Here is a 144,179-nt window from a genome sequence, read left to right as displayed (position 1 = left end):
TTTTATTAGAAGTACACGTACCACATGGACATATAAAATAATTTAAAATACCAAAACCACGCTAAACCTAAACTCAAGGGGGATGTCACCTTGATAAGTGACTGGACTAAAGAGCCCCCACTAGACCACCTAAAAACCCCATCAGCTACCATAGCAATAACATGAACATAAAATACAAATAATTTTGCATCAAACCGTTTGAATCAATTGCAGCATAATAGCATAATATCCAAAAAAGAGGGGAGAAGGGATCTAAGTGCCCAGAGAAAGAGAAATTATATTTAATAAAGTTTATTGGGGAAAAAAATCTCATTTGTGTGGCTTTATCTTAACTTTTTTTTTTTATTAACTTATTTTTTGTATTCATTTTGCTTTTTTAAAAAAAAACAAAACATTGGGATGCTCTGGGCAATGTTCAGCTGGGAAATCTTGGGTCCTGGCATCCATGTGGATTTTACTTTAACACATACCACCTACCTTAACATTGTTGCAGACCAAGTACACCCCTTCATGGCAACACTTTTCTCTAATGGCGGTGGCCTCTTTGAGCAGGATGTGTCCTGCCACACTACAAAAATTGTATGAGAATGGTTTGAAGAAAATTACAAAGAGTTTGAAGTTTTGACTTGGCCTCCAAATTTCCCAGATCTCAAATCGATCAAGAATTTGTGGGATGCGCTGGCAAAAAAAGTCTGATCCCTGGAGGCCCCACCTCGTAACTTACAGGACTAAAAGGATGTGTGGCTAACATCTTAGTGCCAGATGTCTCAGGACACCTTCAGAGGTCTTCTAGAGTCCACATCTCAACAGGCCAGAGATCTTTTGGCGGCACGAGGGGGATCTACACAATGTTAGTGTAATGGCTGCCGTTCTATACTTACCTGCTCCCGGCCTCTTCTCCCTCTTGGCTGACGCCACTCCTCTCCTCCAATGTTAGAGTCTGACACCCTCTCATGCTGCCAACGTTCTGTTCTGGGTCATAGTGTGCACGCGCAATGACTTTCCCTGGGTATAAAGGGTCCTCCCTTTCCTGTGCTCCTTGCCTGAGCAATTAGGTTCTTCCTAGTTAGTATTATGATAATTTGCTATTTAAGTTTTTTTATTTCCTGTGTTGGACCTCAGCTTGTACCTTTTGACCGTCCTTGCCTGCTGCCTGCCCTGACCGTTTGCTATAGCTGACTTTACATATCGCCTGTTAACATCGGCCATCACCAAGTGCAACTACTCTGGTGGTAGCGACTTCGGTTTCCCCTGCAACGAAGTCCAGATCCTTGTATAGGGGTTAAAAAGGGAAAACCAGGGCTTCCCTTAGACTCCACTCCCTGGTTTAGCCCTACGTCAAATCTCTTGGTGACAGTGCGGGTTCACACCACCCGCTACTGGCCCTGTGACAGATTTATTCCATGGTCCCTGTTACAATTAGGTTGGTGGATATAAAGTTATGGCTGATCGGTGTAGACAGGGGGCCTTGCTTGATAAGATATTGACCATCTGATTTGTAAACAAGGCACAAAAAATGTTACCTTATTTACCTCAAAGATTCTGTATGTCTGCTAATAACTGCCTTCTAGTCCATGACTTTATTAGCTGAAACTATGTGATTGATTGCACATTAGATATGTATATTCACAGTAATGAGTGTTGTAGACTTTGTCCAGTAATAAAACAAGCAGGAGGGGACGGAAAGTGTATGCACCCAGCAGACATTCTTCACATTGGATACTGACAATACCTGAGCAGGAACCTACATTTCTCCTGTTACTACAAAACTATCTTTAAACAATCTCGTAACTCTGGAACTTGACAAACTCTTGGTAAATAAATAGAAGGAAAAGGCAGATGGAGAACCTACCTCAATAATCTATGGCTCCTGGTACACTCTACGGACTGACACTAGCGTGCAGGTACTTATATCTAACTTTTGCTTTGCATAGATACAGATATTTTTATGAGCGATATATTTCATTCTAGCGCCCACATAAATAACCACATATTGCTATACACACATTGATGTGTGACAGGTGGAGGAATTCTGATGATTTATATCTGAAGATGTATTTATCACATAACAATGTTTATACAAGATGATATTCTGTCAAGTTTAAATGTATCTTTAATATTTGGCACCTGTAACACTAGTGGACTAGCACTACCTCCGGCCCCCGGACTGGTACTAGTGATGCCACCACACCCAGAGAAGTGATATGACTTAATGTAGGCCTTTAAACCTGATTGCCAGAATGCTAAGTCCACCTCTGTGTCAGAGTCTACAAATATGATCTCTATGTGACTTTTAAAATATATGTCATATATACCCACAAACCTGCCAACATAGCACCGGGCCCTGCCCAGCTCCACCCAAGCTGCCTGTCACAACTGTTTAACATTCATTTCTTATTATGGATTAACAACATGAAGGCTATATTGCATGACTGTACTAAGTGCACTACTGTTTTCAGATGGATCTTCGTGGTCCTTCAATGATCCTCTTAAATGTACATAAATACTAGTGATAAGCTCCACCACTAAATTCTAGAACTCTATAAATATTGTTTAAACCCCTTTGGCACTGAAAATCTGACACAATGTTCTAAGCAAAGAGTCATTCAAATCATTTACATTTTGCAGAGTGTTGTGTCAGATTTTCAGTGAACAGAAATCTCTGAACAGCGCCAAAGGGATTTGAGCGCTCTATATACAGTAGCCCTTTCATTCTGGAAATCCGTGGTTGTTCTAAAGACAATGGAATTGTGATCTTCTTCCCCGTATCTATAACATAGCGTATAATTCTGACATGATTTCCCGAATAAAGAGTTATTCTCTTTATAGGCATTTATGGCATATCCACAAGATGCACTAAATGAATGGTTGGTGCCGGTCCCACTTCTGGGACCCCCACCTATCGGTTTGGTGACCTCCGATTGTCAATTTATGGAGGCAGCACTCCCCAGACTTGAATGGAGAGGTGGCTGCACGTGCATGTGGCCCTCTCCATTGAAGTCTAAGGAAGTTAAAGAAAGAGCCAAGCAACTGTTATACTTTACTTAGCCAACAGCACATGATCATAATTTAAAGGGGTTGTCTACGATTAGGCAAACATGACTGCTTTCTTCCAAAAACAGCACCAACACGGGTTGTGTGTAGAATTGCAGCTCAGCTCTATTCACTTCAATGGAACTGAGTTGCAATACTAGACAACCCATGGACAGGTATTTTTGGAAAAAAGCAGCCATGGTTTTCCAATCCTGGAAAACCACTTTTACAATGTTTAGATGTAGGTGCAAACAACATATAGCCAACTGGGATAAACCTTAATCTGAGACTCTAACCAAAAGCTTGTTAGTTGTGGTAGTTTATACCAGGGTGGTCATGACACATACAGTTAGGTCCAGAATTATTTGGACAGTGACACAAGTTTTGGCATTTTAGCTGTTTACCAAAACATATTGAATATACAGTTATATAATCAATATGGGCTTAAGTGCAGACTCTCAGCTTTTTAATTTGAGGGTATTCACATCCTAATTTGAGGAAGAGTTTAGGAATTACAGCGCTTTAATATGTAGCTGCCTCTTTTTCAAGGGACCAACCGTAATTGGACAATTATCTCAAATGCTATTTAATGGGCTGCATGGGCTATTCCCTCATTAATCCATCATCAATTAAGCAGCTAAAAGGTCTGGAGTTGATTCCAGGTGTGGCATTTGCATTTGGAAGCTGTTGCTGTGAACCCAGAACATGAGGTCAAAGGAGCTCTCAATGCAGATGAATCAGACCATCGTTAGGCTGAAAAAAAATGAAGAAATCCATCGGAGAGATAGCACAAATGTTAGGAGTGGCCAAATCAACAGTTTGGTACATTCTTGAAAAAAAAGCTTGTGTCACTGTCCAAATAATTCTGGACCGAACTGTGCTTAGGGTCATTGTATAAGGAACTCATACATTTGTATTGTAAGATTAATAGAACCTTATGAAGGTGTCTGCTGGTGGAATTCTTGCCTAAATTCTGGGAGTGTAAGGACTAACAATATAGTCTGTAATATGATGAATACATTGGGGTTTTTTCAGAACATTTACTGATCTTCTCACCTATTTACCAAATCAAAGTTCTATAGGTAGTTACGTTATATAACCCCATATTTTTTTTCTACAGCTAGTTGGTTGGTCCAGCTTCCATTCCAATATTTATCTTGTCCTTTGGTTTGTGCTCACTAAAGGTATCATGGGGGGTACCTTGCTATTTGTGGTGACATCTTTTCTTCTTGCTGGATCTCTAAGAGGACAAGAAACCAACTACACTTCTGGATGTCTCTTGGACAATATGTATTCTCTGAGTTGCACTTCAGCTGGAATCACTAATCTTCAAGATGTTGGACAAGACAGCAAAAAATTACCTTCTTGGCCCCAGTCGCCAAGATTACTGAAGACCATGAAGCAAATCAACTTGAGCAATAACATGATATCTTCATTACATTTGAACGTTTTTTACAAGTTTTTGTCATTGGAAGGTTTAAATGTCAGTAGTAATTATATCTCTATGGTTTCAATTAACACGAATGATGAGCAGGAGGGAAAAGATACTGTTTTTGCTTCTTTACAAACCCTTGTGATTGACAGGAACAGACTAACCATTGTTCCAAAAGGTAAGATCACTAGCAAATTTATCAATGTCCCTTTTTATTGCAAATTTTAAGCTTGTGCCCTATCTCATATTAGTATAAGTATGCACAACTTTTAGTTTTACAACATGTGAAGAATAGACATAAAATATATACATTCATCAGGCATGTCTTAAAGAGCTATTTCTGATATTACCACAGAAGAACCATCACGTGAACCCATTTGACCAGTTAGGATTACTAAGCGAGCTCATGTGCCCTCATTTGATTACATAACAGGGAAAAATGTTGCCCCCTGTTTAGTGGAAGAAGATGCCCCAAAGTATAAAAAACTACTTTAGTTAACAGGTATTCTTTAATAACAAGAGTACTATGGGCTCTATAGAAAATTTTAATGGAACAGGTATGAAAACTGGTATATATCAAAACTAACCAATGAAAGTTTTTCATTGGTTAGTTTTCATACAGCTAGTGGTAATGCATATAGTTTTGGAAATGTATGCCACCACTTTAGCATGTCTTTACCACCATCTCTAGAGTATAGTTGGCCAACACCGCAAAGCATTAAACATTATGCTGGATATACAAGTCCTTGTATGCCCTAATATACAAATGGAGCTTCACCAAATGTCTAGCCTGTGGCACCGTCTATACTGGATTAATATAATTTATATGTCATGTCTTAGTAAACATATATGAACTCTTTACTAACTTTTTACGTCTTCTGTTCAATACAAGGCCTTGGGAAACTGGCATCTCTGCAGACTTTACATTTATCTGCCAACAGTATTGAACGGATACAGAGGGATGACTTTGCCAACTGCACCCAGCTACAGAACCTAGATCTGGGACACAACAGAATTCACGAAATAGATCCAGATGCATTTAGAGACCTGAGGAATCTTCAGGTGTGAGATTTTTACAATGAGTATTATTTAGAGTGAAATCTAATAAGGATATGAATGAGAGTTCGCCTGTCCTGCCATGATTATACTCAGAATGCAAAGAAAATGGTGTTTGTATCATACTATTACAGCAGGGTCGAGTGATGATGTAAGGGGAAGACATACAGTACTAATACACACATTGAGGGATATTTATCAATGCATTTATGACAAAAATGCATTGAAAGTTTTGGAGTTCGTCCTGAACAGATTTAAGTTTTTATTCCACTTTTCTCATTAGAAGTGTAGGCTATATTCCTCAACAGGATTGCAGCCTGTTGAAGAACAGGACAAGGTTCACAGTATTACAGCCTTCTTCCATTGAAGTGAATAGAAGAAGGCTATAATACTGTGAACCGCCGCTACATGTGTGTCGGCGATTCACAGCGTGAGCAGTAAAGATAATGAAGGGAAAGCAGCTGATCGGTGGGGGTGCCGGGAGTCGGACCCCGACCGATCAGATATTGATGACCTATCCTGAGGATAGACCATCAATTTATAGGGACTGGACAACCCCTTTAAATAAATTTGGACCCTAGGCCAGACTACGGTCTTGACTTACCACTCCACTGTCCTGCCTCCTCTCAGTGTCGCCACACTAGGTCCTGATGCGGTGCTGGAAGGAGATATGACTGCGGAGAGGGGAGCTGTAAAGATTCCCGTGTGCCACTGAGTGGCAGGGGGAGACGCGAAGAGGCAGGGGGTAGACATACCTTAGCATGGGATCCCTGTGGGTAGCAGGTGGCACACAGGTTACAGAGAAAGGGACAGAGAAGATGGCAGGAAGGAAAAACAACTATGGCTTTATTCACATGAGAGTGAAAAAAAGTGGCCATTAAAAACTGATCAACTGTTAGGTTTTCTTGGCCGTTTTGCATCAGTGTATCTCCAAATTTTCATCCATTTCCAGTGCGTTTGACTGTTTTTAAGTGACCGTTTGTCATCTGTTTTTCATGGCCGTTAAAAAAGTAGATTGATTAAATTTTTCAGGTTTTTTTTTTGTCCCAAGCCCCTGAAGACACCACAGTGCCCATGTATCTAGTGCCGCAAAGTCCTGGTAGATGGTGCCACAGTGCCTACTGTAGATAATGCCCACATAGTGCCAGTGCCCATAGTACCACAGTGCCCACATATTTCCCCTGTAGATAGTGCTGCAATGTCCCTGTAGATAGTGCCACAGTGTGCACTATAGATAGTGCCAATATAGATAGTGCCAGTGCCCACATAGTACCACAGTGCCCACATATGAAGTGATAGTGCCCATAGTGCCACCTTGCCCACTGTAGATAGTGCCACAGTGCCCACTTATAAAGGGCCAGAGCCTACATAGATAGTGCCACAGTGCCCATGTAGGTAGTGCCACATACAGTGCCCATGTAGACAGTGCCACAGTGTCCCCTGTAGATAGTGCCACAGTGCCCACTTATAAAGGGCCAGAGCCTACATAGATCATGCCACACCCCCATATAGTGCCTCAGTGCCCATGTAGATAGTGCCACACCAACTAGATAGCACTACATTCCCCTTGTAGATTGCATCACCCCCCTGTAGATAGCACCCATACACTATAATGCCCCCAGATTCCCCATACAGTATAATGCCCCATAGCTGCCCTCATACAGTATAATTCCCCATCGCTGCCCCCATACAGTATAATGCCCTCATAGCTGCTCCCATACAGTATAATGCCCCTATAGCTGCCCTCATACAATGTAATGCCCCATAGCTGCCCTCATACAGGATAATTCCCCATAGCTGCCCCATACAGTATAATGCCCCCACAGCTGCCCCATACAATATATTGCCCCTATAGCTGCCCTTTACAGTATAATGCCCCTATAGCTGCCCCTTACAGTATAATGCCCCATAAAGTATTATGCCCCCATACAGAATAATGCCCCCACAGCTGCCCCATACAGTATAATGCCCCATAGCTGCCCCCATACAGTATAATGCCCCGATAGCTCCCCCATACAGTATGATGCCCCCATAGCTGCCCCCATACAGTAGAATGCCCCCTAAGCTGCCACCATACAGTATAATGCCCCCTTAGCTGCCCCATTCATTATAATGCCCCCTTAGCAGCCACCATACAGTATAATGTCCCCTTAGCTGCCCCATTCAGTATAATGCCCCATTAGCTACCTCAGTATAGTATAATGCCCCCTTAGCTTCCTCAATACAGTATAATGCCCCCTTAGCTGCCATCATACAGTATAATGCCCCCCTTAGCTGCCACCATACAGTATAATGTCCCCTTAGCTGCCCCATACAGTATAATGCCCCATTAGCTACCTCAGTATAGTATAATGCCCCCTTAGCTTCCTCAATACAGTATAATGCCCCCTTAGCTGCCATCATACAGTATAATGCCCCCCTTAGCTGCCACCATACAGTATAATGTCCCATAGTGCCTAATAAAAAAATTATAATAATATACATACTCACCTATGCCCATTCCCACGACGAGTGGAGGAGATGCCTCTGCTCTGTACTATGAGTGGCTCGGCTCAGACAGGCACGCCGACGTCACTGCATCGCACCTGCCTGTGCCGAGCAGCTCACAGCCGCTTCACAGTGAATGCTGAAGCAGGGAGCTGATGGTTCCTTGCTTCAGCTGTATCTGCAGCCTGACGACGCAGATACAGTTGACGCAGGGACATACCACCGGCTGCCCGGGACAGCGGGACACCTCCCGGAGTCTGGGAATGTCCAACTCAATCAGGGATGGTTGGGAGCTAAGCTACTCTTACAGACTGGTACACTATTCAAATACTTGTGCACTGGTCTTACTGTATGTGCCCATTGAATTTGAAGGATTAGACATTCTATACATAATAACGGAGTTCTGATTAGGGGAAAAGTAAGTATAACAATGATTATAATGATGATGATGATGATGATGATGATCACCTCAGCACAATACACATCAGTGCTTCCCTTCAGCGTACATTTTACAGTCTGTGAACTTATCTGCGGAGAATCCCTCCTACATGTCTATACTGACCTCCACACATCCAAGCTGAGTGTCTATGATCTGCATTCTGCTTTATCCTGTGCTAAACATTGAGGATATAATACAGAAAAACCTCATCATAATCAATGTTTCATATACACTGTTCAGCCATCAGGGAGTAACATTGATTATCTTGTAACAATGGCATCTGTCAAGGGTTAAAGATATTTTAAGCAGCAAGTGAACAGTTAGTTCCTGAAGTTGCTGTGTTGGAAACAGGAAAATAGTCAAGGATAAGTATCTGAGCGTCTGTGACAGGGGCCTGACTACTAGGTCGAGCAGAAATTGCTGAAAAAGTCAATGCTGGCTATGATAGAAAGCTGTCAGAACACACAGGGCATCACAACATGCTGCGTTTGGGGCTTCGTAGTTGCAGAGCGGACAGAATGCCCATGCAATGGGACGTGAACAAAGTGGTCCATGAAGCAATGGAAAACGGCAAGCCAATGGAGGCAGTGCGATGCAATGTGCTGCTGGGATACCTTGTGTCCTGGCATTCATGTGGATGTTACTTTGGCACGTACCAACACGTAACACCCCTTCATGGCAACGGTATTCCCTAATGGCAGTGTCCTCTTTCAGCAGGATAATGCGCCCTGCCAAACTGCAGAATCAGGAATGATTTGAGGAACATGACAAAGAGTTCAAGATGGTGACTTGGCTTCCAAATTTTAGGCTGTATTCACACAGCGTTTATTTGTGTTTTCGTTAGCTCTTTTCGAGCGTCTTTTTTTTGCCCAAAAATGCTGCAGCCAAACATTATTTGAAAGTCTATAGTAAAATATGAAAATGCTTACATACACAGCATTTTGGTTTGTGCCGTTTTTGGGCTCAGTGTCTTATTTTTCAAAATGCAGCTTGCTCTGGGTATGGATTTTCTCCTGGTGTTTTTTATTATTGGCTTCTCGATAAAACGTCAAAAATGGCAGGAGAAACAACTGTGAAAAATGACACTAAATATGTTAAGGATCGGCCAGGCACAGCTTCTGTATCCACGCCCATAGGTAATCAGTCTGCACCTGCTTCTATGTCTGTGAGACTGACTCCATCTTCCACCACTCAGGATGGCAGGCTTAGGAGTGGGAGAGCCTATCACAGCCTGGCCAGACGGAGCTAGCTCCCGCCCTCTGTCTATTTATACCTGCCTTTCCTGTTCCTCCTTGCTTGTGATTCTTCTCTGTTGGTTTCCTGGCCCTGCTGCAGCTTCTTGAACTACTTGTCCCTGCTTCGTATTGACCCTGGCTTACTGACAACTCTTCTGCTCTGCGTTTAGTACCTCGTACACTCCTGGTTTGACTCGGCTTGTTCACTACTCTCCTGCTCTGCGTTTGGCACCTCGTACTCTCCTGGTTTGACTCGGCTCGTTTACTACTCTTGTTGCTCACGGTGTTGCCGTGGGCAACTGCCCCGTTTCCCTTTGTTCTGTGTTTCCTTGTCTGGTTGTTGTCTGTCGTGCACTTACTGAGTGTAGGGACCGTCGCCCAGTTGTACCCCGTCGCCTAGGGCGGGTCGTTGCAAGTAGGCAGGGACTAAGTGGCGGGTAGATTAGGGCTCACTTGTCTGTTTCCCTATCCCTGTCATTACATAATCACAAGCCCATATACCTACTCTACCCTGGTCCCTCACACCACTATGGACCCCCTTGAGACCCTGGTTCAGCAAATGCAGGGTCTCTCCCTACAGGTCCAGGCCCTGGCTCAGAGGGTCAACCAGCCTGATGCTACCATGGTAGTGCCCCTCACCTCACCTCTTGAACCCCACCTCAAGTTGCCTGACCGGTTCTCAGGGGACCGGAAGACTTTTCTCTCCTTTCGGGAGAGTTGTAGGCTCTATTTTCGTTTAAAGCCCCACTCCTCAGGTTCTAAGAGCCAGCGGGTGGGTATAATTATGTCCCGGCTCCAGGAAGGGCCCCAAGAATGGGCCTTCTCCTTGGCTCCTGACGCCCCTGAACTTTCCTCCGTTGATCTTTTCTTTTCTGCTCACGGACTCATTTATGACGAGACTGACAGGACTGCCTTTGCCGAGAGTCAGCTGGTGACCTTACGTCAGGGTAAGAGACCTGTTGAGGAGTATTGTTCTACTTTAGGAAGTGGTGCGTAGCTTCTCGGTGGAATGACCCTGCCTTAAGGTGCCAGTTTAGGTTGGGTCTGTCGAACGCCCTGAAAGACCTGCTAGTTAGCTATCCCTCTTCTGACTCCCTAGACCAGGTTATGGCTTTAGCGGTACGACTTGACCGACGTCTCAGGGAACGACAACGTGAACGTTTATGTGTTTTCTCCTCTGACTTCCCCATGATGCCTCCCGAGGTTCCGTTGCTTCGTTCTTCCACGGAAGACTCAGAGGTACCTATGCAACTCGGGGCCTCCGTGTCCCCCCAACAACGTAGAGAGTTCCGCAGGAAGAATGGTCTCTGCTTCTATTGTGGGGATGACAAGCATCAAGTGAACAACTGTCCTACACTTGTCTGTTTCCCTATCCCTGTCATTACAAAATAAAATAAAAAACGCTTGAAATGTATGGCAGATTTTTTTAATGGAATTTTAAAATGCTGTATACTGTATTTATAAGACATGTCTTTTGATTTATACTTGATATATGTTTTGTTTTGATGTATTTCGGGAATAGCAGATACCATCCATTTCCCTCTCAGCTCCTCACTATCGAATTGTGGGGAAGTCACACCGTCCAAGCTGCTACTGATCACATTAAATAGACCCCCTTACCAGCTTTATACACAGAGCCTTTACTTCTTTCTTAGTTTTCTGTGCCACCATTTGCAACATAAATTTGACAATCCACGTACGGAGCACGGTGGGCCCAGGGCAAGCACCTAAACTAATCTGACCTGCAAGGACGGTAGGTGGCGGCTTGAGCTACATTACCATTTGGCACTGAGATGCACCATGGTAGAAAAGGGAATGGAAGAGAGGATAAAAAAAATTCACAATAATAATTACATTTTGATAGACATAAAATCGCTGAATGTACTGAAAACCTGTATGCGCAAATCTTGTGTAAATGTGAAATAATTGGAGTTAATATGCTTTTAACTGTCAATAATAAAGAATATTTATTTGTATTTTTTAGGTTCTAAGGCTTAGTAACAATGCACTGGTCAGCATTACACCGCTGGTCTTCCTGTACAGCCACATTTTGAGGGCAGATATTGATTTATCACACAATCGCTGGGCTTGTGACTGTAGAATTCTGCCTTTGAAGCATTTACTTACCTCTCTGCCTCTGGGTATAAAGAAAGCGTGGAATGTTACTTGCAGTTTACCGCTCTCCAGTAAAGGAAAGAATCTCCTTTCCATAGACTATATCGATGGATCCTGCCAGCCAACTGTGGACAAATATATCTACGCCAGAAAAATTGTAGTTAAAAAAAGGGAAAATACGTATTTGCCCTGTGAAATCAAAGACAAAACTGGTATGTATTTAATAGTAAAATTTTTACAAAAAACAAAAAGTTGCATGCCTAAGGCCTAATTCTCATCTGTGCTAGAGGCTTCGTTAGGGCCTCCGTTGCAGATTCCGATGAAAATACTGGAAACAATAGCGCAACACGCGGAAACCCTGGTGGAGAACAATAGCAAAACCCTGGTGGAAAACCGATGGAACCCATTAAAGTCAATGGGTTCCATCAGCCGCCGGTGGTGTCTGTGGTGCAACAGAACCAGGGGTTATTCCCTTGTTCTGCTCCTCTGATGGATGTGAACTAGGCCTAAGTATATTATATTGGCATTAACAATAGTAACATATAATATATAACAATAGTACTACAGAAAAAAACAAAACTTTCCACATCAGAATTCAATTACTTAAAATACTCTCCAATGATTTTCAAGATATTTGCTTAAAGGGGTTTTCCCAGAGGGACATTTATGACATCTCTACAGGATACGTCATAAATGTCAGATAGATGCGGGTCCCACCTCTGAGACCTGCACCTATCTCTAGAACAGGGCCCTCTAATCCCCGTTTTACCTCTTTGTGTTCTGGCTGATTGCCGACCATGAAGCAGAAAACAGCTCGCTGATCTACGCTGTTTCCATAAGTCCCATAGAACTGAATGGTAGTTACAGAAACAGCATAGCTCACGTGCTACGTTGCTTCTGTAACTGTCATTCACTACTATGGGAGTTATGGAAACAGCGTAGCTCAACGAGTTTAGCTGTTTCCGTTACTCCCGACCATATAGTCAGGAAGTGCCCGGGGAGGCACCATGAGCACAAAAGGCTAGAATGGGGTTTAGGGGCCCTGTTCTAGAGATAGGTGCGAGTCCCAGAGGTGGGACCCGCATCTATCTGACATTTATGACATATCCTGTGGATATGTCATAAATGTCCCTCATGGGAAGGCCCCTTTAATTCAGAATGCAAGCATTATTGAGAAGGGGCAATATATTTGATGAACGTATTTGCCAGTCAAAACTTGTGGTAACCAATAGATAAAATCTTTCCAAGGTCCTGAAACTAAAATTTTGTGATAGAATTTATTTATTGATGTGTGTTTTGCAGGTCGTCTAAAAGCATTTTGGTGGACACCACAAGGTATTATCTCAGGAGAACCCTCAGTAACAAACCACTACATTGGCAGGATGTCTCATGAAGGGCTTTACATCTGCATTGCTGACATAGGAAGGATTGTGTATCAGATACATTTTCAGACAGATGCAGGAAAAACTTTAATAAGGAGGCCACGTGACGTGCAATTACTGAATTCAAGAATGCGAACAGAAACAGACCTTGCTCTCGCGGTTTCCCTTTCTGTAGTCATCTCATTTATATGTGCCTTTTTACTGGGTGTGTTCCTTAGACCTTGCTTGGAAAGGTTATGGAGAAAGCTGTGCAAATCTAAAGAGTCAAAGAAGAAGACCTCAGCTGAGACATATGACAATGAAGGGTTTTCTGAGGAAAATGTATCAAGGAGGCACTCTTCAAATGGTTCAGGTTGTAGTTTATCAGTGCATGTCTCCAAAGACAACTCTACTGGAAATGATAGACCTTTTGATGAACCAGACAGTGTTAAATATGAGAACATCACTTATAATGAACGAGAAATCTACTATAAAGATGACCAGTGTAATATAGACACTCAGGTCCCCACACGTAGTGAACTTCAGGAGCGGAAGAACAACGTAAATGAATTTGTTGAGGCTAAAAATAAAGATATGCATATTACAGGGAATTCACACTCGACAAGTTCAAAGAGAGTAACTTGGGCAAGCAATGAGGAGAGTAGTCCTAAAGTTAACATTAAACATGTGATATCACTGTTAAAGCCTATTAATATCATAGTACCCAAAATGGAGAATACAAATAATCATGATCAAAACGGTTATTCAGATGTGGTCATTCCCAAAAGGTATCGGGATAAAGACGATCAACTCTCAGATGAAAATATAGTAAATTATGTTTCTATACAAGTAGGATCTGAAAGCAATGAACATGTTATTCCTCAAGTAAACCTCAAACATGTCATGTCTTTATTGAAACCAATCAACTTTATTGTTCCAGGATCTAGAAAACCTGAAATGGCTAAAACCCATTATAAAGATCTCGCGAACAATTCGAGTCAATTCAAAGGCATTAACCAAAACTTATATGACAGTAGTTTGTCTGATGATGGGTCAAGTAGTTCTGTTGTTGAGGAGGATGACAGCTCAGAAGAGGATTATATCATCAATACAAGGCTAAACAACGAAAATGACAGCACTAAAGTCAATATAAAACATGTAATGTCTCTGGTAAAACCAATTAATATAATCGTTCCAGAGTGTACGGCGTGTGAAATAGTAAAGAGTCCTACACAAAAGCAAATGTTTCCAACTTTTTTACCAAGATATCCAGAATACAGAATGCAAAATAATCTTACTCAAGACATCAGACTATCTGGAGCTCCTGAAAATCAACCCATAAAGGATACTATAGGTAAAAAGGCATTTTATGACAGCAGTTCATCTGATGATGAGGCAAATGATTATTCTAAATCTTTCATTAGACCCCAAAACAATATGGAAGTTAAACAGACACTTTATGACAGCAGTTCCTCGGAGGATAGATCAGCAGATGAGGGAAGTATAATAAATTCTGTTTTAATTACAACAAAACAAGAAACATGGGGAACAAAAGAAAATTATAGCCCTACAGTGGACCTTAAACATTTAATGACATTAGTAAAACCTATTAATATCATAATTCCAGAACCTATAATGAGTGATCCAGTAAAGAGAACTTCACAGAAGCTATTTTATCCAAGCAATATACTATCTATATATCCAGATAATAGAATGAAAGAGAAAGATAATCCTCATTATCAAGATAACATACAATCTGAAGGAACAGAAAAGGAATCATACTGTAAAACACAGCACGACAGTAAAGAAAGTAAGGAGATATTATATGACAGCAGTTCATCAGATGAGGGATCAAGAGATTTTGATTATTATGATGATAGTTCAGATAAGGCAGTTTCAATTAAATCTGGTTGGCTTGGAGTAAAGCGACCATCATGGAAAACCAACATTGATACCAACCCTACAGCGAACCTTCAACAAGTAATTTCTCTACTTAAACCTATTAACATCATAGCGCCAAATTCTTTAGAAAAAAATCTTTCACCGTTTTACCCATGTGGTGCATTAAGACTACCCGGGGACAGAATGGAAGAAAGAGATAATCCGGAAAATCTTTATCAGGATGTTAAACAATTATCCTCTAGACCAACACGTTATATAGACGGCAAGCAAACATTTTCTAATAGCAGTTCCTCAGATGATGGGTCATTTGATTTGGATTATAAAGATGACAGTTCAGATGAGGAGGTTAAAATAAATCTTGGTTTGCTTCCAACAAAGCAAGCACCATGGACAAGCAACATTGATACCAGCCCTACAGTGAACCTTCAACAAGTAATTTCTCTACTAAAACCTATCAACGTCATAGCTCCAAAGTTTGAACACAGAATGGAAGATAGAGATGGTCTTCTTAAACAATCTCAGGAAACTGAAAATCAGTCACCCCATCCAAAATATGAAAGCAGTTTTGTATCATCCACTAGACCAATACATTATATGGAAGACAAGCAAATATATTCTGACAGCAGTTCATCAGATGAGGAATCAAAGGAGAGTGAGGAGGATCATAGTTTAGATGAAAGAAGTATCATTCATTCTGATCTGCTTACAAAACAAGCAACTTGGGCAAGACAACAAAATGTTAGTCCTACAGTGAACCTTAAGCATGTAATGTCTCTTGTGAAACCTATTAATATCACAATCCCGGAATCTACAGTTATTGATCTAGTAAAAAGACCTTCACAAACACAGTTTTTCTCAGGTAGTATCTCTAGATATCCCGAGAACAGAATAGAAGATGCAGGTAATCTGCAATATTATCAAGATATGAAACTATCTGGAGAACCAGAAAAGAAGCCATACAATAAAAGCCAGATCTACGATAAACCTCCTACTCTCCCCATAAATAATGGAGAAGGAAAGAAGACATTTTCTGACAGCAGTTCATCAGATGATGGGTCATTTGATTTGGATTATAAAGATGACAGTGCAGATGAAGAGGTTAAAATAAATCTTGGTTTGCTTCCAACAAAGCAAGCACCATGGACAAGCAACATTGATACTAGCCCTACGGTGAACCTTCAACAAGTAATTTCTCTACTAAAACCGATCAATGTCATAGCTCCAAAAATTGATTTCAGATTAAAAGAAAAAGATACTCTTCTTAAACAATCTCAAGAACCTGGATATCAGTCACCCCATCCAAAATATGAAAGCAGTTTTGTATCATCCACTAGACCAATATATTATATGGAAGACAAGCAAATATATTCTGACAGCAGTTCATCAGATGAGGAATCAAAGGAGGATGCGGAGGACCATAGTTCAGATGAGAGACGTATCATTGATTCTGATCTGCTTACAAAACAAGCAACTTGGGAAAGACATCAAAATGTTAGTCCTACAGTGAACCTTAAGCATGTAATGTCTCTTGTGAAACCTATTAATATCACAATCCCGGAATCTACAGTTATTGATCTAGTAAAAAGACCTTCACAAACACAGTTTTTCCCAGGTAGTATCTCTAGATATCCCGAGAACAGAATAGAAGATGCAGGTAATCTGCAATATTATCAAGATATGAAACTATCTGGAGAACCAGAAAAGAAGCCATACAATAAAAACCAGATCTACGATAAACCTCCTGCTCTCCCCATAAATAAAGGAGAAGGAAAGAAGACATTTTCTGACAGCAGTTCCTCAGATGATGGGTCATTTGATTTGGATTATAAAGATGACAGTGCAGATGAAGAGGTTAAAATAAATCTTGGTTTGCTTCCAACAAAGCAAGCACCATGGACAAGCAACATTGATACCAGCCCTAGAGTGAACCTTCAACAAGTAATTTCTCTACTAAAACCTATCAACATCATAGCTCCAAAGTTTGAACACAGAATGGAAGATAGAGATACTCTTCTTAAACAATCTCAGGAAACTGAAAATCAGTCACCCCATCCAAAACATGAAAGCAGTTTTGTGTCATCCAGTAGACCAATACATTATATGGAAGACAAGCAAATATATTCTGACAGCAGTTCATCAGATGAGGAATCAAAGGAGAGTGAGGAGGATCATAGTTCAGATGAGAGAAGTATCATTCATTCTGATCTGCTTACAAAACAAGCAACTTGGGCAAGACATCAAAATGTTAGTCCTACAGTGAACCTTAAGCATGTAATGTCTCTTGTGAAACCTATTAATATCACAATCCCGGAATCTACAGTTATTGATCTAGCAAAAAGACCTTCACAAACACAGTTTTTCCCAGGTAGTATCTCTAGATATCCCGAGAACAGAATAGAAGATGCAGGTAATCTGCAATATTATCAAGATATGAAACTATCTGGAGAACCAGAAAAGAAGCCATACAATAAAAACCAGATCTACAATAAACCTCCTGCTCTCCCCATAAATAATGGAGATGAAAAGAAGACATTTATTGACAGCAGTTCATCAGATGATTCTAAAGAGGACAGTTCAGATGAGTGGGTTACAGTGAATTCTGGTTTGCTTTTAACAAAGCAACCATCATGTATGAGAGAAGGAAATCAAAGCCCCAAAGTGAACCTTCAACAAGTAATTTCTCTGTTAAAACCGATTACTATCGTTGCTCCAAACTATTTAGTGACTGAACCAGTTGGAGGTCCTTCACAAAAACAGCAAACTGGTATTACAAACTATGAAGCCGGGAATTCTAAATCATCTCCTACACTCAGAAGTGATAGTAAAGGGAAGCAGACTTTTTATGACAGCAGTTCAGCAGAAGATGAATCAAAGGACGATGAAGATCACAGTTCAGGTAATAGCATCAAGAATTCTGATTTACTTATAGCAAAGCAAGTAACATGGACACCCAAAGAAAATGTAAGCCCAATTGTGAACTTCAAACATGCAATGTCTCTAGTTAGACCTATTAAAATCATAGTTCCAGAAAATACAGCAAGTGAGAAATTGCAGAGTCCTTCACTTTTTCCAAATGGTATACCAAGAAATCCAGAATACAAATTTGAAGATATCCAACTATCTAGTAGACCAGAACATCAATCACATAGTACAAACATTGACACTAATAAAACCCTCTGTAACCCCACAGGATATAAAGAAAGTTTGCCAAGATTTTATGACAGCAGTTCATCAAAAGATGAATCAAAGAAGGATCACAGTTCAGATGTAGGTGGATTAATGTCTTCTTATCTGCCTACAACAAAACCAGCAACATGGACAAGTAAGGAAGTTATTAGCCCCACAGTTAACCTTAAACAGGTAATATCTTTAGTAAAACCTATTAATATTGTATCTTCAGACTCAATGACTGATCTGAAGTTACACAGTCCGTATGATCATCAGTATGGAGGAGTGAAAAATAAATCACAAGATACAAACATCGAAAAAGGTTATTTAGAAATTCTCCCCAGACCCACAAGACATGGAGTATATAATCAGATACTATATGATAGTAGTTCATCTGATGATGGTTCAAATAAGGAAGATAAAGGTAGTGGGATGAATTCTGATTTACTTATAATAAAGAAAGATACATGGGAAAGTACAGAAAGTGTTAGCCCGAAAGTGAACCTCAAATCTGTAATGTCTATGGTAAAACCGATCATCATTAAAGCTCCAGACAGCACAGTGACTGAAGTACTAAGACGTTTTAAGCAAAATTATGTTACCAACTTACCTGAACATCAAACAGTCAGCCAGTCACATAATACAACATTTAAAGAACATTCTGTAGAAAAACTGAACACCCCCAAGACAATTAGAAACAGTGCACGGATTTCCATTGACAGCAGCTCATCAGACCATGAATTAAACCACTTGGTTTATGAGATAGGTCAGGATTCAGATGCCATAGTAAATACAAATCTGTTAGCATGGGACTATAATGAAAATTCTAACCCTAAAGTAAACCTAAAACAGGTCATCTCTCTTCTAAAACCCATTAATATCATAGCTCCAGATTCAACTTCTACAGTGAAGAGCTCTGAACAGAAATATATTTTTAACATGTATCAACCAGAAGATAGAATAAAAAATGTAGACACGCACAACGATCACTACGATCAAGACAACAAATTTCATAGAGGCAATTCTAGAAAATGGCTACATAATACAAGTTTTAAATTCCTCAATAGTTCTAAAAATAATTCAGAAGTAACCAACACTTTCCACAACAGGTCTCCTGAGGACGAATCGAGCCAGATTAATTCATACAAAAATTATGATCATCTTACACCAAAGCATACAACACCAGCAAGCAGTGACAACACAAACCCCAAATTAAACCTCAAACATGTAATCTCTTTATTAAAACCTATTCGCATTGCAGTTCCAGACATTACAGTGACGGATTCAGTAAAGAGACGTACAAAAGTACTAGTAGCAGAACGATTGTCGCATAATACTATTTCTGAATATTACACAGACATCATCAATGATAGTTCATCAGATGGGGGTTCACTCTTTAGCTTCAGCCAATCAAACTCATTATCAGATGACTCTGAAAAGATAGATATCGCCAAAGATGAGGTGATTGGACTCATGGATATTTGGTCAAGTAATAACAAAGGAGAAATGGACAGAGGTAAGATTTCAATACAACCAGGAGACAATAGTAATGTGTCTTATCATAATCCAAACACGGCTCGAATGGATGAAGGGCTTAAAGAGTTTGCAGGTGGTGGATCTGAACCAAATAAAGCCAAGGATGTTCTTCATTGGTTAAACACTACTACACACGACAAAGAAAATATTGAATTTCCAACCAATAAAAGCCTTTCTACACCAACATCCGAACAAGAACTTGTGCTTGACCTGAACGAAGAAGAATGGACAACAAGGACTATTGTTAGAAAAGAGACCGGGACCATGCCAACGTATGAATCTCAAACGGTTGAGAATAAAACTTATTTAATACCAGATATTGGTGAAACAAGCACTGATGCAAACTTACTGGACTTTAACAGCAATGACTTATCACATGAATTGGAGGGTTCTCCCACAGTGGATTATGGGAGGTACTTTACAAAAAGGAGAAAGGCTTTTGATGCATTTTCTGAATACTTGAAAGATTAACAAATCTAAAATGAAGTTGATTCCATGTCCTTGATATTAGATACTATTTTATATGTAAATATATTGTAAAGTATGATGTTATATCCTGTAAATTAATCGACACAATATTGCAATATCAATTGTCGGTATTTATGATTGTGATCATTCATTAAATACAAGGACCACTGAAGTGCAGTCTATAAAGTGCATCTTAAAAAGAGCTGCTGATATCATTCACATATTGTATGTAAATATTTCTGGAGATTCTCATAACTAAAGGTACCCATACACATTAGATAAATGTCAGCCGAACCCACCAATTTTGGCGGGACTGGACAACCATCTAATGTGTATGGGGGTGTCTCGACACTCCTCTGACAGTAAATGTTGGAAGAGAGAAGGATCACAAATTTTTTAGCATGTCAACTCCAGCAATTGGTAGCTTGGGAATTTTCTGCTGTAAATAGATCCTTAATGCAAGTCTCCGGAGTTGTTTTTCAGGATGTATTCCAGCTTCTGGAATATGATCTCTTATTTAAATATGCCCTTAAAATTCCATATTTCCATCTTTACTAAAAACTATGGAAAGAGGTTAAACATGTTCTAAACGTTTCCTCGGTTTTGGAGGATACATCGATTTGGGACAACTCCTCCTTTCCCTTCGGAGGAAAATTTTTTGGGTATAAAAGAGGTATAAGGGAAGTCTCGTAGCTCATAGATAATGGTCCCTTGAAAGACTTTTGTACCCTTCAAGTAGAGCTTGGTCTATTTGAGGGTCATTTTTTGTATTACTCCCAACTGGCACATCTATGGGAAATGATTGTGGATAAAGATAGATTTAAAACTGTTCCATTTTATATAGCAGATATAATTAAAAAGCTAGTAGCAGGAAAGAGATAATTTCTAAGCTCTATAAACACATAGTGTCTTATGGATTCACTGGGGTTAATAGTAAAATACATAAAAAATGGGCACATGAAAATGATCACGATGGGGCTCTGGATTGGCCTAACAGTTATAAGGGGATAAAAAAAGGTTTATATGAATAACTCGCACCAATTCTCACAATAAATGTTAATTTTTCAACTATATTACACTCCAAAATGTTTGCACTCAATAGGGTACTGTACTTCAACCGCTTGCTTAACATGTAAAATGGTAGATGCAGATCTAGTACATTTAATCTGGCACTTTAGTCCTAAACTACATTTGTACTGGGACAAGATTTTTAATTTCTTGAACACTATTTTTGATATGGTTCTGGAGAGGAGTGTAGCACTGGCACTTTTGGGAGACCCAACCTCTATCTATCAAATTCAGGATAATATACATATTGAGCTGCTATTATGACTACTATTCCTTGCTCGGCTACAAATCCTTAAGAATTGGTTCTTAATTTCATCACCTAACTTCTTTGCATGGAAACGTTATGTACATAAAGTTTTGCTTTATCAGAAACAATTTTTTATGAGTACAAAGCAGCCTATGAAGTTCCAAATGAAGTGGTTATTTTGGGTTAATAGTTTAGCTAATTCTATTAGACCTTAATTATTCTGTTTTGAATAAAGTAACAAAATAATATTTTTTCCATATTTACATAACTTTACTATGTTGTTTGCTGTTCTATTTATGTCTCGTTATGCTTGTATATTCTCTTTTTCTGTAATAAAGTTTTAAAAAAAGAAGGGTCGGACATATTGGATTCAATTACACATGGATATGACATTTGGATTTGAGTACACAAATCAGTCGAGCGTGCATGTGTATGGGAGGGCCGACAGCTATCTAAGGTGTCTGTTGGCTTACGTAGTGATCATGGGAAGAGGGTCAGATATTTTCACTGCACTGTACAGTCAGCCTCTTCTCAGACTGAAATGGCTGCTTAAGGCCCTTTTACATGGGCAGATGATCGGCTAAATGAGCACTCGTAAGAACGCTGATTCACGATCATTGCCCTGTGTAAATAGGGTAGCGATCAGACAATAAACGCGCAAACACTAATTTGCAGGCTGATCACATTGTTTATGCTGTCAAAAAAATGATAGTTTGTCAACAGCATATCTCCCCATGTGCACAGGGGATGTGTTGCTGACAATATTCACACTGTATGTTGACAAATGATTATATTAACAATCATTCGTCCCCCATACCCTGATCATTGCTCCATGTAAATGGACATGCTGTAATCTTCAATGGGCGCTCTTTATCAGGCAGAAAATCTGCCAGTGAAAAAAACACCCTTAGGGTTTGTTCACACGAGGGCGTCCGTTACGGCTGAAATTACGGGGATGTTTCAGCCTGAAAACATCCCCGTAATTTCAGCCGTACCGGCATGTGCAGGCGCTTGAACGCCGCGTCCATTACGGCCGTAATTAGCGCTGCTATTCATTGGAGTCAATGAATAACGGCTCCAATTACGGTCAAAGAAGTGACAGGTCACTTCTTTGACGCGGGCGTCTATTTACGCGCCGTCATTTGACAGCGGCGCGTAAATATACGCCTCGTGTGAACAGACAAACGTCTGCCCATTGCTTTCAATGGGCAGATGTTTGTCAGCGCTATTGAGGCGCTATTTTCAGACGTAATTCGGGGCAAAAACGCCCGAATTACGTCCGTAAATAGGCCGTGTGAACATACCCTTAAAGAGGCTCTGTCACCAGATTTTGCAACCCCTATCTGCTATTGCAGCAGATAGGCGCTGCAATGTAGATTACAGTAACGTTTTTATTTTTAAAAAACGAGCATTTTTGGCCAAGTTATGACCATTTTTGTAGTTATGCAAATGAGGCTTGCAAAAGTCCAAGTGGGTGTGTTTAAAAGTAAAAGTCCAACTGGGCGTGTATTATGTGCGTACATCGGGGCGTTTTTAATACTTTTACTAGCTGGGCGCTCTGATGAGAAGTATCATCCACTTCTCTTCAGAACGCCCAGCTTCTGGCAGTGCAGACACAGCCGTGTTCTCGAGAGATCACGCTGTGACGTCACTCACAGGTCCTGCATCGTGTCAGACGAGCGAGGACACCGGCACCAGAGGCTTCAGTTGATTCTGCAGCAGCATCGGCGTTAGCAGGTAAGTCGATGTAGCTACTTACCTGCAAACGCTGATGCTGCTGCAGAATCATCTGTAGCCTCTGGTGCCGGTGTCCTCGCTCGTCTGACACGATGCAGGACCTGTGAGTGACGACACAGCGTGATCTCTCGAGAACACGGCTGTGTCTGCACTGCCAGAAGCTGGGCGTTCTGAAGAGAAGTGGATGATACTTCTCATCAGAGCGCCCAGCTAGTAAAAGTATTAAAAACGCCCCGATGTGCGCACCTAATACACGCCCACTTGGACTTTTACTTTTAAACACACCCACTTGGACTTTTGCAAGCCTCATTTGCATAACTACAAAAATGGTCATAACTTGGCCAAAAATGCTCGTTTTTTAAAAATAAAAACGTTACTGTAATCTACATTGCAGCGTCGATCTGCTGCAATAGCAGATAGGGGTTGCAAAATCTGGTGACAGAGCCTCTTTAAGCCTCATGCACACAACCATAATATTTTTTACTGTCCGAAAATACGGATCCAACGGATACACATCCGTATACGTCCGCAATTGCGGAAGCGCCCATAGACTTCTATGGGCGCGTCCATGGACAAGAATAGGACATATTCTGCAGATCATTTCTACGGCCCTGACACACATCCGTAAATATATTGAAAGGTGTCCGTGGCCAATAGAAATGAATGTATCCGCAATTTTATCCATAATTACAGATAAAAATGACGGTCATGTGCTTGGGGCCTTATACAGAAGATTGTATTTATTTGCACAGCAAATGGAGATAAGATTTTGGAGATAACTTTTTATTAAAGAGAACTAAACGTTCAACAAACTTCTGACATGTCATCGTGACATGTCAGAAGTTTTGATTGGTGGGGGTCCGAGCACTGAGACTCCCACCAATCACTAAAACAAAGTCTCAGAAGCGATCATGTGAGCGCTGAGCCGCTTCATTCCTGTTCGGCTTTTTCCGGAAAGCTGATGTAGCGGAGTACAGGCTCATAGACTTTCTATTGAGTCCATACACCGCTACATCGATTTCCGGAAAAAGTCGAACAGAAATGAAGCGGCTGAGCACTCGCTCAAGCGCTTCTGCCGCTTCATTTTAGCGATTGGTGGGGGTCTCAGTGCTCGGACCCCCACCAATCAAAACTTCTGACATGTCACTGTGTCATTTTTTTGTTTTTGTTACTTACAGGTCCTTCTCAATGAATTAGAATATCATCAAAAAGTTAATTTATTTCAGTAATTTAATTCAAAATGTGAACTCATGTATTATATAGATTCATTACACACAGAGTGATCTATTTCCAGCATTTTTTTATTTTAATGTTGATGATTATGGCTAACAGTTAATGAAAATCCAAAATTTAGTGTCTCAGAAAATCTGATTATATAAGCCCAATTTCAAAAATTATTTTTAAAACCGAAATGTAGGCCTACTGAAAAGTATGTACAGTATATGCTCTCAATACTTGGTTGGGGCTCATTTTGCATGAATTACTGCATCAATGTGGCGTGGCATGGAGGTGATCAGCCTGTGGCACTGCTGAGGTGTTATCAATGCAGCGTGGCATGGAGGCGATCAGCCTGTGCCACTGCTGAGGTGTTTTGGAAGCCCAGGTTGCTTTGATAGTGGCCTTCAGCTCATCTGCATTGTTGGGTCTGGTGTCTCTTATCTTCCTCTTGACAATACCCCATAGATTCTCTATGGGGTATAGGTCAGGTGAGTTTGCTGGCCAATGAAGCACAGTGATACTGTGGGTATTAAACCTGGTATTGGTACTTTTGGCAGTGTGGGCAGGTGCCAAGTCCTGCTGGAAAATTAAATCAGCATCTCCATAAAGCTTGACAGCAGAGGGGAGCATGAAGTGCTTTAAAATTTCCTGCTAGACGCTGCGTTGACTCTGGACTTGATATAACACAGTGGACCAACACCAGCAGATGACATGGCTCCCCAAACTATCACTGACTGTTGAAACTTCACACTGGACCGCAAGACACTTGGATTGATGCCTCTCCACTCTTCCTCCAGACTCTGGCACCTGGATTTCCAAATGAATTGCAAAAATTACTTTCATCTGAAAACAGGACTTTGGACCACTGAGCAACAGACCTTTTTCTCCTTAGCCCAGGTAAGACGCTTCTGTTGTCTCTGGGTTATAAGTGGCTTGACACAAGGAATGCGACAGTTGTAGCCCATGTCCTGGATACGTCTGTGAGCACTAGCTCCAGCCGCAGTCCACTCCTTGTGAATCTCCCTTCTTGAATGGCCTTTTCTTGACAATCCTTTCAAGGCTGCAGTTATCCCTGTTGCTTGTGCATATTGTTTTATAACACACATTTTCCTTCCTCTCAACTTTCCATTAATATGCTTGGATACAGCCCTCTGTGAAGAGCCAGCTTCTTTAGCAATGTCCTTTTGTGGCTTACCCTCCTTGTGAAGGGTGTTTTCGCTGCAGAATTTACTTTGTCCGTTAACTTTGGACATTATCTGCATTTGTCTATGAATTCCAAATTAATTAATGCTCTCTCACTGGTGGATTTGAGAGAGGCCGGCCGGAGGGAGACCATGAGATGCAGCGTCGGTGTTCAAAAACAGTCTCTGCCCCCAGGGGGCAATGCATCTTTATTTATAAGAAAATGAGAGTAGGCGTTACCCTCAAAACTTGCAAACATATACATTCTACATATGGTAACATAAAGAATCTCAATCTCCTCTTTAGTATGTATCTTTAGCCAAAAGAAATAGAATGTCATCAAGTTTTATCACGTCCACCTTTGTAACAGCTGAATGCAAAGTCATAAACCAGAAGACTTAAAATAGAATAGCAATCCCCCCCTTAGGCTGTTGTTACAGCAGTTCTGTGAGCTCCAGTTACACATATCCATAGCAGTAGATATTAAGCACTTTTAGGTTCACACATATAAAGATATTAAAATACTTTTGACCGTGTCAATGACTGTCTTCTGAACAACTGTCAAGTCAGCAGTCTTCCCCATGATTGTGTAGCCTACTGAACTAGACTATTGGACCATTTAGATGCCCCAGAGGAAGCCGGGAGGGCGAAACCCAGGGTCGGGTTGCATTATGTGGCGTGTTACAAGAGCTTATCTTATGCTTTTATCTATATCTGTTTTTGTAAGTATGGAATAAACTTATGAAATTTGTACTTTCCCAAAGGTAGTGCAATATCTCCTTTTTCTCCCTTGCTGGAGATTTAGAACATCAAGTACGAGGATATACACAGCAAGCAGTTACATTTCTACGTGGAACCACAAGTACCAGCGAGATACACACACCGATGGAAATTTGGATCGTTCTTTCTGCATGCTAGCTGGGGGAAGGTCAAACCCTTGATGGACACTTCAGACTTTACATCCACAACCGTCTGAGCGGTAAAAAACGATCAATTTGTCTCTGTTTTTTGTGGTGTTGAGGATTTCACCTCTTTTTTACCTGCTCTGGTTGTTCAGATCCTTGTTGAGATATTTCAGTGAGTAGAGAGCTGAGTTGTATATTTGGTTGTTGGACCATTTAAAGGCTTAGGAAACCTTTGCAGGTGTTATGTGTTGATTAGCTGATTAGAGTGTGACACCATGAGTGTAATGTCCACGTCCGCGGACCATCGTTCTGACTCGTCGGCTGCGGCCATGGATCTGTGAGGGCTAGCCCGCATCTCACTTCCGCTCCCCTCAGCAGTGTCCCTTAGGGACGCACGCTCGTGCCCGGCCTTAAAAGGGCCACCGCGCGTACATGAATAATGTGACAAATTAGCCCTAATAACTCTGGACTATAAAAGGGGCTCTGCCCTTTCACTCCTTGCCTGAGCGTTGTTTGTATTCCTGTTAGTCTTGCAAATGGTCCCTTAGTCGTATCCTGTTCCCTGTGTTCCCGTGCCGTTACCTGTATCCCGTGCTGTATCTGCTCCTGTGCTATCTCTAGTTTTGGAGTCGTGTTGTGCCGCCTACTACGCCTGCTGACTTGCACCATGTCTGGTGTCATCCACCACGTTTTGAATCACCTGCCGCCAAGGTCCCATCTGTGCCTAAGCCGTTGCTACTGTCTGGATTATTACAGGTAACCTTATGCTTGGACTTTATATTGACTTGGTACACTGTTGTTGGGCCAGCTGCTACTTTGCTACGGCGGCGCGGCCCAGTGGGTCCACATACCCACAGATCGTGACAGTACGCTCAGGCCATGGACCCCGCTGGCCAACCCCCAGACCATGACGACATCACAAGCCATGCAAGCAGACCTGGATGCGCAAGCTGCAGTCGTCACAGCACGTATTCCTGTTGCTCTGTCTGTTCCTTCTACTACACCTCCTGTCATTACCAGTGCCGACTTACGTTTCTCGCTGCCACTACCTCCTCGCAACGACGGAGATGCGAGGGCCTGCAGGGGATTTCTGAACCAGTGCCAGATCCACTTCAGTCTTCCGATGGCACAAGGATCGCATTCATAGTCTCTCTTTTTACTGGCAAAGCCCTGACATCGGCGAATCCCATCTGGCAACCTCAGGGACCAGAGACCCGTGACTTACATTGTTTCCTACAAACTTTCCGCACAGTATTTGAGAAACCTGGACGAGTCTCATCAGCAGCTGCATCCCTGCTGACCCTACGCCAAGGAGACACCTCTGTGGGTGAGTACGCCATTCAGTTTCGTACCCTGGCGGCAGAGCTGACCTGGAACGACACCTTAGTAGCCATATTCTGGCAGGGTCTATCCTCTGATATCAAAAACGAGCTTGCCGCTCGAGATCTGCCTTCCACCCTAGATAACCTCATTCTTCTAGATTGAAATGAGGATTCAGGAACCGTCTCAAGGGGTTTGCCAGGCAAGTAAACTTCCTAGGCTGGCTCTTATATTCGAGCAACCACTGTTGCCCTCATCAGCTGCTCCACCTGAGGAGCCTATGCAAGAAGACCACCTCAAATTGTCTGTGCAAGAGAAACAACGCAGACACACTTCGGAGGCCATTTTGTGCGTCTGTGCCCCAAAAAACTAGAGTGTCTAGGTTTGGTTGGAGAGACAACCCTAGGCGGAACGGCGCTAAAAAAAAGACTCTCTCCCAAATTGTCCTTTCCTGTGACCAAAGTGTCCAGTTAGAAGGCGAACCGGGTTGCCCAAAGCCATCAGTTCGGTGTTGCTGGGCCTGGCTCCGGCTTCATGCCCCGGTCCTGGACTGGAATTCCGTAGAGGTTCTACAGTGGGGCTCCAAGTGTCTCCACCGCTGCCTGTTACAGGTTCATCCTGTTCTACCACCTATGCCTCATTCGTTGACAGGACTACCTACTAATTTTGCGCAGTTTGCGGACGTCTTTGGCAAGAAGGAGGCTGAGATGCTTCCCCCTTACCGGGAGTACGACTGCCCGATTGAACTGGTTCCTGATGCTTCAACTTCCCGCGGATGTGTATATCCCCTCTCCTTGCCAGAGACTGAGCCCATGTCCGCCTATATCAAGGAGAATCTGGAGAGGGGTTTCATACAAGAGGGGCCGGCGCTGGGTTCTTCTTCGTAAAGAAAAAAGACTGATCTCTTCAACCCTGCATTGACTACCGTGGTCTCTACCAGATCACAGTCAAAAACAAATACCCTCTGCCACTGATCTCAGAATTATTTGATCGCATACGAAGAGCCAAGATCTTCTCTAAACTAGACTTGCGTGGGGCCTACAACCTTATCCGAATCCGTCAAGGTGACAAGTGGAATACGGCGTTTAACACTCGAGACAGCACTGACTACCTGGTGATGCCCTTCGGCCTTTGTAATGCTCCCGCGGTCTTCCAAGAATTTGTCAGTGATATCTTCCGAGATCTCCTCTATGTCTGTGTTGTAGTCTATCTTCATGACATTTTGATCTTCTCCCCAGATCCAACGACACATCGGAGGCCTGTCCGTCAAGTCCTGCTGCGATTAAGGGAGAATCGCCTGTATACCAAGTTGAAAAAATGTACTTTTGAAAAAAATTATTTGCCCTTCCTGGACTTCATCATCTAGGATCAGGGTCTCAAGATGGATCCTGAGAAAGTAAAGTCCGCCCTGGAGTGGCCACGTCCTCTTGGCCTGTGGGCCATACAACATTTTTTGGGATTCGCTAACTTCTACCGGCAGTTTAACCCAAATTTCTCTTCACTGACTGCCCCCATCTCTATTCTCACTAAGAAATGTATGAACGCCAAGGTGTGGACTTCAGAGGCAGAATCAGTATTTAATAGCCTTAAGAATGAATTCACTTCAGCCTTCATCCTCAATCATCGTGACGTGTCTCAGCAGTTTTCGTTGGAAGTGGATGCTTCTTCTGTTGGTGCAGGTGCACTTCTGTTCCAAAGAATCTTCAAAGGAAAGGCAGTAGTATGTGGCTATTACTCGAGACTTTTTTCCTTCGCAGAGCGCAATTACTCTATTGGGGATCGGGAGTTACTAGCCATCAAATTGGCTCTGGAGGAGTGGAGACATCTGCTAGAGGGCACAGCTCATCCCATCCCGATATACACCGACCACAAGAACCTCACCTATCTCCAGTCGATTCAACTGCTAAAACCACGTAAAGCCAGGTGGTCGCTGTTCTTCACCCGTTTCCATTTTGTGCTCCACTACCGTCTCGCTGACAAAAATGTGAGGGCAGATGCCGTGTCCAGGCTGTTTGAAACGGAGGAGCCTGTGGAGCCAAACAAAGTATCATAGACCCGTCCAGCATTGTCACTGCCAATCCTTTGCAAGGAGGACTTTTGTTCGATTTGCTGACTAAAGAATTCTCCGCTGGGGACATAGCTCCAAACTGGCTGAGCACACTGGTGTTCGTGAGACTCGAGACCTGATAGCTCATAATTTCTGGTGGCCCATGCTGCCCAAAGATATTGTGGACTTTGTCTCTTCCTGCACTGTGTGTGCTTCTAACAATGTGGCTCACTACAAGCCTGCTGGCCTGCTCCAACCTCTGCCTGTACCCAATGCTCCCTGGCAGCATATTGCAATGGACTTTGTCGCTGATTTTCCTTCCTCTGCAGGATGTAACACTGTCTGGCTGGTGGTGAACCGGTTCGTGAAGATGGCACATTTTGTCCTGCAGACCAGCCTCCATTCTGCTCCTCGACTGGCAAATCTCTTTATTCAGCACATCTTCCGCTTGCATGGCTTGCCCCTTCACATCGTGTCTGGTCGGGGGTTTCAGTTCACCTCAAAATTCTGGAGAGCCGTCTGTAGACTCCTGGATGTGAAATTGGACTTTCCCTCAGTCTATCAAACCCAGTCCAATGGTCAGCTCGAGAGGATTAACCAGATCATGGAGAATTATCTCCGCCACTTCATCTCCATGCAGCATGATGACTGGGTACAGCTTCTTCCATGGGCCGAATTCTCGTATAACAACCACACGAGTGAGTCCACCACCTCCACACCATTCTACATTGTGTACAGTTATCATCCTAGAATCCCTCATCCTGTGTCGGCTACATCTCAGGTACCCGCACCAGGACTCTGCATTTGGGGACTTTCAGCAAATCTGGCAACAGACCCGGTACTCCATTCTACTGGCAGTCGATCGCATGAAGCGAAAGGCGAATATGAGAAGAAGAGAGCCGCCTCAGTATCTTCCGGATACCAAAGACTGGCTGTCCTCAAGGAATATCCGTCTGAAGGTGCCTTCTTACAAATTTGCTCCCAGCTTTCTCGGTCCTTTTGAGATCTTGCGACAGATTAACCCTGTCTCCTATAAGCTTCGGCTGCCTCCTACCCTCAAAATCCGCAACTCCTTTCACGTGTCCCTTTTGTAGCCTGTGGTCCTTAACCGCTACACTAAAACTCCTAGTCCTGCAGTTGCTCCCAGCGGTTCTTCCAATGTTTTCGAGGTAAAGGAGATGCTGGACTTCAAGAAAGTAGGAGGAAGAACTTTTTATTTTGTGGATTGGAAAGTGTTTGGTCCAGAGGAGAGGTCCTGGGAGCCAGAAGAGAACCTCAATGCTCCTACCCTCATTAAGCAATTCTTCTCTCGATTTGGTCCCATGAAGAGGGTGTGTAAGAGGGGGGGATACTGTAACGTTCACGGCCACCGTTCTTACTCAACCCTCAACGGCTGTGGAGATGGATCTGTGAGTGTTGGCCCGCATCTCCTCCCCAGGAGATGCCAGCATTCACTTCCGCTCTGCAGTGTTTCATAGGGTGCGCACGCTCGCTCGTGCCCGGCCTTAAAGGTCCAGCGCGTGCACATGAATAATGTTACAAATTAGCCCTAATCATTCTGGACTATAAAAGGGGCTCTGCCCTTTCACTCCTTGCCTGAGCGTTGTCTGTATTCCTATGTTAGACTTGCAAATGATCCCTTAGTCGTATCCTGTTCCCTGTCTTCTTATGCCGTTACCTGTATCCTGTGCCGTATCTCTTCCTGCGCCATCTCTAGTGTTGGAGTCTTGTTGTGCCATCTACTACACCTGCTGACTTACACCACGTCTGGTGTCATCCGCCATGTTTTGAATCACCTGCTGCCAAGGTCCCATCTGTGCCTAAGCCGTTGCTTCTGTCTGGATTATTACAGGTACCCTTATGCTTGGACTTTATATTGACTTGGTACACTTTTGTTGGGCCAGCTTCTACACCGCAACGGCGGTGCGGCCCAGTAGGTCCACATACCCACAGATCGTAACAATGAGTCTACAATCTTGAACATTTACCCAAAATTCCAATTTTCTGAGAAACTCAATTTTTGGTTTTCATTAACTGTTAGCCATAATCTTCAACATTAAAATAATAAAATGCTGGAAATAGATCAATCTGTGTGTAATGAATCTATATAATATATGAGTTTCACTTTTTGAATTGAATTACTGAAATAAATTAACTTTTTGATGATATTCTAATTCATTGAGAAGGACCTAAATAGTAGTTATCTATTCCACTCACTATAAATAACTCTAAATGCCATGTACCAGTTCTAAAGTGCCCACCAAAAGTTCTGGAACACCCTCATAACTTTTGAACGGCTCGAGGTAGAGGGTTGAAATTTGGTGGGATTTAATGGGGTCATAAAATCTACCAGTTAACGGCCAAAAAAACCGGGTCAGCAAAATCTTAAATGGCACAGGGGGTCGAGTGGGGGCTCATTTGAAAACACTTTTCAATACAAAAACAATACTGCAAATGATTTCGAGATTTTTTTTGTCGCTGAGATATTTAATGTTAAAGTTATCATCTTCATTATCGGCTACCGCCGGTGTTAGCATTACCCAAAATGGTGTGTGTGTGTGTGATGTCCTTCAACAACTTGACAGTGTCCTAAGCGAACGTAAAACGTGTCGATAACGTTATTTATAACATCTGGTGTGATTGAATTAGAAATGTTCACTATTCTTGCCCACAGCTCGTCTAAGTTTGCGATCCTAGTCTCATAGACTATACTTTTTAAATACCCCAGTAAAAAAAAAAAAAGTCTGCGGAAAGCTTTCCAGCAATATTTTGAATAGCCGGTATCACTTGGTTTCTTAGCAAATTGCAGTCATTTCCTGCATTTATGTTTCCTTCAATGAAAAACGGTCCTACAATATGATTGAGCAATATTCCAGCCCAAACGTTAACCTTCTGAGGATACTGGGTGACTGTCTCTCATCCAATGTGGATTTTCGTCTGCCCAATACCTCATGTTCTGTCGATTTACAGAACCGTTTAGTCCAAACGTAGCTTGGACTACTAGGTCAATGTAGAAAAAAAAGGGGTAGCCAGGTTAGAGAGGGGTCAGACTATATTGGTGGGGGGAGAAACAGAATGTGGGGAGAGGACTAGGCAACAAGATAAGGAGATCCTTTCGTTACAAAACGGCAGTGTAAATAAAAATGCCCAAATAATGTCAAATCACATTTCTGATAATAAAAGTGAAAAACTGACAGGCAAGTTAAAGTGTATGTTCACAAATGCCAGAAGTCTAGCAAGCAAAATGGGGGAGCTGGAGGCCTTGATACTGGAAGAAAATATAGATATAGTTGGTGTTGCTGAAACATGGCTGGACTCTTCACATGACTGGGCTGTAAATCTACAGGGTTTTACACTGTTTTGGAAAGACAGGACAAATAGGAAAGGCGGTGGTGTATGTCTGTATGTGAGAAATGATATGAAGGCGAGTCTGAAAGAGACAATAGTGGGTGAAGATTGTGAGGAGGTTGAAACCTTGTGGGTGGAACTAGAAAGGGAGGTAAACACTAAAAAAATTACTTTTGGTGTAATCTATAGACCCCCCAATATAACTGAGGAGATGGAAGGTCAGCTATATAAACAGATGGAGCGGGCTGCACAGGCGGGTACTGTAGTGATAATGGGAGATTTTAATTTCCGGGATATTAATTGGTGTCATGGTTCGGCTTCAACTGGAAAGGGGAGACATTTCCTCAACCTGTTGCAGGAAAATTTTATGGGCCAGTTTGTGGAAGACCCAACTAGAGGTAAAGCTCTGTTGGATCTGGTCATTTCTAGTAATGCAGATCTTGTTGGGAATGTCAATGTTCGTGAAAACCTCGGTAACAGTGATCACAATATAGTTACATTTTACCTATACTGTAAAAAACAAACGCAGGCTGGGAGGGCAAAAACATTTAATTTTAAGAAAGGCAAATTCCCCAGGATGAGGGCTGCAATTCAGGGTATAGACTGGGAAGAACTAATGTCATATAATGGGACAAATGATAAATGGGAGATTTTCAAATCTACTTTGAGTTATTATAGTGCAAAATGTATTCCTATAGGTAACAAGTATAAACGACTCAAATTAAATCCCACATGGCTTACACCTTCTGTGAAAGGGGCAATACATGACAAAAAAAGGGCATTTAAAAAATACAAATCTGAGGGTACATCTGCAGCCTTTGTAAAATATAAAGAGCTTAATAAAATCTGTAAAAAGGTAATAAAATTAGCAAAAATACAAAATGAAAGGCAGGTGGCCAAGGATAGTAAAACAAATCCCAAAAAATTCTTCAAGTATATAAATGCTAAAAAGCCAAGGTCTGAACATGTAGGACCCCTAGATAATGGGGAGTTGGTCACAGGGGATCAAGAGAAGGCAGAGTTACTAAATGGGTTCTTTAGCTCTGTATATACAACAGAAGAAAGAGCAGCTGATGTAGCCGGTGCCAGTGCTGTTAATATATCAGTTGATATACTGAATTGGATGAATGTAGATATGGTCCAAGCTAAATTAAATAAAATAAATGTGCACTTTAAGAAGTATCATCCACTTCTCTTCAGAACGCCCAGCTTCTGGCAGTGCAGACACAGCCGTGTTCTCCAGAGATCACGCTGTGACGTCACTCACAGGTCCTGCATCTTGTCAGACGAGCGAGGACACATCGGTACCAGAGGCTACAGATGATTCTGCAGCAGCATCGGCGTTTGCAGGTAAGTCGATGTAGCTACTTACCTGCAAATGCTGATGCTGCTGCAGAATCAACTGTAGCCTCTGGTGCCGACACGATGCAGGACCTGTGAGTGACGTCACAGATCTGCACTGCCAGATGCTGGGCGTTCTGAAGAGAAGTGGATGATACTTCTCATCAGAGCGCCCAGCTAGTAAAAGTAGTAAACACGCCCCGATGTACACACATAATACACGCCCAGTTGTACTTTTACTTTTCAACACGCCCAGTTGTACTTTTGCAAGCCTCATTTGCATAAATACGAAAATGGTCATAACTTGGCCAAAAATGCTCGTTTTTAAAAAATAAAAACGTTACTGTAATCTACATTGCAGCGCCTATCTGCTGCAATAGCAGATAGGGGTTGCAAAATCTGGTGACAGAGCCTCTTTAACATCCATCGTGGGGAAAATGTTTGAGGGGCTATTGAGGGACTATATACAGGATTATGTGACAAAAAATAGTATTATAAGTGACAGTCAGCACGGTTTTACTAAGGACAGAAGTTGTCAAACTAACCTAATCTGTTTTTATGAAGAGGTAAGCAAAAGCCTAGACAGAGGGGCCGCTGTGGATTTAGTGTTTTTGGACTTTGCAAAGGCATTTGACACTGTCCCCCATAGACGCCTAATGGGTAAATTAAGGACTATAGGTTTAGAAAATATAGTTTGTAATTGGATTGAGAATTGGCTCAAGGACCGTATCCAGAGAGTTGTGGTCAATGATTCCTACTCTGAATGGTCCCCGGTAATAAGTGGTGTACCCCAGGGTTCAGTGCTGGGACCACTATTATTCAACTTATTTATTAATGATATAGAGGATGGGATTAATAGCACTATTTCTATTTTTGCAGATGACACCAAGCTATGTAATATAGTTCAGTCTATGGAAGATGTTCATGAATTGCAAGCGGATTTAAACAAACTAAGTGTTTGGGCGTCCACTTGGGAGATGAAGTTTAATGTAGATAAATGTAAAGTTATGCATCTGGGTACCAACAACCTGCATGCATCATATGTCCTAGGGGGAGCTACACTGGCGGATTCACTTGTTGAGAAGGATCTGGGTGTACTTGTAAATCATAAACTAAATAACAGCATGCAGTGTCAATCAGCTGCTTCAAAGGCCAGCAGGATATTGTCGTGTATTAAAAGAGGATAAATAAAAAGAAAAAGACACGGCGCCACCTTGTGCAGATCAATTGGTAAAGGTGAGACAGTGCGGCAGGAATATTGCTCACCTGGAAAAAGAGTTTTTAAGGCATGTAAATGTAAGCCACAGTGCTGCTGCCAGATCCGAGTCGGTGACCAGAAGGGACCGCTTGAGTATGGATAGTTTGCAGGAGAAAAGGTGGATCATTCCAGGGGCGCTGCTGTGTGGTGGGAATAATGGGAGCGATATCCAGAGGTATTGGTAGGTTCAGTTTATTTGAACAAGTTGGCTACGCGTTTCAACGACGGACAGTCGTCTTCATCAGGCCATGTGCACAGTTACACACAAAATGGCTTATATAGCATCTAAGTTCGATTAGCCATGTGTCAAAAAAACCGCCAAATCTGTAAAAGGTCAAGGTGCGATCGTGACGTCACACCCGGTTTTTTTAAAAAACATAGCGCAAAGCAACAAATACATTTTAAAATTAGCATTCAATCTAAAAGGTTAAATATAAAAGATTAAATATAAAAGAACAGTTTGAACAGACGGAAGGGCGAGAGTGCAAGACAATGAAAATATATACATAAATACATTGTTTGGTAAAATCTTCCCCAAATTCTTATGTCATTAATAAGTCATTAATAAGCAAGTATAGAAACATACAGTAGAGGGTTAACATGGTGTGGTAAGACCAAAGGGATATGTAAATAGAATGGTAGAAGTTGATTTGGCATAGGGCTACAGTAGGAATAAATGTATTGTCGGGTTACAGAGCAAGAAGCCGGGACGCGGTTTCGTTGCCTAGGTGACCGAGCAGAGAGAGAAAGGACGGAACCAATGGAAGTGAATGTGCTTGCTGCGGGTGAAGTATTGGGACTTTGAAAAGGTTAAAAAATATAGTTGTAAGATTAGAGAGATGTACGTAGATAGTGTATTAATCTTAATCGATATTTGGATGTTAAAAGGATAGATCGAGACTTACAGAGCTCTTAAAAATGAATAGTTCAATTCTAAGTAGTTCTATTTTAATAGGAAATGCGTAGTGTATTTTAACCTCCAGTATGTAATTCTATTGGAGGAATATTCGGTTTTGAATATTTTGAATACTTTTAAAGACCGTTAAAACTGGCAATTCCATTACCAGGTTCTAATGTCGGGCAGCGGGACAAAAAGAACCCAAACCGGACGGGAACGAAAAGGGCAAAGCATGCTGCAGGTGAGTAGATGATTAGGAAAACTATTATTAATCTTCATGTTTTGGGAAGGTTAATTAGGCATTATTGCATATTTAGTGTTCACAATGAAGGAAACCACTGCATTAATGAATTCATGTGGATAGTAAAGTAATAGAGGGAGAACGTATGGTATGTTAATGAATGTTTTCATTTGAGTTTAGAAAATATTTGTATTTGACTACCAGTGTTTAGTTTGCAGTTTAACGGATATTAAAGATGTGGGTTAATCTAATGTAGATTCAGATATATCGTTTAGGCCCCCTGGATGTAATGTCTGTAATTTAAAGATCCAATAGTTTTCCCTCTGTTTTAGCTTATTGAATCTATTGGGAATATCATGTGGTATGTTTTCAATAGGTGTAACTGTGATTTGATTAAATTGAGAATTATGTACGTGGGTGAAATGGCGTGAAACACTATGTTTTAAAAAGTCTGTTTTCACATTAAATCTGTGTTTATTTATTCTGGCTCTCAGGCACTGTGTTGTCCTCCCTACATATTGGAGTTGGCATGTACACTCCATCAGATAGATTACATAGGTACTGCTGCAGTTTAAGGGTGACTTAATTGTAAAGGACTCTTTCGTAACTGTTGATGTGTAAGTGTATTTTTTATTACTGATAGTGTTGCAGCATAGGCATCTTGGGTGGCCACACTTGTATGATCCATTTGGTCTAGGTAAAAAGCTGGTTGATGATGCTTTTGGTTTGCGGATTCTGCTGGGGGCCAGCATGTTTTTCAAAGTCAGTGACCGTCGGAAAGTGATGGTCGGGTAAGCAGGTATTATATCTTTAAGGAAAGGGTCACTTTTTATAATGTGCCAATATTTGTGTAAGACTGATCTAACTATCTTGTTACCTAGATTAAACGTTGTAATAAAATTGATGTTGTGTTTGCTTGATTCAGATTTTTTCTGTGCAGGATTAAGGCAGGACTCTTGGGATAATGATGAGGCTTTTCGTCTTGCCTCTTTGATTAGTTTGAGGGGGAAATTTTTGTCTCTAAATCTTTTCTCTAAAGTGAATTCAGGTCGCTAGTGAACCCCTATCCCTATCGAGACAATCTAACCCCACACGAAAGGAGGGCCATTAAATCCCTACAAAACAATGGAGATATAGTCATTCGTCCTGCCGACAAAGGGGGAGGCATAGTGATCCAAAATAGAGATGACTATCTCGGAGAAACTAGAAGGATTCTAAACGACAAGACTTTTTATTGTAAATTAACTTCTAACCCCCTTCCAACTTACACACTCAAGTACACATCCCTGATAGAGAAAGCATTCAAGGAGGACTTACTCACGAAGAAAGAAAAACGTTTTTTACATGTACCATTCCCAAGTGTACCTTTCATTTATCATCTCCCTAAAATCCATAAAACACTCACGAACCCCCCTGGACGTCCAATCATTTCAGGTATCGGCTCACTAACCAGCAATCTTTCTCACTTCATAGATTTACACCTTCAACCTTTTGTGCTCACATTACCATCTTATCTCAAAGACTCTACTCAACTAATCAAAGACCTATTTAATCTCCAAACCGATACATCCGATATACACTTTCTCACAGCAGACGTAACCGCTTTATACAGTAACATCCCACATACAAAAGGCATGCAGGTAACTAAACTCTTTCTATCATCTAACACCTCCATCCCAAACAATCAAGCCTCTTTTCTGACTGACTGCATTGATTTCATTCTTCACCACAACGCATTCACATTCGATCACAGTTTCTATAACCAAACTAGAGGCTGTGCAATGGGCACCAGATTCGCACCATCCTATGCGAATCTATACATGGGGGCTTTTGAAAAGGAATATATTCTCGGGGAACATGCTTTCAAAAAGAATATTCTTTTATACAGGCGCTATATAGATGACCTGTTTTTCGTTTGGTCAGGATCAGAAATTGAAGCCTCCAATTTCATCAACTATCTAAACATCAATAGCTTTGACATTTCGTTTACACACACGTTCTCCGAAAACTCAATTAATTATTTGGACCTCACCATCAACTATGATACCACTACCGAGCTTTTTGTCACAAAAACTCATTTTAAATCCGTAGATGTAAACAGCTACATTGACTTTAAAAGTGCCCATTACCGCCCCTGGCTGACAAATGTACCCTTCGGTCAGTTTAGAAGAATACGGAAAAATTGTAGCACCAACGGAAATTTCAAATCGGAATGTAACACTTTAGAGAAAAGATTTAGAGACAAAAATTTCCCCCTCAAACTAATCAAAGAGGCAAGACGAAAAGCCTCATCATTATCCCAAGAGTCCTGCCTTAATCCTGCACAGAAAAAATCTGAATCAAGCAAACACAACATCAATTTTATTACAACGTTTAATCTAGGTAACAAGATAGTTAGATCAGTCTTACACAAATATTGGCACATTATAAAAAGTGACCCTTTCCTTAAAGATATAATACCTGCTTACCCGACCATCACTTTCCGACGGTCACTGACTTTGAAAAACATGCTGGCCCCCAGCAGAATCCGCAAACCAAAAGCATCATCAACCAGCTTTTTACCTAGACCAAATGGATCATACAAGTGTGGCCACCCAAGATGCCTATGCTGCAACACTATCAGTAATAAAAAATACACTTACACATCAACAGTTACGAAAGAGTCCTTTACAATTAAGTCACCCTTAAGCTTCAGCAGTACCTATGTAATCTATCTGATGGAGTGTACATGCCAACTCCAATATGTAGGGAGGACAACACAGTGCCTGAGAGCCAGAATAAATAAACACAGATTTAATGTGAAAACAGACTTTTTAAAACATAGTGTTTCACGCCATTTCACCCACGTACATAATTCTCAATTTAATCAAATCACAGTTACACCTATTGAAAACATGCCACATGATATTCCCAATAGATTCAATAAGCTAAAACAGAGGGAAAACTATTGGATCTTTAAATTACAGACATTACATCCAGGGGGCCTAAACGATATATCTGAATCTACATTAGATTAACCCACATCTTTAATATCCGTTAAACTGCAAACTAAACACTGGTAGTCAAATACAAATATTTTCTAAACTCAAATGAAAACATTCATTAACATACCATACGTTCTCCCTCTATTACTTTACTATCCACATGAATTCATTAATGCAGTGGTTTCCTTCATTGTGAACACTAAATATGCAATAATGCCTAATTAACCTTCCCAAAACATGAAGATTAATAATAGTTTTCCTAATCATCTACTCACCTGCAGCATGCTTTGCCCTTTTCGTTCCCGTCCGGTTTGGGTTCTTTTTGTCCCGCTGCCCGACATTAGAACCTGGTAATGGAATTGCCAGTTTTAACGGTCTTTAAAAGTATTCAAAATATTCAAAACCGAATATTCCTCCAATAGAATTACATACTGGAGGTTAAAATACACTACGCATTTCCTATTAAAATAGAACTACTTAGAATTGAACTATTCATTTTTAAGAGCTCTGTAAGTCTCGATCTATCCTTTTAACATCCAAATATCGATTAAGATTAATACACTATCTACGTACATCTCTCTAATCTTACAACTATATTTTTTAACCTTTTCAAAGTCCCAATACTTCACCCGCAGCAAGCACATTCACTTCCATTGGTTCCGTCCTTTCTCTCTCTGCTCGGTCACCTAGGCAACGAAACCGCGTCCCGGCTTCTTGCTCTGTAACCCGACAATACATTTATTCCTACTGTAGCCCTATGCCAAATCAACTTCTACCATTCTATTTACATATCCCTTTGGTCTTACCACACCATGTTAACCCTCTACTGTATGTTTCTATACTTGCTTATTAATGACTTATTAATGACATAAGAATTTGGGGAAGATTTTACCAAACAATGTATTTATGTATATATTTTCATTGTCTTGCACTCTCGCCCTTCCGTCTGTTCAAACTGTTCTTTTATATTTAATCTTTTATATTTAACCTTTTAGATTGAATGCTAATTTTAAAATGTATTTGTTGCTTTGCGCTATGTTTTTTAAAAAAACCGGGTGTGACGTCACGATCGCACCTTGACCTTTTACAGATTTGGCGGTTTTTTTGACACATGGCTAATCGAACTTAGATGCTATATAAGCCATTTTGTGTGTAACTGTGCACATGGCCTGATGAAGACGACTGTCCGTCGTTGAAACGCGTAGCCAACTTGTTCAAATAAACTGAACCTACCAATACCTCTGGATATCGCTCCCATTATTCCCACCACACAGCAGCGCCCCTGGAATGATCCACCTTTTCTCGTGTATTAAAAGAGGCATGGACTCACGGGACAGGGATGTAATATTGCCACTTTACAAAGCATTAGTGAGGCCTCATCTAGAATATGCAGTTCAGTTCTGGGCTCCAGTTCATAGAAAGGATGCCCTGGAGTTGGAAAAAATACAAAGAAGAGCAACAAAGCTAATTAGGGGCATGGAGAATTTAAGTTATGAGGAAAGATTAAAAGAATTAAACCTATTTAGTCTTGAAAAAAGACGACTAAGGGGGGACATGATTAACTTATATAAATATATTAATGGCACATACAAAAAATATGGTGAAATCCTGTTCCATGTAAAACCCCCTCAAAAAACAAGGGGGCACTCCCTCCGTCTGGAGAAAAAAAGGTTCAACCTGCAGAGGCGACAAGCCTTCTTTACTGTGAGAACTGTGAATCTATGGAATAGTCACCGCAGGAGCTGGTCACAGCAGGGACAGTAGATGGCTTTAAAAAAGGCTTAGATAATTTCCTAGAACAAAAAAGTATTAGCTCCTATGTATAGAAATTTTTCCTTCCCTTTTCCCGTCCCTTGGTTGAACTTGATGGACATGTGTCTTTTTTCAGCCGTACTAACTATGTAAGTATGTAATATATAGCTTCATCCGAAAAACAGGTCCAGTTGAAAATCTGATGATTATCATCAAATGGTGTCATCACTGTATCGCAAAATTCCACTCTTCTGTCATGATCCTCTTCGGATAGCTGCTGAACTAGACGTATTTTATAAGGATTATAATGATGCCTCTTCAAAACTCAACGGACTGATGTGGTGCTGATATCATTTTGTTGTGCTCCACTCGAGACAGATTTATGAGGCTTATCATGTTATAGTGAGCAGAACATCTAAAGCTTTTTCATCATTACTAGCATGTTTGGGTCTTCCAGATCTTGGTGCGTTTTTAATTGAACCGGTTATTTCAAAACGATGAACAGTTCTTTTAACAGTTGACAATGAAATTGGATCACGGATAGGATAAGTGATATTGACTAAAGCCGCTACTTCTCGATAGGATCTTATTTTTTCTTCGCCATACCCTCTATCATCAATAAAGTGATCCTTTCCATTTCGGTCAAATGCATTTTGTGATATGACAATAGAAATGTACTAAATTAAAATTACTATCTGAATTAGCGTTCTCTGAAATTCACGAGCGACTACTGAAATGTGTACATATGAAATCATGTTACAATCGTAGACAAGCTCCATTTTGTATCCCCAAGGCCGATTGTAATAATACGTCATTTAAAGTCACCTTGATGTGACATTCCCAAGCTCACACACACACACGCCCACACACATTTAGGATTTTAACTGCGCGGTACATTTTTGGTAATACTAACACCGGCGGTAACTGATAATGAAGATGATAACTTTAAAGTTAACCCCTTGCGTACCTTCGACGTAATAGTACGTCGCTGGCCGCTTATTCCAGCGTACCTTCGACGTACTATTACGGCGCAGGAATAAACTGTCACTATGTGAAATCACATAGTGACAGAACAGCGGCGGCAGCTGTCATTGACAGCTAACCGTCTCTGCTACCGGCCTGGGGACCAATTAGCAGTCCCCAATGCCGGCGATTGCTGTGATTGGTCAGTCTCTGAAGACTGACCAATGACAGCCGTCTGTGACGTCGTCTGCAGGAGAAAGCTCCTGTCACTTTCTCTGATCTCCTCACTTCTGTGAGATACGTGAGGAGATCAGAGAAAGCGGTGTAAAAAAAAAAACCACTATTTTTATTAACCCCTTCCCGAAAATGGGCGTATAGTAACGCCCTGAGGATGAAGCGGGCACAGGAGCTGTGCTCGCTCCATCTTCATCGGATGTCGGCTGTAATATACAACCGACATCCCACTGCAACTACAGCGATCACTGTCCTCTCCGATCGCTGTAGTTTAACCCCTTAAATGACGCTGTCAATAGCGACAGCGGCATTTAAGTGATTGATACAGAGGGAGGGGGCTCCCTCTGCACCCCATTGCCCCCCCCCCGCGAAAAATCGCGGGGTTCTGATGGTTGCGATGGCAACCAGGAAGCCTAGCAACGGCTTCCTGGTTGCCAGGTACGGGAGCCTATTAGGTCCTGCCGAAGGCAGGACGTAATAGGCTCAACTGTCAGTTGTAAAGTGACAGTTACAATACACTGCACTACATACAGAAGTAGTGCAGTGTATTGTACAGGGGATCAGAAGATCAGATCTTCCAGTCCCCTAGTATGTGTAAAATAAAAAGTGAAAAAAAAAAAGTTAAAAAAAAGTTTTAGATAAATAAATAAATACAAGTTTTACATAATAAAAACAATAAATCGCCTTGTTTCCCTGATCAAGCCCTTTATAATTAGAAAAAAAATGAAAAAAAAGACAAAAACTAGACATAATAATAGGTATCGCCGCGTTCGTATCGGCCTGACCTAAAAAAATATCATATTATTTATCCCACACGGTGAACACCGTAAAAAAAATACCATAAAAAACAATGGCAGAATTTCCTTTTTTGGTCACGTTGTTTCCAAAAAAAATTGAATAAAAAGTGATCAAAAAGTCGCGCGTAGCCAAACATGGTACCAATAAAAACGACAGTGTGTCACGCAAAAAATGTATATACTCCGCACATATTACATATGCCCCCACATTATAAACTGAAACACCAGTAAAACACTAAACAAAACTACTACCAAGCAAAATCTGCGCTCCAAAAGCCAAATGGCGCTCCTTCTGGGCCTGGCAGTGTGCCCAAACAGCGGTTTATGACCACATATGGGGTATTACTGTACTCTGGAGAACCGCTTAACAATTTATGGGGCGTATGTCTCCAGTGGTACAAGCTGGGCCCAACGCATTGGGCACTGAAATAGCATATATGTGGAAAATGTCAATTTTTAATCTGCAACATCCACTGTGCACTAATTTCTGAAAAACCTTTGGGGGTCAAAATGCTCACTACACTTCTAGATGAATTCCTTGAGGGGTGTAGTTTCCTAAATGGGGTCACTTCTCGGGAGTTTTCACTGTACTCGTACCTCAGCGCAATGCAACATGGCGTCAAAAACAAATTTTGTAAAATCTCCACTCCAAAAACGAAATTGCACTTTTTCCGTTTAGACCCTTGCCGTATGTCCAAATAGCCGTTTACAACCACATATGGGGTATTTCCGTAATCAGGAGAAATTGTGTAACACATTTTGGGGTGTCTTTTCTCCTGTATTCCTTGTGGAAATGAAAAATTCTGAGCTAAAGCTACAGGTTATTGGAAAAAAAAATGTTTTCATTTTCACGGACCAATTCTAATAAAATCTATAAAACACCTGAGGGCTCAAAATGCTCACTACACCTCTAATTTAATTCTTTCAGGGGTATAGTCTCCAAATTGGGATCACATCTGGGGAATTTCTACTGTACTGGTACTTCAGGGACTCTGCAAATGCGACATGGCCCCAGAAACCAATTCAGCAAAATCGGAGCTGCAAAATCCAAATGGTGCTCAGTCCCTTCTGAGCCCTGCCGTGGGTCCAAACAGCAGTTTATTACCACATAATGGGGTATTTCCGTAATCAGGAGAAATTGCTTTACAAATGTTGAGGTGCTTTTTCTCCTTTATTCCTTATAAAAATTAGAAAATTCTGTGTTTTTTCCAAAAAAAAGTCTCTTTTCATCTTCACAGACTAATTCAGCAAAAAACCTGTGGGGTCAAAATGATAACTATACCACTAGAAAAATTCCTTGAGGGGTATAGTTTCCAAAATGGGGTCACTTTTGGGGGGATTCCACTGTTTAGGTCCCTCCAGTGTGTTGCAAACGTGACACGGCACTGAAAACTATTCCAGTAAAATCAGAGCTCCAAAATCCAAATGGGGGTCCTTCTCTTCTGAGGCCTGCTGTGGGTCCAAACAGCAGTTTATTACCACATATGGGGTATTTCCGTAATCGCGAGAAATTGCTTTACAAATGTTGGGGTGCTTTCTCTCCTTTATTTCTTGCAAAAATTAGAAATTTTTACGTTTTTCTAGAAAAAAAGTAGATTTTCATTTTCACAGACTAACTCCAGAAAATATAGCAAAATACCTGTGGGGTCAAAATGCTAACTATACCCCTAGATAAATTCCCTGAGGGGTGTAGTTTAAAAAATGGGGGTCACTTTTGGGGGTTTCCACTGTTTTGGCACCACAAGACCTCTTCAAACCTGACATGGTGCCTAAAATATATTCTGAAAAAAGGAGGCCCCAAAATCCAAGAGGTGCTCCTTTGCTTCTGAGGCCTGTGTTTCAGTCCATTAGCGCACTAGGGCCACATGTGGGATATTTCTAAAAACTGCAGAATTTGGGCAATAAATATTGAGTTGCGTTTCTCAGGTAAAACCTTCTGTGGTACAGAAAAAAATGTATTACATATGAATTTTGTAAAAAAAAATGAAATTTGAAAATTTGAAAATTTCAGCTCTACTTTCCTTCAATTCCTGTAAAACGCCTAAAGGGTTGAAACACTTTCTGAATGCTGTTTTGGATACTTTGAGGGGTGCAGTTTTCAAAATGGGGTGTTTTATGGGGGTTTCTAATATATAGGGCACTCAAAACCACTTCAGAACTGAACTGGTCCCTGAAAAAATCGCTTTTTTAAATTTTCCTAAAAATATGAGAAATTGCTGCTAAAGTTCTAAGCCTTGTGAGGTCATAGAAAAATAAAAGGATGTTCAAAAAACGATGCAAACATAAAGTAGACATATGGGAGATGTTAATTGGTAACTATTTTGTGTGGTATTACTATCTGTTTTACAAGCAGATGCATTTAAAATTGGAAAAATCATAATTTCTTCATATTTTCGCTAAATGTTGGTGTTTTTCACAAATAAGCAATGAATTTATCGACCAAATTTTTGCACTAAACTAAAGTACAATATGTCACGAGAAAACAATCTCAGAATCAATTGGATAGGTAAAAGCATTCCGGAGTTATTACCACATAAAGTGATACATGTCAGATTTGAAAAAATGGGTCTGGTCCTCAAGGCCAAAATGAGCTGGGTACTCAAGGGGTTAAATATCTCAGCGAAAAAAAATCCTATCTCAAAATCGATTGCGGCATTGTTTTCGTATTGATAATACCTTTCAAATAAACTTGACACCAGTGGCATTTAAGATTTTGCTGCCCCCAAGGGGGTTGGGTGTTTTTTTTTTTGCGTTAACTGGTAGATTTTATGACCCCAATAAATCCCACCAAGAACCTCGAGCCGTTCAAAAGTTATGAGGGTGTTCCGGAACTATTGGTGGGCACTATATAATTTCTGTGGTAGTTATAGATTTTATAGGTAAAGTGCAGATTTCATCTATAGTGCAACAAATCAAATGTTCAGCAGTAATTTCAAATAAGAATGGGAAAATGTGTGTGATGGCCTAATTCCGTAAAATCGACTTAACAATATTTTGATCTTCATATTTACTGGTCACATAGTATACATAAATCAGCTCGGTATGGTCAGCTACATAAGGAGGTGATTATAAATTTACCACTAAATTAGATCCAAATAAATTTATAAATGAGCAAGAGCATACATACCATAGAGGCAGACCAAAGGCTGCTATGGGGCCCTTGGGGAAAGGGAACCCCAACCATGCCATCTCCCTTGCTACTGGGTAGCAAATACCTGTGCAGGACACGCCTCCCCAGAGGAACTGCACTTTAAGCAAACATGGGATTGGGTGGGGTGGGGTTGGATTCCAACAAACTGTCTGAAAGAATACAACATAAAACACACCTGGTTTTGCTCTCATTTTAATAAAGTATATAATGTATATATCAGTTAGATATTAGACAAGGTTACATGTAGAGGACCAAATGCACACCCTCCCATGTAACCAAGGCATGATAAGGTGTGCAGAGATTAAGCATATACCACATTTATGCAGAGGTGTAGCTAGGTTCTCCAGCACCCCGGGGCAAAGTTTCAGTTTGGCGCCGCCACCCGGACATCTTTCCCAACATTTCCTTCCCCCTCGCAATGTTTATTTTCTCTACCAATCAATGAGGTGTAATTTTTTTCCCACCATTTTTTTAATGTAACTCGAGCATAAGCCATTTGTACATTTTACAAGCAATATAGTTCTATATACAACACCAGAACCACGCTCATTATATATATATATATATATATATATATATATATATATATATATATATAAAGCACCAGAACCAAGCTCAGTACATACAGTTAGGTCCAGAATTATTTGGACAGTGACACAATCTTCATGATTTGGGCTCTGCATGCCACCACATTGGATTTGAAATTAAACGGAGATGCAATTGAAATGCAGACTTTCAGGTTTAAAAATATGCTGTGAAACGTTTAGGAATTGCATTCCATTTTTCTACACCGCTTCCTCATTTCAGGGGCTCAAAAGTAATTGGACAAATTAACATTACCATAAATAAAATGTTTTTGTTTTTTTTTAATACTTTGTAGAGAATCCTTTGCAGGCAATGACTGCCTGAAGTCTGGAACCCATGGACATCACCAAACGCTGGGTTTCCTCCTTTGTGATGCTTTGCCGGGACTTTTCTTCAGTTGTTGCTCGTTTGTGGGCCTTTTGCCTTAAGTTTTGTCTTAAGCAAGTGAAATGCATGCTCAAATCGGGTTGAGATCTGGTGATTGACTTGGCCATTGCAGAATATTCCACTTCTTTGCATTAAAAAACTCCTGGGTTGCTTTCGCAGTATGTTTTGGATCATTGTCCATCTGTACTGTGAAGCGACGTCCAATCAACCTTGCTGCATTTGGTTGAATGTGAGCAAAAAGTATATCCCTGAACACTTCAGAATTCGTCCGGCTGCTTCTGTCTTCAGTCACATCATCAATGAACACTAGTGACCGAGTGCCTTTCGCAGCCATGCATGCCCATGCCATCACACTGCCTCCACCATGTTTTACAGAGGATGTGGTGTGCTTTGGATCATGAGCCATTCCAAGCCTACTCCATACTTTCTTCCTCTGATCATCCTGGTACAGGTTGATCTTAGTTTCATCTGTCCAAAGAAGGCTGTTCCAGAACTCGGCGGCTTCTTTACATGTTGTCTGGCAAAGTCTAATCTGGCCTTACTATTTTTGAGGCTGATTAATGGTTTTCACCTTGTGGTGAATCCTCTGTATTTGCTTTAATGAAGTCTTCTCTTTATGGAAGACTTAGATACTGATACACCTACTTCCAGGAGTGTGTTCTTCACATGGGTAGATGTTGTGAAGGGGTTTTTCTTCACCATGGAAAGGATTCTGCGCTCATCCACCACTGTTGTCTTCCATGGACGTCCAGGCCTTTTGGAGTTCACGAGATCACCAGTGCGCTCTTTTGAACTGTTGATTTGGCCACTCCTAAAATTTGTGCTCTCTCTCTGATGGATTTCTTCTTTTTTTTTCAGCCTAACGATGGTCTGTTTCACTTGCATTGAGAGCTCCTTTGACCTCATGTTGTGGGTTCACAGCAACAGCTTCCAAATGCAAATGCCACACCTGGAATCATCTCCAGACATTTTAGCTGCTTAATTGATGATGGATTAACGAGGGACTAGCCCATTAAATAGCTTTTGAGATAATGGTCCAATTACCTTTGGTCCCTTGAAATAGAGGTAGCTACATATTAAAGAGCTGTAATTCCTAAACCCTTCCTCAAATTAGGATGTGAATATCCTCAAATTAAAGATGAGAGTCTGCACTTTAAGCCCATATTGATTATATAACTGTATATTCAATATGTTTTGGTAAACAGCTAAAATGCCAAAACTTGTGTCACTGTCCAAATAATTCTGGACCTAACTGTATATTGGTAAAGTCACATATTGATTACCTCCTGTGCAAATACAAACCACACAAGAACCGGAGTTCACAAATATAGTTTATTTGTGGGTACAATGGAACAATTTTGGAAACAGAACTAAAGCTGCCAATATCATGTCAGATGGTAGAACAGTCTTTGAGTCGCATGAATTTGGTCCACCATGTGCACTCAATAGAGGGTACTCAACACAGAAGCATAGAACAGCTTTCCACAGCAACAATGTAGCAGCTTTGGATGTAATGGTTATATAGAATTATAAAAACTAACCAATGTTTTGGTTCAATTTCAGACAGCTTTGCTGGTGGAAAAAAATCCCATATTTACACTGGAAACAAAATCTGTTATAAGGCTAAAGTACTTCTAAGGCATGTGGAGGCATTGTAGCAGCTATTGGGAGAACAGGGGAAGGGAATAGAGACTACACAAAGAGGGTTACAGAAATGATCAAGTGATTATATGCAAGGTGTTCCTCCAATACAGTTACAGAGACCGACAGCAACTGAGAGCATGCAAGAAAAAGAATGGTTGTATTGAAATAACTAATACAATTTGTAAAAAGAATGACATTTAAAATGTGAAGATTTCTATCGCATTCAGGGTCTGAAAATCTGGATAACTACATCTATTGATATTGTATCGTTTGCCACCTGATGTCTATTACTTGTCTGAGACAAAGATAAATCATAAACATATAAATGAGATATTAAAATACTTCACATATTCATACAACTCCACCCTATTGTTTGAAATTGACGGATATGCCTAATTCCATTGTATAACTCACTAAACTTATTTCCGTATCTCCTATAGTCATGGCGCAGCAGCACAAATGCTCAGCCGCCGCTTCATACAACTCCTCATCGTTACGAGCTGACTGGGGTCCCCTGGACTAATAATCATCGGGGGTGCCAGCTATCGAACACTTAATCCCTATCTAGTAAGAAAATCCCTTCAACTCTGTTAAGTGGAGACCCTAGGAAAGTGCATACTTCGAACATATAAACTTTGGTCCCTTATATGCACTGATGGTAATTTGGAAAGAAATTGTTGAATGTGTGAGATAATAGTTACTGGTTGTAGACATTAGACAGAAGGTGTTGGGGTAGCCACACCAGCACCAGTCAGCAATCTCAAGCATGGGGATTACCAACTTCTTAGGTCAATCCTGTAAGGCATCTGTTATTTGCTCCAGTGTTCAGGCACACTGAAGCAAAAGTCCAACAGCCTACATAACATATAGGCCTGCTTGAGGTCTTGCGGTCCAAATCTCTGGACCAGGCCTGGATTCGGCAACAGAAAGTCCCCAGCTGAAGTTGTGACCACGTGAGAAGTTCTTTTTACTGTAGAAATTAAAGGGGTTTTCCCATGAGAGACATTTATGATATATCCAAAGGATACGTCATAAATGTCAGATAGATGCAGGTCCCACCTCTGTGACACGCACCTATCTCTAGAACGGGAGCCCCTAAACCTCGTTCTGCTGCTCTGTGTTGTGGCAGAAGCAGGTGAATTCCGTAACTACCATTCACTACTATAGGACTTACGGAAACCGCATAGCTCAGCGAGCTACGCTGTTCTCGTAACTTCCGACCATATAACCAGGTAATGGCTGGGAGAGGAAAAAGGTTTAACGGGGTTTAGGGGGACCTGTTCTAGGGATAGGTGCGGGTCCCGCATCTGACATTTATGACATATCCTGTGGATATGTCATAAATATCCCTCATGTGAAAACCCCTTTAAATGTAGAGACACAGTGTTGGGTGTTAGCAATTATAAATTCAAGTAAACTGTCCAGATTAATGGTACGCACACAATGTTTTTGAACAGCCCAAAGTTGGCCTTACACAATTGATAAATGGAAGACGATCCTGGCGATTTTCAGTTGAATGTCACCTGATGGCAGGCAGAATAAGAATCAGGCATGTTGAATTGAAGCACACCCAATCTTTTCTGTCCATGGGAGATAAACATGCTTGTCTGACAGCCATCTTCTGTGTATGGCCAGCAGTAGTATTCTTCATAGGCAACTGCAATGTGTGCATTGCTTATAATACCCAGCTATAGGACAAGTGTCTGCAGTGAGATGACTTCTAAAATACACTGGAGCAGAGAGACGTAAAAGGATCAATAATGCATAAATTCAGCAACATCAGGAAATTAGAAATCCAGAGCAATAACCATGAAAATTTTATCCTGAAATTAACTCTGTACTGAGAGGTGTAAATCATATTTTTACTTATTTTAATATGGCAGGTAGAGTTTTCGTTAAAATATACTTTATTCCAAAAACGAGTTTTCTCTATTCTCATATCCATTGAGCATTCAGAACACGAAACCAAAAACTCTTCCTATAAAGTGACCACAGTAGTAATGCAAGAATATGTAATGCAAGAAAATATTACACATGAAAGCAAATGTCAGTTCTGACCCCTTTGAGTTGGAGATATAGGCGGTCTATATGGAGATATGGTCTCCGAGACCTTTCGATGTATCCCATTCATAGTGCCCACATGTACAGACAACTAGATGGATTTGCCAGTATGTTCTTCTTCTCTTTGTGCTAAGCATTCTCAGAAGACCTTTAGGGATATTCTCAAATAAAACATTTATGTCTTACCCACAAATTTGCCATAGATGTCTGATCGATATCTATGTCAAGAATGGGGGTCCACCTCTGATCCACGTTCCTCCTGGGGAGTGCAGTATCCAGGCAGAGAATGAATGGAAGTGGCCGCACACCTCTCTTCATTCTGTTCTAGAAGAGTCACGGAAACACTGAGCAAGCATCCTCGGCTGTTTCCAGAATTCCTATAGAAGTAAATGTTGAGAGCCACCCACCTTTCCATTTATTCCTCCGCCTGAATGCGACGGCGAGGATGGGGGTCAGATGAAGCCCGTACTCTGTTTAGGTACGGGTCCCAGAGCTGCGACCCGCATTTATCAGACATTTATGTCATATCCCGTAGATATGCCATAAATGTTTCAGTTGGGAATATCCCTTTAAGGGAGTAGAATTTATAGGAATAACTAGATAACTACATGTACATAGCAATGGATAACAATAAACAAATAGATACGTATAGCCTCCTTAGAACTTGGAATACAAATATAAAGAGATATCACTTTGATGGTCCTGCCCCTTAGTTATCAAGATTCAGGAGCGGAAACAATGTGAAAAACATTCCTCCAAACTAGACGTATGAGAATAGACTTTCCAATGGCATAAAAAAATAGATTTTTCTGACCCAGTTTTCAGAGCCAATATTTGTTTAGACTGGGAAATAAAATCACCAGTGACCATAATACTTGCTCCATGTCAGAGAGACCGCTCCAGCAAACAGCTCCCCATATCTCAGCTTCCTAGACACCTATGAGTGTGACATAGGGGAAGAATGGATACCATGATGTAAGGCTGGATTCACACGAGCATGTTCGGTCCGTAAAGGACGGAATGTATATCGGCCGAAAGTCTCGGACCGAACACACTGCACGGAGCCGGGCTCCAAGCATCATAGTTATGTATGACGCTAGGAGTCCCTGCCTCACTGCAGGACAACTGTCCCGTACTGTAATCATGTTTGCAGTATGTGGACAGTAGTTCCATGGAGAGGAAGGGACTACTAGCGTCGTACATAACTATGATGCTAGGAGCCCGGCTCCCTGCAGTGTGTTCGGTCCGGGACTTGCGGCCGAAATACGTTCCGTCCATTACGGACCGAACATGCTCGTGTGAATCCAGCCTTATGGTTGTAAAACAAAGGAGAGACTTGGTTACTGGTAACAGCTCCCCAAGTCTCATAACCACAACTCCAGTATTTCAGATCTCCAGTGTCTGGATCTCGTTTGATCTGCATATTACAAAAAAAAAAAAAAAAGACATGCCTACGTACAAAACAAGATACCTACTAAAAGATGTTGAGTCTATAGGCCGGCTCCATTTACTAAACTGTGCTGTTGTCTTATATTAAAATAAGAACACAGAACACTTTCAGACTACCGCTTACCTCCATGTGAAATGAACAGAAGTGATAGTCTGCAGTCATAGTGTCACCTGTCGTCATGACTACAGATGTATTTGAGCATAATTATAGATTCATTAGTCAATAGAGTCTGCTGTTTATCTTTCTTGCAGCTTCAATAGTTATAAATGTAAGCATGGCTAGGGGAAAGTTTACGTTAACATTAAGTATTGCCAACGGAACGTTTAAGAGTATCTTCACCTTTGAACACTGCTTTAATTTAGATATAGTGTACATAAAATATTGAATAACGTTGCTTTATTTATCATGTAATGTACTTGAATTATTGAATTTATTACAGACTAGAATGCTGCTGGTTGCTAATGAATTCAGTCAGCAGCGGTTGCTGACAGACCCACCCCTGAGAGTTTTTCCCACGCCAGATCACTGTACAGTGCCTTTATGTAAAGAATCCCCCTTTTATAATGTAAATCACCAGAGCTGTGCACACACTGAACCAGAAGGGGATGGTGCAAGGGCTTTAATGGGTTCTAATAATAATTCATGCTTTATTATGAAGCCCTTTTGGAATAAACTGGATAGTAAACTTTTAATCAATATGAACTTTAACAAAAAACATCAACATATTGTCCTAAAGAATAAGGCCTCTTGCACACGGCCGTGCCCGTCATCACGGCCCGCGATTGCGGTCATGGGCGGCCGTCGACACCTGCGTACCGCATTTTCGTGCCGTGCTCCCATAGAAAGTATGGGAGCACGGCACGCAAAAAAATAAAAAGTAGTAGATGCTCTATATTTCCCGTCACGGTTCTACGGCAGACATCCTCCCGTAGCGATACAGAAAAGTGTCCGCGGCTAATAGAATCGGACGGGTCCGTAATTGCGGACAGTATTGCGGTCCGCAATTACAGAGTTTTTTTTTTACGGTCGTGTGCATGAGGCCTACGCAAATACAATATGATCAGTAGACTTCTGAACGCTTCCTTTTCAGAATGTTACCCACATTCTGGTGGCACATCCTGATTCTGATTCTAAATGTCAGAGTGCTGTGCAATTGCCAACTCAGAATAATATCAATCAAGTAAAGCAGTCAAATCCCGTTCAAGTGAGAATATTAGGGGACAAAATGTCTATTGGGAAGACATACAATTCAATTACAGCACACAAAAATCAACTACACACAACCATAGATACAACCGCTACAAGTAATTCCCTCTACCCGTCATAGCATTACTGGACCTGCTAAATGACAGTTTGGGCTTTTTTTTTTTTATTGTAGCTCATCCATTAGGACTCAGATATGTATGAACTTAGACACTGGTTATGCTGGAGACTATTTACATCACTCCCTGCCTGTGTCCCTTTCCCATGCTTTACACTGCAGCTCTACCTGCTCACATTGGCTGCTGTGTATAAGCACATGCACAGCATGAAGTCAGCAAAATTGAAAAGCTGATTTTTCCATTGCTGTAAAGACAAGACAATCACTAACAAAAACACGATTGAATAATTGCACCCCAGGCTATTGAGTTTTAATAAAGTGTTATTATAGTGCGGCTCTTTAAGAATAGACTAACGTATCGTTCCTTTTAATTTTGGCTAGATGATCAATGTTCCTGTCCACACACCACTTTAGCTCGAACTGATCACAGGTATACAGCAAATAATGATTAAAAAAAAATGCACAAATAACTGCATTAAAAGCGCACTGGGTGAACGGCCAAACTGTTATCAATGCCTAACAACTTGCACCACTTCCAGATTCTGTGTCCAAGTGCAAAACATACCAGAGTTTCCTTAAGATAGATTGATTAATTAATTAATTACAATACAAACAGCACAGTGCCAAGAGGACTGCGTGTATTTAAGGCCTCATTCACACACTGCAGATCTGTTTTTTTATTTTGTATCCAGTATTTGTAAGCCAAAATTAGTACTAGATACTAAAACACAGGTATAATATAATGGAAAGATTCTTACTTCTTCTCTTTGCCTCCACTCCTGATTTTGGCTTCAAAATACTGATGCAAAATACTGATCAAATCTTTAATGTGTGAATGAGGCTTAAGAGCACACAAGGCCTGACCTTGATAGAGTAAGTTCGAATAATGGGGTATACCACCGAGCATGATATGGATTCCTCAGCCAAATTTAAATGATAAAATTCTGGGTACCTGTATCCACCACTAGAGGTAGCTCATTGGATGCAAATGTATACAGATTCTATTGAATTCAATCAGCGCTGTATAAATCTGTTTGCAGTGAACCACCTCTAGTGGCGACTTCAGAAAGCCAGGATTTTACCTGATCCTACAGTTTTTTTATTGCACAGGGTCTTCGGCTGTCTATGTCCATCCCTATAACTAGATGACGAGTTGCTCAATTGATGGACATGCTATGTATGAAAAAGCTGTGGCAGAAGTGAAAGCTACAGGTCTATAGTCTGGTTACCTATATATATATATATATATATATATACACACACTGTTATTTTTTAAATTTTCACTAATACTAATGTACAGTACAGATGTAGCAGTCTTTATCTTGACTTTTAACACATCAAATAAACAGTGGCTAGATCTCTTATCTTGACTTTTTCAATGGCTTTTGTTGTGTGACATCGCGCTGCAGCGAGTTATCAGAGTCAAGATAAAGATGGCTACATCCGTACCTGTATTGTCAGGGTATCGTTGGGTATTCTATATGGCACTTTGTCTTTCTTCCTCCTGGTTTATCTGGATAAACGTGTTCTGAAGTGAACAAACTGTGCAACCCGAGGAGGTAACGGGGATGGAGGTTTATTGGATTGTGACTCACTAGGAATCCGTGACCACACTGACACATTATAAAATGTAGAGACAGGAGTCTTAATCAGAGTTTGGGATACAAAATCAGTCATTTTAAGGGCTTAAATTGAATGTCCACCTTTTAACATCATCTCATTTTTAGGTCCAACATTTTGTGCGGATTAATTTCTTAATACATATTTTATAGCGGTTGAAACACGGTTGTTCTGATACAAAGCTTCAGATTTCCTACATAGACAAGACTTAAATAAGAATACCTGTAGCCACCACTAGGGGAAGCTTACCACATACTGTTATATTACTGGGCACTATGGGGCAGATTTACTGTTCAAACGGAGTCAGAATTGCGGTGTAAATGCTCTGCACCACATTTATTGACTGGTTTAGACACTTTTTGGACAGCTCAACAACAGGAAGTGGCTTAGCGGCAAAGGATATGTGATCTAGCATAGGGGTAGTGGCTTCAGGCAGCCATAGTTCTATATTCTCTCTCTATGGCTATGCAAGGAATTTGGTGTCCTGTATCAGAAAAATGTTGAACTCTGTCGACTATAAAAGATATATTAATATATTACCAGCTCAGGAATTTGAACCTATTAACATAAAAAAAATAATAATACAAAATGGAATTCATGAGCCCTTTAAATATACGGACATTATGAAGAGGGAAAGTACATATGGTCACTATCCAATATTATTTGCCTGTATGCAGGGTAGTCGCTATGATATAGAGTGCAACTACTATGAACCAGGCAGGATTTCCTGCAGCCACTTCTCTGCTGGGAAGCAGTTACCTGGCAAGGAGAGAGCAATATACTCAGTATATAATACTCACTCCAAGGAGATCTGGACTATGTAGAATCTAGAATAGAATGTCCTCAATATACAGCAAATAAAAAAGCCTTTTCATTTTTCCGGCCACAGTATTAACAGTACTCGCTGCAAATGCAAAAGACAAGATGGATCAAAGAAAGGATAAACAAGAATCAATGGTGGAAATATTTTTAGAATTAGCGTACAAATCTCGACAGGAATGGATATTAAAATGATGCACTAAGATATCACTAAATTATTTAATAAAACATGGTAGACAGGAGGCGTTACCTGCTCACGGCCTGTGTCAAGTGGTCTAATGATCTTGTCGGACACGTCTTACAGTAAACGTTTAAAAGTGACAGTGGGATACAAGGTTGGGTCCGGTGACTTCGCATGGGAGACTCTGAGTCATATGGTTGCTAGCCAACTGGACCACCCCCATCTTCCGCTATCACTTAGTGCTGTAAACGTACCATGAGACGGAGCCAGCGACATCATTGGGGGCATGTTTTAATGAATGCCAACTACACGACATCCATTTTTTCGTAATGTATCCAGTGAAATAAGGGCATGTTCACATGTAGCATACTTGTGGAGGATTTATGTTGCGCAATTCCACACTACACTACAACGCAAGCGAGAGAGCGCTTACAAAAGCCCATTGACACGCTATGGAAACAAAAATCTGCGCAGAGGAGAAAGGATTCTGCGGATTTTCAAATCTGCAGCACGCTCTACTTGTTGTGAAGTTACGCTGAATTTTTGCTGCAATTTCATCCTTTGCCGATAGCTAATTCTGCGTATATGTAAGAGCAGTGAGACGAAGGAATTTTCTGCCATGGCGAATTCAGTGAAAGAGATTGAAAAAGGATGGATACCTTTCTTGAAAGTAATCATATTACAAGTTATAGGGACTAGATTACTGGAGATGGGTCCTTGATCCAGGGAATTATTCCTGATTGCCATATTGGAGTCAGGGAGCAATTTATCTCCTTAAAGAGGCTCTGTCACCTCATTATAAGTGTCCTGTCTCCTACATAAGGAGATCGGCGCTGTAATGTAGGTGACAGTAATGCTTTTTATTAAAAAAAACGATCTTTTTTCACAACGTTAGGAGCAATTTTGGTTTATGCTAATGAGCTTTCTTAATGCCCAAGTGGGCGTACTTTTACTTTCGACCAAGTGGGCGTAGTACAGAGGAGTGCATGACGCTGACCAATCAGCATCATGCACTCCTCTCCATTCATTTACACTGCACTAGCGATATAGATATATCGCTATGTGCAGCCTCATACACAAGCCCTAACATTACTACAGTGTCCTGATGATGAATACACATGAAATCCAGCCTGGACGTCATGTGTACTCAGAATCCTGACACTTCTGACTCTTTTTTGTGAGATTCCAGCAACGGATACGAATTCTCGCGAGATCACGGAGCTTAACGAGATTTGGTTTCACTTGCCGGAATCTCACAAAAAAAAGAGTCAGAAGTGTCAGGATTCTGAGTACACATGACGTCCAGGCTGGATTTCATGTGTATTCATCATCAGGACACTGTAGTAATGTTAGGGCTTGTGTATGAGGCTGCACATCGTGATATATCTATATCGCTAGTGCAGTGTAAATGAATGGAGAGGAGTGCATGATGCTGATTGGTCAGCGTCATGCACTCCTCTGTACAACGCCCACTTGGTCGAAAGTAAAAGTACGCCCACTTGGGCATTAAGAAAGCTCATTAGCATAAACCAAAATCGCTCCTAACGTTGTGAAAAAATATCGTTTTTTAAATAAAAAGCATTACTGTCACCTACATTACAGCGCCGATCTCCTTATATATTCAACCCTATCATGTTACATGTAGAATTTACCAGAGATTTAAGGCCATATCCACAGCAGAAATATCATACCACATGTGAATATGACTCTAGTGGAATTTAACGGAACAAAAATGTTGTGTTTGTAAATGCTACTTTGCCTTTAAGGTTATAATAAATGTGTTATATGAATATAATAATATTTTAATATATTATAATTTTAGTTTAATATTTTTGGGTTCTGTTAACCAGTTATTAGTTATTCGAGGTGCACTTTAAACTGGAGCATCTAAGATACCAATAGGGTAAACCTAGGCTCAGTTATGCCCGGTCTTCTTGTGACCTTCATGGGGCTATCTGAAGTTATCATCTAGGAGGCACAGGTTGAGGGGGGCTAACAACGCAGCTCTCTAAATCACCATGTGCGGATTATCTAAGAGCCACTGAAAAACAGGAGCATCCCTCATACTGTATTACTATGAAGGTTCAACTAGACTGGGGAACGAATATTAATGGGCTGTATAGTGTGTACACGTGCCAACCACTAAAATAGGTTGCTTCCATGTTGCCATAACACTGGTGCAACACCCGGACCTCCCAGAGTTCTACTGAACCAAACAGCCTACTATAGGATCCTATGGAGATCTAAGTCCGGTTCAGTTGAATTACGGGAGGTCTCAGTGTAGCGACAGTATTATGGTGGTGTAAAAAGTGGCCTTAATCCTATATTTTGCAAAGACACCACCCAGAGAACGCGGCATGGTTGAAGGAGGAAATGGGTGGCAATTTTACTACAGTAATATACTGGGCCAGTTGTGCAGTTACTCAAGTTATTGTGACCCAAATAGTTTCAGAATATAATAATTTTTGGCCAGTTTATTAAAATAGTACAGTAAAATTCCTTTAGGACGGGGCAACACAGCGACTCAGATTCTGTCACCATGTAACCCCAGCTTTAATCGGACACCCAATAGGATAGGTACAACTGGCCAGAAAGTTGCATTTACCACGTGCTTATGGTTTCAGCACATATGATGCTGGGCAGGTTTGATGGGAGTCACAAGACTGACAGATTCTGGTCATAAATGGATTTAGAGCAATATAAAATGAACCCGTTTAAAAGTTAATTTTGTTTTTTGTGAGAAACCTGTGGATATTAAAGGGATTTTACTGTCCCACCTGAGCGGCTTAAGTGGACTGTACAAGCCCAACCAGCCGGTAGTCATTCTTTAACTTGCAATGTTGCATTCACTCCACCTGGGCAACGGTTTTCTGGTAATCTAGACAATTACCAAATGTAATCCAGGTAACTTTGTTACATATAAAAGCATCATTCTTAAAATTGCCATAGATACGAGCTTTTTGTTGGCAATTCACAGCATGGGTGTCACTTGTAGTTCATTCTCATGGAAAATGAGGACATGCCATGCGTCAGCTCTTTCAGCCAGTACTCTTTTGTCTTCCCATAATAAAGTGTTTAGCAGTCGATACTCCGCCTAAATGACGCTGGTCAATGTTCACATATGCGTCGAAGGCTCTGTTGGGGGCCTCAGTCACAGACCAGGGTTTGCTGGAGTTTACCGGAGAAAATAGCGCAGCACGCTGCGCTAGTGTGTCCGGTGAAATTATGGAAACCCCAACGGAACCCATTAAAAAGTCAATGGATTCCGTTGGTTTCGTTATTCCCTTCTTCTGCACCTCTGACAGAGCAGAACAACAGAACACACCAATGCAGGTGTGAACCCAGCCATAGTCTGGCAGTTTTCTCATGTCTTTGGCTAGCTTTAGAGATTTTTTTGATTCCTAATGAACCCAGAGGCGGATTAAATGGTCGGCTCATAAAATAGCTGCCTTAACCTTATGACAGCAACAAGATCAATACAAAAGACAACAGTCACCAATCGCACAGATCAAAAATACAGATTTCTATTATCCAAAGGTCTACAGATTCAGTGTCACCTTGTGCCACAACAGCAAAATATACAGTGCAAAAAATGCAATAAGTTGGAAACAAAAACTTTTGCTAAAATCTAAATCCTTGCTTTATTCTCATCTGTCAAGCTGATAACGATTTCTTAAACGGGTTGTCTCACAAAATAGAAAGAAGTTCAATTGGACGTCATAGAGGAGAGTCCTCCACTCAGGACCCCTCCCTCTTAGGCTCAGTTTAACACTGCATTTCCCCTGCAGATTTCCCAAATGCATTGGGAAAGCTTCCAGCACATACATCAAACATAGCCAAAGGCTTCCATTATACCAATAGAGGGGAAAAAGGGCTTCCTTTTTTACCTCCATTGGGCAATATATGTCGGAAATAGTTTTTTTGCTGGATAAAATAGAATATTTGACTACACTATTCTATCCAGGGACATCCAACAAAAAAATGTATACCACACAGTATACATCTTTTTAACATGGGACTATATCAGTGTTGTATGCTACTATATGGCATACATCACAGCATCTGTCGCATAAGTCAAAGGCATTTTCAATAGCTTTTCATAACATATACCTTAAACGGTTACCATAATAGTCTATAGGTGACGGGTGTCTGTGATGGATGTCTGACAGTTGCATCCGTCACCTATAGACTTTTATGGGTGACAGATGCCCCTGTTAGGCATCCGCCACAGTCTCTGTTTAACGTATACAACCGGAGCATTTTCTCGGGGTAGACATCAAACGGAGAGATATAAGCGCAATGACAAAGAGGCCTTAGAGCATTCAATGTATTATATGGTCGACATGTAATACTACATATTTTATGTCTCTTTCTGGCCAAACTTTCTGACATTTAATATGGACTCCATTGCAGTTTCTACAGGGGCTGTTACTAAGCTTTCCCAAAACATTTGCCCAGTAATGTAATGATACATTCCCTGCCTTGTGTCGCGGTGCAACACCCAGCTTACTTTATTATTCTAGTCGGCTGTTTCTTAGTTATACATGTTTTACGAACAACTTGAAAGAAGAGAAGAATTCAAGGACTTTGATATAGTGTGGATGCTTTCTAACTTATGAAGAGGCTGATAACGCCAACTGGTATTCCTTACAACTAAACAAAGCTTTGTTAGAAAAAAAAAGAAGAAAATAAAAATGCAACCGATATAGGAGGAAGTCGTTTGTACAACTCATGTGACCAACCAAAATTTTTAAGATAAGCATTTATGTACAGGCATATACAAAAAAATGAACAGCAATATACACAGTATCACAGTGAGGACATTGGCATTTTCACCAATCTGAAGTGTAAATACGAAATGCAAAGCAGCCTGTAAAGAGAACAGTGCTACACATAAAGCCAGGCCTGTCGAACAGCTAACACACCGGGGGACCCGGCGGGAGCGATATACTGTGCAAATAAGCAACATGCATTTGATACAAACAGCAATTTATGGCTAATGGTTGACGCAAGTGTGTTAACAATGACTCTTCAGCTGCAATGCATAATGGATCTATTATGCCATCTGCTTTTCTTTATACCATTCCACAAACTCATCCAACAATACTGGCCCTGTGGGGAGGAGAAAAGTAGATTAAAATGTATAGTAAAGATGTAAAGTGTAAAGCAGATACAGCTCTGTCATCCATTGCAGGTTCTGAGCTGTCTCTACAGTCGGCATTTAGTAACTTTCTACGGTTTCGTATTTTTAATATATAATGAATATCAGGGACAGAACTACAGGGGTATCAAGCATTATGGATATGGGCCACCCACCCCTTGTATGTGATAGGCTCAGTGATGGACAATCTGTCTGGAGCTCACAGTTGAACCGATCCCTTTCGATCACAAAATGATGGTTAGCTAATTAGACTTGGTTGGATAGGGATCCTGCAGACTTGCGTTAGTGTGTGTGTGTGTGTGTGTGTTTGTGTGTGTGTTTGTGGGGGCTCTTTGGTTTAGTTACAGGATCCATCGGTTCATCCTTAGATATATATATCCCACATTGCTGAATCAGACGTGAGTAACTAAACACTGCACGGCTCTTTAAAAATAATTTAGCAGCTACCTATGTACGGTGACTGGTCTGTTACTGGTTCTTACTGTACAATTCTACAAGATCCACACCATAGACTTGTTCAGATATGTTAAAGCAGCCCTGTCAGCACATAAACAGCTTTTTACATGAAATTAATCAAATCATAGAAAACGATATCCTTGAGTTCAGTGGCTCCCCATCAAATGGGGGAGCAAGCCCCTTAAAACTAGATTGTATTTAATTACCCCCCCCCCCCAAAAAAACAACAACTTCAAGACACGTGATTTAATGGACTACTGAATATAAGATGTATAAGCCAACATTGATCTCATAAAACAGTTACAGGTGATCTTCTATAAAAGAGGCTTTCCCATAATCATTATTATCCACAGGATAGGGGATAAATACCTGATCGGTGGGGTCCAGACGCTGGGACCCTCACTGATCACGAGAACAGGCTTACCTTGCCGGGTGCCCCATTCATCTCTATTGGACTGCCGAAGATAGCGCTCTGCAGCCACATAGAAATAAATGGAGTGGTGGCCAAGGATGCGCACTACCGCTCCATTCCTATGGGGCTCCCACGAACGGCAAGGTAAACCCGTTCTCGTGATCGGTGGGGGTCCCAGCAGTCAGACCCCCACCGACCAGATATTTATCACCTATCCTGTGGATAATAAAGGAGGAACTACCACTACAACTACTAATAATATTGTTTTATACTCACAAGCCCCATCCTCGTCATAATTGTTGAGGTCAAGGTTAATTGTGCGGCTGAACTCTAGAACATTGCACCATTGGTCCTTGTTAATAACTTTGTATTTGGATTGCTGCAAATAAACATTGATAATTTAGTAAGTGACACTGTAGAAGTACCTGGAATTACAAGCAGCACAGACAAGACATGCGACAGACAGAGCTGGTAACACATCAGTTTATATGTCGACGATTTGAAATCTGTGAGAAATGTCTGGTCAAGCTAGAACTAAATAACGGTTTCCCAGCAGTTCTTTTCTGTATTAGAAGAGTGTACATAGAAATGTTTTTATACGGCGGTACAGATTTACTATAGCTGAAATATTCCTTACCACCTGTTTCCCATCTCATATCCTCCTGTTCTATGATTTTGGCTCTGTACTCCAGAACATTGGATTTTACATAAAACCATGACATAGGGCATGTATGTTAATTTATAGTGATCTATACCGGTACTGTTCTGTCTTGTATGCAATACAGATTGTAAGGATCAAAATTGGACACAGTGCTTGGCAATAATAGCCTGAAATCTTAGCCCCATAGGCAGAATCAGAACGTAGGAAAGAGGTGTAATTGACACATAATTCCTAACAACGTGACCATAAAAATTGTTTTTTTTTTTTTTCCTCTTCCAGATTTGCGATTTTAGCAGCCGCCACAAAAATCGGAACATTTGCTTTTACCACCCATTGTACGCTCAATAGGGAAAAACCGCAAAAAAGTGTAACGATTCTGCAGCATAAATGAACATGCAGCAGAATATTAAGCCCCACAGGTCAATTTCTGCACGTTTTCTCAGCCGATTTTTTTCTAAATGAAATCCGTTGTGAAAAATCTGCAGATAATCCCTGACCATACCCAAAGGGGACGTCTCATCAAGCCCTTTCAGAATGCAGCACCTGAGGCCAAGTCAGACTCCAGGCAAGCTGTTTTGCCTTGGAAAGCTGCGGTCAGCCAGGTATTTTCCCTTCAGCGGCCACTGCCGGAAAAATGTAGTATTACATGAGGGCCATTTAGATAAAAGGCTGCCCTTGTAATACCAGGATGGCTCTGGCCCACCAAAACGGGAGATGCTCCTTCAGACAGGCTTTTTGTTCTGTCGCTTAGAGGAACATCCAAAACAGGGTACTCCCCTCTATGTTAATATGCCCTTATAGGGCATATGGGACAAGGGTGGTCTTCATGAGACAACCCCTCTAATTTCTTAAAGGACCAGTGTCACGAAAAAAATATTTTTTATATCAATTTGCTTTTAATGTTTTATTAAAAAATGTTTTATTTATTTGTGTGTTTGTGTTTTACTTTTTTTTATTTTTTAACTTTTTCTTGTCTATGGGGGCTGCCATTTTTTTTCCCATCTCTGTATGTGTCGATTAACGACACACACAGACATGGAATACGGCACATACAGCCCCATAGTGAATGTGAACGGGGCCCGTTCCATCCACTATGCTGTACGCCGTCTGTGTGGAAACGGCGCATGCGCCACTCCCACACAGTCCAAATTGAAGGTCTTCAGCCGAGTGACGTCCAGCACCATTTTCTTGTGGACCGGAAGCCGCGGCCGGACAGTAAGATTACTACTTCCGGTCGCGACTTTCGGAATTGTGCACTTGGAGCGGAGGTAGCAGACGGACCGGAGGGAGCGGTGGCGGCAGGAGCAGGTAAGTTAGGTCGGTGTATGTACGTGTTTTATTGTGTGTTTACTAGTGTATGTAAACCTACTACACTGTGTGTTAGCTAAAAAAAATGGCGACACACAGTGTAGGAGGTTTGACCGTTCAATCCCCTCCTTTCTCCTGGCACTAGCCAGAATAAGGGAGGGGGGGATTCTGTGAGCTCCCTAGAGCGAGTGAGTCTTCTCAAATTTTGCAGCATAAATCAATGTGGTTGCTTTACCACATGCAATGCTGCAATTTTGGGAATTGCTCCATCTAGTGACCAGCACAGGGAAATGTTATAAATTAGATTCTAATTTATATTTCCTGACTCGTGAAAAAATTAAAAAAATTAGAACAATGTTTAATCACTTATACACTAACTGTTTAACTAAAAAAAATAAAAAAATTTCTAGCGACACATTACCTTTAAAGACTAAATGCATTCAAAACTTGAAAATTCCATTGTGACTGCAGATATCCCGATATACCCAATATCCCATTCCAGGAAGCTGTCATTTTTCGAGTGGTTTGCAGGGTCCTCACACTGTAGAGATACTTTAGCTGTCCCTAGGCCTTAGTCAGTTTACACTGAGTTTGTTGGCGTGGATTTTGATGCAGAAACAATGTCACAATTAGCACAAAAAAACGGTCGAAATTGCCTGCCATTTATTTCAATAGAATGCAAAGGTGTTTTTTTCCCAGGTGTTTTCAATCCTCACAGTATTTCCTCATTAGAAAGCACAGGCACAGCTCCACATGCGAGAATCCCACTGTCTGACTCTATAGTAGACAGCATCATAGACTGCTTATCTTCAATGGTGCCGGTCTACCAGGCTAGTAATGGGTTTTAGCTCCTTACTTTTTGTTCCATTAGTCAGTAAAATTCATGCTCAACGGGATTGACAGCCAGACTTTTGTTATCTAGAACACATCACATTCCCATACACACACACTACCGTTCAAAAGTTTGGGGTCACCCAGACAATTTTGTGTTTTCCATGAAATCTCACACTTATATTTATCAAATGAGTTGCAAAATGACTAGAAAATATAGTCAAGACATTGACAAGGTTAGAAATAATGATTTTTATTTTAAATAATAATTTTCTCCTTCAAACTTTGCTTTCGTCAAAGAATGCTCCATTTGCAGCAATTACAGCATTGCAGACCTTTGGCATTCTAGCTGTTAATTTGCTGAGGTAATCGGGAGAAGTTTCACCCCATGCTTCCAGAAGCCCCTCCCACAAGTTGGATTGGCTTGATGGGCACTTCTTGCGTACCATACGGTCAAGCTGCTCCCACAACAGCTCTATGGGGTTGAGATCTGGTGACTGCGCTGGCCACTCCACTACAGATAGAATACCAGCTGCCTGCTTCTTCCCTAAATAGTTCTTGCATAATTTGGAGGTGTGCTTTGGGTCATTGTCCTGTTGTAGGATGAAATTGGCTCCAATCAAGTGCTGTCCACAGGGTATGGCATGGCGTTGCAAAATGGAGTGATAGCCTTCCTTATTCAAAATCCCTTTTACCTTGTACAAATCTCCCACTTTACCAGCACCAAAGCAACCCCAGACCATCACATTACCTCCACCATGCTTGACAGATGGCGTCAGGCACTCTTCCAGCATCTTTTCAGTTGTTCTGCGTCTCACCAATGTTCTTCTGTGTGATCCAAACACCTCAAACTTCGATTCGTCTGTCCATAACACTTTTTTCTAATCTTCCTCTGTCCAATGTCTGTGTGCTTTTGCCCATATTAATCTTTTCCTTTTATTAGCCAGTCTCAGATATGGCTTTTTCTTTGCCACTCTACCCTGAAGGCCAGCATCCCGGAGTCGCCTCTTCACTGTAGACGTTGACACTGGCGTTTTGCGGGTACTATTTAATGAAGCTGCCAGTTGAGGACATGTGAGGCGTCTATTTCTCAAACTAGAGACTCTAATGTACTTGTCTTGCTGCTCAGTTGTGCAGCGGGGCCTCCCACTTTTCTTTCTTCTCTGGTTAGAGCCTGTGTGTGCTGTCCTCTGAAGGGAGTAGTACACACCGTTGTAGGAAATCTTCAGTTTCTTGGCAATTTCTCGCATGAAATAGCCTTCATTTCTAAGAACAAGAATAGACTGTCGGGTTTCACATGAAAGCTCTCTTTTTCTAGCCATTTTGAGAGTTTAATCGAAACCTCAAATGTAATGCTCCAGATTCTCAACTAGCTCAAAGGAAGGTCAGTTTTATAGCTCCTCTAAACAGCAAAACTGTTTACAGTGGTGCTAACATAATTGCACAAGGGTTTTCAAGTGTTTTCTAATCATCCATTAGCCTTCTAACACAGTTAGCAAACACAATGTACCATTAGAACACTGGAGTGATGGTTGCTGGAAATGCGCCCCTATACACCTATGTAGATATTGCATTAAAAACCAGACGTTTGCAGCTAGAATAGTCATTTAGCACATTAACAATGTATAGAGTGTATTTCTGATTAATTTAATGTTATCTACATTGAAAAAAACTGTGCTTTTCTTGCAATTTCTAAGTGACCTTAAACTTTTGAACGGTAGTGTACATCATCAGTTTCTATAAGCATTAAACAAAAAAAATAGATGACGTGAAATCACACTCTATTGTCTGTGCCCTGGTTTTACATTTGTACAGAAGTGGTGATTACCTTTTTACCGTCTATGGGACCCGTTCTTGCTTTTCATAAAAACAGTAAAAATGTAAACCATGTGTGAGGAGCAATATCTGAAGTGAATGCTGTGAACACTAGAATCTATTTAATGTCTCAAGACAAGCTCACCATTTATGCAAATGGGAAATACAACAGTGCCCCCTACAGCAGCTCCGCAGACTTCAGAGAGACTGAGAATGTACAGGTGATGGTAGAGCTCAAAAGCTATGCACTTATTTTTGCACTTATTTATATTATTTTAATCTTTGTGAAAACTTTTACAACATTTGGTAAATGACAGTAGATTGAACAGTACCATACCTCTAGAAACTGATGAAACACTGGAAACAGAGGCCATGTTTTTCCTAATAAGAGCCCTAACATACACTTTGCTGTATTCATATCTAGGCTCCGCTGATCTTTTTCCTAGAACATAACATTACATAAAAATGAGAACAGGCTCGAAGAAATAAGGAAACAACATCACAAGCACACAGCTGAACCTGCCATCCTCTTATACAATTGGAGATGTAATAGCAGTAGCCAATAGTAAAGTACGTGTAGTATTACTTACAAGAAGCGACTTCTCCAGCAAGTACAAAGTACTATTATATGGACTGAATATACCGGAATAAAGTCTGATCTAATGTAAATCTATTTTTTGCAAAATAAAAGGGGGTTCCATCAATAGGGCACCAGAAGTCAGGGTGGCCAATGTCCTGATCAAACAAGTCCAGATGCTTATTTTGTCAGTTACAGAAAAACCAAAAGGCAATTGGTCAGCAGATGTGACCCCCCCCCCCCTCCATAAGGTGTTAAGAATGCTGAATAGGTCTTGGGGAAAGCAGTTTTTAACGTCCCTAGGTTTGCTTCTGCATCATTCTAGTCCTTTGCAGGAAACGCCAATCAAGAGCGGAGCAGAGGGGGTTTGGGAGATGTGCTTTGCCACCAATAAACCAGGGCACTGCCCTGAATAAGGAATGGCTGCCGGACTCTTTAGGCTTCATTAGCATGCGACGCGTGTATGAATAAAACATCATTTTCTGAGGTATGCTTACATTATCAGAGCAAACACAAACTGCTTTTGTGATCACTACCTTATGGGGGGGTCAGATCAGCTGATAGATTCCCTTAAATTTCCCCACTGGGAATTAACATAGGGATCTGCTCGTCCAGGACATTGTCATGGTCCTAGCCCCTGGACTCCAACATTTTGGATCTTTTGACACGTTTGATTAATATCTCAGATGATCCTAACATTCAAATATGCCTTTAAGAAAAACAAATGCTTTAATAACCTTTACAAATTAAATTGGCTGAATGTACACACATTCCTTATTAAAAATACCGTTACATTTATTTAATCCAACACCATTGGGATCTGGTGTCAGATTTTTAGAAAGTCATAGAAAAGTACGTAAAACTCAGTTTCTCTTTATCAGAGGAATTTTCTTATTGGTTATCTCCGCTCAGTCTTAGGCTTCTGATCTAGTGAAACTCTGCATTATATTGCAGTTTTGCACAAGTAGCTCCAATATGACCTATCTAATAAAAATGTTACTTACCCGTGCAAAATCAAAAGCATATCTATAAATAAGTTTAAAATTAGCTGGCTCATTTAATAAAGATCTCAAGTAATCCAAAGTATTCCTAAGTTTCTCAGTGGCGTCACATCTGAAAGAGAATGCACAATCTGAGTTTTGTCTGTTGCAATGTGAGACAGTTTCATACAAGCAGTTACACTGTAAGGACCTGCTAGAAATGATGCGATGGAGAGTCTCGCCACTATTGCACTAAAGGAAGTGATCAAAAAATGCCCCGATATTAACAAACAATCTAGTAAATAGTTCATAGAAAACTCCACTGGGTAACGAATTTATCATCCTTGGAGAAAAATGCCGCAGAAAAGCCAGTGAACTGGCCCTATTCCAATAATAAGCACTGGAATATAAATTATACTTCACGGTCTTAAAGTATCACTCTGGTCAAAAATGAAAAATCAGCCATCACATGTTTATTTGTGTTTCTTACTTTTACATAATAAAGTCTTTGTGTTTCCTGCGGTTTACGGTTAATACTCATTGTAAAACTGGCAGTTAGAAATGATGCGTCATTGAGCCTGATTAAAAAAAAAAATTAGGGATTTCCACAAGACCCATCATCGCTGGTGTTCTATTAGTGTCCTGCAGGGGGAGGGGGGTCATTATTGTAAAACTATGCGGTTCTGTTTGGGTATATTGTCTACACCGACACCCAAGCGGTTCAGGACAGCGCTGCTCTGTCATGGCAGTACAGGCTTGAGCTGTGTTCTAGTAGGGGACACCAGGCGATCTCTGTAACGGCACCATTCATGTACATGAAACTTCGAGGCTCGTAGAGCCATGAAAAGCGGACTCTTTCGTTTTTGACCGGAGTGACCCTTTAAAGCAGATCGGTCATTAGAATACGTTGACCCAAACAGGTCTGCTGGGCTATATTAAATATAACAAATGGCAGTAAAAATATATTGTGCCATTTGGTTAATAGTCGCTAAGAAAGAATACAGCAAAATCCTAGTTATCCACCAAAGTCCACTGTATTCATGAGGGCGCTACGTCTTATTAACTATGGATGGCCGCTGCATATAAAGGCAGTTATGCAGTGGTCATCAATCATCGGTTAGAGGGACGGGGGGCGCTATCCACATTTTAACACACACACACACACATATACATACTATATATATATATATATATATATATATATATATATATATATATAAATAAAATGAATACAAGCATTAGGTGACTGTACTGTAAACGCAGAGTAGTAGGTAATATGTTAACACACCATGAATAAATATGCACTTACTGTAGGGAAGTCATTCCTTTTAACCATTCTTGTAAGGTAAAGTAGCCCATATTTTGTGCATCCAGTTTCCAGGCTAGAACAAGCATAACTACCTGTGGTATAGTAAAAGTTTACAATGAGTGGCTGCCTATAGAATAGTTTCCGTAACCACACAAGGGAACCAATTAATCAAATGCCTGAACGCCTCCAATCCCTCACTTTGCCCTTAAGGGAACAAATATAAAAAAATTAACCCAACTAAAAAAATAACATCACATGAGGTGACAGCTTTGAATGTGAATTACTTTCCTTTAATATCTATGCTGGATTTATATTAGTGGTTGTTTTTATACTACTGCATTAGAGGGCGCTATTCAACATCAGCTTATTAAAAGAGTTATTTCAGCGGGTTCCTACCCGCTGAGCTGATGGCCATGAGTTTGGCTGCTGGGTCACCTGGGAAAGCCACTGGCCAAGGAGGGGTCCCTTCATCTATGACATCCATATGCCCTACAAAGCACATAATCGCCAGGGGTTGTCTTAAAGGCTATGTATGTTTTTTTGTTCTTTAATAAAAATGTCTATCAGTGTGTTTGGTGCAACTTTCTAAATATTTTTTATTAAAAATACATTTTTACTTTTTGAGATGTACCGGGAAGCTGGAAAAAAAAATAATCAGAATAGGGTGGAATTGGAAAAAATAGCAGTTCCGCCTTTTACTTATGGGTTTCTTTTTTACGGTGTTCAATGTACGGTGAAAATGACACATTACCTTTAGGGTATGTGCACACACACTAATTACGTCCGTAATTGATGGACGTATTTCGGCCGCAAGTACCGGACCGAACACAGTGCCGGGAGCCGGGCTCCTAGCATCATACAAATGTACGATGCTAGGAGTCCCTGCCTCTCCGTGGAACTACTGTCCCGTACTGAAAACATGATTACAGTACGGGATAGTTGTCCTGCAGCGAGGCAGGGACTCCTAGCATCGTACATAACTATGATGCTAGGAGCCCGGCTCCCTGCACTGTGTTCGGTCCGGTACTTGCGGCCGAAATACGTCCGTAAATTACGGACGTAATTAGTGTGTGTGCACATACCCTTATTCTGCGGGTCAGTACGATCATGGTGATTTATAGTTTTAGTTATGTTTTAGTACCTTTAAAAAAATGTTACTTTTTTTATATTTCTGTGTACAGAGACGTGTAAGGCGACATTTTGTACGTGGCAAGATGTCGTTTTCATTAATACCATTTGGGGGAATGTCTGGCATTTAGATCACTTTTTATAAAAAAAATTTGTGGGGGTTGAAGTGGCAAAAAAACTGGGATTCTGCCATTTTGACCTTATTTACCGCTACGACGTTCACCGTATTGGATAAATACTTTTATAGTTCGGGCATTTTTGGACGTGGCGATACCGAATGTATTAGTTTATTTTTTTAAATTTACTTTTATATGTTTTTTTTAAAAAACGTTTTTACTTTTTTTTAAACTTTTATTTAGCCCCCCCTAGGGGGGTTTGAACCTGCGATCATTAGATCCCTTATGCCATAAAATTGCAATATCACAATATTGCAGTCTATGGCAAAATTATTGCATTGCTATTGAGACCTGCCACAGGCAGATCTCAATAGCAATCTTCCTATAGCAGGGCTGGGAGAGTTCACAAGGCTCCCAGCTGCTATGGGAGTACACCAGCTACCGCGATCTCGCCATGCAAGAGCAGGTGACCGGCCCCAAAGTGAAAGGGGCATTAAAAAACCCTCAGATGCCGGTGGTCACATCTGACACCAGCATCTGAGCGGTTAAATGTTTGCGACCAGAAATTTATTTGATCGCAAGCATTGCCGCTGGGTCCCAGCTGTGTAACACAGCAGAGACCCGGCGGCTATGGCACCCGCTCTGCTTCTGAGTGGGCGCCATCTTTAAATACCCATTCCTGACGTAAATAGACATATTAGCAAAGGGAAAGGGTTATAAAAAAAATTCAAAGGGTGTACATAGCCTTTAATGTTCGTAACAACCCTTTATATGAAAGGAATGCTTAGCCATCCTATCGGTTAGATACATATGCTATGAATTAATTGTTCTATCTATTTATAGGGAGATCGAGAGCAAAAACCACGGCGCCACATGGTGTAGGTCAATAAGATAGGCAGGTGAAGGAATAAAAAACCATGCTCACCAAATAGCCAAAGGTAGTTCGCATTAGAGGTCCACAGGTGCTGCTGCCAGATCCGAACCGGTTTACACAGGTAACCGCTTGGTACGATGAATGGGTGAATGGAGAAAAAGGATCTGTAATGGCGCTGCTACGCGGCATTGAAACGCGTAGCCACCTTGTACAATTAAAATTCGTTGTTATAGAACCGATTCTTCGTGTTTTCTCCTCGTCCTACCGCGTAGCAGCGCCATTACAGATCCTTTTTCTCCATTCACCCATTCATCTATTTATAGGAGGATCTTTAAACTGGCGTTACAAAAATCACCATACCAGTCATGTGAAAGACAGTCCATGAAAGAAGACAATGTCGAGCTAAAACGATCGTCATGGCTAATGGGATATCTAGATTATTAAAAAACAGCATGTTTTTCTGTTTACCAGACCCTGGGGGACATTTATAAAAACTAGAGCAGATGCTGGCTTCCACTTTGTAGCCTCTCAGAATGATGGCTGATGTCAGATAGATCGCCTGCTCTTATTTAAACTCATTTGAAAACACAAAGCCCGTAACTAGTAAAATAACTATATGGTTTTTGTTTTTTTGATTGTTTTTTTAATTACAAGTTAATATAAAAAATAAGCCTTACATTTTCAGGTTCTACACCAATATCTTCACAAAACTTCTCCATTCCCTCTGGACCTACTATGTCATCAGTTCCTGTAAAAAGAAGTAGACAATTTTATCACAAATTCCATGGTCACAAATATTGAGCTGTATGTAGTTAGTTGTTCTTCTGACAAATGATGTAGCATAAATCAGTTCACTCTCCCATCCCGTTCTTGTACCAGTGTGCCAGTCAAATTAAGAAATTTGCCAACTTTTGAACTGTAGTAAGATTAACTGTAATTGATTTAGCCAGAATACCCCTTTAAGGATGCTACTCACAAACCAAACTTGTGAAGAGGTGATTTTGCAATGCTAGACAGGTGTTGAAATGAAAGGGATAGTTCTGTCAAAATGATCTTCCAACAGGTCATAGATACATATGAGAATATCATATTGGTGAAGTTGTACCACCATCGTTTCATGAATGAAAGAGACCTATAGAGTGCTGAACAGAACACATTTTTAATAAAACAAGTTCTAATAAAACGGACACTGATTTCAATGGGCCTTTGCTTAGATTGTTAGGTCAGATTTTCATTAACAGATCTCGAAGCAGTACCAATGGGACTTAAAGAGGCTCTGTCACCAGATTTTGCAACCCCTATCTGCTATTGCAGCAGATAGGCGCTGCAATGTAGATTACAGTAACGTTTTTATTTTTAAAAAACGAGCATTTTTGGCCAAGTTATGACCATTTTTGTATTTATGCAAATGAGGCTTGCAAAAGTACAACTGGGCGTGTATTATGTGCGTACATCGGGGCGTGTATTCTGTGCGTACATCGGGGCGTTTTTACTACTATTACTAGCTGGGCGTTCTGATGAGAAGTAACATCCACTTCTCTTCAGAACGCCCAGCTTCTGGCAGTGCAGATCTGTGACGTCACTCACAGGTCCTGCATCGTGTCAGCCACATCGGCACCAGAGGCTACAGTTGATTCTGCAGCAGCATCAGCGTTTGCAGGTAAGTAGCTACATCGATTTACCTGCAAACGCCGATGCTGCTGCAGAATCATCTGTAGCCTCTGGTGCCGATGTGTCCTCGCTCGACTGACACGATGCAGGACCTGGGGAAGTGACGTCACAGCGTGATCTCTCGAGAACACGGCTGTGTCTGCACTGCCAGAAGCTGGGCGTTGTGAAGAGAAGTGGATGATACTTCTCGTCAGAAAGCCCAGCTAGTAAAAGTAGTAAACACGCCCCGATGTACGCACATAATACACGCCCAGTTGTACTTTTACTTTTCAACACGCCCAGTTGTACTTTTGCAAGCCTCATTTGCATAAATACAAAAATGGCCATAACTTGGCCAAAAATGCTCGTTTTTTAAAAATAAAAACGTTACTGTAATCTACATTGCAGCGCCTATCTGCTGCAATAGCAGATAGGGGCTGCAAAATCTGGTGACAGAGCCTCTTTAAAAGGGTTCGGGTATGCCCTATCTACTTCATGGTTGTGCCTTCATTTCAATGGGGGCCATGTAACCCTCCCCAGAAATGTGCAGGCGCTGGCAGCTACCCCTGGCAATAACAGTTTATTACAGGGGTTTTCATAAGCCAGACATCTGTCAATCAGCTAAGCGCCAGGAATAATACATTTAGAAAGAGGGATAATTCTATAGAAACCTATTGTTTTGGAAATGAGTGGGCGATCACCGACAAATCTTCTCCCATGCATCTATGACTTATGAGAAAAAAAAAAAAAACATTTTTAAATGTATAACTGTATTAAAAAAAAAGCGAGACCATACCTGCATATTCATAAAACCATTCTAGGCACCTCTTGCTTGAAAAAGCTTCTTCCTCTGCTCTTATTCTGGAAGAGTCATATTTCTTATACATTCTTAAAGGTAAAATGTAGAGAGATAATGTTCAGTAACATAGCTGGGGGGGGTTACAAGTAGTAATCTTTCTTCCGGCATTTCTCTTGCCTGCCTGCCTATTTTCTAACTGAGCACTTACTGTCCACGCACATGTTTTTACTGCTGCAAAGCCCAGTGAACTGCCAATGTTGAACCCGCAGATAAAACAAGCCAATTACTGAGGCTCTAGTAACTGCAATGAATGCAAAGGACTCAGAACGATGGAAGAAAAAAAATGTAATAGAAAATCCGTGGAGAATTACTAAAATATTGCATTTTACTTGTTCACATGGAGTTATTTTAGGGCAGAAAAAGCAGATGCGTAACCTGCGTCAAAAACATTTTTTTTTTTACATGGTATTTCATGAACGGGTATTTTGACGTGTTTTTTTTTTTAATGGAGATTTTTTAAATACCTGTAACCTTTTGGGGTGTGTTTAAAAATATACTGGCATAAGGTCAATAAGGTGGCTCTATATCACTGGGTACCAAGGTGAAGCGGGACAGAACAAGCCCAGAGGGACCTAGAACTCAAACTGATTAAATTGAACATGCTCAGTCGCTTTCTCCGACAAGCGATCAAAGACAACAAGCTCCAATTAGATGCCGTTTTGACAGATCATACTAAAAAAGCAATACGGCGGACTCAGTCCAGATACAATAAATGGGCAAATAAGCCTGATAGGTTACTTGCCCAACAGCTGAGGGATCGACAGAGGCTGAAGAACGTTTATAAAATCCATACTGAAGTGGATAGGACCACCACTAATCCAGATATTTAACAGTCCTGGCACAAAGTTTGCTGCTTCAGTGTTTTTAGATCTTTTAGTCAGATGTTTCTATGGTATACTGAAGTACAATTATAAGAGTTTCATAGGTTTTCAAACTTTTGACGAATACATCAAGTTTATCCAAATATCTAATATTTACAGTATTGACCCTACTTTTTTAAAAACGTCGACAAATCGCCCGGGCATGCCAGATATCGACTTCAGGGCCAAATCCTGACTGATGGCAACCCATTCTTGCCTAATCAGTGCTTGGAGTTTATCAAAATTTCAGTGTTTTGTTTATCCACCCGCTTTTTGAGGATTGACCATAGGTTTTCAATGGTATTGAGATCTTGGGAATTTCCTGGCCATGGACCCAAAATTTCAATGTTTTGTTCACCGTTCCACTTATCACTTTTGCCTTGTGACATGGTGCTCCATCATGCAGGAGAAAGCATTTTGCATCACCAAATTGCTCAAGGATCGTTGGGAGAAGTTGCTCTTGGAGGGTGTTTAGATACCATTCTTTATTCACGGAAGTGTTCTTAGGCAAATTTATGAGTAAGCCCACTCCCTTGGATGAAAAGCAACCCCACACATGAATGGTCTCAGGATGCTATACTGTTGGCACAGGACTCATTGTAGCGCTCACCTTTTCTTCTCTGCACAATCAATATTCAAGATGTCCCGGTCTGAAGGGGGCCTCCTCAGATCAAACAACCTTACTCCAGTCCTATGCAGTCCAATCCCTGTACTTCCTGCAGAATCTCAGTCTGTCCTTGATGTTTTTTCTTGGAAAAGTGGCTTCTTTTGCTTGAGAAGTGGCTTCTATTGCTTGAGAAGTGGCTTCTATTGCTTGAGAAGTGGCTTCTTTTGCTTGAGAAGTGGCTTCTTTTGCTTCACTTGTTGACACCAGGCCAGCCTCCGAAAGCCTTCGCCTCACTGTTCGTGCAGGTGCACTGACACCTGCCTGCTTCCAATACTGAACAAGCTCTGCACTGGTGTTTAACCGATCCCCTAGCTGAATCCCCTTTAGGAGATGGCCCTGGCACTTGCTGGACTTTCATTGGCGCCCTAAAGCCTTCTTCACAGCAATTGAACCTCTCTCGTTGAAGTTCTTGATGATCGGATAAATGCTTGATTTAGGGGCAATGTTACAAGCAGCAATGTCCTTGCGAGTAAAGACCTTTTGATGCAAAGCAATGATGACTGCATGTGTTTCCTTGGAGGTAACCATGGTTAACAGAAGAAGACAATTTTTTCTAGTAGCAATCGATTCAAATCAGCATGACAGAGTAATATCCATTGCCTTGTCCTCGGTAACACTTTCTACTGAGCTAACGGGATGATCACTGAAATAATGTTAGCAGGTAATTTTGAGGCAGGGCTGAAATGCAGTGGAAACGGGGTTTTTGTGATTAAGTTAATTTTCATGGCAGGAAGAACTTTGTTATGAAGAGTGATGAGATGAATTGCAATCTAGAGATAATGCAAATTGGCACCAAAAAAAAAAAAAACGGAAGCAGCAAATCAAAATTTGTGTCAGTCTGAAAAGTTTTGGCAAGGACTGTATAGAAAGTTTTTAAAGAGTATTACCACAAGTTTTACAATCCAGCGCACAGTTCCCCTTCTCATTCCTAGACTCATTACCCACGCTAAAGACATTCTAACCAAGGAGATATCAGTAGAGGAAGTCAAGGATTTTCTCAAACATCTTAAATTAGGTAAGGCACCGGGCCCTGAAATATTAGAAACTTAGTTCTATTTTATCACCATATATTACAAGATTTTGTAACAAATTGTTCAGAGGCCATTCAATGCCGGTGAAATTCTTAGATGCTATGATCACTGAATTACCTAAACAGAATAAGGACACACTCTCCCCATCCAATTACCGCCCTATATCCCTTCTCAACTTAGATGCAAACATTTTTATGCCAATTTTAGCCCATATATTAAATACTCTTCCTCCAGATCTGATTTATAGGACCAGGTTGGGTTTATTTCCTTAGAGTGGGTGCTATCTACAGGGGGGCTGTCTGGCATTACCTACAGGGAGTACTGTGGCATATACAGAGGGCACTGCAGCTTTATCTACAGGGGGGTGTGTGGCACTATCTACAGAGGGCACTGCAGCATTATCTATAGGGGCTGTGTGTCACTGTATACAGAGGGCACTGTGGCATTATCTACAGGGGGTGTGTGGCACTATATACAGAGAGCAGTGTGGCACTATCTACAGAGGGAACTGTGGCATTATCTACAGGGGGGGGTGGCACTATATACAGGGGGCACTGTTTCATTATCTACACATGAAATGCATCTGTTTTAAAAAATTTGTCAAAAACGTAAAACACCGACACGGAACGGATACAAAACAGCCAATAAAAACGGACCTAGACGGCCGACACCCGAACACTGTTGTGTGTGAATAGAAACAACAGCAATCCTAGCGTGGTGTGGGGTGGGTAGGAGATGTGGGGTGGAATTGGGTAGCTGTAAAGGCGCCAAAAGCTAGCTACTCCCAGGAGTTAGGGCTAGTGTTTTTGAAGGCTCACAAGGCTGCATCGAAGATCTGATCTGAGGTCAGCGGACAGCTGCTGCCTTCTGGGCTCTCTGTCTCTTGGTGCCGGCCTTGGCGCTGCACTGAATATGACACAGGTGACATTACAATCTGTGTGTCAGACTTCAGCGTAGCGCTGAGGCCATAGCAGAGAAGGAGAGCCCTGACATGGTACACAACAAGAATCTAATCTATCATGTATCCAATCGATCACAAGCTATGCACCACTCTGATAAAATTGGCACATTTTCAGACCCTAGACTACCTTTTTGGTGGACCACTGTGGTAAACACTGATGTTAAAAAAACTGATGACAACTAATGACAACCGATGACAACTGATGGTTCTGTAGTAAAAATTGTGAAAAAGCCTGATGGCAAATGATACATTTTTGCATCAGTTGTAATCACTTGAGGGACAAAAAAAAAAACGGATGCCGATGCAACGGATATATGTGAGTGCACCCTTAGGGGCCGTTCACATATGTCCGGCGTCCGCTTCAGTTTACCTCCGGCGTGTTGAAGAAAAGCCAGAGGCAAACTGATGCTAGAACGGATCCCATAGCTTTCTATGGGATCTGTTCTGGCACAGGGGACATCAGTTGTGGCGCCGTACCTCCCTGGGAGCCGGATCCCAAAAAGTTACCTGTAGCGTTTTTGGTTCTAGCTCCCAGGGAGATCCGGCGCCACATCCTATCTATTGTGGCCAGATGAACGGTGCTGCTTCATCCACCTTCCGGCAGAACCCGGCTGAATCCCCGGTTATAGCATTGTGGGGATTCCGCTCTAGGCAGAGACCCGGACGACTACCCTCGCCACCAGGGGTAGGATCCGGCCGGTTGACCCCGGTTCTTCCGAACCGGTTGTTAAAAGGACATCCGGTTCACAGAACCAGGTGAAGCGGGAAACCGGGACCGCTCCCCTGCACTCAATTGTATCCACATCTTTAGGAAGCGGATACAATTGAGTAGCCTTTGCGCTGCCCTCGTGAGGCACAGAATGCCTCGCCATTCGGCGCTTTAGTGATAATGCAGTCGGCGCAATGACGTCATCGCGCCGCTGCATCGTTCCGCTGGAGAAGGACTACATCACTGGAGGATGGAGCGGCAACTCTGGGCAGTGTTGAGGGCCTTATATATAGGGGACTATATAGAGAACAGTAAGTACAGAACTACACAGGACTATATAGGTAACAGGAACTAAAGGGGACTATATAGGGAACAGTAACTACAGGGGACTATATAGGGAACAGTAACTACAGGGGACTATAGGGAATACTAACTACAGGGGACTATAGGGAATACTAACTACAGGGGACTATAGGGAATACTAACTACAGGGGATACTAACTACAGGGGATACTAACTACAGGGGATTCTATAGGGAACAGTAACTACAGGGGACTATATAGGGAACAGTAACTACAGGGGACTATATAGGGAACAGTAACTACAGGGGACTATATAGGGAACAGTAACTACAGGGGACTATAGGGAACAGTAACTACAGGGGACTATAGGGAATAGTAACTACAGGGGACTATAGGGAATAGTAACTACAGGGGACTATAGGGAATAGTAACTACAGGGGACTATAGGGAATAGTAACTACAGGGGACTATAGGGAATAGTAACTACAGGGGACTATAGGGAATAGTAACTACAGGGGACTATAGGGAATAGTAACTACAGGGGACTATAGGGAATAGTAACTACAGGGGACTCTATAGGGAACAGTAACTACAGGGGACTATATAGGGAACAGTAACTACAGGGGACTATATAGGGAACAGTAACTACAGGGGACTATATAGGGGGCACTAGCTACAGGGGCCTATATTGGGGCCCTTATCTACAGGGAACGTCTCAGGGGGCCCTATCTTACAGAGACAAACTTAAGTAATGACAAAACAATGCTCAAGCAATGCAGGGAGGGGCAGAGCCCTTCTTATAGTCCAGGGTGATCTGGGAAAAATCAGCTCAATCTAACACATGTGTGCGCTCTGGCTCCTTAAGGCTGGACTGAGCTCAAAAGCGCACCCTAGTGGTCACTGCGGAACAGAACGGCTGCATGTGCAGAGATCTCTGGAGTGAAGGGCGTCGACAGGATGGGAGGAGTTTGTGGTCAGCGACCACGGACGTTACATTGAGATGTGTTCTGGTGCTGTACGTACGTACTGAGCTTGGTTCTGGTGTTGCATTTATGTATTAAGCTTGGTTCTGGTGTTGCATTTATGTATTAAGCTTGGTTCTGGTGTTGCATTTATGTACGGAGCTTGGTTCTGGTGTTGCATTTATGTACGGAGCTTGGTTCTGGTGTTGCATTTATGTACGGAGCTTGGTCCTGGCACCATATCTGTGCATTAGCTGCCAGATCAGTCGTGGCTTACTCTGCACGCCGCACTGTCCTCCACTCTTCTCATGTGCACAAACTAACTAAATGGGCTGAGCAGGCTTAGGCGTGCTTCACACGACCGGGTCGTTCCCGAGCCCGAGTGTCGGCCGGTAAAATCGGCCATTTTGCCCGGCCGGTTTGCATTAAGTTTTGCATCCGTGCCGGGCCGGACAGATCCGGACAGTGACATCAGCGGCAACTCCTGAAGGGGAATCCCCATGTGTTCGGGGATTCCGCTTCAGGAGTTTCCCCTGATGTCACTGCCCAGATATGTACAGAGACATCATGCGCTCTGTCCAGGAGCGGAATCCCCGAACACACGGGGATTCCGCTCCTTCAAGGAGCTAAAGTGCGGCTAGCACATAGCAGAGCGGGCCAGGGTGCTTTTCAAGCAGGGGAAGGGAGCCAGCGCAGCGCTCCCTTCCACCTGCTGTACACCCCGGCCCTGCCACACAGTGTACAGCGATGCCATTCGTCAGAATGGCATCAACTCCTCCTCCTCACATGCACTCTGCACTGTGAGGAGGAGGAGATAGAGCGCCGGAAAACCCGGCCATCACTCGGGACACATCCCGGTGATGGCCGTGTATTACCCGGCCCCATAGACTTCTATGGGAGCCGGGCGAAGATAGAGCATGTCCTATTTTTTGACGGCCGGTTTTCCGGCCGTCAAAAAAAATTGGTCGTGTGAATAGCCCCATTAGGGGTCTATTATTCCTAATGCAGCCGGGTGCCGGCCGATTTATGAACGGCCGGCACCCGGCCAGGAAACCCTGCCGTGTGAATGAGGCCTAAGGATATTGAATGTTGCATATAAGTCTATACATAATGGGTGAGTTTAATATAATGTGGGGGTAGGTATGTATGCTTATGTAATTACATACATAGTGTCGCAATCCACACAAACATTCTGGACTATTTAGAGTCCACTTTAATATAGGCGGTACTTGGAATATCGTAATGGTTTCATTTTGTTAGAATCATTTTCAATGGCGCGATACACCGCGAAACCACCCCCCCCCTGTGCGGGGCGTATGTGTTTGTCCGCAAAACAGGGAACCTGTTAAAAATTTGGGACTGTGCCGGATTACGGGCGGTGTCCCGCTGCGCTGTGCGGCCAGTATCCCGCTGCTCCGTGCAGCCAGTGTCCCGCTGTCAACTGTGTTTGCGTCCTCAGGACGCAGACACAGTTGAACTTAATACTGAAGCAGGGAGCGATCAGGTCCCTGCTTCAGAATGAGTTCAGAGCGGTGGAGCAGAGGGAGCTTCTCCGCTCGCTGATAATTCCCCAGGCACAGTGCCTACTTTAAGCGCTGTGCTCGGGGAAGCACTTGACATCACTGTCCATATATGGACAGTGGCATCTGGGGGTCCTCCGAGAGGGAATCTCCAGCCACCGCGTCCATAATGCTCTGGCCAAGGATTCCTCTGCTAGACGGACCTTCAGTGGAACTATCTACAGGGGAAGGGAGGGTAGCACTATATACAGTGGGGTGGTGCTATCTACAGGTGGCACTGTGTGGCACCATCCATAGGGTGGCGCTGTGTGGCGCCACCCACAGGGGACGCTGTGTGGCGCTATATACAGGGGCATGTGTGGCGCTATATACAGGGGCATGTGTGGCGCTATATACAGGGGCATGTGTGGCACTATATACAGGGGCACGTGTGGCACTATATACAGGGGCACGTGTGGCACTATATACAGGGGCATGTGTAGCATTATCTACAGAGGGCACTGCGGTATTATCTACAGGGGGTGTGGCACTATATACATGGGCACATTTTCAGAGCCTAGACTACCATTTTGTGGACCATTGTGGTAAAAACAGATGGTAAAAGCTGATGACCACTAAAGACAACTGATGGTTTTGTAGTAAAAATCATGAAAAATCCTGGGATGACAACAGATACGTTTTTGCATCAGTTTTTGCATCAGTTGTAATCACTTGAGAGACAAAAAAAACTGATGCTGATACAACTGATATATGTAAACGCACCGTTACTGGGTACTAAACCCTCTAATTTAAATTTCTTTTTTCCATAATCTGAATTTTTATTAAGAATTTCAACAAGTACAGAGCAAACAAACTCAAGAAAAACATTTCAGTATACATACATGTTATTTTGCATTATCTATATTTCTCTCAGGTAAGATGTTAACATGTTTCCACATATTACCCACACACCTTACCCACAAATTCACCTCTCAGAATATAGGCATTGTCTCTATTTGATAAGGTTTCTTTATAAAAATATAATTAAAGCTTTGTGTAAGGTGTGTGTTATCCTTCCATTCCCACTAAAGGAGGGAGGAAGGAGAAAGGGAAGGAGAGAGATAGGGAAAGAACCCGGAAATAGAAAGAAAAGGTTCCCTTCTCCCAGACAGGAGCCCCCAATTTAGCAAACTGCTTCTGGCCGACCCCTCTATGGGGGGGGGTTCCGCCTAGCCATTTAGCAACGTGTGGACCAGATTTGAAGGTCGACCATGTACTCCACAGAGGAAGAACTGCACCAATGCGATCACTGTCCTCTGCAACCAGAGATTCCATTCGATATAAAGAGTCCATCTCCACTACCCATTCCACCACTGAGGGCGGCACGGTAGACTTCCAATGTCTAGGAATAACTGTTCGTGCCGCAGTCAGGAAATGCCTTAGCAGCCCCTTTCTAATACTCGGCAGAGGGCCCGGAATTAGAGATAGCAAATCCATTTGAGAAATGGGTACCAGCTGTGTACCTTCCACTTCTGTATAGATTTCAAAAATCGCTTTCCAGAAGGTCTGCAAAACGTGACATGACCACCAGATTGTTCCGGTCTCTGTCCCGCATCGCCAACACAAATCTGACACCTCAGGGTACATTCTGTTCAGATTCTGTGGGCAACGGTACCATCTAGTCAGGATTTTGAAGTTTCTTTCCTGTGCCTGACATGCTACCGGCATTTTGTGAGACAGAAAAAATATTCGATCCCACTCAGCCTGTGACAGGACTACTCCTAGTTCTCGCTCCCAAGTGCTGACGTATGCAGGAGGCTGGTCATCACCGGCCTCTAAAAGTAAGGTATACAGGTTAGATATCACCCGATCCGGAGGCTCAGTTTGAAGCAACGACTCAAACGCTGTGCTAGTGCCGATATGTATCCCACCCGGTAGCGCCGAGCGTAAAAAGGTGGACAATTGGGCATGCTCCATCCAGGAAAGCTTCCTCCCCGGGCAAGTTCCTCGCAACTCGGACCAAGAAGGGAGCCTCCCCCCTCCGACATTACCTGACATAATCTCGTGTTTTCAGAAGAGGACCAAATCATAAATTCTTTCTTATTGACGGCTGGTAAAAATTCCGGGTTATCAAACAGCGGGCTAAGGAGTCCGGGTCTATGTGAAAGGCCCTTTCTAACCATCAGTCTGTCCCATAGAGTGAGGCAGTGCTGGGTCAGCAAGGGCAAGGTCGCAAGTGCCGGCCTATAATCAGGAAGAATCCATGGCAGCGATCTAAGTGAGAGCGCGACTATAGATTGCTCAATCCCTACCCATTGTTTCTTGGGTCCATTATGAAACCAGTCCACCACCCTTGCGAGTACTGCGGCCTGATGGTAAGTGACCAAGTCCGGGAGTTCCGCTCCCCCCTTCAGTTTTGGACGGGATAGTGACTTCATATTAAGGCGTGGCCTCAATGTGCCCCACACAAATTTCCGAAAAGCTTTCTCCAATGCCTTAAAAAATGTTCCGGGGACTAATACTGGGAGAGCCTGAAACAGATATAAAAACCGAGGGAGGATGTCCATTTTGATTGCATTGATGCGGCCAAACCATGAGAGCTGCGCTCGATCATATGAAAGTAGATTTTTAAGAGTGGCTTGTAGTAACTGCTGATAATTGAGAGTGAAAAGATCCACCAGATCCCTGGGAATCTGAACTCCCAAATATTTGATAGACCTCGCCTGCCATTTAAAATTAAAGGATGACTTTAAAAGCTCCAGTGTCTCAGAAGATAAGGAGATGTTGAGTGCTTCAGTTTTCGTATAGTTTACTTTAAAGTTGCTGACCTGGCCAAATACTTTGAATTCTCTAATGAGTACTGGTAGGGAGATCACCGGGTTTGTCACGAAGAGCAAGAGATCATCCGCATATAGGGCCAATTTATGACAATCTCTACCTATTTCTATCCCAGTTATATCTGGGGAATTACGTATAGCCACCGCCAAGTGTTCCATCGTGATGACATAAAGCAATGGTGACAAGGGGCATCCCTGTCTAGTGCCGTTAGCAATCGAGAATGTTGTGGAAAGTATTTAGTTTGCCCTAACCTTTGCAGTAGGTGTCTGGTATATGGACAGTATCTTATCTAGCATAATGGGGCCGATCCAAACCTGGGTCAACGCCGACTTCAGGAACCCCCAGTGTACCCGATCGAAGGCTTTTTCCACGTCAACCGATATTAAACATGTGGGTAGCGACTTTTTCTGGACGTAGGAGATTAAGAGGGTAGTTTTATTGGTGTTATCCCTAGCCTCTCTATGTCGAACAAATCCCGCCTGATCTCCGTGAATACAACGTGGTAGGAGTGGGGCTAGTCTATTAGCAATAGCCTTAGAATAATGTTTTACATCTACATTTATCAGGGAGATTGGACGGTAGTTAGAACATGCCGAGGGATCTTTCCCTGGTTTGGGGCTCACAGTGATGGTTGCCGCCAACGTTTGCGGAGTGAATGGCACGGAGGTTGTAACTGCATTATATACCTTAGTCATATAGGGGAGAAGTTTATTAACAAAGGTTTTGTAAAAGGATGCCGGGAATCCATCCGGACCCGGACTTTTACCCGCTGGAGCTGACTTTATGATTGCCTGTATTTCAGATTCCGAGAAGGCCTCCCCTAGTGAGGCCGTCTCGGTCTCCTCCAAAGTCGGCAGCGCCGTCTGTTCAATATAGGAATCAATCCTCCGTTGAAGGGCACTTGGAGACATGTCCGCCAAAGGCCCCCTGAGGTTGTATAGGGCCTGATAGTAGTCCTTAAATGTATTAACAATGTCTTCTGGCTTATGTTTGACCTCACCCGGTGTTGTTTTTATTGCCGGTATAAAGGATTGAGGGGCCCGTGGGTGTAAGGAATTAGCTAATGCCCTCCCGCATTTGTTAGAATGTTCATATGCAAAACGCCTCATCCGGTCTCGAAACGACGCATGCGCCTGATCTAATAAATTCCTCAGCGAATTTCGAGCTTCTAGTAGCTCTGCTAAAGTCTGGGGGAGTTGGGACTGCTTGTGAGTGGTCTCTAAAGTCTGTATCTCGGACAAGAGCTTATCAATTTTGAAAGCCCGTTCCCTCTTCAATCTCGAGCCTTGCTGTATAAATATACCTCTTAATACACTTTTCAACGCCTCCCACTGAACCGGCAGAGGGGTGGAGTCCTCCTCATGATGCTCCAGAAACTCCGAGATGGATTTGTTAATTGCCGTTTGGCAAACCGCATCCCGTAAAAGATGGGGGTTCAACCGCCAGTGCCATTCCCGCTGTTTAGTATCTGGGAAGATAAGAGACAAGTAAACCGGCGCATGATCCGCCCAAATCATAGTTCCAATCTGGGACTTCGGGGACCAGGAAAGTAGATGATGACTAATAAGAAACAAATCTATCCTGCTGTACATGTCATGTACTGGAGAATAAAAGGTGTAATCCCGTGTTTGGGGGTTGAGGATCCGCCAAATGTCCACCATTTGCATACCAAACAGTTTAGATTTAAGGGAAGCCAATTGAGAAGCGGGAACCGAGGATCTGCCCGAGGAGGAGTCTGCAACCCTGTCCATTGTGAAATTAAAGTCTCCTGCAGTTACCAATAGGCCTTCTGCAAATTTGGAGAGTTCCGTTAAGTAACTCCTGCATACGCGCACCTGGTCATGATTAGGAAGATACAAGTTCGCCACAGTGAACAGCCGCTCACATATTTGAAGCTTCAAAATACATAACGCCCCTGAGAATCATATTGGGTAGCAACAACCGAGACCGGAAGAGATTTATGTATGGCTATACTCACTCCTCTGGATTTCGCGTCAGGGTTGGTACTATGGAACCACTGCGTATAGTATCGATGTTTCAGGGTGGGCACATGGTCGGTCCTGAAATGTGTCTCCTGCAAAAGTAAAATCTGAACACGTTGTTTGTGCATATGATGTAGAATTTGCGTGCGTTTTTGCGGGGTATTAAATCCCCGAACATTTAATGAGCAACATTTTAAAGGCTCCATCTGGGAAAGAGGAAGGGTAAGAGGAGACAACAAAAGAAAGAGTAAGTGAACTAATGGATTCACTACAGACAGTGATCCAGCCCCAAAACTACTCTGTTTAGGGGAAAGAAATTAAAGTAAAGTGTTCAACCGAACACGCCCTAAGTGTGGGTTTGACTGGACTGTGGAAGAAGGAAGCTCCCAACCAACTCCCAAATGCCCGACTCCTTGTATAGACACACATGTATATTATCACATTATCACACAACAATGAACCAACAGCCCGTAACTGGCTCTTATAAGCCTAGCACCATTGATCTTCCTTAAGGGAATCCGCCCCTTAGTTACTATAACCTGTATTGTGTCTAAATGGTTCTCCTTACCATATAGGTACGTATATCCACTGCTATTCCGACTATACCGCCATTTATATAATCCCGACTAGGTTCTCAGGTTCTCATCCTGGGGGGGGGGGGGGGCTTGGTGTGTCACTCCCAAGCCTATCACGCTGGATCTATTTATATGCCATTAGCTCCATCAACTCCCTCCCACCACATCTCGGGGGTCTGCAGACATAATGCGAGGTGATCCCCATAGACCCAATTGACCCCTTGTCAGAGAGGAGGAATGCATCCCTGATCCCTTACTTGTTGCTTGTTCTAATCTGTAATGCACACATAAATCCCCAATGCAGTCCCCTTCCCCCACCTCTCCAATGCAGCATTTTAGAACATAAAACAGTAAAAAAGTAACCCCAACCACTCCTTGTCAGCGGAGTGTTCCAGCATCCTATTCCAGAAATCTTGACCTGGTCAGGCCCGACTTCGAGGTAGCCACCATCTGTGCTTCATCTAGACAGTTCTGCAGGGCAGGCCAGTCTTGTAATATGTCTGGCAGGGGGGGCAATTTCTCGGGACCCGTGGAACTGAGTCCAACATATACGACCATGGCTGTCTTAACCGCTGTATAACTCAGTAAGACTCCATAAAGGCCGCCGGCGACGCATCAACGGAGCAATCTCAAGATTCCTGAGAGTCATGCGCGGGAACTCCTGGGCCCTGCATTCTTCTGCGTCTCGCAGGGGTCGAGGAGTGATCCATCCGGTGATTTCGTCTTGGTGTGCGTTGTGGCATGGGAGGAAAATACGGCCACTCTGGGATGGAAATCTGTGGGAGATCTAGTGCCGCGAGGAAATCAGGAATATCTTCCGGTGAATAGACTGTGTACAAAGAAGATCCCCGGCGAACTTGCAGTTGGAAGGGGTATCCCCATGAATACTGGATATCTTTTTCCCTGAGTGCTACTAATAGGGGTCTCAGAGCTCTCCTTTTTGCTAAAGTGGAACGAGAAAGATCCGCCAATAATTGCACTGGAGCCCCGTCAAAGTCCAGTGTACCCCTGTTACGGGCTTGCCTCATGATAGATTCCTTAAGTTGGAAATAGTGGATTCTATACACCACATCACGCGGTCTGGCCAAATCCGTGCTTTTTGGGCCCAGGGTGCGGTGAGCTCTATCAATTTCCACCGGAGAATGCGCAGGTCTTTCCAGCAACATGTTAAATATCCCCTGCAACGTGTGAACGAGATCCTGGGGCCCCGTAGCTTCTGGGATACCCCTGACTCTAATATGGTTTCTCCTATTTCTGTTCTCTGCATCATCCGCCATATCAAACAGCATTTGTATATGTGTAGAGTGTTGATCCAATAAAATTTGTTGAGAGGCCTGATGCTGCTGCAGCTCCTGTGTTTGCACTTCAATAGCTTCCACCGATTCATTAATATGTGTAATGTCCTCTTTTAGGGAACGGATCTCGTTTTTGCATACCGCTTCAAGGCGGGAAATGTAGCCCTCCATATCTTGTTTAGTGGGTATGGCCGCCATTTGTGTCATTAATGCCTGCAACTCAGGGCTCATACTACGGTGTAATATCGGGTTAGAGGCTGACTCACCCCTCTGAGGTTCCAACGAGCTATCCTGCGGCTGGTCTGGAGGAGTTGCCGTTCCCCGAGGCGGCGTCCCTGAGGTGCCAGTGCGGTCCGCCATCTTGGAAAGCCGGGCCGGAGATGCAGGCAGGCCTGAATCCGCGAAATAATGAGGTATACCGCTCCTCGTTCTTGTCTGATCGCTTCTTGCGGGTGTCGGGGGTTTGGTGCGTGATCCCCTTCGCATTAGTGCGATGTGTGTCGCAAATAGACGCTGTTAATCGGGTTTGGGAGCAGTCGGAGAGCAGGAGCTCTTACACCAGGCGTCTCACCAGTTCCATGTCCAGGCCACGCTCCCCTCTAATTTAAATTTCACTCAATTTAAATTAGCTCACTTTATCTTGCTCGCGGCCAGAATCCGTATCGCTTTTATATCCTCCTCCCATTTCTCCTAACATGTTGTATCTTATTGCTCGGTGACAGGATATTTACTTCATGACATTTGACTGTTAAAAATAGACAGGAACGATATATACAACTAATGTGAGTGGAATGCAAATAGGAACGGTTTCGGAAAAATATTTCCTCTGTTTCAAACCCTGACAGATCTTCTCTTGTAACGCCATTGTTTCAAGATCTTTTTATTGCAGACATTTTATTAAGTCTGATTAATGTGTAATCCTTTTCTACTTTAGGTTTGTATTTCAAATCAGCATGCATAGTGGAAATGTTTTTGTATTTTATTTCTGAAAGCGAAAAGTCAATAAATACTTTTGAAACTAAAAATGTACTGGCCTAAAACTACTAACCACATATTTTGTGCGTCCTTACGGATGCAAAAAACACTCATTGACTTCAATGTTAACATATGGCATAGAAAACATGCTTAGAAATTACGTGATTTATTTTTTTTCATTTAATTATGCGCGCGTAAACAAACAAAACATTAAAGTCCATTAAAAGCTTTAAAACAAGCTTTTTTTGAACGCGTGTGTACATGGCCTTATAAGCAATCGGAAAACGTAATTTTGCAATAGGACCCTACCTAACTGAACAGACTCAGTCCCAGACAACGCATATAGCAAATGAAGAGCAGGTCTAGTTTGTGCTCATTAAGGGAAAAAAAACAACGTACAAAAACACCTTACAAGGTCAATTCACATTAATGTTCTGGTAGAAACCCTACTACTATTACACCAGAAAAAAAACACATGTATATACACATGTAAACTTTCTTCGTCTTAGGAACATTTTCTTGGAACTGCCTCTATATATTGAAGTCAAAAGGAAAAGCTGTGAACAAAGTAGAGCAAAAGCAGCACTAACAGGGAATACCTTAATTTATATACTTTTTTTTTTAAAAAAAAGGCAAAAATACGTGGATAGGGATAGGATTTCATAAAATGCCAGCCACTACAGTGTAACAACTGGCCTTTACTGCAGCAGGGGGAATACACCCTCAGGCCAGGTTCAGGCGGTCGCAATGCAGCGTCCATATTTTCCAACAACAGTGCACAGACATCCTTTGGTTTTACTGGACCGAACTTGGAATCCTATGGTGATCAAAGATTAGTTCAGTAGAATGCGGGAGGTCCGGGATATACGCACGCTACAATGCACCGGATTACGGCCGACCGAAACCGGCCTTAGAGGGTCTAAGAACAGATAGTATTTCCCCTTATGACTGCATGAGCAGCAATAGTTTTAGATATGATAAGGATCATGGAAATTATAGTTTTTCGGTGAAAAAATCAAACAAAATATTAAATGCTGGAAATATTGTGAAAAAATAATACGGCTGTTAATCTCCTACCCATCATGTCTACTTTTCTTAGCCAATAAGTCATCTCCAGCAGCAGGTCTTCTCTTTTTTCGTGGGGGCATAGTTTTAGTAAAGCAGTCGGAGGTACTGCAGGAACGCAGACTTCCTGAAAAGAAATAAGAAATATTTTTTCTATCTAATGGTTATGTACTACACATTTATAGCCATACATATCCTGACAACAGATGGAAGAAAATAAACCATGCTAGGTCCCCATTGTCAGAGATTTGATGTGTTAGCAGATCATTTACAATTTACTGTTGAGCAAGAAGACCATTTACACTTTTTTTGCGGACATGTATGCAAGAACTTCTATACATCTATAATTATGGAAATGATCTCTATACAGCACTAAGAGAAATGGAGTGTTACTGTAATAAGGCTCCTGTTCAAAATAACATTAGTGTCAGTTCCGTCAGGTTCAGGTTGTTTATGATGGCAAGACGATAGTAGTCTGCAGAGTCAACGGGATCTGTTGCCCAACGGAACGGCTATATTAATAACGGAAACCACTATGCTAGTATGAACAGAGCCAAACATCATTACGGGTGTGTTCTATTATTTTATTTTTTCTCATATCCATATATATTTGTATTATACAATATTTTATCTTATGTTATGTACACTTTTGAAGCCGAAGATTTTTTTTTTAAATAAATTTGTTATTTCAAACAACTTTTAAAATAGTTTGACATTTTTTTTTTACCTATTAAGATACAGCTTCTATTTATCCTCTATACATAGAAACTGTATCCTGCCACCAAAGACGATTCTCAAAAAGCAAAAATTTTTGTTAAAAAAAAAAAAATTATGTCAAAGTTGTTTCAAATCAAATAAAACATTGATTTAAAAAAAAAACAAAAAAAACATTTTGCTTAACAAATGTACATAGCCTTCAACTATTTATAGGAAAATGGGGTAAGGAACATTCGAAAAAAATAAATTAAAAAAAAAGTCTACCTGTCTGGTGATCGTCTTGACCTGCGTCTTCTGCCAAATTCTGCAAATGGGATATGAAAAATTAACCTAATAATCTAGGGACAGTTCTCAATGTACATCTACACAACGGATTATCAGTGTCACTTATATGCTTCAATGTGATCTAGTTGATGATGCAATGACGAGTCAGAATTACACCTGGCACTACTCCTTGCCAAGAAGGTTGATGAAATGGTTGGGTGCTTTTATTTAGTATTTTATAACAAAACAAAGAAAGATAAATTACAATAAAACAGACATATCAGATTTATACAGTCGCGGAGTAAAGTTGCGTTCACATCTGCGTCAGGGCTCCGTTCCGACGGAGCCCTGACTGACACAAACGGAAACCATAGGTTTCCCATCACCATTGATTTCAATTGTGACGGATCCGGTGCAAACGGTTTCCGTTTGCCTCCGTTGTGCAAGGGTTCCGTCAATTGACGGAATCAATACCGTAGTCGACTACGCTATTGATTCCGTCAAACTATGGTTTCCGTTTGTGTCAGTCAGGGCTCCGTTCCAGCAAAAAGCTCAAACGGAAAGTCGAAACGGAGACCTGACACAGATGTGAACGCAGCCTATTACATGGAGTAAAGGAGAAAACGGTCAATACACAGGTACAGTAGTAGATTAGCGACAAAGGAACTATTTACAAGTAATATCCCAGTTATACAGCAATACATCCAGACAACACACTCACACGCATAGACCGTATACAACACCCTAAACGGATCTAGATGTTTTTAAACTTTTATACCGGGTAAATTCGGTTTCCGGAGTTTTCAGTCAAGTGGACCAAATCTTGGACCAAATCTTTTCAAGTTTCACCAAGCAATTCATAGTCATATAAAGTATCTTGTAGCATGGAATGTAGGACTTGACACACTTGCCAAGAGGGTGCTCTGGGAAATTCAAAGTGTGTATTCACGAAAAGCCGTACTGCAGACGATGCGCGTACCTTAACCCCTATCCGCACGAGTAAGTAACTGTACGTCGTCGCGGGAGGTTACTTCCCGCACGACGACGTACAGTTACTGAGTTTTTCCCGGTGCACACTCCACTCCTCTCTCGCTGGCCAGTGGTCCTTTGCCGTTGATTTTGGTGAATTAACCCCTTAAATTCAGCGATCAGTTGCAATCGCCGAATTTTAGGGGTTTCTAGCATATCGGCAGACCCCGGTCCGAAATCGCGGGGTTTGCCGATAGTTAGTATGGCAAACGGAAGCCAAACAATGGCTTCCGTGTCTGCCTTGGACGGAAGCCCATCAGGACCAACCTTCGGCTGGTCCTGATAGGCTTCCTGTCAGAGTGACAGGAAGTCACTGTGTCATTCCCGATGCACACTATCGGCGACAAGGTGTGCATCGGGAACTTGGAGATCAGCTGTCCCCGACAGCTGACACTCCAGTGTTGCCGACCAGCGGCTCATTGCCTCTGATTTTGGCAATTAACCCGTTACATGCGGGGCTCGATTGCAATCGTGGGGGCTGCTGATGCTTGTGATGGCATCCGGAGGCCAGGCAACGGCCTCCGGGTCTGCCATGAATGGAAGCCTATGAGGACCAGCCTCTGGCTGGCCCTCGTAGACTGTCAGAGTGACTGTGACGTCACCCTGACAGTTGGAATACGTTACACTACCTAGGTAGTGTAATGTATTCTAGCAGCGATCAGAGCTGCAGGTAAAAAAATAAAGTGTAAAAAGTAAAAAAAAAAGTTAATACAAATGTTTTATAAAAGTGTAAAAATAAAAGGTTTTTTTTCCTATAATAAGTCATTTATTATAGGGAAAAAATGAAAACGTCAAAAAAAAGTGCACATATTTGGTATCACCGTGTTCGGAACGACCCAAACTATGAAACTATAATGTTAATTTTTCCGCACGGTGAACGCCGCAAACAGAATAAAACAGAAAACGGTCAGCATCGCTATTTTTTGGTCACAACCCCTCCCAAGATATAAAATAAAAAATTATCAAAAAGTCGCATTTACCCCAAAATGATACCAATAAAAACTACAACCCGTCCCGCAAAGAACAAGACCTCCCAGAGCTATTTTGACGGAAAAAAAAAATAAATAAAATAAAAAGTTACAGCTCAGAATTGCGTGTCTCAGAAAATAAATTATTTTATGGAAGCATAATTTTATTGTGCAAACGCTGCAAAACTTAAAAAAAACTATACACATATGGTATCGGCGTAATCGTACCGACCGGCAGAATAAATTAAAACATAATTTATTGCGCACGGTGAACGCTGTAAGAAATAAAGAATTTAAAGCGCCAAAATCTTTGTTTTTTGGTCACCTTAGCTCTAAAAAAGATCCTGTGGGGTCAAAATGCTCACTATACCCATAAAAAAATTCCTTGAGGGGTGTGGATTCCAAAATAGGGTTACTTTTGGGGGGTTTCCACGGTTTTGGTCCCTCCGGGGCGTTGCAAACCCGACATGGCACTGAAAACCAATCCAGCAAAATCCGCGCTCCAAAAGGCGCTCCTTCCCTCCTGAGCCTTGCTGTGGGTCCAAACATCAGTTTATGACCACATATTGGGTATTGCCCTAATCGGGAGAAATTGCTTTACAAATTTTGGGGTGCTTTTTCTCCTTTATTCCTTGTAAAAAAGAAAAAATTCTATGTTTCCACAGAAAAATAGGTGATTTTCATCTTCGCAGACTAATTCCACTAAATTCTGCAAAAAAGGGTTAAAATACTTTCTGAATGTGGTTTTGAATACCTTGAGGGGTGCAGTTTTCAAAATGGGGTGATTTATGGGGACTTTCTAATATATAGGGCCCTCAAAGCCACTTCATAACTGAACCGGTCCCTGAAAAAATTTCCTATTTAAATTTTCTTGAAAATATGAGAAATTGCTGCTAAAGTTCTAAGCCTCGTAACGTCCTAGAAAAATAAAAGTACGTGAAAAAAATGATGCAAACATAAAGTAGACATATGGGGATGTCAACTAGTAACTATTTTGTGTGGTATTACTATCTGTTTTACAAGCAAACATTTAAATTTAGAAAAATGTAAATTTTTGCAAATTTTTGCTAAAATGTGACATTTTTCACAAATAAATATTGAATTTATCCACCAAATTTTTCCACTAACATAAAGTACAATATGTCACGCGAAAACAATATCAGAATCGCTTGGATACGTAAAAGCATTCCGGAGTTATTACCACGTCAGATTTGAAAAAATCATCTGTGTCCACAAGGCCAAAACACGCTGTGTCCTAAAGGGGTTAAGATCCCCAAATTGAGGGCCTTTTATAAAGGCAGATATTCTGCCCGTTAAATTAGCGCTGATCAATAGTACAGCATGTCGATCAGAGCTCGTTTGCTCCATTCAAACTAAGTAATCATCGGAATATATTGTTAATACATCCCCATATGCTTGCATCTCGTCAGCAGCGCATCCCTTATTTAAACAGGTAAACATGCTGGCAAGCGACCATTTTTCTTGCTGCATAAAAGATATGATCAGCCGAGCATTTGCTCATTTTTCGGCTGATCGTTGCCCTATTTGCACAAGGCAACGATCAGGAACATTTGTTCGTATGAAGGCCCGCTCGTCCTCATTGTAAAAGGGCCTTTAGGGAGACCAAAAGTTGATTACAAAGACTCCAATAGGGGTAGACTGGAGGAGTCAGGGAAGAGTTGTTCAAGGTATTTACCACAATCTATCACGATAGGCACCAACTATGATATACATTTACGCCAAATGTCAGTAAGGGGTAATATTAAATAGAATTTATACGATTTAACCGTCTCCCAACAGATCAGAGGGATATGAAAAGTGGAATATTTAGCCTACACATGTAAGGTGATTCAATAAAGAGACATTCTGGGTCCTATAATCTTGTACCAGCTAGACAGAAGCATTATCACTTTTCAACTAACCCTAAGGCCAAGTTTACACTTGTGTTGTATAATCCGTTACAATCCGTTTGAATCGTTTTTTCATTGAAACCAATGATAACAATAACCCATCCATAGACATCCATATTTTTTTTTAACTGAGAAAAAGTCCTGTACTCTGCACTTTTATCTCGGTCAAAAAAAAGGATGACTAACAAAATGGACGCGAAGGGACGCTAATTCATTTCAATGGGATTTTTAACGGATCTGTTTTAATCCGTATTCTGACCTAAATACGGATCAAAGTAACGGATTACACAACGCAAGTGTGAACTTCGCCTAAAGCTGGGTTGACACTGCGTTTTTGTTCCATTTGTAACATACGTTTTTTTTGTTTTGGTAGGTAAACTCCAATGTCTCTTAACCCCTTAAGGACGTGGACTAGTTGGCACAAACCGGACGCAGACCCATTTCTCAAATCTGACGTGTCAATTTATGTGGTAATAACTTTGGAATGCTTTTATTTTTTTCAAGCGATTCTGAGATTGTTTTCTCGTGACACATTGTACTTTAAACTCTTCCCGACATTTGACGTATGATTACGTAATAGCCGGGTAGGAGAAGTATGGAACAAGCTCACGGTGTGAACCCGCTCAACACGATGCGGGTGTCGGCTGTATGTATGGGTGCCGAAACTTCACAGTAACGAGCGGGATCATGCTCGAGCGCGATCCTTCTCAATAGTGACCGCGGTATTTAAATAGTTAGAAAAAAGGGGCGACCCCCTCTAGCAGCTCATCTCCCACATAAAATGGAATAAAAAGTGATGAAAACGTTGCATGTACCGCAAAATAGTATCATTAAAAACGACAGCTTATCCCGCAAAAAATAAGCCCTCATACCACTTAATCGACTGAAAAATACAAAAGATATGGCTCTCAGAATTTGGCGACATAAAATAAATGTAATTTTTTTACACGTAGTTTCTTAAAAGTTATAAAATATATTAAAAAAACGATATATATATATATATTATATATATTTATTTATTTATTTGGTATCGCCATAATCGTATTGACCTTCAGAAAAAAATTAACATGCTGTTTTAATTGCACAGTGAATTCCATAAAAACGAAGCGCAAAAAACAAATGGAGGAATCAGTTTTTTTTTTTATTTTCTACCCCACAATTTTTTCCCGTTTCCTAGTACATTATTTGGCACAATAAATGGCGCTACGAAAAACTACAACTCGTCCCGCAAAAATGAAGCCCTCATAGGACTATAGCGACGGAAAATGAAAAAAGTTATGACTTCTTAAAATCTGAAACAGATAGTAATACCACTCAAATAGTCGCTAATTACCATTTCCCATATGTCTACTTTATGTTTGCATCGTTTTTTGAACGTCCTTTTATTTTTCTAGAACGTTACAAGGCTTAGAACTTTAGCAGCAATTTCTCATTTTCAAGAAAATTTCAAAAGCATCTTTTTTTGTTTGAGGACCAGTTCAGAAGTAGCTTTGATGGCCTTATATATTAAAAACTCCCCATAAATCACCTTATTTCAAAAACTACACCCATCAAAGTATTCAAAACAGCATTTAGAAAGTTTCTTAACCCTTTAGGCATTTGACAGGAATTATTAAAGCAAATTGGAGGTGAAACTGACAAATTACATATTTTTTTTGCAGAAAACCTGTTTTAATCCATTTTTCTCTGTAAGGGTATGTTCACACGCAGAGTCAAAAACGTCTCACAATACGGAGCTGTTTTCAAGAAAAAACAGCTCCTGATTTTCAGACGTTTTTTTGTGCCACTCACGAATTTCGCTGCGTTTTTCACAGCCATTTTTGGAGCTTTTTTCAATAGAGTCTATGGAAAACGGCTCCAAAAAAACGGCCCAAGATGTGTCCTGCACTTTTTTCGTGGCAGTTTTTTTCCGCGTAAAAAAACGGCGCGAAAAACGCTCCGTCGGTAAAACGGCTGAAAATAGGCCATGTGAACATACCCTAATACAGAAGGTTTTACCAGAGAAACGCAACTCAATATTTATTGCCCAGATTCTGCAGTGTTTAGAAATACCCCACATGTGGCTCTAATGTGGTAATGGACTGAAGCAGCGGCCTCAGGAGAAAATGAGCATCTAGAGGATTTTGGGGGCTCTTATTAGAATGTTTTAGGCACCGTCAGGTTTGAAGAGGTCTTGTGGTGCCAAAACAGTGGAAACACCCCCAAAAATACACCATTTGGCAAACTACACCCCTCAAGGAATTTATCAAAGGGTTTAGTGAGCATTTTGACCCCACCAGGTTTTTTGATGAATTTAGTGGAAAAAGATGAAAAATGAAAATCTAATTTTTTTTCTAATATAACGTACATATTTTTAATTTTCGAACTGAAATTTAACTGGAATGGTTTTCGGGGTATCATGTCGCATTTGCAAAGCCACTGAGGGACCAAAACAGTGGAAACCTCCCAAAAGTGACCCCATTTGTGAAAATACACCACTTAAGGAATCTATCTAGGGGTATAGTAAGCATTTAGACCCCACAGGTCTTTTGCAGAATTTATTGGAATTAGGCTGTGAAAATTAATATCAACATTTTTCCCACTAAAATGTTGAATTGTTTCATTTTCAAAAGCACCCCAACATTTGTAAAGCAATTTCTCACGAGTACGGCAATACTCCACATGTGGTCATAAACTGCTGTTTTGGACACACAGCAGGGCTTAGAATGGCAGGAGCGCTATTTGGCATGCAGATTTTTCTGGATTGTTTTTTGGGCGCCATGTTGCATTTGCAAAACCCCTGAGGTACCAGAATACAATGGAAGCCCCCAAGAGGTGACCCAATTTTGGAAATTACACCTCTAAAGGAATTTATCATTTGCCTGGACATATGGCAGGGCTAAGTAGTAAGGAGCAATATGAGCATTTGAGGCCTATTTTGGTGATTTTTACATTGGCCCACAACTGCAGGGTTCTGAGGCCAAATAATAAAACAAACCCCCAAGTAGTGACCCCTATTTTGGCAACGGCACCCCTTAAAGCATTTTAAAGGGGTGTAGTGAGCATTTTGCCCCCAAAGGTGTTTTTTCATTAGTAATTAATGCGCAGCGGATGGTGCAAAGTGAAAATTGCAATTTTCCACTAGTATGCCATTTTAGTGCACAATATGTTGTGCCCAGTTTGTGCCACTAAAAACAAATATCTCAAACTGTTAAGCGGGTTCTCCTAGGTATGGCGATGCCATATCTGTGGACGTAAACTGCTGTTTGGGCACACTGCAGGGCTCAGAAGGGAGGGAGCGCCATTTGGCTTTTGGAGCGCAGATTTAGCTTGGTAGTTGTTCTGTTTGGGGTTTTACTGGTATTTCAGTTTATAATGTGGGGGCGTATGTAATCTGTGCGTAGTACATGAGGGCATAATAAGAGGGTATAATAATGCGGTAAATAAATAATATGCAGATGTGAGGCCAGTGTAGCACTGATAAATCACTTTTTATTCCATTTTTTGGCAAGCAAAGTGACCAAAAACCCGCAATTCTGACAATGTTTTTTTTTTTTTTTCAGTGTTCACAGAGGGCTATAAATGACATTTTTACTTTATTCTGATGGTTGATAGGATGTAATATATATATATTTTTATGTTTAGGAATAAATAACTGCCATAAGTCGATTGGCCAACACCTTGATTGATTTTTCACATCCACGTTTAGAAAGAATATAGGCCGGTAGGATTCTACATTCAGTGGATCCTTATCCTTTTTGGGATTCAATTATTATTTCCCTCCATCATAGAAGGTGGAAGTTTTCCCTGGGAGAAGGAAGCGGTAAATACATTGTAAAGAAAGGACATTTTGATACCAAGTAAATCCCTCATAAGGGATTCCATCTGGGGCCTTATTTTTTGGTACATTTTTGATCACATCCCTTATCTCCTGCAATCTTAGGGGGCCTCCAGACCACCAACTTCCACAGTTGTTAATACTGGAAGATCAACATCGTTTTTAATTTGATCCTCCAAAGAATTCATTTTTGAATAGAGGCCTCTGTAATAATCTGCGAACTCTGATAATAAATCCTCTGAGTCCATAAATAATCCTGACCCATCTCTTTTCCTAATTACTGGAGGATGCATTTTGGTTTTTGATTATCTTGGCTAAGAATTTTCCCCCTATCCCCATCTCAAAAAAAAATATTTTACCCGGCTTAAATGACTCTTTTTTTAGCGTTAACGGTCTATCTTCATATTGAGTTTGCAGATTATGCCATTTTAGCTTATTGAAATCCGAAGGATCCTGAACCATATTATATTCAGCCTCTGCTAAACGCCATTTTAACAGCCAATTCAGCTTGAAAACTTTTTACTTTCTTGGCTGATTGAGAGGACACCATCAAACCTCAGAAGAATGCTTTGAATGCATCCTAGACAATACAGGTGGGGGGCAGAACCCACATTTACAGAGAATTTTTTTTATTAGCTATTGTCTTATGCTATGATCCATCAGTGAGTCCTGTATTGTATTAGGATTAATTTTGATATTACCTTGCCATCGCGTTTTTAGAAAAAAATCTCTACCAGCATCGCTGAGTGATCAGATAAACCCGTGTCTCACATTGAACGCTTTTAATTAGTCTCGACATCTTCTCATTGGCAATTGCTAGATCTATCCGAGAGAGACTGTCCGAGGATTTAGAGTAACACGAGAATTGCTGGATATCCGGATGTCTAGACCACCAGACATCAGTCCAACCCATCTCACCTAGAAAATTCAAAAAGGGGTTCTCTTTTTGATTTAGAAGAACATTGCCTCTACGGACTCTGTCTACTTTCTCATCCGGGGCAATATTAGTCGCCTATAATAAGCAGAGGGCACTCATGCTTATCCCTCACAAACCCAAGAATAATTTTGAACAGATTTAAAGATGGAGAATTATAGACTGACACGATGACTGCCAAAACCCCCTTCAAATCTACCACAAATCTGCCCTCTTTATCCATAAGCCCAACCAGTATATGAACCTCAATTCCCTTGTGAATAAGAATTGAAACCCCATTTGAGAATGACGAGAACGAGTGAAAGGCTTTACTCATCCATTGCCTTTCAATCGCCCTAGTGGACTCCCTGGTGAGGTGGATTTCCAGGAGACACATCACTGCTGGGAGATAGTTTCAAATGAAATTATACACTGCACACTTCTTCAGCTTATGACCTAGACCTCTAAAAAACAAAAACAAAACTCCATCCTTTCCGGTTAACCGTCCCTTACTACCCCCCCCCCCCCACCTTAATAGCTCCCCAAGAATCATCCTAAAAAGCTCCTAAACCAAGCATTGCTACCCCACATCACCCCACGACTAGCTCACCTATTTTTTTTAGACTAGTTTAAAATGTTATTTATTTTTCCTTACACTTCTTCCCTTTTCTAAACCCGTCCTTCCATTCCTTTCGCACTCCCCCCCCCCTTTTATATATCTACACTATATCTCAACTTGCTAATAGGGATTTTTATCGCTTATGTGTACTCTAAGTACCAAAAAGCATTCCAATACCTCAACCACCCGTCACTCCCATACAATATTCTCTCCACGACAAGAAACGGGAGTGCCTCCCTAGCTATCTCCCAATCCGCCCTCCAAAATAGATAAATCCCCATTTCTAGCAATACCATGTATGGAAGTGTAAATAAAAAATAAAAAAAAGATATGGAAACATGGTCCCAATTTTGAAAAGAGGGTCTCTTTCAGGTGGCCGATGGGCAGATTTTCCCTTGGAAGACAAAATGTATATCAAATATTCTTGTTGCCCATCCAAATTGCTGCTTCCTCTGGATTATCAAAGAAGATAGTAAGGGCTTCATAAATCCATCGAAGATGTGCCGTAAAGAGCAGAGAGTATTGAATACCAGCTTTCTTCGGCCTGTTTTTAACTTCAAAAAATGTATTTCTCCTTTTGGTTGTTGTAGCGTACACAGCCATGGACCGTCGGGATTACTCACCCCCAGACGGCCGCAGTCAGGGATCTGTGAGTGCTGGCCCACATCTCCTCCCCAGGAGACGCCAGCGCTCAATTCCGGTCGGTTCAGCTGTGTCCGCGCACATGAAAATAAATCATCAATTTACACATGATCACCCTGGACTATAAAAAGGACTCTGCCCTTTCACTTTTACAATGCACTTATAGATGTTGATTACAGTAGATTTGTAAATTAATACAAAAAGTTTTTTCAAAATGCCATGTTTCCAGTGCGCCAGGTCCCAAGCTCTTCAGATTTCACTTAAAGTACCCAGACCAATTATTACGACCAGGTTTTCATTTATCCACATATATAATGAGACTTCTTCCTGAACACTCACATTTTCCTTGTAACAACAAACTCATTTTCCAGGATAGGAGTTTTAAATTATACAGTCACTAACATATTAGGTTTTTAAAAGCAATAACCGAAAAAAACACAACACTTTTCCAACACTTTTGAGACTGCAGAGCCTATGCCAATCACCAGAATTTTCAAATTTGCTGTGTATCCCTTCCCAAATTAGTCGGTTTAACTAACTATACATAGACCAGCAGATATCTCCACCGCAAAGTGTAAAGCTAACATTCAGATTGATAGCCAGGTTTTTAACAGTTTTCATATTGTTCATATTACATCTTTAGGAGTCCTTAGATGATATCCCAAACCTGAGATCCAGCAGGGGGTCTAGTATATTCTCTCTTCATTGCGGTCAGCAGGAATGGTGGACAGCAAGCAGAGGTAGAATCCTTGTAGCAGCAGTCAGTCTCCCATGTGAAACCCTGGAGGCATAAAATGCCTGTAACAGGTGCACAAGAAAGTGGGGCAATGGGAGCCAGCAGAAAGTACAGGAAATGCGATGGAGGTAGGAGGCAGGAAGACAGGGAGATACGATGTTCACGGCTGGTGTTCACTGCCAATGCCAGGGCCGTATTAGGAGGCCAGCACGAGATATGAGGTAGGAGGCAGGGACAGGAGAAGAGGGGAATTGACAGCGATGATCACTGCCCAAACTCCAATATGAAGGCAGCAGAGGGTAGGAGGTAAGAGGACAGGGTTATGGCATGTGACAGCAGAGTTCGCTGCCGTTACCAGTCACATCCGGACATCAAGCGGTCAGGAGTGCATTCAACAAGGCATCGTATCGGTCAGAGAGAGAGAGCGCCAGCAGAGATTAAAACGGGGGGGGGGGGGGGGGTTGGGATCCACGGCACACATCTGCTCACATGATCACTGCTCACCCTATGCAGAGTTTGTACAACATTTTTATGTCCCACTATGGGACTTGAACGCCTGGACCTCTGATCTTTATTCTAATGCATTGCACTACCCATTGCAAGCCCATTAGGCTCCGCCTCTGGGCTTTTGAGCGCTGCATCCAAGGGGTTAATCGGCCGGATCGGAGGCTCCGGTCCTGGCCTTGCAGCAGTGGATAGCGTTAAGCTATCACTGCTCTAAAACTGTGTGTGTAGACACAGGAGTCTAACGGGATGCCATAATAGTACAGCAGTTTGTATTAACAGGCCAACGCCTCTGACGTAATAGTACGTCATAGGGCGTTAAGGGGTTCATGGGAGTTCAACAAAAATACTGCACGTTAAAAACGCAGTGTGAACCGAGCCCAACAACCACCAAAATGCATGAACGCTATAGATGAACAGATTTGCATAATCTGCTTTAAGACAACAAATTGCATAAAACGATTCCAAAATATGTTCATGTCAATATCTTGTTTTTACCAGCCGGTTGAGTGTGTGGTATATCTTGTGAATATTCGCCAGTGTTGATAGATGAGAGTTCAGTTGAAAATCTGCGTAGTAAAATTAGAAAAACAGTTACATAAATGTCAATGTCATTTACCAACTATAGTGACTATGAACTAAATACAATATAGATAAACCTTGCTTGCCTACTCTCCCATCAGATAATCTCCCAAAAAAACTGAGGATCTTCTGGACTAGCACAATTTTCTCATTTAGAGACTATATACACCTTAGCAACCAATATTTTTTTATTGCTCCAATGCATCTAAAATACAAAAGGAACTTTGCAAATAATCTTAAATAAAAAACGTCCTATTGTTTTGTATCTGCGGCTCCTATACAGGCTTATATATGTTTTCAAGGTAACAAACAAACCCTGTCCTGCAGTCATAGGTCTACAATCTGTCCTCTACTTCCTGCTTACCTACCAAACGCATGGGAGTAAGAATTTGGGGCCGACACATTGGAACATAAAAAAAATAAATGCATAAAATTGGTTGGGAAGGTGGACATAGTCTAAAGCTCCCACCACTATAAAGATCATTTCTGAAATTATTAAAACAGAACAGAGTTTTAGATTTATTTACAGCAGAAAAAACAAAAACCAGTGGCATCATATCAAAGGGCACTTTACAGGCACAATTGTTGATGGGGGGCGCTTGATTGGCGCTATTGTGGATGGGGGCGCTCGGCTGGTGCTATTGTAGATGGGCACGCCCCGATGGCACTATTGCTGATGGGGACGCCCCGATGGCACTATTGCTGATGGGGACGCCCCGATGGCACTATTTCTGATGGGGACGCCCCGATGGCACCATTGCTGATGGGGACGCCCCGATGGCACCATTGCTGATGGGGACGCCCCGATGGCACCATTGCTGATGGGGACGCTCCGATGGCACCATTGCTGATGGGGACGCTCCGATGGCACCATTGCTGATGGGGACGCTCCGATGGCACCATTGCTGATGGGGACGCTCCGATGGCACCATTGCTGATGGGGACGCTCCGATGGCACCATTGCTGATGGGGACGCTCCGATGGCACCATTGCTGATGGGGACGCTCCGATGGCACCATTGCTGATGGGGACGCTCCGATGGCACCATTGCTGATGGGGACGCTCCGATGGCACCATTGCTGATAGGATGCGCGGCTGGTGCTATTGTTGGGGGGCGCACAGCCGGCACTATGGTTGATGAGGTGCGCTTGGCTGGCACTATTGTTGATAGGGGGCCCACTTCAAATGAATGGCTTCGTTGAATAACATTAGCTTTGTAATTTGGACCTAATTTGAGGGTAAATACGCTTGCATGTGCCTTAAAGGGGTTTTCCACTACCGGACGACTGATGACCTATCCACCGGATAGGTCATCAGTGTACGATTGCCTGCGAGCACTTGACGTCCATGCCAGAAACAGATGGCTCCGTACATTGCATAGCAGCCGTGCTGCAAAACTGCAGCTTTGCTCCTATTCCCTTGATTAAGAGCAGAGCTGCAGTACCGCAGCTCGGCCGCTATTCCGTGGCCGGAGCCATCTGCTTCCGGCATGGACGTCCGATGCCCGGAGGCAGCTGATCGTTGCGGGGTCCGGGTGTCGGACCCACACCAATCATACACTGATAACCTATCAGGTGGATAGGTCATCAGTTGTTCGGTAGTAGACAACCCCTTTAAGGCACATGCAAGCTTACAGTGAAGGAAATAAGTATTTGATCCCTTGCTAATTTTGTAAGTTTGCCCACTGTCAAAGACATGAACAGTCTAGAATTTTTAGGCTAGGTTAATTTTACCAGTGAGAGATAGATTATATTTAAAAAAAAACAAAAAACAGAAAATCACATTGTCAAAATTATATATATTTATTTGCATTGTGCACAGAGAAATAAGTATTTGATCCCTTTGGCAAACAAGACTTAATACTTGGTGGCAAAACCCTTGTTGGCAAGCATAGCAGTCAGACGTTTTTTGTAGTTGATGATGAGGTTTGCACACATGTTAGATGGAATTTTGGTCCAATCCTCTTTGCAGATCTGTAAATCATTAAGATTTCGAGGCTGTCGCTTGGCAACTCGGATCTTCAGCTCCCTCCATAAGTTTTCAATGGGATTAAGGTGTGGAGACTGGCTAGGCCACTCCATGACCTTAATGTGCTTCTTTTTTAGCCACTCCTTTGTTGCCTTGGCTGTATGTTTCGGGTCATTGTCGTGCTGGAAGACCCAGCCACGAGCCATTTTTAATGTCCTGGTGGAGGGAAGGAGGTTGTCACTCAGGATTTGACGGTAGATGGCTCCATCCATTCTCCCATTGATGCGGTGAAGTAGTCCTGTGCCCTTAGCAGAGAAACATAATGTTTCCACCTCTATGCTTGACAGTGGGGACGGTGTTCTTTGAGTCATAGGCAGCATTTCTCTTCCTCCAAACACGGCGAGTTGAGTTAATGCCAAAGAGCTCAATTTTAGTCTCATCTGACCACAGCACCTTCTCCCAATCACTCTCGGAATCATCCAGATGTTCATTTGCAAACTTCAGACGGGCCTGTACATGTGCCTTCTTGAGCAGTGGGACCTTGCGGGCACTGCAGGATTTTAATCCATTACCGCGTAATGTGTTACCAATGGTTTTCTTGGCGACTGTGGTCCCAGATGCCTTGAGATCATTAACAAGTTCCCCCCGTGTAGTTTTCGGCTGAGCTCTCACCTTCCTCAGGATCAAGGATACCTCACGAGGTGAGATTTTGCATGGAGCCCCAGATCGATGTCGATTGACAGTCATTTTGTATGCCTTCCATTTTCTTACTATTGCACCAACAGTTGTCTCCTTCTCACCCAGCGTCTTACTTATGGTTTTGTAGCCCATTCCAACCTTGTGCAGGTCTATGATCTTGTCCCTGACATCCTTAGAAAGCTCTTTGGTTTTGCCCATGTTGTAGAGGTTAGAGTCAGACTGATTAATTGAGTCTGTGGACAGGAGTCTTTTATACAGGTGACCATGTAAGACAGCTGTCTTTAATGCAGGCACTAAGTTGATTTGGAGCGTGTAACTGGTCTGGAGGAGGCTGAACTCTTAATGGTTGGTAGGGGTTCAAATACTTATTTCTCTGTGCACAATACAAATAAATATATATAAAATTTTGACTATGTGATTTTCTGTTTTTTTTTTATTTTTATATAATCTATCTCTCACTGGTAAAATTAACTAAGCCTAAAAATTCCAGACGGTTCATGTCTTTGACAGTGGGCAAACTTACAAAATCAGCAAGGGATCAAATACTTATTTCCTTCACTGTATTTACCCTCAAATTCCATGGAGTATTACTGTAGCATCAGAGTGGATGAGATTTGAACAACTTTCATCCACAGTTGCTCACCATCCTCAAGCGTTAGGATTGTAATCCGTAAACATTCAATGGCTAACACATGTCCAACTAACACTGGCTTGTCGCGAGAGGGCTCGGACTCACTTTACTGAGTTGTGTATCTGTGTTGGACATGGTTTTGAGTCTCTGCAAGTAACCAAAAAAAGCTAGGGCTCCAGTGACACCCGCGAGTCTCAGTAAAATCATGGCAGAGAGATACATTATACTCCCATACCAGGCTATATTACAAATCCACACTACACACATCTGTTGTATGGCTGCATGCATGAACCCCTAATATGGTAAGTATTAATAAATGACATTTTAAAGAAGGTTTCAAAGGGTTGTCCTACAACATAGGCCCCATTACAGTATAGGGATGTCATTTATTAGATTGGCCGGCATGCAATACTACATTTCCCCTGTAGTGGCTGCTCTGGAGGGAATGTATAGCCAGATGTGGTTCCCCCAGCAAAAACATCTGACTAATCAAGGTTGGAGGAGCCAGCTGCTTTTTTAAAAAGGGTTGTATTCATGGGACATCCCCTTTAAAGGGAATGTGTAGCGAATTAAACCTTTTTTTTTATTTTTTTAAAGTTACTTATTTCTATTATATTTTTTACGTTTTTTGCTGTATTTTTTTTTTTCTTCCACATGGTGCAAAGTATTAAAAATTAAATAATAATTTGACATGTTTTCCTATGTTGTCCACTAGAGGGAGCACTTCCCAGAGTTACAGCAAGGTGAATAAGGCAAAGCAACCTGACTCACAGCTGCCGTAAATGTGGGATGGAATCTCACCCCCCCCCCCTCCTACAAGCCAGGAAAAGGTGACTTCAAATTGCTAAGCAGTGTCCGGCTGCCATTTTGGGAGTGATTGTACAAATGCAGCTGCCAGAAGCTATAGGACACACCAAAAGGCTAAGGGTATGTTCACATGCTTACTAAACAAAGGGAAAACAGCTCCTGATTTTCAGCCATTTTTTAATCAAACTCGCATTTTTGGCTGCGTTTTTGGAGCTGTTTTTCTATAGAGTCAATGAAAAACGGCTCTAAAACGTCCCAATAAGTGATATGCACTTCTTTTTGGTGGGAGTCTTTTTACGTGCCGTTTTTGGAAAACGGCCGCGTAAAAAACGCCCCATCGGAACAGAATGGTATTTCCCATTGAAATGGGTGGATGTTTGTAGGCGTTTTACTTCAGATTTTTCAGCAGTTTTTCGGGACGTTTACGGCCCGAAAAACGGCTGAAAACACCGTGTGAACATACCCTTAGAATGATGAAAGTGAAGTGAATGACTTTTCAGTTGACAGGTTCACAAGGCGTGTATTTGACGCGTTTTTTTTGTGCATTTTACGTGCCATAACCTGCATAAGAAAAATGCTTGATTTTGAATGTTTGGGGGGGATGTGAGTGTGTGTGTGTGTGTTCTCCGCTGATTCTTCAAAACAGCCGATAAGTAGCTATGAAGGATCAGCGGCGCCCGTGCATACTCCATTGCACAAAAATAGAACACAGCTGCGTGAGCGCACACACCCTCAGACCCGCTACATACAGACACACACACACACACACAGCTCCGCTCCACACAGACACACACTCAGCCCCGCTCCACAGACACACTCAGCTCCGCTCCACACAGACACACACTCAGCTCCGCTCCATACAGAGAGACACACACACACACACACACACACACACACACACTCAGCTCCACACATACACACACACTCAGAAAGGCAGACAGACAGACAGACAGACACACACACAGCTCCATACAGACACACACACAGCTCCGCTCCATACAGACACACACACAGCTCCGATCAATACAGACACACACACACACAGCTCCGCTCCATACAGACAGACAGACAGACAGACAGACACATACACAGCTCCGCTCCATACAGACACACACACACACTAAGCTCCAAACACACAGACACACAGCTCCGCTCCATACAGACAAACACATACACACACACACTCAGCTCCATACAGACACACACATACACACACACACACAGCTCCATACAGACACACACACACTCAGCTCCGCTCCATACAGATACAGACACACACACACACACACACACACACACACACACAGCTCCGCTCCATACAGACACACACACACACACACAGCTCCGCTCCATACAGACACACACACACAGCTCCGCTCCATACAGACACACACACACACAGCTCCGCTCCATACAGACACACACACACAGCTCCGCTCCATACAGACACACACACACACACACACACACACACTCAGCTCCGCTCCATACAGACACACACACACACACACACACACACACAGCTCCGCTCCATACAGACACACACACACACACTCAGCTCCACACAGACATACAGCTCCGCTCCATACAGACACACACACTCAGCTCCATACAGACACACACACACACTCAGCTCCATACAGACACACCCATACAGACACACACACACACTCAGCTCCGCTCCATACAGACACACACACACACACACACACACAGCTCCGCTCCATACAGACACACACACACAGCTCCGCTCCATACAGACACGCACACACAGCTCCGCTCCATACAGACACACACACACAGCTCCGCTCCATACAGACACACACACACAGCTCCGCTCCATACAGACACACACACACACACACACACACACACACACACAGCTCCGCTCCATACAGACACACACACACAGCTCCGCTCCATACAGACACACACACACTCAGCTCCGCTCCATACAGACACACACAGCTCCGCTCCATACAGACACACACACACACACACACACACACACACACTCAGCTCCATACAGACACACACACACAGCTCCGCTCCATACAGACACACAGCGCTCCGCTCCATACAGACACACACAGCTCCACTCCATAGACACACACAGCTCCACTCCATAGACACACACAGCTCCACTCCATAGACACACACAGCTCCGCTCCATACAGACACACACACACTCAGCTCCATACAGACACACACACACTCAGCTCCATACAGACACACACAGATCCGCTCCATACTCACACACACACACTCAGCTCCATACAGACACACAGCTCCGCTCCATACAGACAGACACACACACACACACACAGCTCCATACAGACACACACACACAGCTCCGCTCCATACAGACACACACACACAGCTCCGCTCCATACAGACACACACACAGCTCCGCTCCATACAGACACACACACAGCTCCGCTCCATACAGACACACACACAGCTCCGCTCCATACAGACACACACACACACACACACACACACACAGCTCCGCTCCATACAGACACACACACACACACACACACACAGCTCCGCTCCATACACACACAGCTCCGCTCCATATAGAGACACACACACACACACACCTCCGCTCCATACAGACACACACACACTCAGCTCCACAGACACACACACACACACACACAGCTCCGCTCCATACAGACACACACAGCTCCGCTCCATACAGACACACACAGCTCCGCTCCATACAGACACACACAGCTCCGCTCCATACAGACACACACAGCTCCGCTCCATACAGACACACACAGCTCCGCTCCATACAGACACACACACACACTCAGCTCCATACAGACACACACAGCTCCGCTCCATACAGACACACACACACTCAGCTCCAGACACACACTCAGCTCCAGACACACACACACACACTCAGCTCCAGACACACACACACACACACACTCAGCTCCATACAGACACACACTCAGCTCCGCTCCATACAGACCGACACACACACACACACCGCTCCATAGACACACAGACACACACACACACTCAGCTCCATACAGACACACAGACACTCAGCTCCGCTCCATACAGACACACACACACACAGCTCCGCTCCATACAGAGACACACACACTCCGCTCCATACAGACACACACACACTCAGCTCCATACAGACACACACACACACAGCTCCGCTCCATACAGACACACACACAGCTCCGCTCCATACAGACACACACACAGCTCCGCTCCATACAGACACACACACACACACAGCTCCGCTCCATACAGACACACACACACACACAGCTCCGCTCCATACAAACACACACACACACACTCAGCTCCACAGACACACACACACACAGCTCCGCTCCATACAGACACACACAGCTCCGCTCCATACAGACACACACAGCTCCGCTCCATACAGACACACACACACACACTCAGCTCCATACAGACACACACACTCAGCTCCAGACACACACACACACACACACACACACACACACAGCTCCATACAGACACACACTCAGCTCCGCTCCATAGACACACACACACACACACAGCTCCGCTCCATACAGACACACACACACACACACACACACACACACACACACACACACACACACACACACTCAGCTCCATACAGACACACACACACACACTCACTCAGCTCCATACACACACACACACACACACACACACACACACACACACACACACACACAGCTCCGCTCCATACAGACACACACACACTCAGCTCCATACAGACACACACACACACTCAGCTCCATACAGACACACACACACACACTCAGCTCCATACAGACACACACACACACACACACACACACACAGCTCCGCTCCATACAGACACACACACACAGCTCCGCTCCATACAGACAGACACACACACACACAGCTCCGCTCCATACAGACACACACACACACACACACACACTCAGCTCCAGACACACACACACTCAGCTCCGCTCCATACAGACACACACACACTCAGCTCCATACAGACACACACACACTCCGCTCCATACAGACACACACACACACAGCGCTCCGCTCCATACAGACACACACACACACACACACACACACACAGCGCTCCGCTCCATACAGACACACACACACACACACACACACACACAGCGCTCCGCTCCATACAGACACACACACAGCTCCGCTCCATACAGACACACACACAGCTCCGCTCCATACAGACAGACACACACACACACACACACACACACACACACACAGCTCCGCTCCATACAGACACACACACACAGCTCCATACATACAGACACACACAGCCCCCGCTCCATACAGACACACACACAGCTCCATACAGACACACACACAGCTCCGCTTCATACATACATACATACAGACACACACACACACACACACACGTTCTTGCCGCCTACGCTCCTCTTCCTTGCGCCTTCGCTTCGTTGAACATATGGCCGGAAGTAGTCATCTTACTGTCTGGCAGCGGCTTCCGTTCCACATGCAAATGGCGCCGGATTTCGCTCTACGGACGAGCTTCGTTCTGGTCTGTGTGGGAACTGCGCATGTGCAATTCCCACATAGACAGCGCACGCTTCTGAGAATGGTACAGCTCCCGTTCGCATTCTCTATGGGATTGTATGTGCCGTATAGAATCTTAGTATGTGTCGTTAATCGACACATACAGAGATGGAGAAAAAAAATGTCCGCCCCCATAGAGAAGTAAAAGTATGAATACATTAACCCCTTAATGACCAGCCTATTTTGGACCTTAATGACCAAGCTATTTTTTACGTTTTTCAATCGTCGCATTCCAAGAGCTATAACCTTCTTATTTTTTCGTCGACATAGCTGTATAAGGTCTTGTTTTTTGCGGGACAAGTTGTATTTTTTAATAGCACCATTTTTAGGTACATATTATTTATTGATTAACATTTATTAACTTTTTTTGGGGGGGGAGGGAATAGAAAAAAATCTGAAATTTCGCCACACTTTTTTGCGTCCTAAATCTACGCCGTTTACCGTGTGGTATAAATAACACAATAACTTTATTCAGCGGGTTGTTACGATTGCAACGATACCAAATTTGTATAGTTTTTGTATGTTTTACTACTTTTACACAGTAAAAACGCTTTTTTTTCTAAATGATTTGTTTTTGTGTCTCCACATTTGAAGGACCGTAACGTTTTTATTTTTTCGCCGATGCGGTTGTATGAGGGCTTTTTTTTTGCGGGAAGACTTGTAGTTTTTATTGGTACCATTTTGGAGTAGATGCGACTTTTTGATCACTTTTTATGACATTTTTTTAAAGTCAGTATTCACAGAAAACAGCAATTTTTCCATAGTTTTTTATTATTTTGTTTTACGGCGTTCACCGTGCGGGTTAAATAATGTAATAGATTTATAGTCGGGGTCGTTACGGACGCGGCGATACCAAATATGTGTAACTTTTTTACTTTATTTTGGTTTTATAATAGTAAAGCATTTTGTAAGGGGAAAAGCTGGGTTTTTCATTTTTATTCATATATTTTTTTTTATTAACTTTATTAAACTTTTTTTTCACTTTTTTACTAGTCCCATTAGGAGACTATAATATGCGATTCTGCGATCGCATTTATAATACACTGCAATACTTTTGTATTGCAGTGTATGACTGCCTGTCCGTTTAACACGGACAGGCATCTGCTAGGTCATGCCTGCGGCATGATCAAGCAGGCATTCACTCCAGGCAGCCTGGGGGCCTTTATTAGACCCCCGGCTGCCATTAGAGACACAGACACTCGGCGATCGTATCGCCGGGTGTCGGTGGGAGAGAGAGGGAGCTTAGATGCGGTGCTCGCTATTGAGCACCGCATCTGAGGGGTTAAACGTGTGAGATCGATACTAATATCGATCTCACCCGGCAGAGCAGGGACACTCCCAGCCCTCAGCTACCTCTGGCAGCTGAGAGCAGGGAGATTTGACAGCTCCCTGCTCGGTTTACTTATTTCGATGCCGCGACGTAAAAAGTCTATGGCATCGGAATAAGGCCCGTTAGTGACCGACGTAGAAACACGATGGGTCGGTCACTAACTGGTTAAAAAGTTGAAAGTGACAACATAAATAAATAACATTTTTGTTTACATTATATAAAAAGCAATATAATAAAAAAATCAAAAAAATCATGACACCTTCCCTTTAAGGGAAACGCCTGAAAAATCGGAAGCAGAACGCCTCCAAACATCTGCCCATTGATTTCATGGGCCGTTTTTTACGTGTTCATTTTGAAAAACAGCCGCGAAAAAGAAGAAGTGCAGGACACTTCTTGGGACGTTTTTGGAGCAGTTTTTCATTGACTATAAGGCTGGGTTCACACACCCTATTTACGGACGTAATTCAGGCGTTTTAGCCTCGAATTACGTCCGAAAATACGGCTCCAAAGTGTCATTTTTTTTACGCGCCGCTGTCAAATGACGTAGAAAAGACGCCCGCGTCAAAGAAGTGCCTGTCACTTCTTGAGACGTAAATGGAGCCGTTTCCATTGACTCCATGGAAAAACAGCTCCAATTACGTCCGTAATTTACGCAGCGAAAAGCGCCTGCAACATGCCATTACGTCTGAAATTCCGGAGCGGTTTTCTCCTGAAAACAGCTCCGTAATTTCAGCCGTAACGGAGGCTGCCGTGTGAACATACCCTTAAAAACAGCTCCAAAAATGGCCGTAAAAAACGCAGCGAAAATCGCGAGTGGCTTAAAAACCGTCTGAAAATCAGGAGCGGTTTTCCCTTGAAAACAGCTCCGTATTTTAAGACATTTTTGACGCAGCGTGTGAACATACCCTAACATTGATGACATATCGCTTGGATATGCCATCAATGTTTGAATGGTTAGGCCCCACGCACACGACCGTATATTTCATCCGTAATTACGGACCCATTCATTTCTATTGGCCACGGACACCTTTCAGTATTTTTACTGCTAAAAAATTATAGCACCTGTCCTATTCTTGTCCGTAAATACGGCACAAACTCTGCCATAGAAGCCTATGGGCGCTTCCGTAAATATGGACGGCTACGGATGTGCATCCTAAACCGTCCATATTTACGGAAGAGTTGCTATGCAACATGTTGGTGACATTATTTTGCAGCCTCCCTCTTTTATGGATCCGTATATACAGATCAAATATGGATGCAAATACATATTTACGGATGAATTATGGATGACTACAAATCCGTATTTACGGACAAATGAAAATACAGTCGAGTGCATGGGGAATTTTGAAGGGCAAATAATAAAAAACAAAAAAGGGACGGCCTCTTTTTACAGACACCGCTCACGTCCACACGCTTGTCTGGTATTGCAGCTGTGGACAAGAGTGGCTGTGTCTCGCAAGACTATGAAGTGGCCTCTTTGTTCTGGTGATCATGGAGCATCCTAGTGGTCAGACCCTACCGATAACATACCCTAGGCATATGTCTTCAATGTTAAATGTGTGTAGATAAGAGGTGATCTGCTTGAGCAAACTCATTACAGACATCAAGAAATAGAATTGTGCAACACAGAACCTTTGGCCTTATGCACATGATCGTATTTTTCATCCATAACTACGGACCAGGTAATTACGGATGAAATTGCGGACCTATTCATTTCTATTGGCCATGGACCCCTTTCCGTATATTTACGAATACGTGTCCGGGCCGTAGAAATGATCGACAAAATATAGAACATGTCCTATTCTTGTCTGAAATTGCCACATGGGCGCTTCCGCAATTGCCAACGGCTACCGGGGTGCATCCGTATTTGCGGATCTGTATATGCAGACATTAAAAACCCTTACGGTTGTGTGCACGAGGCCTTACTTTCTCTATAAATTTGGTAGTTTATAATTGAATGTGTGGGAAATCTAGAAATGTGGTCCAAGTAATAGACACACCTCCTCCACATATTACATATTGAAACCAGATTTGTCCTTGCAATCTTCCATTTGGATTACTTCTGCTTATGAGATCAAGCAGTGAAAACCAAGATAGATGTTAAACCTGCCAACTGTGTTGTCTTGAATAAAGAAATAATGTTTTGATCATCAGTTGGGACTGAATTGTGGAGAATATACAGTACGGCCTCTCGCACACAACTAGGAGTACATAGCCCCGTAACACTGTGTGCAATATGGAACCGTTACAGGCAGAACTGCTCAGTATTTACCTGGGCGTCTGGTGAACTGTATTCCCTCTAAAAGCACTGGAAACCATACTTCTAGTGCAGAATTTAGCATCCAAGATGTAGCATGTGAAACGTGAATTTATTAAGCAGAGTGTTCCGCTAAATTCAAATATTGCAGTATCCATGCCCTCATTGAAATAAATTACCACGAGACGGATTCCTAAAACAGTCACATGTATTAGCCCTAAGTAGAAGGAATATCAGACATGTCGAGTGCCATTGCAGTGAACGTTTCAGATACATTGGAGATCACTCTAAGGCTATGTTCACACGGGGCGTATGCGCTGCGTAAAAGTACACAGCATATCCGCCCTGGCAGCTGCGCGGAATTTCGGACAAAAAAAATCAATAAATAAAAGGTTCTGTTTTTCGTCCGGAATATCCGCTGCGGAAAACCGCACATAATAGTTTTATACTTCCATAGCCATGGCGACGCGTCCCTCTGCCGTCCTCCTGGGATGCAGTTTCATCCCATGTGATGAAACATCACCCCCAGGAGGCCAACCTATATGTAGAAACTCAAAATTCTGGGTAAGATTTGTTTTCTTTGTTGTAATCTTTGGGGTGGAATAGCAGCTTTTCCACCTTTAAAATCGCAACATCTTCTATTTGTTGCAGGTTTTACCTCCCGATTGAATTTAATACGGAAACCAGAAACAAAAAAAGCAGCGATTATGCAAATACAATTGAGAAGCTGCGGAGGAAAAAAAACAAAAACACTGCAGGTCAATTTCGGAGCGTTTTTTTCCGCTCATCATTTACGCAGTTTGTGGATGAGATTTGTTCAGATGTCATCCACTCGGCAGCTTCTGTATTATGCTGCGGAAAATCCGCAGTATTTACGCTACGTGTGAACTTACCCTAAGGCCTTACTCACACGAACGTACTTCACGTCTCTGTGCTGTCCGTTTAAATAACGGACCGCACGCGGACCAACACAATTCAATGGGGCTATTCACACATCCGTGTTTTTTTCAAGGAACACCTCCGTGGAACTCACCGCATGTCCTATTCTGGTCTGTTTTTTTGCGGATGTGACTTGCCCATTGAAGTCTATGAATGCGTACAGTACACGGACGAAAATCGGACACGATCGTGTGAATAAGGCCAGATGAATGTGTTAGTGAGTGAAAGGAGGACTTTTGAGTAGCCAACCAGATTTCTCATCTCCATCTTTATTTTAAGGCTATGTACATCTTTCAGGGCATTTTTTTTAAATGGCTAGTCAAGTGTGTTTAGTGTAACTTTGTAAATAGTTTTTACTAAAATTTCCTTTAGGAGATACAGCTGTTCTGTATTCTCTATATAGACAAAGCAGCTGTATCGCTCGTTTTACACTGAATCCGTCAGTTCCACAGACCTGACGAGTTCAGTGTCGGTGGGTCACGCAGGATCCACCTGTAATCACATTTAAATTCCATAACTTAGATGTGATTGATCAGTAAAGCCATATGAGGGCTTGTTTTTTTTTTCGGGACGAGTTCTAGATTTTCACGGCACCATTTATTGTAGCATGTAATGTAGTGGGCAACTGAAAAAAAAAATATTTGTGGGGTGGAATAGAAAAAAAAACCAAAAAAACGATGATTCCCCAATATTTTGGGGGGGGTTTTGTTTTTACGGCGTTCATCGTGCAGTAAAATAGCATGTTAACTTTATTCGGTGATAACAAATATAGTTTATTTTGTTTTACTACTTTTACAAGGAAAAAACGGATTGTTAAAAATACAATTTGAGTTGTCGCCATATTCTGAGAGCCTTAACTTTTTAATTTTTCCGTCAATTGAGCGGTACGAGGGCTTATTTTTTGCAGGGCGAGTTGTAGTTTCCATTGGTATCAATTTGGGGGTAGATGAGGCTTTTTGAAACAGCGATAATGCCATTTTTATTCTTTACGGCATTCAACATGCGGACTAAATAATTATATATTGTAATAGTTTAGACATTTGTGGACGCATCAATACCAGTTATGTTAATTTTTTTTTACATTCTAATCTTTATTTTATTTATTAACAACTTTATTTTACTTGTCCCCCCCAGGGGACTTGAACCCGCAATCGTTGGATCGCTTGCATGATCTGCAATATTAATGTATTGCAATATATGGTGATACTGACACTCTCCTATGGCAGACCTAGGAGCCTTCACATCAGGCCCCCAGGCTGCCATGCAAACCAATGGCAACCCGCATTCCAACGCCGTTGGAACGTTACACGGGGTTGCCCCCGTTTTTAGCCATTTAAAATGCAACTGTCGGTATGGACTGTGGCATTTAACAGGTTAAACTAGCGGGATCCAGCTCGTTACCCTGAAGTGTCGGCTGTAACACACAGCCGACCTGCTCGTTCTATGGAGCAGGCTCAGCCCATGAGTCCGCTTCCATATTCCCCCACCAGACGTGCGCCGTGTATATATACGGCGGATATCGGGAAGTGGTTAATAAGAATAGACCAGTCCCTGTAATATCCCGCTCTTACCTAAAGCAACATATTGAGGTGACAGATCCGCTTACCGCTGCCGCCAGTTTTGGTCTTTCTGACAGATCACCATTTATTTTAAACCAGACGGGTTGCTTTATGTGGTAATAACTTTGGAATGCTTTTACTTATCCAAGGGATTCAGAGATTTTTTTTTTCAGGGCACATTGTACTTTATGTTAGTGGTAAATTTTGGTCGATATATTCTGTTTATTTGTGAAAAACACCAAAATGTCTTGAAAATGTTGAAAAAACAGCATTTTTCTAAATTTTAATGTCTCTGTATGTAACACACATCGTAATACTACACAGAATAGTTACTAACTTACATTAACAATATGTCTTCTTTATGTTGGCATCATTTTTAAAAGGCATTTTGACGGCACGTGTTTTGCAAATATTTTAAAAAATTGGGCCGTAAAAATGAAAGATTGATTTATTCCTATAATATGTAGTTTTAGAACATATTTATGCAATTTCTACCGAGTACAGCAATACCCCATATGTGGCCATAAACGGCTGTTTGGGCACACAACAGGGCTTTAAAAAAAGGCGGCTTTTGGAGTGCAGAATTTGCTTGATTGTTGTTCGGGCACCACATGGCTTTACCCTCAGGTACCAGTATAGTGGAAACCCCTGAGAAGTGACCCCATTTTAGAAACTACAACCCCCAAGAAATTTATCAAGGGGTGTAGTGAGCATATTGACCCCACAGGAGTTTTCAAGAAATTACTACACTTCGGATGATAGCAAGTGAAGGTTGCAATTTTTCCACTGATATGACATTTTAGTACCTAATATGTGGTGTGCAGCTTATGCCACTGGAGACACACAACCCATAAAGTTAAGAGGGTTCTTCTGGGTATGGGAATCCCATATACGTGGGCGTAAACTCAAAGTTTGGGCACACTAACGCTCAGAAGGGAGAAAGCGCCATTTGGTTTAGGGTATGTTCACACAGTGTTTTCAGATGTTTTTCGGGCTGTAAACGTCCCAAAAAACTGGAAGAACGGCCACGTAAAATAAAAGGACGCGAAAAATAAGTGCATGTCACTTCAGCCGTTTTTGGAGCCATTTTTCATACTCTATAGAAAAACAGCTCCAAAAACGTCTGCAAAAAAACGCTGCAAATATCACGAGTGGCTTAAAAAAACGTCTGAAAATCAGGAGCTGTTTTCCCGTATTTTCAGACTTTTTTATTTTGTGCGTGCACATACTTATAGGGGCAAATTTTGCTTGGTAGTAGTATTTGGTGTTTTATTGGTATTTCAATTTATAATGTGGGGTCATATGTAAGCTGTGTGGAGTACATCAGGACATAATATGGGTATAAAAATCGGGTAAATAAATAATAAAAAAAAAATCCTTACGTGTGGTGCACTTTTAAGAAATCCTTTATGCACAGGCCAGGCGTCTTCCGTTTTTGCAATTTGGGGAACTTTGCTAGCAAAGTCTTGTACAACATGGGTGCCCTGGCTTCCAACAGATTTGCTTGGGCCATCCTCTTCCTGGTTACCAAATATTAGGGCCCAGGTAACCACCTCTAAAAAACGGAAGAAAATGTTCCCCTCTGGCCTGCACATCAGGATGTTTTTTCTATCTTTTTATTCAATTTTTTGGGTTGTTACGGACGCAGCGATACCCATCCAGTATGTATGTATGTATGTATGTATGTATGTATGTATGTATGTATATATATATATATATATATATATACACACACACACACACACACACACACACACACACACACACACACACACACAGTGAAGGAAATAAGTATTTGATCCCTTGCTGATTTTGTTAGTTTGCCCACTGTCAAAGACATGAACAGTCTAGAATTTTTAGGCTAGGTTAATTTTACCAGTGAGAGATAGATTATATTTAAAAAAAACAGAAGATCACATTCAAAATTATATACATTTATTTGCATTGTGCACAGAGAAATAAGTATTTGATCCCCTACCAACCATTAAGAGTTCAGCCTCCTCCAGACCAGTTACACGCTCCCAATCAACTTGGTGCCTGCATTAAATACAGCTGTCTTACATGGTCACCTGTATAAAAGACTCCTGTCCACAGACTCAATTAATCAGTCTGACTCTAACCTCTACAACATGGGCAAGACCAAAGAGCTTTCTAAGGATGTCAGGACAAGATCATAGACCTGCACAAGGCTGAAATGGGCTACAAAACCATAAGTAAGACGCTGGGTGAGAAGGAGACAACTGTTGGTGCAATAGTAAGAAAATGGAAGACATACAAAATGACTGTCAATCGACATCGATCTGGGGCTCCATGCAAAATCTCACCTCGTGAGGTATCCTTGATCCTGAGGAAGGGGAGAGCTCAGCCAAAAACTACACGGGGGGAACTTGTTAACCCCTTAAGGACCGGGCCATTTTGCACGTTAATGACCAAGGATTATTTTTTGATTTCTCACAATCGCATTCCAAGAGTCGTAACTTTTTTTTTTATTCCGTCGACAGACGTATAAGGGCTTGTTTTTTGCGGGACGAGTTGTATTTTGTAATTGTACCATTTTTAGATGCTTATAATAGATTGATTAACTTTTATTAACTTTATTTTAGGAGAGTATTGAAAATAAGCAGCTATTCCAGCATTAATTTTCACTGTATAAATTTACCGTTTACTATGAAGCATAAATAACATGTTCACTTTATTCTATGGGTCGGCACGATTACGGGGATACCAAATATGTAAAGGTTTTATATGTTTTCCTATGTTTGCACAATAAAAAGCCTTTTAGAAAAAAATTACTTGTTTTTGCATCGCCGCATTCCAAGAGCCGTAACGTTTTTATTTTTCTGTCGATGTGGCAGTATCCGGGCTTGATTTTTGCGGGCCAATGTGTAGTTTTCATTAGTACTATTTTGGGGAACATAGGACTTATAGATTAACTTTTATTTAATTTTTTATGGGGGAAATGGGAGAAGAGAGAATTTTGCCGTTGTTTTTTTTGGACGCCGTTCATCTGGCGGTTTAATTAATGTGTTCATTTTATTGGTCAAGTTGTTACGATCGCGGGGATACCATATATGTGTATGTGTTGTTTTGACACTTTTACTAAATAAAGCCACTTTTTGGGCAAAAAAAGTAGTTTTATTTGATTTTGACAAATTTTTATTTATTTTTTTTCACAAACTTTAACGGATTTAAATTTCTTTTTTTTTAGTCCCACCAGGGGACTTCACTATGCGATCTGCTGATCGCATATATAATGCTTTGGTATACTTAGTATACCAAAGCATTATTGCCTGTCAGTGTAAAACTGACAGGCAACCTATTAGGCCATGCCTCTGGCACAGCATAATAGGCAGACATCCAGGGCAGGCCTGGGGGTCTTTGTTAGACACCTGGCTGCCATGGCAACCCGTTGGCAGCCCGAGATCGCATTCGCGGGCCACCGATGGGTGACAGCCGGGCTCCCGCGACGATCGTGCGGCCACAGCTTCTGTGCCCGCGCGATCTCCATCACGTACATGCACGTGGGAATGCGCGAACAGGCTGCATTCCCAACGTGCATGTACGTGAAAATGCAGGAAGGGGTTAATGATCTCAAGGCAGCTGGGACCACAGTCACCAAGAAAACCATTGGTAACACATTACGCCGTAATGGATTAAAATCCCGCAGTGCCCGCAAGGTCCCCCTGCTCAAGAAGGCACATGTACAGGCCCGTCTGAAGTTTGCAAATGAACATCTGGATGATTCTGAGAGTGATTGGGAGAAGGTGCTGTGGTCAGAGGAAACTAAAATTGAGCTCTTTGGCATTAACTCAACTCGCCGTGTTTGGAGGAAGAGAAATGCTGCCTATGACCCAAAGAACACCGTCCCCACTGTCAAGCATGGAGGTGGAAACATTATGTTTTGGGGGTGTTTCTCTGCTAAGGGCACAGGACTACTTCACCGCATCAATGGGAGAATGGATGGAGCCATGTACCGTCAAATCCTGAGTGACAACCTCCTTCCCTCCACCAGGACATTAAAAATGGCTCGTGGCTGGGTCTTCCAGCACGACAATGACCCGAAACATACAGCCAAGGCAACAAAGGAGTGGCTCAAAAAGAAGCACATTAAGGTCATGGAGTGGCCTAGCCAGTCTCCAGACCTTAATCCCATCGAAAACTTCTGGAGGGAGCTGAAGATCCGAGTTGCCAAGCGACAGCCTCGAAATCTTAATGATTTACAGATGATCTGCAAAGAGGAGTGGGCCAAAATTCCATTTAACATGTGTGCAAACCTCATCATCAACTACAAAAAACGTCTGACTGCTGTGCTTGCCAACAAGGGTTTTGCCACCAAGTATTAAGTCTTGTTTGGCAAAGGGATCAAATACTTATTTCTCTGTGCACAATGCAAATAGATATATATAATTTTGACTATGTGATTTTCTTTTTTTATATAATCTACCTCTCACTGGTAAAATTAACCTAGCCTAAAAATTCTAGACTGTTCATTTCTTTGACAGTGGGCAAACTTACAAAATCAGCAAGGGATCAAATACTTATTTCCTTCACTGTATATACACACACACATATATATATATATATATATATATATATACACATATACATACACACACAGATTTTATTTTACCAATAATAAAATAATTAGGCCGGATTTACACAAGCGTGTTCGGTTCGGCAGTAGTTCCCGGACCTAACACACTGCAGGGAGCCGGGCTCCAAGAATCATAGTAATCTATGACGCTAGCAGTCCCTGCCTCCCACGGAGCTACTGTCCCGCACTGAAAACATGATTACAGTACAGGACAATTTTCCTGCAGCTAGGCAGCGACTCCTAGCGCCATAGATAATTATGACGACAAGAGCCCGGCTCCCTGCAGTGTGTTCGGCCCGGGAAATACTGCCGACATACGGTCCGTATATCATGGACCGACCACGCTCGTGTGAATCCGGCCTTAGTATGAGTAAAAAAAAAAAGGAGATTTTTGAACTTGAAACTTTTTATTTTTGTCCATCTTTTTATATACTTTTTTTCTAATAGGCTTCCATTGATGGCAGACCTAAAGGGCATGGTTAGTCCTCCAAGTCTGTCACCTAGCAACCATCGGCACACTTGTGTCGCAGGGAGGCTGATGGGCCGCAAACCGGTTACTATTGACCGTGACACCTAAGGTGTTAAACGGCCGGAATCGGAGCGAACTTCAATCCCGGCCATTACTGTAATATACAGCTGACAACTGCTGGTAATGGCGCGGGCTCAACTTCTGCGATTTGCAGAAACCCCTTACCGACAGCACTATAGATACACAGTGGAGTCACATTATTATGACCTTCTCCTACTTTTGACGTCGCAGCGCGTAGCCCATGAAGGAAGTGATGTGTAGTGGGCTGGCTTGGTGGGTATAGAAGGTGTGTGATAGGCTGTCTTACCCATGGCAACAACGAGTGATATGTGTTCAAAGGGGCAATTTATCAGAGTTTCAAAAGGGACGATTGGCTTTCAGGCCAAGAGCGGCAATATTTATCAAACAGCGCAGCTTGTGAACGGTTCGCGTGCTGCTGTGGTGAAAGTGTATTGTGAGTGGACAAATGTGTTCTTCCAGCAGTGGTTGCAGGATGTTTGTTCTCTCATGTTTCTCGCCTGACACACCAATGTGCATCCGTTCGATGAAGCACAAAATGTGGCTCATCGGAGAAGGCGACCCTTTGCCAATCATCGTTGGCCCAATTCCGATCAAAGTGAAGCCTTTTTTGCCACTCTTGGCCCAAAAGCGAATACTCATCCCTTTTTGTAACTCTGATAAATTGCCCCTTTTACCCATGGCAACAGCGAGCAATGTGTTCAGACAGCCTACTGAACATCTTATATACTCACTTCCTTCATGGGCTACGCGCTGCCGACGTCGGAAGTAAGAGGTGGTCATAATAATGTGACTCGACTGTGTATATATATCTTCAGTAAACATCTAAACGGCTTCCTAGGAATAAATAACCCGGTCTAAAAGGGATAAGGCGGCATTGTAACACACGTAAATAAAAACAGAAATAGATTGAATACAAACATTTTTTTTTTAATGCCTTTATACATGATCAATAACGTTTTTTTGCAACCAAATAGATTGTGTTGCAATAATATGTAAAGAAATGGTACACAACACCTTGCCTCGATGAGCAAAAGTTGCAGTGAACTGTACTGTGACCCAGTGGCAGCGTTGTATTGAGTTGCACGTGTTTTGTGACTCAATACTTTCCTAAACTGGCGACAGTCATTGGATGCTGTGCATCAGTGCACAGTAAGTCGCCATGTAGCTTGGGCCTAGAAGGTAAACTGAGAATTAGTAACGTTAGAAAATGAAATGAATAAATAGATCACTGACATTCATACAAGTAACTACCCAAATACACCTTCGCTGCCTTCCAAATGTCTACCTGCTAATGGCTAAAGGAGAGATTTCTGGAGAGGCTCCACACACTTGGCTTCACATGGGATGGAAATGCTACAGACTTTTCATTTAGACATTGTGGAAGTCTGTGTGGATGCCCTGATGCAGAATGGCGATGGATTTCACCCTTGCGATTACAAAAACACAATGGTCACCTCCACTTCAAACTACACCCTGTGTGAACATAGCCAACCTATTCCACTACAACACTTATACCATCTCCCAGATTCTAAAAATATCAGTACCATCACGGCACTATTGCAGCTGTAAAATTGGCTGTAGCATGTACTGCGCACTCGTCCCTCTTAGGACGGGTCCACGAGGGACGGAAATGATGCAGATTTTCTAGCCGGATTTGTGGACAAAAAAATCATTAAAGGAATACAGTGGTAGGCAAATGGATGAAATTGTAACAATTACCTACATGCTGTGGAATTTTTCTGCACATAAGGTGATCTGCAGTGCATATTTTTAAATTCACAGCGTATCAATTGCTGTTGCGGAACGAGTACTAATTTATTGCGCCGTTTCCCCAATTGAAGTTAAAATCCCCAATGAAATCCTAGTGTTGAGGATTTTTATGCGGATTATTGGTTTAATTAGACAAAAATTAAACCAGCAGTATACTTTCCTTAACAATTTGCACAGAAAATCTGTGGCACTTCCGCCATGTCTTCTCTCCAGTGTCCCTGGCAGTCTCGAACTGCTGGGCCCCCGATATTTAGCTGCATAATAGCTCCAGCAGAAAGCTTAAACCTGCAATCCTCAACATGTTCAGACAGCTGGAACACCCTTGCAGGACTTCGGCTAGGCTGCCATAAGGAAGGTGGCGACCTAGCCTAGGCCCGTTAGTGACCGATGTAAAAAGCTGTATTGGCGTAATGGGTAAATCATATCCGATGTCTACACCCTTGTCTGATAACCGGATTCATAGGAGTGCACCAAAGACACTAGCAAAAGTTCATCCAAGTAGCACCCGTTGGGAGCCTCGGTCACATTTTCCGTCATTTTTGCAAAACAAAATAGCACAGCATGCAGCACTTTTTTTGTCCTGAAAAATTACACAACCCCAACAGAAGCCAAAGGCCAGGACCACAACACAGTGATGTGCTCAGTTACTTTAGCCAGACATGATTATACACAAAAAAAAAAAAAAGGAGATGCATCAGTCTTTTCTTTATACCTTTTCTTCCTCTTCGATCCATTTCTGGCTTTGGCCAAAAACTATGCGTCTGTGCTTTATGGAGATGCGGATTTCATTTTCCAGTAGGACTTGTCACCTGCCCACACTGCCAAAAGTACCAATACCTGGTTTAATAACCACAGTATCACTGCGCTTGATTGGCCAGCAAACTCGCCCGATCTAAACCCCATAGAGAATCTATAGGGTATTGTCAAGAGGAAGATGAGAGACACCAGACCCAACAATGCAGACGAGCTGAAGGCCGCTATCAAAGCAACCTGGGCTTCCATAACCACCTCAGCAGTGCCACAGGGTGATCGCCTCCATGCCACGCCGCATTGATAACACCTCAGCAGTGCCACAGGCTGATCGCCTCCATGCCACGCCGCATTGATGCAGTAATTCATGAAAAAGGAGCCCGACCAAGTATTGAGGGCATGTACTGTACATACTTTTCAGTAGGCCTGCATTTTGGTATTTAAAAATCATTTTTGAAATTGGGCTTATAAAATAGTCAAATTTTCTGAGACACTAAATTTTGGGTTTTCATTAACTGTTAGACAATCTTCAACATTAAAAGAAAAAATGCTGGAAATACATCATTCTGTGTGTAATGAATCTATATAATATATGAGTATCACCTTTTTGAATTGAATTACGGAAATAAATTAACTTTTTGATGATATTCTAATTCATTGAGAAGGACTAGTAGATTTGGTGAATTTGTGCATTTACAGCAGTTCTGTAATATATGTGGGATTATGTACTCCCTGCTGTAAAATATAGGCATATTAGTGGTCACCAAGGATTTCCATGACAGTGTAATACTACAAGACTATTTATACAGGTCACGGAACTACCAAGTGACTTCTAATATCTTTATAATTTAGATTAAAGAGGCTCTGAATGATTGTTTTTCAAAATAAAAACCACTGCTGTAATTTACATTACAGCACCGATCACATTATGTAGGAGATAGGGCACTTATAACGTGGTGACAGAGCCTCTTTAAGGGGTACAGCATGCCTTATAACCCACATCAGATGCTGCAGCGGGAAAGCCTTGATATGGTGTACGACAGGGGTCTCAAGAACGCGGCGCTGTCATCTGCGGCCCGCGGGACACAGAGCCGCTAGCATCGGCTCTGCGACGAGACTCTGGTATTCCCTGACATCGCTGTCCACATATGAACAGCGATGTCTGGGGCTTCCCCAGAGCTGGAGTCCCGTGCAGAGCGCTAGTACAGGCTCTGCTCCGAGACTCTGTGGAATTCCCTGACATCGCTGTCAATATATGGACAGTGCGTCAGGTTCTTCCCCAGAGCAGAGTCTCGGGCAGAGCGCTAGTATCGGCTCTGCTCCAGGACTCTGTGGAATTCCCTGAGCAGGAGTCCAAGTGATGTCAGAAGCACAGCTGGAGTCCCAGGAAGAGCCTACTAGCACTCTGACCAGGACTCCAGCTCTGGGGTTGCCCCTGACATCTCTGTCCATATATGGACAGTGATGTCAGGATCAGAGCTGGATTCCCAGGCAGAGTGCTAGAAGAGTCTCTGCTCCGGGACTCCAGCTCTGGGCAAGCCCCTGATATCACTGCGGCAGCATCTGCAGAGGTCACTGCGGCAGCATCCACGGGTGTGTTGAATTATCCACAGAGGGCACTGCGGCAGCATCCAATCTAAAAAGGGGCAGCCCAATCTTGACATGTGGGTCTGCCAAACTCTGCTAACTGAGCCGCCGGACTGCATTTAGCGACACTTAAACTGGATTATTGAAATAAGCATGTGGAGAAATATTTCAACTTTTAAACCTAGCGGTATTATTATAGTAAATAATATAGTGTTCTAGTAGATCAAATAACTAAATGATTAACAATAAATTTTGTATTGTATCAAATTTGAAAGTAATGCGGCCCGTCAACTTCACATTTTTTCTATATGCGGCCCACTTACCCGGCCGAGTTTGAGACCCCTGGTGTACGAGCAGCTTCCCTGCTCAATAACCTAGCATCTTATGGCAGCGCCAGCTGTGCCATAGGCAGCTTACATGCTACCATAAACAGCAGCCTGTCTTCTGCTGATGAAAGCAACAGCAGGGATTTAATTCCTCCAGTGCTACCCTGGCCTATTGTCAGAAACAGCCAAACTCATAAAAAGGTATAAATTATGGGGAAAAAAAATTATACACACACACACATATATATATATATATATATATATATATATATACATACACACACACACACACACACACACACACACACACACACACACACACACAGTTACGAGTGTTTAACCCCTTCCCACCGAAACCATTTCAGATTTTAACTTGTTTTTTCCTCTATACCTTCCAAAAGCAATTTTTTGGTTTTCATTCTCCTATCGATATTGCCATATGAGGGCTTGTTTTTATGGAACGAGCTGTAGATTTTCACGGCACCATTTATTGTACCATGTAACGGGAAACTGCGGAAAACTGGGGGGGGTTGGTTTTTACGTTCACCATACAGTATAAGCGGCATGTTAACTTTATTCTGTGTGTCAATACGATTACAGCGATAATAAATTTATATAGTTTTTTTTGTTTTACTACTTTTACAATGAAAAAAAGGATGGTCAAAAACAAAATTTGAGTTTTGTCGCTATATTCTGAGAGCTGTAACTTTTTTTTGTCAATTGAGTGGTATGAGGGATTATTTTTTTGTGTGGCGAGCTGTAGTTTCTATTTTTACCTTTTTAGGGTACGAGACTTTTTATTCCATTTTTTTGGGCGAGATGAAGAGACCATAAAACAACGGTTCTGGTGTTTTACGGCGTTCACCGTGCAGGTTGATATATTGTAATAGTTTGGAATTTTACGGACGCGGCGATGCAAGTTATGTTATATAACTATTATATTTATAGTAAATATTTAAAAAAACACAAACACACCTTTATTTTACTGTATTTAGCCTCTTTTTTTACTTGAACCAGCAGTCGTTGGATCGCTAGCATGATATACTGCAATACTAATTTATTGCAGTATATCGTTATACTGACGGTCTCCTATGAAGCCCTGCCGCAAGCAGGGCTTCATAGAAGTACAAAAGATTGCAGACCTGGTGGCCTTTATTAGGCCTCCAGGCTGCCATAACAACCATCCGCACCCCACGATCAAATCGCAGGGGGGCAATGGTACATTGGAGGGGCCAGCCCCCCTTATTTTGACAGCTTAGATGCTGCTGTCACAAATGACCGCAGCTCCTAAGGAGTTAAACTAGCGGGATCCGACTCGTTACACTAAAGTGTTGGCTGTCAGATACAGCTGACACGCTCGTTCTATGGAGCGGGCTCAGCCAGCGAGCCCGCTCCGTTCTCCTCCGACCGACGTGTGCCGTGTATATATACAGCGGATGCCGGAAGGGGTTAAAGAGAACCTGTCACCTCTTCTAACATGTCTATTTTAGTAAACAATTGTATTCCCCATGAAATAACAGTTCTGGAACATCTTTTCTTAGATCTCAGCGTTGTGCCGTTCCTCTGTTATCACTCTTAGAAACGTATGAATAAATTGACACCTGGTTGTTACAGAGTCCAGGGCACTGTGAGCACTGATTGGACAGCTTTCGACTAAACACCACACAGCTGGTAACAACCAGTTGTCAATCATATATTTCTAATGGTTATATTGTGGGGAATACAATTATTTACTATGGCCATGTTCACACCTGCGTTATTTTTTGTCGTTCTGCTCAGTTATAGGAGCAACATGCTAAGCTAACCCCTCCCGCTCCTCCTTTAGGCCTCATGCACACGACCGTGTTCGGTCCGTGATATACGGTCCGCATGTCGGCCGCTTGTCCCGGACCGTACAAAGTACAGGGAGCCGGGCTCCTAGCATCATACTTATCTATGACGCTAGGTGTCACTGCCTATCCACGTAACTACTGTCACACACTAAAACATGATTACAGTACGGGACAGTAGTTCCGCGGACAGGCAGTGACCCCTATCGTCATAGATAAGTGTGATGCTAGGAGCCCGACTCCCTGCACTGTGTTCGGTCCGGGACATGCAGCCGACATGCGGACCGTATATCACGGACCGAACACGGTCGTGTGCATGGGGCCTTACATCTTGCCGCTCACAAGCAGGTAGATGTATTTGGCCACATCCATGGTATGACACCGACCACTGGGGGCGCGTTTAGCACGGAGGACAGACGGTCGTTACCACGGACTACCAATGAAGAGGCATGGTCGAGGTAAGACTGGCGACGGAAACAATGGCATGGGAGGGGAAACAGCGCATCTGACTGCCGGAGCCTCCATCTATGTGTAAGTAACTCCAACTTACATATTAAAGGAGCCAAAACTTTTACTTGCCAGGAAAACCCCTTTAAAGTCAATGGGTTCAGTCAGGCGCCATTGGTGACCGTCACGCATTGGATCCGGCACTTCCAGTATATTTGCTGTTCTGCTTCTATGACAGTAGAACAATGGCAACTCCGAACACAGCCTTAAACCCGTGGCAAGGGACATGAAAAAATAAAGAGCAATAACCCTTTATAATAAAATCACCACTGAATATTTGCCCACACAGGGAATGTACACTTAACATCTTTGTCCTGGGGCAATTGTAGAAACGTGCCGTACTCCATGTGGTCACAAAAATACTGAAACCGTAAACTTTTACCGTGCTCCATATGAAGATATTTCCCGCCACACGTGGGCTCTGTTCACACCAAGTCTATAGACTACATACGCCTGCGGATATCTCCCTGCGTACACCACTACAATGTCATACGTCATCCATAGGCCTCAGTGTTTAAAAAAAAACGTAAATCGCACATTACACTTTTTTTTGCAGTGGTCAAGCTTTTCTATACAGAAAAAAAAGGTAACTGTACGCACCGAATATAGTGTGAACACAGCCTTACCGCCTGCTCAGAAACATCTTTGCTGTAAAGAGCAGATTGAAAACCAACATTTTAGTCAGTGACAGGAGTGACATATTCGAGCTGTCAGCTGTCAGTCCAACATTTGGAGGAATACTCCACACAGACACAAGTGACAGTATACCCCAATGTATGGCTGACAATACTGACTTGCGCCCCCACACTCTAGTACCCCTACACTCGTGGGTAATCTGTCCAGAAACCTGACAGGATCAATTTCTGCCCAAAAACACGTAGGTGAAACTGCGACCTCTGTCCTGACAACATCAATAACGGTCTGAGGTACCTGCGCACAAAGGAATACATGTACCAGCTGAGAAATGAAAGACGTCACTGCCCAGCCACTAGATGGCAGCACTGAGCCAGGCACATAATACCTTCCCCCCTACAGCTACTGTTTACCCCAAAGGCTGGCATGTTTAAGAGACGGTCTTCATATCCCACAGGGGTGGGGGGAGAAGGAGGTCTGTCTCGGAGAGGAGGAGGGAGCGCCAGACGATGATGGCGGCCGCTATTATTACGCAGCAACAGCTACTCTTGCACAATGCCCCTATTGCCACAACACTTACAGCTAGGGGGCGCCATCTCCATAACACAGGACGTACACAGACCCTCTATAACCAGAGCAAACAGAGCCCACCTTCGCCGGGCACATTCTAGGGTAATAACAGGTGGAGAAGAGCTAGTCGCGGCCTGTACTTACTGACAGCATCCGAGTGCATTTTCGTGTGACGCAGACAGACAGGCACTAGCAGCCCGGTCCCCCCGCTTCAGCTACTCGACCCGCACTCACTTCTCAGGGCACACGCACTCTACTCAACCACGCCTTCGGCAAAACGGATTGGGACAAAATTTCTGAGTACCCGCCCCTCAACCACGGTGATTGGATGACCAAGGCAAAGGGCGGGGAATGGAGGTTGCGGGAGCTTGGGGCGGGTTTTATCGGTTTTAGAAGGTGGGTAGTGGATGACGTCATAATCTAGTTTCTTTCCCAGACCACTCCCATAAATAGACAGCAGTTTAGGATTGTTTGTGTCCCATGGGCTACTTGTCCATGACGTCATGAGCATCTAGAGAGAGTTTGTGAGTCTGTAGGGCGAGGTGTGAGGACACGAAGGCTTCATTGTAGGACGTGGTCACATACATTGGAGAAGCCTGATTAATGAGGCTGTTTTTGATGCTTGGTTACACGTAACACTGTACTATTTGTTACTGAGCGATTGTAATGATAATTGCCTTGTGTGAAAGAAAAACTGAACGATCAATTATCGACAATAAAATCACTGCTAATTGTTAGTCGTTCATTTTAAAACACAAAAAACAATGACCTCACAGTGGGTAAACAATACAATCATACTGTGACAATATTATCACCATGGAATGACTAAATAATACCACCATACAGTGACTGAATAATACCACCATACCGTGACTGAATAATACCACCATACAGTGACTGAATAATACCACCATACAATGACTGAATAATACCACCATACCGTGACTGAATAATACCACCATACAGTGACTGAATAATACCTCCATACTGTGACTGAATAATACCACCATACAGTGACTGAATAATACCACCATACAGTGACTGAATAATACCACCATACAGTGACCGAATAATACCACCATACCGTGACTGAATAATACCACCATACAGTGACTGAATAATACCACCATACCGTCAATAAATAATACCACCATACCGTGAATAAATAATACCACCATACAGTGACTGAATAATACCACCATACAGTGACTGAATAATACCACCATACAGTGACCGAATAATACCACCATACCGTGACTGAATAATACCACCATACAGTGACTGAATAATACCACCATGCAATGACTGAATAATACCACCATACAGTGACTGAATAATACCACCATACCGTGACTGAATAATACCACCATACAGTGACTGAATAATACCTCCATACTGTGACTGAATAATACCACCATACAGTGACTGAATAATACCACCATACAGTGACTGAATAATACCACCATACAGTGACCGAATAATACCACCATACCGTGACTGAATAATACCACCATACAGTGACTGAATAATACCACCATACCGTCAATAAATAATACCACCATACCGTGAATAAATAATACCACCATACAGTGACTGAATAATACCACCATACAGTGACTGAATAATACCACCATACAGTGACTGAATAATACCACCATACAGTGACCGAATAATACCACCATACCGTGACTGAATAATACCACCATACAGTGACTGAATAATACCACCATACCGTCAATAAATAATACCACCATACCGTGAATAAATAATACCACCATACAATGACTGAATAATACCACCATACAGTGACTAAATAATACCACCATACAGTGACTGAATAATACCACCATACAGTGACTAAATAATACCACCATACAATGACTGAATAATACCACCATACAGTGACTGAATAATACCACCATACAGTGACTGAATAATACCACCATACAATGACTGAATAATACCACCATACACTGACTGAATAATACCACCATACAGTGACTGAATAATACCACCATACAGTGACTGAATAATACCACCATACAGTGACTGAATAATACCACCATACCGTGACTGAATAATACCACCATACAGTGACTGAATAATACCACCATACCGTGACTGAATAATACCACCATACAGTGACTGAATAATACCACCATACAATGACTGAATAATACCACCATACACTGACAGAATAATACCACCATACAGTGACTGAATAATACCACCATACCGTGACTGAATAATACCACCATACCGTGACTGAATAATACCACCATACAGTGACTGAATAATACCACCATACAATGACTGAATAATACCACCATACAGTGACTGAATAATACCACCATACAGTGACTGAATAATACCACCATACAGTGACTGAATAATACCACCATACAGTGACTGAATAATACCACCATACAGTGACTGAATAATACCACCATACAATGACTGAATAATACCACCATACACTGACTGAATAATACCACCATACAGTGACTGAATAATACCACCATACCGTGACTGAATAATACCACCATACAGTGACTGAATAATACCACCATACAATGACTGAATAATACCACCATACAATGACTGAATAATACCACCATACCGTGACTGAATAATACCACCATACAGTGACTGAATAATACCACCATACCGTGAATAAATAATACCACCATACAGTGACTGAATAATACCACCATACAGTGACTGAATAATACCACCATACCGTGACTGAATAATACCACCATACAGTGACTGAATATTACCACCATACAATGACTGAATAATACCACCATACACTGACTGAATAATACCACCATACAGTGACTGAATAATACCACCATACCGTGACTGAATAATACCACCATACAGTGACTGAATAATACCACCATACCGTGAATAAATAATACCACCATACAGTGACTGAATAATACCACCATACAGTGACTGAATAATACTACCATACCGTGACTGAATAATACCACCATACAGTGACTGAATAATACCACCATACAGTGACTGAATAATACCACCATACAATGACTGAATAATACCACCATACAGTGACTGAATAATACCACCATACCGTGACTGAATAATACCACCATACCGTGACTGAATAATACCACCATACAGTGACTGAATAATACCACCATACAGTGACTGAATAATACCACCATACAATGACTGAATAATACCACCATACAGTGACTGAATAATACCACCATACCGTGACTGAATAATACCACCATACAGTGACTGAATAATACCACCATACAGTGACTGAATAATACCACCATACAGTGACTGAATAATACCACCATACAGTGACCGAATAATACCACCATACCGTGACTGAATAATACCACCATACAGTGACTGAATAATACCACCATACCGTCAATAAATAATACCACCATACCGTGAATAAATAATACCACCATACAGTGACTGAATAATACCACCATACAGTGACTAAATAATACCACCATACAGTGACTGAATAATACCACCATACAGTGACTAAATAATACCACCATACAATGACTGAATAATACCACCATACAGTGACTGAATAATACCACCATACAGTGACTGAATAATACCACCATACAATGACTGAATAATACCACCATACACTGACTGAATAATACCACCATACAGTGACTGAATAATACCACCATACAGTGACTGAATAATACCACCATACAGTGACTGAATAATACCACCATACCGTGACTGAATAATACCACCATACAGTGACTGAATAATACCACCATACCGTGACTGAATAATACCACCATACAGTGACTGAATAATACCACCATACAATGACTGAATAATACCACCATACACTGACAGAATAATACCACCATACAGTGACTGAATAATACCACCATACAATGACTGAATAATACCACCATACAGTGACTGAATAATACCACCATACAGTGACTGAATAATACCACCATACAGTGACTGAATAATACCACCATACAATGACTGAATAATACCACCATACACTGACTGAATAATACCACCATACAGTGACTGAATAATACCACCATACCGTGACTGAATAATACCACCATACAGTGACTGAATAATACCACCATACAATGACTGAATAATACCACCATACAATGACTGAATAATACCACCATACCGTGACTGAATAATACCACCATACAGTGACTGAATAATACCACCATACCGTGAATAAATAATACCACCATACAGTGACTGAATAATACCACCATACAGTGACTGAATAATACCACCATACCGTGACTGAATAATACCACCATACAGTGACTGAATATTACCACCATACAATGACTGAATAATACCACCATACACTGACTGAATAATACCACCATACAGTGACTGAATAATACCACCATACCGTGACTGAATAATACCACCATACAGTGACTGAATAATACCACCATACCGTGAATAAATAATACCACCATACAGTGACTGAATAATACCACCATACAGTGACTGAATAATACCACCATACCGTGACTGAATAATACCACCATACAGTGACTGAATAATACCACCATACAGTGACTGAATAATACCACCATACAATGACTGAATAATACCACCATACAGTGACTGAATAATACCACCATACCGTGACTGAATAATACCACCATACCGTGACTGAATAATACCACCATACAGTGACTGAATAATACCACCATACAGTGACTGAATAATACCACCATACAATGACTGAATAATACCACCATACAGTGACTGAATAATACCACCATACCGTGACTGAATAATACCACCATACAGTGACTGAATAATACCACCATACAGTGACTGAATAATACCACCATACAGTGACTGAATAATACCACCATACAGTGACCGAATAATACCACCATACCGTGACTGAATAATACCACCATACAGTGACTGAATAATACCACCATACCGTCAATAAATAATACCACCATACCGTGAATAAATAATACCACCATACAGTGACTGAATAATACCACCATACAGTGACTAAATAATACCACCATACAGTGACTGAATAATACCACCATACAGTGACTAAATAATACCACCATACAATGACTGAATAATACCACCATACAGTGACTGAATAATACCACCATACAGTGACTGAATAATACCACCATACAATGACTGAATAATACCACCATACACTGACTGAATAATACCACCATACAGTGACTGAATAATACCACCATACAGTGACTGAATAATACCACCATACAGTGACTGAATAATACCACCATACCGTGACTGAATAATACCACCATACAGTGACTGAATAATACCACCATACCGTGACTGAATAATACCACCATACAGTGACTGAATAATACCACCATACAATGACTGAATAATACCACCATACACTGACAGAATAATACCACCATACAGTGACTGAATAATACCACCATACCGTGACTGAATAATACCACCATACCGTGACTGAATAATACCACCATACAGTGACTGAATAATACCACCATACAATGACTGAATAATACCACCATACAGTGACTGAATAATACCACCATACAGTAACTGAATAATACCACCATACAGTGACTAAATAATACCACCATACAGTGACTGAATAATACCACCATACAGTGACTGAATAATACCACCATACAATGACTGAATAATACCACCATACACTGACTGAATAATACCACCATACAGTGACTGAATAATACCACCATACCGTGACTGAATAATACCACCATACAGTGACTGAATAATACCACCATACAATGACTGAATAATACCACCATACAATGACTGAATAATACCACCATACCGTGACTGAATAATACCACCATAGAGTGACTGAATAATACCACCATACCGTGAATAAATAATACCACCATACAGTGACTGAATAATACCACCATACAGTGACTGAATAATACCACCATACCGTGACTGAATAATACCACCATACAGTGACTGAATATTACCACCATACAATGACTGAATAATACCACCATACACTGACTGAATAATACCACCATACAGTGACTGAATAATACCACCATACCGTGACTGAATAATACCTCCATACAGTGACTGAATAATACCACCATACCGTGAATAAATAATACCACCATACAGTGACTGAATAATACCACCATACAGTGACTGAATAATACCACCATACCGTGACTGAATAATACCACCATACAGTGACTGAATAATACCACCATACCGTGAATAAATAATACCACCATACAGTGACTGAATAATACCACCATACCGTGAATAAATAATACCACCATAATGCGACTAAATAATACCACCATACAGTGACTGAATAATGCCACCATACAGTGACTAAATAATACTACCATACAGTGACTGAATAATATCACCATACAGTGACTGAATAATACCACCATACAGTGACTGAATAATACCACCATACCGTGACTGAATAATACACCATACAGTGACTGAATAATACCACCATACAATGACTGAATAATACCACCATACACTGACTGAATAATACCACCATACCGTGACTGAATAATACCACCATACAGTGACTGAATAATACCACCATACCGTGAATAAATAATACCACCATACAGTGACTGAATAATACCACCATACCGTGAATAAATAATACCACCATAATGCGACTAAATAATACCACCATACAGTGACTGAATAATGCCACCATACAGTGACTAAATAATACTACCATACAGTGACTGAATAGTATCACCATACAGTGACTGAATAATACCACCATACAGTGACTGAATAATACCACCATACAGTGACTGAATAATACCACCATAATGCGACTAAATAATACCACCATACAGTGACTGAATAATGCCACCATACGGTGACTGAATAATACCACCATACAGTGACTGAATAATACCACCATACAGTGACTGAATAATACCACCATGCAGTGACTGAATAATACCACCATACAGTGACTGAATAATACCACCATACCGTGAATAAATAATACCATCATACAGTGACTGAATAATACCACCATACCGTGAATAAATAATACCACCATAATGCGACTAAATAATACCACCATACAGTGACTGAATAATGCCACCATACAGTGACTAAATAATACTACCATACAGTGACTGAATAATATCACCATACAGTGACTGAATAATACCACCATACAGTGACTGAATAATGCCACCATACGGTGACTGAATAATACCACCATACAGTGACTGAATAATACCACCATACAGTGACTGAATAATACCACCATACAGTGACTGAATAATACCACCATACAGTGACTGAATAATACCACCATACAGTGACTGAATAATACCACCATACCGTGACTGAATAATACCACCATACCGTGACTGAATAATACCACCATACAGTGACTGAATAATACCACCATACCGTGAATAAATAATACCACCATACCGTGAATAAATAATACCACCATACAGTGACTGAATAATACCACCATACAGTGACTAAATAATACCACCATACAGTGACTGAATAATACCACCATACAGTGACTGAATAATACCACCATACCGTGACTGAATAATACCACCATACAGTGACTGAATAATACCACCATACCGTGAATAAATAATACCACCATACAGTGACTAAATAATACCACCATACCGTGAATAAATAATAACACCATAATGCGACTAAATAATACCACCATACAGTGACTGAATAATGCCACCATACAGTGACTAAATAATACTACCATACAGTGACTGAATAATATCACCATACAGTGACTGAATAATACCACCATACAGTGACTGAATAATACCACCATACCGTGACTGAATAATACCACCATACAGTGACTGAATAATACCACCATACAATGACTGAATAATACCACCATACACTGACTGAATAATACCACCATACAGTGACTGAATAATACCACCATACCGTGACTGAATAATACCACCATACAGTGACTGAATAATACCACCATACCGTGAATAAATAATACCACCATACAGTGACTGAATAATACCACCATACAGTGACTGAATAATACCACCATACCGTGACTGAATAATACCACCATACCGTGACTGAATAATGCCACCATACCGTGAATAAATAATAACACCATAATGCGACTAAATAAAACCACCATACAGTGACTGAATAATGCCACCATACAGTGACTAAATAATACTACCATACAGTGACTGAATAATATCACCATACAGTGACTGAATAATACCACCATACAGTGACTGAATAATACCACCATACCGTGACTGAATAATACCACCATACAGTGACTGAATAATACCACCATACAATGACTGAATAATACCACCATACACTGACTGAATAATACCACCATACAGTGACTGAATAATACCACCATACCGTGACTGAATAATACCACCATACAGTGACTGAATAATACCACCATACCGTGAATAAATAATACCACCATACAGTGACTGAATAATACCACCATACAGTGACTGAATAATACCACCATACCGTGACTGAATAATACCACCATACAGTGACTGAATAATACCACCATACCGTGAATAAATAATACCACCATACAGTGACTGAATAATACCACCATACCGTGAATAAATAATACCACCATACCGTGAATAAATAATACCACCATAATGTGACTAAATAATACCACCATACAGTGACTGAATAATGCCACCATACAGTGACTAAATAATACTACCATACAGTGACTGAATAATATCACCATACAGTGACTGAATAATACCACCATACAGTGACTGAATAATACCACCATACAGTGACTGAATAATGCCACCATACAGTGACTGAATAATGCCACCATACGGTGACTGAATAATGCCACCATACAGTGACTGAATAATGCCACCATACAGTGACTGAATAATACCACCATACAGTGACTGAATAATACTACCATACAGTGACTGAATAATACCACCATACAGTGACTGAATAATACCACCATACAGTGACTGAATAATACCACCATACAGTGACTGAATAATACCACCATACAGTGACTGAATAATATCACCATACAGTGACTAAATAATACCACCATACAGTGACTGAATAATATCACCATACAGTGACTGAATAATACCACCATACAGTGACTAAATAATACCACCATACAGTGACTGAATAATACCACCATACAATGACTGAATAATATCCCCATACATTGACTGAATAATACCACCATACAGTGACTGAATAATACCACCATACAATGACTGAATAATACCACCATACAGTGACTAAATAATACCACCATACAGTGACTGAATAATACCACCATACAATGACTGAATAATACCACCATACAGTGACTGAATAATACCACCATACAGTGACTGAATAATACCACCATAATGCGACTAAATAATACCACCATACAGTGACTGAATAATACCACCATACAGTGACTGAATAATACTACCATAATGCGACTAAATAATACCACCATACTGATGAATAATACCACCATACTGTGACTGAATAATACCACCATACAGTGACTGAATAATACCCCCATACAGTGACTGAATAATACCACCATACAGTGACTGAATAATACTACCATACAATGACTGAATAATACCACCATACAGTGACTGAATAATACTACCATAATGCGACTAAATAATACCACCATAATGATGAATAATACCACCATACTGTGACTGAATAATACCACCATACAGTGACTGAATAATACCCCCATACAGTGACTGAATAATACTACCATACAATGACTGAATAATACCACCATACAGTGACTGAATAATACCACCATACACTGACTGAATAATACCACCATACAGTGACTGAATAATACCATCATACAGTGACTGAATAATACCACCATACAGTGACTGAATAATACCACCATACAGTGACTGAATAATACCACCATACAGTGACTGAATAATACCTCCATACTGTGACTGAATAATACCACCATACAGTGACTGAATAATACCACCATACAGCAGTGACTGAATAATACCACCATACAGTGGCTGAATAATACCACCATACAGTGACTGAATAATACCACCATAATGCGACTAAATAATACCACTATACAGTGACTGAATAATACCATCATAACGTGACTATATAATACCACTATACAGTAACTGAATAATACCATCATAACGCGACTAAATAATACCACTATACAGTGACTGAATAATACCATCATAACGCGACTAAATAATACCATCATACCGCAAATAAATAATACCACCATACAGTGACTGAATAATACCACCATACAGTGACTGAATAATACCACCAGACAGGGACTGAATAATAACACTATACAGTGACTGAATAATACCACCATACAGTGATTGAATAATATTACCACACATTGACTAAATAATACCATCATGCAGTAACATAATAATACCATCATACAGTGACTGAATAATATCATCATACTGTGACTAAATAATACCATCATACAGTGAATGAATAATACCACCATATAGTAACTGAAAAATACTATCAAACCACGACTAAATAATACCATCAAACCACGACTAAATAATACCATCTTACAGTGATTGAATAATATTACCAGACATTGACTAAATAAAATACCATCATACAGTAACATAATACCACCATACTGTGAATAAATAACACCACTATACAGTGACTGAAAAATACTACCATACACTGAACGAATAATACCGCCATACAGTGAATGAATAATACCATCATACCGCAACTAAATAATACCATCATTCAGTGAATGAATAATACCGCCATACAGTGACAGAATAATACCACCATACTGATGAATAATAGTACCATATTGTGATTGAATAATACCATCATACAGTGACTGAATAATACCCCCATACAGTGACTGAATAATACCACCATACAGTGACTGAACAATACCACCATACTGATGAATAAGGGCTCATGCACACGACCGTAGCCATGTGCACGGCCGTGATTTTCGGGTTGGCCGGCTGCGGACTGTCAGCCGCGAGCTGCCTGCAAATTGCGGGACATGCCATTATTTTCAATGAGCCCGGACCGCAGAACACGGCCGTAATAAGACAGGTCCGTTCTTTCTGCGGTGCGGGCTCCCGGCCGTGCACGGACCGTAAAAACTACGGTCGTGTGCATGGCCCCATAGGAATGAATGGGGCCGCAATTCGGGGGAATTACGGCCGCAAAAGCACGTTCGTGTGCATGGGGCCTAATAGTACCATACTGTGACTGAATAATACCATCATACTGTGAATGAATAATACCAGAATACAGTGAATAAATATTTTTTTGTTTTATTTATTTCTGTTACTTATATAGCATCAACATATTCCGCAGCGCTGTATAGAGGTCCCTACATGCTGTCCCCATTGGGGCTTACAATTTAAATTCCCACTGGTACGTTTTTGGGGTTTGGGAAGAAACCAGAATACCCAGAGGAAACCCATGCAAATACACAAACTCCATGCAGACATTGTCCTTGGTGGGATTAAAACCCAGGACCCCAGCGCTGCAAGGCAACAGTGCTAGCCACTGAGGCACCACACTGCATACCTTCATAGGGTGTCCATGGCCGCGGGCCGTCGGGTTCACTCACCTCCCGACGCCCGTGAGTGCTGGTCCCCGTCTCCCTCCTAGGAGACGCCAGCGCTCACTTCCGCTCCGTTCGGCTGTGTCCCGTAGGGTGCGCGCGCACGCACGCGCCCAGCCATAAAGGGCCAGCGCGCGCAAATAGGAAATCGTCATCATCATCAACTGCCACGATTTCCTGGTCTATTAGAAGGCCCCTGGCCTTCTAATCCTTGCCTGAGCGTTGTTAGTTTTCCCAGTCTGTCTTGCAAATGGTCCCTTAGTGTTTCCCGTTCCAATTGTTACCCGTGCCTTGTTACCCGTTCCTGTTTCCCGTGCTGTGCCTTAGTATCGAGTCGTGCCACGTCCTGTGTCATCTGCCACATCCGGAGGAATTCGCCACGTCCTGTGTCATCTGCCACGTCCGGAGGAATCCGCCACGTCCTGTGTCATCTGCCACGTCCGGAGGAATCCGCCACATCCTGTGTCTTCTGCCACACCCGGAGGAGTCCGCCACGTTTGGCGCAACTTGCGGCTCCTGTGTCATTCGACACGTTTGGCGCCATCTGCTGCACCCATCTCATCTGTGCCAGAGCTGCGGCCACCATCTGGACAATTCAGGTACCCTTGTGCGGGACATTGTATTTCTGGGGTGTCCTGTTGTTTGGCCAGCTGCCTCTCCGCTACGGCGGTACGGCCTAGTGGGTCCACTAACCCGCTCCGTGACAGGGTGACTGAATAACATCACCCTCCTGTGACTGAATAATACCATCAAATCCAATGGTGCTAAAACATTTTCTGAATCAACTGGATTGTTTTTCATAGTTGGTTATTGAGACGTGCTCAAGCCCATAATACACTATTACATAGATTAAAGAGAGGAGGAAAGGGGCTGGCACTGTCAAGCAAAACGCTTAGGGTATGTTCACACGCAGTGGTTTCAGACGTACTTCAGGACGTTTACGCTGCGAGTTACACCTGAAAAAACGTCACCATTACGCCTCCAAACATCTGCCCATTGCTTGCAATCGGATTTACGGTGTTCTGTTCC

The 144,179-nt window shown here is 41.9% G+C and overlaps 1 protein-coding gene and 1 long non-coding RNA gene across 3 annotated transcripts; both read right to left on the bottom strand.

The window, feature by feature from the left end:
- Positions 1 to 49,213: 49,213 nt before the first annotated feature.
- On the bottom strand, positions 49,214 to 57,858 carry LOC142750661 (uncharacterized). The gene is made up of 2 exons (XR_012882601.1): positions 53,076 to 57,858; positions 49,214 to 51,269 (listed from the first exon to the last, which is right to left on the bottom strand). It is a non-coding gene; the product is annotated as an uncharacterized LOC142750661 (long non-coding RNA).
- A 2,635-nt stretch (positions 57,859 to 60,493) lies between these two features.
- On the bottom strand, positions 60,494 to 131,803 carry DCUN1D4 (defective in cullin neddylation 1 domain containing 4). 2 transcript variants are annotated; one of them, XM_075859643.1, is made up of 11 exons: positions 131,603 to 131,803; positions 103,467 to 103,537; positions 91,831 to 91,870; positions 90,862 to 90,976; positions 75,066 to 75,157; positions 73,297 to 73,367; positions 70,502 to 70,593; positions 69,217 to 69,325; positions 67,973 to 68,077; positions 63,297 to 63,399; positions 60,494 to 62,103 (listed from the first exon to the last, which is right to left on the bottom strand). In XM_075859643.1, the coding sequence occupies exons 1-11, from the start codon at positions 131,619 to 131,621 to the stop codon at positions 62,048 to 62,050; spliced, it is 873 nt and encodes a 290-aa protein (XP_075715758.1). In that variant the 5' UTR covers positions 131,622 to 131,803; the 3' UTR covers positions 60,494 to 62,047. The 2 variants fall into 2 exon arrangements, with proteins under 2 accessions (XP_075715758.1, XP_075715762.1); XM_075859647.1 differs by lacking the exon at positions 131,603 to 131,803 and adding an exon at positions 124,501 to 124,571.
- Positions 131,804 to 144,179: the final 12,376 nt, after the last annotated feature.

The sequence above is a fragment of the Rhinoderma darwinii genome, chromosome 1 (genome assembly GCF_050947455.1).
Source record: "Rhinoderma darwinii isolate aRhiDar2 chromosome 1, aRhiDar2.hap1, whole genome shotgun sequence".
Taxonomy (NCBI): Eukaryota; Metazoa; Chordata; class Amphibia; order Anura; family Rhinodermatidae; genus Rhinoderma; species Rhinoderma darwinii.
The sequence above is the reverse complement of the archived record's forward strand: the minus strand, read 5'-3'. Positions and strand labels throughout refer to the sequence as shown.

What these genes read in the sequence shown, in the direction of transcription:
- DCUN1D4 (XM_075859643.1), bottom strand. An exon ending in ATGCTTTTGATTTTGCACGG is followed by an intron (nt 68,078 to 69,216) that starts GTAAGTAACATT and finishes GTTATGTTCTAG; the next exon opens with GAAAAAGATCAGCGGAGCCT. An exon ending in TTATGACGAGGATGGGGCTT is followed by an intron (nt 62,104 to 63,296) that starts GTGAGTATAAAA and finishes TCCTCCCCACAG; the next exon opens with GGCCAGTATTGTTGGATGAG.